The sequence below is a fragment of the Gymnogyps californianus genome, chromosome 5 (genome assembly GCF_018139145.2).
Source record: "Gymnogyps californianus isolate 813 chromosome 5, ASM1813914v2, whole genome shotgun sequence".
NCBI lineage: Eukaryota > Metazoa > Chordata > Aves > Accipitriformes > Cathartidae > Gymnogyps > Gymnogyps californianus.
Window position 1 is genome coordinate 54,613,372 of NC_059475.1, and position 144,179 is coordinate 54,757,550.

Sequence of the window (144,179 nt, forward strand, 5' to 3'; positions counted from 1 at the left end):
TTTTCCTCCTGTGTGATCAAGTGCTCTTTGCAGCTTGATCTTCGTGTAGGAAGAGGATGTCGTAAATTATATACTATGATAATGGAAGATTTTTGTTTCTGCTAAAAGATTGGCAGATGCTCTGAACAGCTTCTTTTGCTGTGAGACATGGGGAAGAGAGGAAAAAACAGGAAGTTTCTAGGTGATAGAGACCAGGACAGTAGATTAAGGTGCAATTACAGCAACAATTATTTATTCTCTGGTATCTGCAGGTGCTTCTTGGTTCTGTGAGAAGATGGGAAAATGGAAGGTTGTTTTCTTTGCTTTTTTTTTTTCTTTTTTAATGTGTTAAGGCCAAGGGCAGAAACAAGCATATTAAATGTTTTCAAGAACAGTTTCAGTTCCAGGTAGTCATCGTTAATGATCTGCCAGTGCACAACATGAGGAGTTGTTTCCAATTCATATCCTCATCCGAGCAAGGCTAAAGAGCATTTGATGCTTTGTCCTCATGTTCTGTAAGAAATGAGTTGAAATCAGTGAGAGTCCCAAAGTGAGTTCAGGGAGCAGGATTTGATACAGTAGCTTTAACACTTCAACCAGCAAACCTTATTTACATAGTACTGAACTGGAGACAGTGATGACTGACAGTGCTAGCTCGCTGATAGGAGCTGTGACTGCATCTTCATGGTCAAGTTTAATGAGAGGTCTCAGCAGTCTTTATGCATTCCTTCATTAAAAGTATCTTTCCTTCCAGGTTGCGTAGATTGAAATTCATAAGTGACAATTTTGCTAGGTTACAATTTTTCCACTTTATGTCTTTTTATTTTACTGGATATTAGCAAAAGCAAATTTGCAGAAACAAAAGAAACTGATTACTTTCAAATTCTGGTGTGGCTGGCTTAATGCTGATCCTGAATAAAGAGTAAAAAAAAATGTGGACAGGAGAGTTCTTAGCTGTTAATTTGTCCTTACATAGTTTCAGAGTTTGCAGCTCTGTCCTGAAAGAAAGATTTAACATGGAAATGACTTGCCAAATTATGTTGAATTATGCTTTTTAATGTAATTACAGACATATTTTTACAGGGCACAGGAGTATTCTGATTTTTTCCTCAAGAATCCATTTGTGGATGCAGCTGACTTTTCTTCTTGATCAGTACTGAACTCTTTATACTATTTATAGACTAAGGGACTGAATTACAGGCCCTAAATCTTAATTTGAAAGAAGGCACATGCCTATTTGTAATGAGCGTGGAGGTTCAGAACAATCTTACCTACATAGAGATGGCAACTCTTCTTACTGCCATGGCGTGAACTGGTTGTACAAGAGGCATTAATTTTCTGAGTTGCTTTGAAAAGGGATAACCAAGGGAACTAAACATTTGCTTAGTTTTAGAGTAACATTAATCTTCCTGAGCCTTTGTAACCTGAAAGTGACACAGCTTTGGTATGTTGTGACAAGGCTTTGTCAACAAGAAGTGCGCATTTGAGTCCTACTGGAGAGTCAGCTGTTACACTCTTGGTAAGTACAATTCCATTATTGACATTGCAAAGCGAGCTCTTGGTTAAAATGCCAATGACAAACGAAGCAGCAGTCTGCTTCCCCCCCACTCCCTTCGTGCCCCTGACTTCTTTAGATCAACAGTTACTGAAATATCAGGAAACTATGAATTGAAGATAATAACATGTATTAATAATAGGTAAGGAGTCGTGCCATTTGTCTGCTTGCATGGCTCACGTCAGTACATACATATTTGATTATTTTATCAAGAATTTCCAAACAATTTAAGCCAATATGTTTGAGGGCCCAAGAGAAATTGAGGAGTTTGATGTCTTTATTGCAGAACTCTGACAACAGATCCTTCTGTCCTTCCCAGCTGTAAACTTACAGTCCTGCAGATCAGTAGCCAAGAGACCATGGTTTGGTCCCTACTGTGCAATATTAGATATTAGATATTATATGTTTTGTCAATATTTTGATGTTTTGTAAAATATAAAAGACTTCTACTAAGGTAGGTCAAGCCAGATAGCTTTTCGATGCACACCTTTAATTTTGGGATTCAGGTAGCTGAATTCAGCGCCAGGAACAGTTGAATCTGCATGTGAGCAACTGATGCAGTTTTTGACTTAGTAATCAAATTCTTTGGTTTCTCTCTTGTTTATTCTTTGTCCCTTGCAGGAAGATCAGTATCTGCTTAACTACTGATTTTAATAGCCATTACTGCTAATAAAATAATGTCACCATACTGTGATTTATATTAATACTCATGGTACATTTTGCCCATGAAAAACATGCAGCCACTCCCCTGTGAGGTACTTGATGCCTTCTCTGCTTTGCAGGCTGTAGAATTTGCTTTTCTGTCTTTTCTGGCATGCCAGATGAGGCCCGTCGTCCTGGTGCTGAAGTGGGAAGGTAAAATCTTGATTCTGTTGGGCTCAAGGCCTTTGTTCTTGTATTCGGAAGTTCTGGAATATCACTCTAGGACTGACAAGATCTTAAGACAGCACCATAAAAATAATAACTCTGGGAGATGGGTTGTTAACTGGAGGAGAGTTTTAGGTTGGATTCTTCTTTCTGTCTTCTGCAGCATTCTGGAACATTTTTCCTATGTTTCTCCAATTTATTACTTCTCTATTGTTAAACCTCATTTGAAAACATATACCCCTTTGCCTGCGCTGCCTTTTTTTTTTCTTTTTCTCTCTTTGTTCTTTCTTCTAACTTCGCAGATTAGTTGCTTACTTATCTGTGTGAAGCATTTTTGTAATATAGTATGCTTTGTCAAAGACGTAGTGCTGCTTCTTCAGCTAATGCGTTCCCAAAGTCAGGAGAACAAGATAATCTCCAGGCATGAGATTTAAGAGTACTGGCACATTTAACTCTAGTTAGAATAGCAAAGACTTTTTTGAGTACAGATCTATCAAGCTGAAGATTTTTCTGTGTGATTGAAGAATAGCAAAGACACCTTCATTTAAGATGAGGGAAACATTTGCAATGGTTGCAAATGCAGTCAGATGCAATAGATACTTCAGAATGTATTTTGAAGGGAAGAATGACAAAGGAAGTTACGAAGATAACAGGGAATGAAATAACAGGCTATATTGGTTAACCAAGGGGAAATGGGAAATCAGGCCATGTCACTTGATAGGGTAACTGGTTTTCTAGGCAGAAAAATAAAGTTCATCTAATCTATCTGGACATCCTCAAAATATTTTTTACATGAGAAATGATTAATACCAAGGAATAGGAGAGAACTTGGAGGTGAGAGGAGTTGGCTAAAGAGGAAGGGAAATGCCTGTTTCATTTGGGGGAGCACATTGGTGTGTGTGTGTATATCGATAGATTAACCTACCAGGTATATGGAGTTTACTCAAGGAGTTTCTTAAAGACTTGTGGACTAATCTTATTTCGTTAATAACTGTGATACAGTATTAAATTTGCTGATGACACAGTTATTAATACAGAGGGGAATTATGGTATCAGGCAGATTGAAAGGACCTCGAGGACTAGAATAATTGGATGAATTTACTCATACGAAGTGCAGCACCATTCAGCTAAGGCTAATACTGAGAATTTATACTATTAAGATGGGAGTTAATTAGTTTTAGATCACTGTGGATGAGAATGACCTCATGTATTAATTGATCACAAGATAACTGTAAGCTGCCAACGTAGTATATTTGGTAAACTAATTCCTGTACATTCATTCTTCACAGGAAGCATTACTTCCCAGAAATTTTTATTTGCAATACTATATTCTGATCACCTTAATTCAAAAGAAGTGAAGTCAAACTGCAGCAGATGCCAAAAGGACTGTTAGGGTGATTGTGGGAATGAAGAGCCTGTTTTAGGAGTGAAGACTAAACACTGAGCTTAGCTTGTTTAACCCAGGATTAGAACAGATATGACTGCAGTCGTTAAATACCAGGAAAGGAAGAATAATTTAAAGGACAACACTGGCACAAGAAGAAACTCGGTAAACTGGCCAACAGTAATTTTAGGTAGGAAATCTGAAGTTTCTATGGCAACCAATGAGTAAAGAATACTTGAAGGCAAAAAGTTGTTAGTTTTAATATAAAGTTTGACATGCGTATGACAGATAGTGTTCATGGTTGTCATAGCAAGGAACTGGACTCATCGGCTACCTCTATGTTACAAATATAACAGTGCCCGTCTTTGGCGCTGAGGCAGACTGGTGTGGCTTGACCATGTCCGTACTGGTACGCTCTCTTAACCTCCCGAGTTAGGGCGCTTGCATCCTTACTGCCTACGGGGAGGTGTCTGGGCGGGCACTAACGCCTGGCCGGAACCAGGGAGCCATGTGGGAGCGTGCAGGCTGGCCTCGGGGACCGCGCTGGCGATTCCACTGTGTGAAAGATTGAGTTCCAGTCCCTGTACCATGCCCAGTACCGTTTAATCTGTTACTGGTTCCAGAGATGTTCTCTGTTCCCCGCTCGTTGTAAAGGGTTGAGAAAATTGCTGGTAGAATACGGTATAGACCTGCCTACTGACATACTGATGGCACTGAGATTTTTGCCATTATTGTTCCTATTTCTAAAATGTAAATAAATTCTGCTTTATGCGGATATTTTAAAAAAATCTAAACCTGGGCAAAAAAATGTGTTCTTTTTTTACAATAGAAAATAATTCACTTAAACTTCGTAGTTTGCTATTAGATCCTGCTCTCAGGTCAAAAATCCTACAAATAGCTGGAAGATACAAGGAAAAATGGCACTTTCTATTTGCTCTGTTGTTATTCTGTCTTTGTGCATGTGCTATTTACTTTTGGAGAGAGGGTAGCAGGTTAGACACTGTAGGAGGAGAACATTACTAGTTCTTACAGAAAGACGTGAAGAAAGAATACAGTGATTGCAATCTTACAAATTTTATATAATACATAAAACCAAAAACAAATTCAAGGATCTTTTCTGTATTCTTGTAAAATAATCTTTTTGATTTTTTAGATCTTATTGGAGGGTACTAAGTTATAGGAGAGAATATGGGAGACCAGTTTACAGACGATGAAAGCATGAGTACATTCCAGTGTTTTTTCCTTTATACCCCTTTTAATTATATAGCTGTTACAACGAGATGACCGAAGTGGCAAAAGAACAATCAGAAATTTTCTGCAAATGACAATAGGAAAATGAAGCAACAGTTTCTTAGCAACAAACTGGAAAATATGCTAAATAATATTTTTTTCCTACTGAGGTTTGTGTATGCTGTGTTCCAAGCATTGTTCTGAAGTAGACCCAGATTTTTGTCCGTGTTTCTTTTAGATTAATGTTCTTATAGGTTTGCCTTGACATGGAGTTTTTCTGAAGAACCACTGTTTGTGGAGACATTCTTACTTGGAGTACGAATGGAATTAAAAATCTTGTTTTGTAAGGCTAAGGCATTAGATGGAACATTACAGCTGCATTTTTTAGGGGTTTGGTGAACTCAAAAAAAAAAAAAAAAGGCAAACCATTCCAGTCAGAGGTTGCTCATTTGGAAATGGTGAGCGACAGCTGATACAGCTCTGGCCATCTCTCGGTGGTGGTGAACAGACTGAATTGAACTTCTGCACAATTTAGGTGCTGAGTCCTGAGCAGAACTGTGATTACACAGTGCATAATCTACATAGTGTACGTTATGAAAGGGTATTCATTTTTTGTGGAATACTAAATTAACAGAAAAAAGGGGAAATGAAGAATAAAATGTTTAATTTAATTTTGACCTTTATGGAAACTCTTCAGGAGTCTAAATTTAAAAAAAAAAAAAAAAAAAAAAAGGCGCCAAAAAACCCACCCCAGAAAGAAAGCATTACTTTCAAGTTGACCCAAAATGTATTGCCATTCCCCCCCCCCCCAACATAATAAAAAAATAAATACTCTGCTGAATTTTTCCTCCTTTTTTGGTTTGGCCGTTGCATAAGAAATTCTGGCTTTTAATCTGGAGTGCACACATTTTGCCTAAAAGCATTTCTTGGCATGTCCTTCTATATCCCCCAAACCAGTTCCTTCATATTCCAGCTGATTCAGGCATTGCAATACATGCTGAGACTTCCTAAATTTTCAACTTCTCTGTGAATAATTTGATTTACAGGTTAATTCTTTGGGAACGTATAACAGGTAAAGTAAGAATCGCAGCCTTTTCAGAGCAATTTCCAGAAGGCGGACACGTAACTGCTGGGTAGCAACTGAGAATTGTGCATCTGTGCAACATGACAAATCCCTCCACCCAAGAGTCCTTAGGTCGAGTCAGTGTACCTGAAGAACCCTTCAGGTACAAAGTCCTCCCATCTATTTTGTCTTTTTTTTGATCTTTGTCTGTATTGCATTTAGAGTTTATTGCTTTAGAGGGCATGAATAACACTATTTCTCTTCTGCTAGGTATGAGTGCCATTTTTGCAGGTGCTCTGCAGTTGTCTCCATCAATGAAGGATTATTTAAAATCAGCCCTGTTTTGGCTTCGCAAGCTTACACAGCTCCTGTGTTAAAGTGGAGGTTCCAATTCACTCTGGATTTCACAAAAGCAGTATGAAATAGCTCTTCATTCTATTACAATAGCTATGACAAGGTTAGAATGAAGCTGAAAGTAGAGCTTTATTTGGGAGAAGCGAGTTGTGGAAAAGGGAGGAGCTGAAGCGGCGGCAGTGGAAGGGAAGTCATGCATGACTTTCATCACAGATGAGAATGACAAACCACTCGGCGCAAATATGCCTGCAGATTTACTATCAGAGGGGATTAATTTTTTATATATCTGGTTTTGGAACAAAATATGCAAGCTTTTTTTTTTTTCTATCTGGCCAATGTGTGGGTCAAAAGGAGATATGTTTATGTTGAATCTGGGCAAGCTAATTCCTTCTGTGATCTTTATTCTGGTCCAGTGTTCAATTTACAGAAAAAAATAATCCTATTTTTATTCTGCTTTTCACATTTCCAGGATATTTGTAGATCTCTTTGTCATATCTACTGATTTTAAAATTAATGGGAGTCATGCCTGCACAGTGTTTCCTGGACTGAGTTATAAGGACAGATTTTTAAAGGCATTAAGGAAGCTGTTTACATGTTTATAAAAACCCTTCTTCTTTAGTGGCTTACAAAATTTATATAAAACATAATATGATAAATCAGCCTAATTGTGTATCTAAACTCCAAATTTTCAGTCTTTAAAACTGAGTTATGAAATACCTGATTTGAAAACTGCAATGAGTGCCTAATTCAAGGCACACAAAAGAAAATGTCTTTGGTCTCATAAGATCTTTAAGATTCATGAGAACTGTTTGCGAGGTGAAATAACCACAAATTGGCTGTGAAAGAACTTGCAAAAGGATTTTCCTAGCTAATTGAGATTGGGATTTCAGTATGTTTTCCTAATACTTACCATTGGCAGAAGCCTGTATGTCAGGATTCTGAATTTGAGAAGAGAACATTTTATAAAAACTTTTTTTTTCCCTTGTGGAGGTAGTTAGTTAACTACTCTGCGAGGACTTAGGTTCAGTTATAAATATTGTATTTGCTGTCTGATAATGTTCCTTTGTTAAAAGGATAATGCAAAGGAGACGTTCAAAATAGCATTTCTCATTTTAATTTGTCATCATGCCTTGAAAACTCCAAATGGTTTTGGTTTTCTATTACATAACAGTTTAATTTGTTATATGTACTTTGGATTAGATTTTTCTGCTAGTAATTCTGTTGTACATTTGAAATTAATGGAGATGCTTTAATTTTTTACTGTTTTACTGGTTTAACTGAGCACAGGATTTGGCCTAACTGGTACACAGAGAAGTAGCAGACAAAGGACCACGTTTATTTTTTGCTCAATAAAAGCTGAGGTACTTCCCAATCATAAAATAAAAGTCAATCAAATTCTGGGCAATATACTACATAGTATTATCTAATCCTTACGATTTCTGGAATTATTTTTATACTTTATCAACAAAACTTACTGGGTCATGCAGGCACTTCACAGTAATAGTGAAATGTTGCTCCCACTCAAATAAGCCCTTGTAAAATATTTACAGGGGGTTTTTAACTCCTGGTGTGAGTGTGATTGTTTAGTTGTGTTCCAGATAGTCATTGTAAAGGCCGCTGTCTTGAGGCCTGGAGAATTACCTAGCTCAATAAATGCTAAGAGCAACTGTGTGTGTTGATTCTTGTCCTGCATGTATTTTGCATCACTAACCCACCCCAAAAGAAGCTGTCCTACTAAATTTTTAAAAAAGATAGCATTTTCTGTGCTTATTTGTCCATCAATCAGGGTAAAAATGGCCTACCTTTAATTTGAAATAAACACTCTCCTTTGCACCCCCAATGTACTCCGTATCTGTGAGGCAGAACGAGAAATCCTACAGCATCCAAGGTGTATCAGGAAGAATATTCATATTGAAGTCTGCCCTGCTGTAAGTGTGAGCTGTGTGTAACCTGAGTCAAGGAAAAGGACAGTAAAGGTGAAGAATAACAAGTTATGAAGAGTGGAAGTGGTGCCTTTGGTGTAGATTCACAATTCACTGCCAAGGACATCAAAGATTTTTTTTTTTTTTTTGAAGAATAATATAAAAACATTCATTGAGGGAGGAACCTGCTTTGGACTTTTCATTAAAATCAGCATGTTTATAGGTTTCTTCTGTGTAATTCTGCTATAATATAGCTGTGACAGCGGGGCAGGCCACTGGTGAGGAGTCCTAGCGCAGCTGGAAAGGGATGCTACCAGAGCGGAGGGGATGGTAGCAGTGGACGAGGAGCCCGCGGCGGAGGCCGCAGCAGTGAAAGAGGAGCTTCAGGGAGTCTGTAGCTGTGGGAGGGAAAGCCCATGGAGGCCACAGCTGTGGAAGAGAAGCCCCGCGGGCGGCCACAGCAGTCCGGGGGGGGGAATGCCGGCGGGGCAGGCGGGATGCCGGCGGGGCAGGCTGGGCTATGGGAGGCGGCGGCTAGCAGCGCGGCCGGGGGCGAGGCCCCGCGCGCGGGTAACGGCCGCTGAGGGGGCGGCGGCCCCCGCGCGTGCGGGTATTGCCGCGCTCGGGCGCTGTTTCGCCCCGCGGAGGCCGCTGTAGCGCCGCGTTGCCCCGGCGACCGGCTCGGCGCTGCTGGGGCCGCCCCACCGTGGGGGCCGGCGCCGTGCGGGCGGCGGGGCTGCCCCGGGCCGGGGTGTCGTGGCGCTCGCCCCCGCGCTGCCGGGGAGGGCGCCTGGGGGGGGGCTGCGCCGCGGGAGCGGGGAGCGTCACTGCACCGCAGCGACCGTCCCTCCTCCTGGGGTGGGAGGGCAGAGGCGGCACTCGGGCACCGCGGCGGGGGGCTGCTCCGCTCCGCGCCCTGCCCCGTCGGTGAGGAGCAAGCCCGGCAGCCCGGGCACTGCGCGGAGAGGTTGCGCCGTCCCCTCCCCGCGCCCCCCCCCCCTCCCTGCGGACAGGGGCGGCCCGCGAAGAGGGGAAACTTGGCTCGAAACTCCCCCCCCGCCGAGGCATCAGCGGCTGCACCGGGCACACGGCGCCGCGGGCTGCAGGCGCCGGTCCCGCTCCCGGCCCGCCCGGGCCAAGCGGAGAAAGTTTCCCGGCCGGAGGCCCGGCGGGGGCGGGCGGCCGCTGCCGCAGTGTGTGCGCTGAGGCGAGGCTGCTGGCGGCGGCGGCCTCCCGGCGGCAGGAGGCAGGCGGCAGGCGCGGCTGGCGCGCTCGGAGGGGGTGTTGCGCCGTGTCGGTCCTGCCTCCTTCAGTGCGATGTGAGACTTGGGGAGAGCATCGGTTGCCAAAGGCTCTAGTTGTTACATGCATCCAATAATCTTCTTCTCCAAAATGGATTTTAGTCAGAGCAATTTATTTGGATACATAGAAGACCTGCAGGAACTAACTATTATAGAGAGGCCAGTACGCAGGAGCCTGAAGGTATATACTTCGAAATAGAACAATGCTTTAAAATCCGTCTGAAATTGTGTCTGTTTTATTTATGCACAGCTAACTGAAGAGCCAGTTCATTTTTTACAGCACCAGGATACTAAAAATTGTTTTCAGTCATTTTGGAATAAACAGTCTCGAATTCTATATAGGAAGGACTTAATATTTTCAGTATAAGACTGTTAAGCTGGAAAAAAATAGACTAACTTAGGTCTTTAGATTAATTTGTATATGACTTGTTTATACTCTAAGTGATTAATAGTGATAGTGTCTGACATGGAAATGTACTTCTATTACATCCTATCTTTTCCTGGTGAAAGATTGATTTGATTGAATTTGAAATGTTGGCTAGAGATTTCAAGGATTAAATTCAAATTACTCATGGAACTATCCCCGGATATGTGGGGAGGAAGGGGTTGTTTTAAGAAGATTAAAATGATGAAATAGTAAGGCATTGTAAACTCATAATCTCTATTTCATGCTTGACAGACACCAGAAGAAATAGAAAGATTGACAGTTGATGAAGAACTCGGTGATATTGAAAGGGCTGTTTATCTACTCAGGTATTTCCTAGAATATTACTGTGAAACATTGCTGACCATCATGCTTACCTACAGCTTTTTTAGTGCTTTACTCTTCACTCCTTTTATTTTCTGTCTTTCAGGAGTAGTTTTTTACTTTCTGCTACATTAAATGTATAGACAAGATAAAAATAGGTACTGTAATTTAAAAAAAAAATGCATAGAATAGGATGCCTGCGTACACGTATAAACATTTCTGAGTTTCTAATATGGCCCTCACCAACACTGAGTTGTACTTCATCTTCTTTTCCCCTGCAGTTGATTTTGCGAGATTCCCTGAGTGTTAACATTAATAACACTAATCATTCAGTGACTTCATACTCACTCTAAGGCATGAGCAGTTATCACAGACTGCTAACAGAGCTGTTCAAGCATACTGTATACGTCTGGCCTTTCAGAAGAGAAAACTTGAGAGATTAGTTTTATAGTCCTTAGGAAATACTGCAGAAGATACTGTATTAATACTTCACTGTATTCTGGTTTTTCATTTTACCACCTTCTTGTTCTTTAAAGTATTTGCAGCTACTTGAAAAACTTAAATTTTGATACTTTAAAATACAGATCTTTCAACTACTGTGTAAGTCATCTTTGAGAGTACAAATGTTCTGAGGGCTTTTGATTTGAACATGCATTTTTAAACAATACCTAGTAATTGGAGAACCAGCTGCAGCTCCCTCAGCTTGCTTATTCTGCTATTTTAAGTGCTCTTCTAGTCTATGCCTGTCCTCAATGTTTAGCGTACATATTCTCAGTGCCTTAGTTTTCTCTTTTTGGGACGTGTGGCATTATTTTTAGGTAAGCATTTTTGTCTACTGATACTACTTTTGATACTGAATTCTGTTTATGTTTTTTTTAATGCTGAACTTTATTAAATAGTGGGTTGTAAAACTTGCTTTGCTAATAGTTCCTGTAATCAAAAGTCTGTTGACTCTAGGGAAATTCAGAGGGAACAGTTTGCATGTGGTGCATATCATTGCAAAGGATGCATATCAGTTTTGGTTTTTACCTCACAGCAATCGGCATAGTTGACTTTTTTTTTTTCCTTTCCCTGTGTGGCAGCAAATTTCTTTGCTCTTTTCCCAATTAAAGATCATGTTTCCAGCAATATTTTACTGCATCATTGCCTTGTTAAAGGGTAAAAGGTTCCACTTCAAATCTTTCATCTTACTAATTGCTTTTCGACCTGGCCTTGAACTTCTCCTGACATCTTCATCTGCTTTCTCTTTACTTGAGCAGCTGTTCTGGGGCATAATATTCTTTTTCTTGTGATTAAGTTTTCATTTTTGCCTCTGCATTGTCCTCATTGCTGAAAGGTAGCTTCATCTCTGCTTGATAAGCTTTTTGTAAGGCAATCACTTGCTGTGATTGTCCAGGTATGTTAATACAATAATCCAGTGGAAGCTTTTGCTGTTCAATAGCATGTTGCCTTCCCTGTACTAAGTGGAGTATAAGCAAACAGAGTTGAAAAGCTGCCTGTAACACAGGTAGTATCCTTTATATAATGTAAAAAGGTATGTATTTTTGGCTTGTCTGTCGTTTTTTAATCTATTATAATACAATACCCCTGCCTGTTCCTGTTTGACAATAACGTCAGTTTGGTCTTTTCATGCCTCATTTTTTCACACAGATGCATTATTTGCTGCCCTTCAGGTTGTCCCTTATGTGGGACTCTCCTTGATGTTATCCGAAAAGACACTGCCTTTTCTGAAAATCCCACTATAAAAATTGCTTTGGTGAGATTGAGATGAATTTAATGATGTCTGTGTTGTGCTCCATTTGGAAAGGATGATGCTATCTCCATAGACATTAAAAAAAAATATGCAAGAACAATAATAGAGAGCAAATCTCTTACCTTAAATATCTACAAATAGTATCAAAATACTTAATGTTGTGTCACATTGTCTTTTGTATTGTCACTTATTTATGTAACCCTAATCTGCAAGTTGGAGATTTTTAATTTGCTGAGGAGGATATCTTTAGTGTTGCTTGTACAGTACAATGGAGCTGACTAATACTGAGTGAAATCTTTGTATGATACAGCAAAGCTAATGTTTATTAATTGTTTTCTGTGAAAGTCCAAAAAGAGTCCTCACATTTTAATGGCTTTCATTCTGAACAAAAAAGCCCAACCACTTTCTTCTCTTTTCGCATCCTCCTTTCCCTCCAAAACCTGCCCCCAGCTTCTCCTCCCCACTCTTGAACTTGGATACTGTGGTCTGCTTATATGCAGAGTTGTTGTATGATACTTGCTTTTTCTAGATTCCTGCTTCTGAAGTCTTTTACTATTGTGGTCTGAAAACAGGTACATTGGCATCCTAGTTGGAGAGAATAGTACAGCCTTTTACTGTCTGAGGTTTTTGGTGCCTGAATAGTGTGTTTTGTTTGGTTCCCCCCCCCCTTTTTTTTTTTTTCTGTGACTGCTTCTTGCTATACTGTGTATATGAGGAGGTATTAATTTCCCAACTCTCATCGGTTTCATCAGTTCATTCTTCTTTTTTTCACCTCTTGTATTACTTCTCATTTGCCAGTAATACTATGGAGTTTCTGGCATGCTCTTTTACTTCTTGATATTGTAAAGTTATTTGTGTTGCTCATCTTGTATGTATTCATATCTATCTGATGATTATTTTGGATTTCCACAATGTCTTGTCTGTCTGTATCTAGCCATGATGTGTTGTCATAGATTTTGTAAATTTCTGTTCATTGTTTTCTCTTAAGTATGACATATGTATGTCTACAAATGTTCTTAGCACATGGTGAGTACATTGACCCATTAATCCTGTTTGAGACCTCACTTTCATAGGGATGTGGCTTCATTTTAATTGTTTTTCTATTGTTACCTGTCATAGTTTGGTTTTCCATTCTAAAGTGCTAATTGTAATTTTGATAATCCTAACAAGTTTCTCTCTCTCTCTTTTTAATTATTATTTTTAGGGGATGACTTTGCTTTCAGTTTCCCCTTTTCTGCCAGTACTATTCTTCAGATAACTATGTAATGAGGTAGATTGACAAGATGATCTAGCTAAAGCTAATCATTTTAGTCAGATTAGTTTTCAGCTAAATCAGCTCCTTGATTTGGCTCATCATGTGGATATACAAACAGTTGTGCTAGTAGAAGGAAAGGACTCAGTAGCTCTCCTGGTAGCCAGAGTCACGTTAATACGACATAAGCATGGGTGAACTTCAGCTTTAGATCATTGTTGCCCAGAGTACTCAGGTTTAAATAGGTAACATTCTGCAATTAGACTGAGCAAGTTCTAATGTAATAAGAATGCGGTAGCAAATTGGACTGTCATTTGTTGTAATCTCAATTAACCTTGATTCTGGTTGAGGAACTGGGCTTCCTTAGACCAGGTTGTCAGGGATGTTTATGAACTTCCCCTAGAAATCAAATGGATTTAGGTACCTAAAGAGAGAGAGGCATCTGAGTGTGTAGGATCTATGTTTTAGAGCTTCAGCCTCAGTGCTTGCTGGTTTCTGGAGGGTCTAACTGGAGTCACTGAAGAGTTGCATTCTGACTGTGTTTTGCACGTTGCTGGCCCAACGGAAGAACAAGGAGAGCAAAATATCTGTGTGCATCTCAACCATGTCGGTGTCAAGATTGATGGTTTATCATAAAACCATCAGCAGATTAAGACAAGCTGCCAGACTTTGCACTGAAGCGACTGAATAGTTTGCGTTCCACTTCAGGGTGTCGTGACCTCTACCAGGACAGTGGCAATAAGCAGCTCAGGGAAATTAATTTTTATTCCTGCTATGAACTTTTGCCTGTAGTCTTAGTTTCCATGTTTGCTGATGTTTGATTGATGTTATTACTTATTTTTATTTGTCTTACTGTAGTTCACCCTTTTATGGCATACAGCCAATAGCAAAATATGTATTCTTTGCCCGATGTGAATCTGATTTGGATACAGGGATGCTTACTGGCATGCACACTGTAGAGTGGTTTGTTTTCTGAGGAGTTTTCTGATAGATTTCCCTAGGGGTGTTACATTGTTGTGTGTACTGTATTATTTTGTATTCAGCTACTTTTTGTTTATTTGTGCCTGCTTAGTGTTAAAGCTTCCAGGCCTTGACATTTCTGTCATACTCAAAATAACAGGGTAATAATGAGTTACCAAGGTGGAAGATTGAATTCTTCACCCGTTTGGGAACATACTGTACTTTGGTTTCAGAGGGATCCTATCTCTCAGTTTAGAAAACAACACAATCCCCCTCCAAAACATTTAGCACAGTTTTTGAAGACACAATAGCTACTTTATCTAGATTGGAAAGAATTCAATGCCTGTAAACTTAGCATGTCTTAAAGTACAACTTTTTTTTTTTAATTGTAGCCATCTTTGATTAGCTAGAGTATTCTCAAATTCTAAACAACTTTTTATACAGTACGTGTTGTTAATTGTGAGTGTCAAAACCACTACTATTTAAAAGATTTTTTAATTTTCCTTCTAGTTTTTAGTCTTCATGTTAGTTTTGGAGATTTTCATTTCTCTGTAGGTACAGGCAACTCACCTTTAATTTAAATGAAAGCTTTCACTTAAATGTAACTTTAGGAGCTGACTTTCTAATATAAACATTGTGTCAATTTTTTTGTGTTACGTAATCATGAGAACTGGCTCTTCTATTCCAATTATACAGCCTCTGAATTTATGGTCCTGATGCATACATAGCAGGCTGAAAGATCCAGCTGTCATGCTAAGCACATTGGAAAATCATTCTTCTGACTATATTGGCAAGCTATAAATACATAAAAAGTGTTTCTTTAGTCTTTTTTCCCCCTGTCTTTTATTTTGTAAATTACAACTTAAATTTTATAAAAGTTTCATTCCAGATTCACTTAGTTGGACGGATAAATTAGTTGCTTGACCTTGACTTTGTTATGCAAATAAATTAATGTATATGAAATTGATTCCTTCACCTTAAAGTGAAAGGTGTACCTGTAGTCTTCTGAAATGATGCTAAGTCACATACTTTTATTAAAATTTACATTTGTGCAAATACTTCTGTTGATCATATTTGCTGAGTTGAAACTACAGCTGAGGAACCAGCTGTAAATATACAGAGCAGAGTTAATATAGTGCTCTGAGAAACCTCAAAAAAAAAAGAGAGAGAGAAAAATCTTCATTGCTTTTGTCTTTCTTGGGCCACAGTCAGTGCAGGAAGATGGCAGTGCCAGTCCCTTCCCCATTCTAGCATTTGTGCTACGTTTGCCCTTGTGCCTGCACAGCACATAGGGGAATTTATCTGAGGCAAACCATGAAAATAACGGTTAGTTTTAAAACAGATCAACTGTGTGATCCAGGGCTTTGTGCACCTGAAAAAAGCCCTGTGCCAGCACAAGAGAATTGGGTAGCAGCATGGGAAGAGTGCTTGGGAGTAGGTGAAGTGGCTTTGAGAGTTAGCACTACGTTTGGCTGGCTTATGGTATTCATGAAGCTAAGGTTTCCTGGTGTATAGTTTCACAGTCAAGTTAAGCTGAATGAAGCTCTTCCTATATCAGAAAGAGTAGGTCTTCTCTCCTTTCCTTACGTGACTGCATATTACTGATGAATTTTGTGTGCCAGCACTAATGCTATTGCAGCCATGCAGTCTTGGTCAGATTAGGGAACTGATGCTAATTCTAACAAATTTTTCAGGTACTTGCTTCCAACAAAACGTGCAACTGCATGACTGCTCGTGCTACCATAAGCGGGAGCATGAACAGAGAAGAAGTTACAGCTCATAGATCACTCTCCCATCAATAGCAGAACAGATTTAGTGCAGGTTATGCTAATCTTGAATCTATACTTTGAATCTGTGAAGTCAAGTACTGGTTGAAATGATCAGAGAGTATCAAGTATCAGCTGTAGTGTATTTAGTGAGCCCTTGACATTAAATGGACTTCTGGAAGTCTACACGAGAGCTGCAATATGTGAGATCAGTGATAGCTCTTCCTTATGCATTGTGAAATTCTCCTCTGGAGATGTCAATTATATTTATGTTTCAGAGCATCTTTGTGCATGACATAATAAGGAGAAATTAGGTAGCTGTGTGGATGCCTTTTTTAATAATAAACACAATTGAAAGAACTGTGGGTTTTCTTAACTTCTAAAAATTGTTCTGTTGCCCTGGGAAAACCTTATCATCCTCTCCTAGAAAAGATCTGCATAGGAATATCCAGCTAAATATTTATAATGTTTCTTTCTTTCTACATGACAGATCCCATACAGGAATAGCATGTTGCCCAGCAGGAGACTGAATTTGTTTTGTTTTTGTTTAGATGAGCACTGGCATTTAATAAATAACTTTAACAGCTGCACAGTTCATTTTGAGATGGTGCATAATTAATGTGTAAGTATAATAATTCTCCTTTATATCACCTTCCTTAGAAAGCTCCAAGTGTTTATAATAACATTTTGTACTTTTAAGGAGCTTTTATCCTCGTGCTTGCTCAATATTACTAATTTATGTTTGTATCCTTTGCCTGATTTGGCAAGACGTAATAGTATTACACTAGTTTATGTCAGCACCTGGAGATGCATCCAATGGAAACTGCATGAGGATGTAGATGGGAAAATGCAATGTTAGAATATATCAAAGGTACAAACTCCTCAAAGAGTAGGTCAAGCTGTCCATTTATGGCAAGTATGAGAACACTTTCACATCATGGTGCCCTGTAGTATAATGACTGTCCTATGCTAGTGACTGAAACAAGTATCTAGTGGATTTTCTTGCAAACTCCTTCTGGTGTTTTGAGGAGTACTTTGTGGTAGGCATAGGGAGCCCTTCAAGTGTCATGGCGTGATGCTTCCATCACCTTGCACTTTGACTCTACTTCATTTGTTGCTGACAGAGAGAAGCAGCAGCAGTTAGTACTGGTCCAGCTACTCTTCCCCTAAAAGCAATAGTAGACATTTCAGTTTTGTGAGTATCAGGATAGTAGCATGCACCATTACCTGTCCCAAAAATCTGAGTGCTCTGAGACTCTTCAGAACAATGATTCTTATTGCTGATACACCACATTCAATTTTACATTCAGAGCTCTTTTAGAATCTCCACAAAGCGAGGCAGATAACACTCCATTATGTATTGGTTCACATTGCTGCACTTTGTAAACTTTGTGTGAAGGGAAGTTGTTTTACTGAGGTGAAATTCTGATTATAATTTAAGGACTTCAAGAACTAGGACTTCAGGAACTAGGACTGCAGGCTTGGGCCTGTGTCTGTGCCTCAGCTGATATGCTATGACAGGAATAATTTGGAATGAGACAAGAAATAGTTTCATTGAGATTTAAAATTAATCCTGTTCTCTGGGGTATACTTGTAGAACTGTTTTATTTAGCTATTTTTAGAGTTAACTTTAGTAATATTAATGTTTTTGTCTTTGTTCCACCAGCTGGTAGTCTAAATGCCAACACTGTGGTAAAGTTACACTGGATCTTTGTCAAGCCTCAGAGCCCAAAGCTTTATGTCACAGGAAAGAAACCAGGATTATTTCATCACTTAAACAGAAATTTTTACACCAGGAAAACAGAATGGGAATGTAGACAGTTCTTGAGACTAAGTAATTCAAGGACGTCTCCATTATTCATTGAGAAGTTCTCCTACTTTGGTAGGGGCATCTTATTTAATCTTTCAGGGGCAGCTTTTTGTATAAGAAAAGTTCTCTTTAGGTCTTGAAGACAAACTGAAAAGCAAATTGGAAGTGATTTCTATAGTGAGGATTTCTATTGATATAGTCTGGCAAAACCTGTATTAGAGCTAAGGAACCAACTGTTTAAATTATACACAATTATAGGACTCTGTGCCTGAAAAAGAAGGTCACTTCAGATTCCAAAACTGATGCCACAAGTGGCATCTCTAGCCAAAGACAGAGTTATGCCCTCAGGGAAAGATTTTTAAAGATAGGATAAGTGATGCAAAAGTAGCAACAATCTTTTCATTTGAACATGATAATGATGGGAATGCTATGTAACTGAGTTGTTCTCGAAACTCACACTTTGAGAATTAACATGTCACTGGCATTCTTACATCTTGATTCCTCCCCCCTTCCCCTGCCCCGATGCATAATTACCTTCCTGGATCAGATCATGTATGGGTCTTTCCAGGCTGAACAGTAATAGTATCCTTTGCAGGCTTTGAAAATAAGCATTGTCTAACTCTTACGCCTCAGTCTGTTAAAACTAGTTTTACATGGCTATCACATTCACTGCAGTTCTTGAAGTTGCTCCTCTCTCCATGAATAATCTTGCTGGTCTCATAAAGACACTTTTTGACAAGATGGAGTCTTTCCCATTGAATGTTAATTCCCTATAGCCTATCAGATGAACACCCCTGTCTTCGGAAGAAAAATGTCTTTCTGCTTTATGAGTCACAATAAAACAGAATGAGAAAAGAGATGAAGAACCACTTGGAAACTTCTGCTAGATCTCTTAGATACATCTGTCTGAGGCATGCTTTATTGCCTCTGGCTGATACTTTTATACAAGCAGGAAAATGTACCAGATATTTCATATCCATGTTATTATTTGAATAGACTCTTGATGATACAGGTGTTATTTAAATTCTACCTTTTAGCTTCTTTTGCATTCAAATAAATGTTTATGCATGTTTCTTTTTGCAAAGCATTACCCTACAAGGGGTTAATGTTAAGGAATAAAAATATCAGGCTCTGGATATATTCCTCTGTATTTTGGTAGCGGTTGTTTCAGGAGCAGTTTTCTTTTTTCCATGTTGTGTGGCTGTGGGTTCTGCGAATGCGTACAACTTTCATGTGCAGATTAGCTGAGTCATTCGTTGTCAGTTGTATCAATTCACAGCAGGATTGAGGGGAATTGCTATGCTTTCTTGAACTTGTTTCCAACAATAGTTAACGTCTTGCACATTTACCCCTTACATGCTAATGGATTTTAGATACCTACCCCTTTCCTAACAGACTCTATGCATAGACAATACTTCTTAGTCATTGTATAATTCCAAAATTACACACTCTTTGTTTACAGAAACATGCTACAGTGTGATTTTAGTCCCAGTGTTTCTCTAATTCCTACTTGCCTGTTCCTCCACTGATCTTGAATTTACTATAGCCTAAGAAAGTCAGATTCAAGCTGTGTGTAAGAGCAGGGATAGATGAACTGACATGAATGGAATTGCATCATTTTAAGTGTGTATGAATCCAAGCTGAATATAGTAACAAGGGGTCTTGTTTTATTGACTTTATCTACTTAGAGTAGCCGGGAAGGTATTTGTAGGTCTTCAGACATTTTTTTTTTTTAAACTTAGATTTTCTGTAAGATTATATAAATAAAAGTGACCAGCATCACCAGGTCAAAATAATGCATAATGATGAAGAAAGACTGAAGCCTCAAAGAGCATAGTCTTACATTCTTTCTAATGGGGAAAAAAAAAAAGTAATTTATCCATTCTTCTAGTCTTTATCCTTTTTCCAATAATCATCCAGCTTAAGAGAATTCTTCTGGCTTTGCAAATAGATCAATACAGACATTTTTTCCTAAGGCATTTTTCTCATAGGTTTTTAGTTAAATCTTCCACTTGATTGTGAAAAAAAAAAAACCATAGGAATTTTTTTTTTCTTTCCCCAGTGTATCTCAAATCAGAATGATATAATTTGTTTTGATTTTTTTAAATGGCAATGCACTGTAACTTTGAATAAAATTGCAAAAGTTGCCACAGGGTTTTCTGTGACAGTCCAGGAGCATGAGGAAGGGTATAAGCAGAAAGTCTTGTAGCCCCTGTTTTTTTGCTTATGAGAATAGCTTTGTGTACAAATTGTCGATTATTCCCCTAGTAAAAAGCTTTGAGTCCACATTTCTTGAAGTAAAAAGAGTGAATTAATTTGGGTAGGTATCGATTAGCTTTCTTCCCTGATGACTATTGTTGAACAACAAAGAACAACATTAAGCACTGGAGCCATCAGTTTATGCTAAGATTAAATAGAAGTTGTTCAAAGCTGCCTGTGTAACTGACACATTTCTCTTTACCAGTTGGAGAAGAACAGGAAAGTTGGATTCAAGCTGGGTCAAAGCATTGATAACTCAATTGATATAAACAGAGCTGCACAGTAGGAGAAGCACTGTTGCACTCAGTAATACCAATACATTTTGCTTGCAAGGGGTTATGTCTGCGAAATGGATGATTTACTGTTTGCCTCTGCTGCATGAGGAGTGCAGCTGACCAGCTTGTGGTCTGACTTTCCAAAGTAGTATATACTCTTCCCCCCCCCCCGCCTTTTTCCTTTTTCTTTTATTTATTTATTTTTATTTTTATTTTATTTATTTTCTTTTATTTATCTTTTCTTTTCAGAATAAACATATGTAAAAGAGAAATGTGAAGGGCATCTGCTTTAATATACATATTTACATGGTAATATTACTTACATTGTTGTGGAGGTCTGGAGATAAAAATGCTGGCTTTAAAGGGAGAAACAGAAAAGATGCCATTTTCACTGCTGAAATTGTAACTGAGCTTTTTGAGGAGGAGGATTTATGTCCATATTAAATAGCAAAACATGAGTCACTGCCTCATTGCTGGTTGCACCAAAATTCTTCTGTTATAAACAGTTAATCCCCTTTATGTAATTTCATTTAAAAGCTCAGGATTAGGATACCTATTTCTCTGCCATTCTGGGAGTTAGAAGTTATTTAGGGTATAGTCTTCAGGGCAAGATTTATTTTTATTTTTGCTTTTTACAACTGCATCAAGTGCTAACCACTAAATCAATGGAGAAAAGAATGATGACTACTTAAAATTAAACTGCTTCTTTAGTACAGGTTTTAACCTAAAAGTATGTCTATTTCCTCTTATTCTTATCATCACGTAAGGCCAACTGTAGGTACATTTTAAAGGTTACTTGTAACTTCTTTTGAACCTTGCATGCCTGTTGTATTACACATGAAGAAAATACTTGCATCATGAGTTTGTGATAAATGATTAGGTGCATATGAGTATGGAAAAATCAACTCTTAAGGGCAGATAAATATACTTGTGCTTTGATCACTTAAACTGTTCCACTTATTTGAAAGTGATGTGTTAGGGAGTAGATGGATCAATAAAATTAATATCCCGATCTTTGTATCTTGCTTATTTATTGCCAATTCTGAAGGCTTTAAGTACTTACATTTCCAGTGCCTCATCTTGCTTCCTGATTAAATGAAGGGGATGATTTTTTTTTTTTTTTAAATGAATATTTGGAAAGTGGCAGCATTTGTATCTATTGTGTATAATGCCCCACACCTATAAGACCCATGAGTTGAAGATTCTAAGTAGATTTTAGTACTTGTTTGGTCGTTTGAGGTGTTCATGACTCACGTGCTTTTTGGTGAAGGATGCAAGTACTAGGTATTTTTTTTATTCTGTTACTCCCCCTTTTTGAATCCAACACACAGAAGACTGATTTTATTTTTCCCCAAATGCTATTCCTTCCTTTGCAAGTGCATACATCTTATTTTCCTTTTCTTTGCCATCATCCCTATGACTGAGGGTTTGCCTTAAGCTCATTATCTTCAGGAGACTACACACTGAATACCAGTGGAGATGGTTTGTGTGACACCTGTAAAGACTATGTTGGCCCTGTGATACTCGTAAAGAACTTTGGACTTCTGGATGCACTGAAATAACATTGATATTCTAAGCACTGTATACTGTTTTTAAGGTAAATTCTACCTGTAGATATCCATTTGCATGGATGCCATATCAGATACCTAATAAAAGTATTATTAATGAAAATAATACATTGTGTTAATATTCCACAATGAGTTTAGACTAAAAATTTACTGTCCCACACCTTTTAGTGATGAGTTAATTCTGTTCACTTTCAATAACAAAGGAAGGGCGGGAGGGGAAGCGGTGTGCAAATGGTATTGTATCAATGGTTGCCTTTTGCTGTAATTTTTCTTTTTCCATGTTACTTTTCCTTCCATAGAAGGGTATTGATACTAGCATAGTAAATAGATAAGCCAGATGTTCTGGTGGTTAACACTGGTATGCTGTGAAGGATCTATGCAGTTGAGCATATTGACACGCATTCACAGGAAAGAGATACTCTTTTCTTCCAGAGATGATTCTGAACTAATTTTAGTAAATGTGGGTGAAATTACCGGTAAATGCTTTATTTATTCTTTCCATTGCAGAATGTCAAACTCTTTTTGGGATAATTGTACTGTTAGAAATAATTTAAAATATGAGTACGTGAGGAAAAAATAGTCTAACAAAAGGCTGTTTAAGATCGTTGTAGTGATTTTGAAGGTAGGGAACGTTACTGGGATTATAATTACCTAAACCTAGTTGGGTAGGCAGGAGGATTCTGATGGTGTGCTCATAATGATTTTAACAGGAATGTAAATACAGATGAATTATCTGTATATATAATACTCATTTTTATCTACTGTTTGAAATTATTCTGCCAGAGAGCTGGAAATTTGCAAGACTTGTGTCATCACTTCAATTCGTTTATTATGTTAATTGTGTTATCTGGTTTGATTATCTGTCCACTGCAAGCTGTATGTTGTCAATGGAACAAATCTCACATATTTCTGAGAGACATAACTCTGACTCTTTCTTCATTTCAATTAAGTAGCTGAATTTCATCCTACTTTCCAAAGTGAACATGAATCAAGTAAAGCACTTCTTTGTTTGACAGAACGTGAATCAGCAACAGCTTGGAATTGAAGTGATTTTTAGTTATTTGCATGTTTACCTCAGAAAGCTGCCTCTGATCTATGGTTGTTTCTGATGGATAAGAAAGCAACACTAGAGTTAGCTGTTTGACCTTGTATTGCTGATGCATGTAACTACTTCAGTCTGAAGCAGGTGTCCAATACTACTTGAAAATATTTGAATAATGAACAGAAGGCGAACAAGCAAGGCATTCTACTTCTGAGCTGTCTAAAAGCTAGCTTACATGAGGAATAAGTTCACAGTTTTGTGTTCGTTTTCTAATTATTTTTTTCTTTTGAGTCACCAGGCCCTTTGAGTATGACAGCAATAATTTGGTAGAAATTTAGTGTTAACTGTTTGAAGTCCTTCGGAGGTCACAGTCAGATTTCCTTGGTTGGGAAGAAAGAACTGCTTCTACGGCTATAGCTTCAAAAGAGTTTCTAAAATTTCAGATGTATTTTTCAGTGCTCACAATTTTACTCCCATATTTTTCAAATTGAAACATGAGCTCAGCTTATGTTATTATTTATCATAGAATCATAGAATGGTTTGGGTTGGAAGGGACCTTTAAAGGTCATCTGGTTCCAACCCCCCTGCCATGGGCGGGGACACCTTCCACTAGACCAGGTTGCTCCAAGCCCCATCCAGCCTGGCCTTGAACACTTCCAGGGAGGGGGCATCTACAGCTTCTCTGGGCAACCTGTTCCAGTGCCTCACCACCGTCGCAGTAAAGAATTTCTTCCTAATATACAATCTAAATCTACCCTTTTTCAGTTTAAAGCCATTACCCCTTGTCCTATCACTACATGCCCTTGTAAAGAGTCCCTCTCCAGCTTTCTTGTAGGCTCAACACATATCTATCTACTTACAATATCTCTATAGATTTAGAGATATATTTCTCTTGCATATGGAGGAAAATGCTGTGAGCAATGGCTTCAAACCCTTGGATTCAGTCTCTTTACCCTTTTTTATTTTTCTTTTCCTTGTGACTTTTCATTCATTCACTGTACTCATGCACTGTACTTTCATTCATTCTGTACTCAGCGTTCTTTACAATGTCTCTACTGGTCTTTTACATTTGCATTTTCTTTTGATCCCGTCTGTGTGATTTTGAAAATGGATGGTCAACTCATGTACAAAGTATGTTTTGTGTACCACTTGTCTATGTTACAGTGGTCGATGCAGCAACTTAGATTTTGTTTTCTGGATCTTAGAAGCCTATTCTAAAAATTTTGAATTTTTTGGAAGATAGCTCAAAAGTCTTACTTGTACTTTAAGTCTTAGAATGTTATTGTTATTTCAGGCTTTTGCCATGGTCTTCAGTATAAAACAAACTCTTGCTTATACAGAAAAGGCTTTTTTATGAAGCAATGCAGATATAGACAAATAGACCAGTAACAATTGCTTTTCTAACCTTTGATGTGCTTTTCCTAATGGTATGCAGAGGAATTCCTAATGGAATTAGTATAGCATAGTTAAGTTTTGAATAAATGATTGAAGAGACTCATAGCATGAGATGAGGTGAAGGTAAGTGATATCTTCCGTTAGGCTAGTCAATGTATCTTGAAAAAATAGACAATTTTTTTAGACCTGCAAGTCCATCTTCTAAAGGAGAGGTTGAAATGTACAGATACTGCTTTCTGGATCAAGAACCTCAAATATTTCTGAGAAGATTCTCATCACCTTCCACAACTATTAGTTAGGGTTGCTGTGAAAAAAAACAAAAAACCCACAAATTGATACAAGATGGAATATGTTATGGTCAGAAAGGATGAGAATGCATGATAGAAAGACACACAGATACGTAATAAAGTAGGAGCTTTTGATCTGTTGTGTATAATGCCCCACACTTATAAGATCCATGAGTTGAAGAAGACTGTAAGTAGATTTTAGTACTTGTTAGATCATTTGAAATGTTCATCTCTTTCATGCCACAAATAGCTAACTCTGTGGATGAAATATACTGATACAACAAATGAGACTGGAGAATGAAAAGAGATCCTGTGTCTAAATTAGACTATAAGATAAATTTAGGTCAGCAGAAGTAATTTACACTTCTAGAATTTGGTTAGCATCTGCGATTTCCCCCCCCCCCCCCCCCCCACTTTCTGTGTAGAAAAATTACAGGCCTTGTACTTTTTTGGAAGACTTCTTATATCATATAATGCATGCTGTGAAATGACAAATCTTGTTGAAAGTGAAAATTATAAATTCTGAGTCAGTGAATGAGGACTGGGCAGAGGGAAAAATAATATCAGCTACTAGCTTGTTTTTGTTATATCACCTAGGAATTGGAAATTGCATAATCTTGATCTTGAAGTGAAAAGACTGGTTTTACTTTTCAAATTTAGACTCAAAAACCACCAAGACGAATTCTACCCAGAGACCATACAAAATGCAGTATGTGTTAGAAGTCACCTCAGGAACAGGAAACAATCATCTTCTAGGATATAGTAACATTGATACTAGGGTAATATTTGAGAGGAAAAAAGTGTTCTGTTGAGGCACTTTTTATATTCTTGAAACCTTTCTTAAAATTCAAAGGAGAAAAGCGTAATGTTTCCTCATAGCAATTAGTGTCTAAACTCATAGAAACTTATGATATTAGGAAGAATGAAGTTATTGTGTCATTATAGTACATTTGTTTTGGCTCAGGAACAGAAAGGAGTATTTGTATGAATTATACATCCTTTCTCTCTTTGACAGTTGTTCAGCAAGCAAACAGAAATAAGAAACTTCAGTTGACTAAACTGATCTTGGTAAACAAGATTACTATGAATACAAAACTACTGCGCAGCTAAATCTGGGTTTTCCATTCTTTAATTGCACTAGAAGTTTCATGTGTAGTGGTGCGTGTTCAGATATGTACTAAGATCAGATTAATTTATTCTTTTTTTAATATATAGGTCATGTAGATTTTATTCAGATGTGCTGTAAAATGACCATGAGTGCATCTATCTGAAGTAGAAGAGCAGGATGAGAAAGTGGTTTTGCAAACTAGATTTTAATAGAAAAGGGTTGAAATGTGAGTTGCAAGGAGATGTTCATACTGTGATATTATCAGGACTTCGGACTTCTTGAAAATGGATATTAATCAGGTGTTACATTTTCAGATTCATTTTATTCTATCTTATTTTCAGCAAAATTATAGAAGCCTGAAAATAAAGTTTCTTCTCTTTATTTGCTCTGGCTAGACAGGTAACAGAGGGAGGGAGGGAAGGGTTAAAGGACAAAGCAGCTTAATGCTTCTTTGGCCCCATCAGAGTCTTGGACTTAGTTACAGTCTGGTTTATATCCCTATTCTAGAATCTTGCATATTATCATAAATTTCATATATATGAAGGCTTGCATACATAAATGTTATAGTATATTAGTACATACAGAAAAAGGCCATTGGCTTCTAGGACAATTTAAATTAGTTTTGAGGTTGTTACCTATGGTGCCCAGCTAACTGTGGTCTTCAAAAGGTGTTCTGACAGTGAAGAAAGTGCAGCATACAGCTTAGGAGCCCCAATATTGTATTTCAATACATAAGATTAGTTATAATATATAAAATAGTTAATATGATACATAGATCTGTAATTATGTGTATGCATGTGTCTAAATGAGTAAGGTTTTTTAAATTCTTGTACTAGCTTTTTTTGAGAAGGAAACCTCCTTTTTTAGCAGTTACTGTACAATGCCAGAAATGTAAGCAGTTTAATACATCAGATACCTGATTTTAAAAATATATCCCAAATATCTCATGTATCTTTGCAGTTTCAAATCCTAAGGCAAATTATCAGATAAAACATCACTTTGATTCCAGATACTTTTATTTGTCATTTGCAACATGGTAGAGGATAATGTACAAACAATTTTGTACGGCACTTATGGTCTAAAAAATCTCCCTTATAATATAGAGTTTCAAGACTGTTTTAATATTTGTACAGCTCATGCTTCTCAGTCTTTGTTCAACTGAGGCTCTTAAAGGAAGTTATTTTAATGAAATGACAGATCCTTCCATGGGACTGGGTCTGTTTGTAATATATGTATTACAATATATGTCGAATAGATGTTCAGACACTCCTATTATATAATTTATGTTTACAGAAGTATACGTAAAATGTAAGCATATATAACATGAAATAAAAGGAAAGTTACTGCTTTATACCGGTGTTAAGAAAGGATTGTACTTTTACAGAAAATACCAGATTGTATTTTATCAAAGGAGTATTCACCTTGAAATAAAATGAAAATTAGTCTTAAAATCACTCATCAATATTTGTGATTTCAAGACATTTTTCTACTTTCTAGAATTTTTCCCCTTTTTGTTACCAAAAACCTGTAATTATACAATCAAAGACAAAATTGAAAAATAAAACTTGTAAAAGTGTTAGTTTTTACTTAGCAAGGGTAGTACATAGAAAGCAGTTTAATAAATTTTAAGTCTGTGTCTACCCATCTGCAGAGGAAAGGTTGCTATATAAAAATCTTCACAATAAAAGTAAAGAAGATTCTCTGAGGAAGTCTTATGGACCAAGCACTTTTATGTTACTGACAGAAATATTTATCTGGATTTGTAGTTTGCCTTGGCAACCAGTATATTGTACAGGAGAACAGAAATCCTGGAAGGAGAATTGATATTGAATCATTCTGAATAGGCTAAATCCTGTCAGATACTGAGGTTTTATACAAATAGGGAATTAAGTTTAGGATTTACGAATCACAGTCACAGAATAGTTTAGGTGGTTGGGGACCTCTGGAGGTCATTTGGTCCAATGCCCTGCTCAAAGCAGGGCCAACTTCCAAGTCTGGTGTAATTTGGTGTTAGATCAGGTTGCTCAAGACATCGTCCAGATGAGTTTTGAATGTCTCCAAGGATCCCCCAACCTCTGGGCACACTTTTTCAATGTTTGACAATGTTCTTTGTGAATTTCTTTTTCCTAATACCTAATTAGTTATTGAATACTGTATTCATTTTTTATCATGTTGTTCTAATCCCTCATTCATTGAAGTTGGTAAATTTTTACTTCTCTTTTCAACAAATGCAGATTTAGACCAACACAGAACATTTTGGAATCTTGCACTGAAAATAACGTCACTTACGGGGTGTTGAGTTAACCCTGTAATCCCCTGCAGCCATCCACCAGAACTTCTAGGCTTGTAAAACTAAGTTACACAAAGCACAGACTTCAGTGGCTGATTCAACAATGGCTGTTTAGCAAATCATTTTTGCTGAACTGATACAGTTAGCCACAGTGTTAAAGAAAAGTCAGTTCATAAACACAGTGCTTTAGTTAGAACTTGGGTAAACATTGTTCCTCAGTTGTCTTTAGAATGCTGTATTCTGCTCCTGTCATTGTGTTTTGCAGGCTAGTGCAAATGAAGGAGAGGGAGATGTAGATCTATCTTTTCTTTTTCAAACTCCTTTGTGGTAATATTGTCATGGGGAACATTCAGTGACTAATCTTCTTTCTTCATGCTGTAGAAGGAGCTGTAGTCCTTCATTCTCTTTCCAGATATGAATGTTCCTAATTGAGTACCCAGGGACTTCTTAAACTTTTTTGTTCTTATTTTGCAGAATCTGTTTTTAAAAATGCTTTAAAAATTAAATTCAAATTGAGTTTTTAAGCGTCCATTTTAAGTAGTTAGTTATTTTAAATATAAGAAATCTTATTGTTTACCCTGAGTTTGCTGAAAGGTTGCAAACCTGGAAACACCTATCCTGAATATAATCATAGTATAGTTGTGGTGGGAAGGGACCTCTGGAGATCATCTAGTCCACCTCCCTGCTCAAGGCAGTGTCAAATAGAGCAATATATTCAGGGTCTTGTCCTGAACTCAAGATTTTGAATCCTAAGGATGGAGACTCTACCACCTGTCTGGGCAGCTCATTCCAATATTTGAGCACTCTGACATAGAAGAACTTTTTTTTTCTTCGTATTTGTATTCTTATCAAATACTTGAATTTCCTGTGTATTGAGTTTGTCCCCATTGCCTCTTGTCCTGTCACTGGGCAACACTGGGAAGAATCTGCCTCTGTCTTCTTTGCTGCCTCACTTCGGATTTTATACATATTAAATAAGGCCCCCAAGCCTTCTCTTCTCGAGACTAAAAATCCCTGTTGTCTAAGCTTCTGCTGAAATATTACGTGCTGTAATCCCTTAATCATTTTACTGGCCCATCGATGGACTCACTACCGTCTGTCTATGAGTTTCTTGTGCTGAACAGAGAAGAATGATCACCTCCCTTGAGCTGCTGGTGATGCTCTTCCTAGTGTAGCCCAGGATGCTGTCAGCCGCCTTTGCCACAAGGACGCATTGCTGTCTCCTGGTCAACTTGGTGTCCAGTGGGACCTCCAGGTCCTTTCCTGCCAAGCTACTTCCCAGTTGGCTGGCCCCGAGCCTGTACTGGTGCATGGAGTTACTTCTCCACAGCTGCAGGACTTGCATTTCCCGCTGTTGAACTTCGTAAGATCCCTGTTGGTTTATTTCTGCAGCTTGTTGAGGCAGCACAACCATCTGGTCTATCAACCCCTCCTCCCAGTTTTGTGTCATCTGCATGCTAGCTGAGGGTGCACTCTGTCCCATCATCCAGGTCATTAATGAAAACACTAAACAGTATTGCCCCCGGTGTAGACCCCTGAGGTAAACCACTCGTGGCTGGCTTCCAGCTGGCTGCCTTGCCACTGATCACAACCCTTTAAGCTCAATAGTTCAGCCAGTTTTCAGTCCATATCACTTTCCATTTATCTAGCTTCTACTTCATCAATTTGTCTATGAGGATATTACAGGAGACAATGTCAAAAGCCTTGCTAAAGTAAGTTAAGCAACTTCCACCATCCAAGCCAGTCATCTTCTTGTAGAAGACTGTCAAGTTGGTTGGTCAGGCATGATTTCCCCTTCACAAATCCAGGCTGACTACTCCCAGCCACTTTTTTGTCTTTCGTATGTTTGTAAACGGTTTCCAGGAAGATTTGCTCCAGTCCAAGGCAGTCCCAAATATAATGTAGTCTTCATTTTATGAGGGTAGAAAAAACAAGTAAAACCAAATGCAGGGGCTAGAGGGAGAGGCTTAGTGCTATGCTTGTGCTTGAGAAGTACCAACTCTTCAATGAGCCTTGTAGTTAGACCGGCTCTAGTACTGCCGCCTGGCAGTGGCAGCTGGTGTTGCAGAGACAGTATTAGGACAGAAGTGTTCAGGCATGAGAGCTTCCCCCCTGGTTAAGGACTCCCAGTATTGTAAAGTCACTGGGATCTCCTGTAGGATGAACTCAGAAGATGAATCCTGAAGTTTTACATTTAAATGATATTATCTATGTGGATTTTGCTAGCACAAAAGAGGTTGAGCTAAATTGCTTCTAAGTATAGGACTCTGTTGAGTTCTTCTATAGTTAGCACTGTTAATAAAGGAATAGCACCTTCATTACATTGAGCTTACTGTAACTCTGAAGAAAAGATTCAACATTTATTTTAATATATTTATTAGTACAAAAATGTCTAAATCTGAGCATTTAGCAATAATTCACTATAATCCTGAAGTCTTTAATATTTAAAGAAAATCTATGGTGCAGCTCCTTTGGTAGAAATAGAAGAAAAATCTTCCGCAGTTGGAAAATTACAGGCTGTGTAGGTGTTGAAATGCCTCCTGCTTCACATTCTTAATTGGCAGCAAGCCAGATACAAAGCATTTCTGGTTTAAAGGGAAATGCTCCCCTTTTCTTTACATTTCTGATGGATAAAGGTTGCATTTTGGTTGCATTTTTTAGCAGTTAGGATTTCTTCCATCTTGATACAAAATGAATAAAATTTTCAATTAAATAGCTTCTCCAAGTTACCTTGACCTTTTGCGTTATTGCTGGATAATACAAAGGTACGCATCTTTTCCTTGCAACTTGTATCGTAAGAAGTTGTGGGCCTCATCCACCCTGTGACCCTTGTTCGCTCTGGGAGCTCTCGATTTCTCAGTTCTGCTTTAAAGCTTTGTTGAAATTAGTATGTGATACTTGGAGAAATCTGCCGTAAATGTGAAAAGCTTTAATATTCATGGCTTTAAATTAGATAATAAAATGGTTTTGAATAATGCAAAAGTATTGCAAGCTGTAAATAGATCAGTTATTAATCATTAATTTAAGTCCATTTTCAGTAGTTGACAGAATACCGTCCTTTCACTGAGTTTGGATGTTACTGGGAGATGTGTTTTTATTGAGAGAGCTCAAACGTGTTTACCAAATAAGATTGCAGGGATGCTAATATTAAAATCAGTCTGAAAATCTGTACTCTCATCCATTCTTGCTGGTTTTGAATGGCATTAAAAAGGGGTTTGGTGTAGCTTTGCTGTGTCAAAACTTGTCAACATCCTTGTGTTTACAGACAACAGTTAAAAATATAGAGGAGTGTATATGGTAACTAGCCAGAAAATTGATTCCTAATACTTTTTAAGAAAATCACATCAGCTTAATTCAACATCAGTAGTAGTCTTAACAAAGGATTAAAAAAACCTACAAAAATACTGATACATTTTCTCAGTTGGAATACACACTGTGTTTAAAAAAACATGCAGTATTGGATTAGTAATTTTCTGTATTCCTAAAGGTATATACCAAGATAAAAAGATAAGCCATATTCAAAAAATACAGGAAATGGTGATTTTTTTTTTTTTATGCTGTCAAGCCTTTTCCTCTTGACTTTGAAATTATGTATCTTAAATTTGTCTTGTTTTCAGCCTGTTGAGTTTTTTTAAATTAATATTTTTGTTATTACACTCTGATATTGTGAACTTCAGTGTCTTTTTTTTTTTTTACATCTGTGTTGAGCTCCATCCCCATCTGTAATTTTTGTTCGCTCTTTATTGTTGTAAGTGTATAGGCATGATAAAGGTGAAGTCTCTGCTCTGGGAATGATTCCCAGATTTTGCTCAGCAGGTCAGGGTGTTGCAGCCCTGATGACAGCAATGTGTGATAACCTCAGTATAGTGTTCACAGCTTTCTGCTCACTTGTTACTCATCGTAGAATTTATGATAACTCTTCTATTTGGGTTCTTATCTTTCTAGTATTTAAGGCGCATATGGTCCATTAAAAAAAAAGACAAAAATACTGGTTCCTGGCATTTGTGGTGTGTAGCACCCATTTAGAACAGTTATTGCCATGACTAAGTTTGTGATGGATCCTTCTTGATTGCTCTGGAACTCAGGGAAGTAGGAATGTTTTATTTTGTCCCAAATTAGTTATATTAGTTAGGTGCTGTAATCACACAAGCATTTCTAAAGATGTTAATTCAAGTTCAGATTGGACATTAGGAAAAGGTTCTTCACTGAGAGGGTGGTCAGTCACTGGAACAGGCTCCCCAGGGAAGTGGTCACGGCACCAAGCCTGTCAGAGTTCAAGGAGCGTCTGGACGATGCTCTTGTTCATACAGTTTAGTGTTAGGTAGTCCTGCAAGGAGCAGGGAGTTGTACTCGATGATCCTTATGAGTCCCTTCCAACTTGAGATATCCTATGATTCTAATATGTTACTATGTGAGAAATCAATGGGACTACTTGCAATGAAGGTGGTTGTGCAAATCTACTGTTCTGTGACCAATTTATGTACCTAGTCCCCTTCCTGAGCTCGTATGTTTCACTAAGAAAACTTGGAATGATCACGGGATGGGGAGTGGTATATGGAAGTATTTAAAAGTAGTTTTATTATGGATTTCTTTTAAAATTATGTGTATAATCATATTGTACATTTAATTGTAATGTCACACTAAGAAAAATGCTTGCATGTGTACAGTTGAGCTTTGTGTGCGTATTTAAAAATGAGCTGCTTAGCTGTTGGAACAAATCTGAATTTGTTTAGCAAAATGGATTTTACGCATTTAAAAAGGAAAAAGGATGTGTTGATGTTTAGTTTTATTTTTAATTTTGGCATCCAGACCCTTTCTTTTTCTGATTCTGTTCTAGAAGTTTATCCACTTGGGTAGTTTTTGTTTTCATCTCATGCCTTTTCTTCATTGCTGCCTACCGTTTCCTTCCCATCCTGCATTTTTTTTTTTTTTCCTTTCTCAATGGTGGGATACCATTGAGAGAGACAGGATGAGGAGAAATGTACAAGTTCTGTAATCTAACTAAGTTTTTGTATCCTTCTTTAGTCGTGTTTGTCAATATACATCTGATTATATCTGACTGTTTTCCATACAAAAAGGAAAAAATGGTAGATTTCTGGTAAAATGTTGTATGTTGAGTGTAGTTTTCATTTATATCTTCTATTTGTCCCCTTCTTATGCATTATCACTTGTATTGTTATAATATAAAAACTTCCACAAAACCACTGCCTTGACGATCCAGTTTGAAAAGACATTTCAAACATTTTATATTTTTTTCCGAAGCTACACTAAAAATTACAACATTCCATTTTAGAAATGATACATAACAGCTTTTATGGTTGATATTTTTTGATGTTGTTTTCTACTACATATTATATAAAAAAGTAATGCCTCTCTTGACTTATTATATGAATAACCTGGGTAGTGTGGGTTTGTTTGGATTTTTTTTTGTTTTTAATGAAAGTTGTGAGCTTATAGCCATGACAGAGAGTAATGTGTTGTATGTATATATTTTTGTAAGTTCTGGCCAGGATATCCAAGGAACAAGCGTGGTGGCAAATCTTCCAGTCCTGATGCGACAGAATCCTGCAGAAACACTTCGTCGAGTTTTACCAAAAATCAGAGTAAGTTGTGTGTAATGAGGTTTGAATGTGTCTTTTTCTGCCAGTATAAGTATTTTAACAAAGGCAAAAAAATCCCACTTTTATTGCAAACTCACTGTCTAGGAGAGGTATGTCCAGTAGATATTCCACATTAATTCACTGAATTTACGAAGTATTGCAGGTATGTTTTTTGAAAAATGTTACAACAGGAAAAGAAAGCAGAATTAATACTATTTACATATTCTAAAGATTTACCAGTGTTTTGACAGCTTTTTGAGAACTCTTTTTGAGGACCATGCAGTCATAATGGTTCATTTTGACGTTCTCAATCTCCTTCCATCCAAACATTAAGATTTCCATGCTGCTATCCAGAAAAGTATACTTTGCTTAAGCTTCATGTGCTACCCTCCACATTTTTAGTAAGTCACTGCTAGCTGTGGTAGATGCATGCTGGCCACGTAATGTTATACAGTAATTTTATATGCAGATATGTTTGTATAAAAGATATTTCAGTTGTTTAACCTGGAGAAGAGAAGGATCTGGGGATACCTTCTTGTGGCCTTTCAATACTTAAAGGGGACTTATAAGAAAGATGGGGACAGACTTTTTAATAGAGCCTGTTGTGAAAGGACAAGGGGTAAAGGTTTTAAACTAAAGGAGGGTAGATTCAGACTAGATGTAAGGAAGAAATTTTTTACGATGAGGGTCGTGAAACACTGAAACAGGTTGCCCAGAGAGGTGGTAGATGCCCCATCCCTGGACACATTCAAGGTCAGATTGGATGGAGCTTTGAGCAACCTGATCTGGTTGAAGATGTCCCTGCCTATTGCAGGGAGGTTGGACTAGATGACCTTTAAAGGTCCCTTCCAACCCAAACCATTCTATGATTCTATGATTTTAAGGAAGATAAGTATCTCTGTGTTTCCACTCTGCCCCGGCTATGACCCCTTGTCTAGAAGAAATGAAAAAGCTCGTTTAAGGAGCAGCTTCAGCCAAATAAGAACAAACTGCATCACAAACACAAATGCAAAGCCTAATAACTCTAAAGCTAAATAACTCTAGTAACTCTATGTAAGGCTACAACAGGAATTAAGACTTTGATTGTGTTAGCCTGTCTGTTAGAGTGGTTTTCAGTGATTTTAAAGGCTACCAGCTGAGTGGAAAAATATATTGGTTTTGGCTATCAAAATATCTGGAAGTTTATTTTGGTAACAGCAAATTTCTGAGGGTTTTTTTCATTGGATCAGTGTATTGTCAGTCTTCTACTGATACCATTGACGATTTTTATGTGATTCAATCAAAGTTTTGATTTAGAACAGTCTCTGGCCTAGTCTCATGCAATTGATCACTTTGATATAAACCTGGTTCTAATTTATACAAATTGTCAGCTAAAGGCACATTGTGTTTGTTAGTAGCTGTTTGGCTGTACTAGCTGTTTGAATGTATGTGCTCTCTATGGGAAAAGAGGTAAAAATCACAAGGATTTCTTGTAGGAATTTTATTTTCAAAGGATTGAGTTGTGTTCATAATTTTATGGACAGACTCGGTTTCCCCATACATTTTTAGAGATACGTTTGACATTTTCAGTAGTATGATTCAGTCATGATTTTACCAGGACACTTTGTAGAATTTAGGGTTTTTTTCCCGTATAATTTAAAATGCTTTCCCTTTTTAACACAATTTGCCAACAGGAATGTTACTTTCTTGTTGCAAACAACTAATGCTTAAGAAGAGTATTTAGATTACTTACTTCAGAAAGAAAGAGTTTAACTAGTTACTGACTCAAGCTAAATATGAATTTGATGATCTAAAATACATTGAACTGAAAGTTTGAGTTATGTTAAGAATCTTCTTGTCTACGTCGTTGTGCTGGTTTTGGCTGGGATACAGTTAATTTTCTTCATACTAGCTGGTACGGGGCTATGTTTTGGATTTGTGCTGGAAACAGTGTTGATAATTCAGGGATGTTTTAGTTGTTGCTGAGCAGTGCTTACACAGAGTCAAGGCCTTTTCTGCTTCTCACCCCACCCCACCAGCGAGCAGGCTGGGGGTGCACAAGAAGTTGGGAGGGGACACAGCTGGGACAGCTGACCCCAACTGACCAAGGGGATATTCCATACCATATGATGTCATGCTCAGCATATAAAGCTGAGGGAAGAAGAAGGAAGGGGGGGATGTTCTGAGCGATGGCGTTTGTCTTCCCAAGTAACTGTTATGCGTGATGGAGCCCTGCTTTCTTGGAGATGGCTGAGCACCTGCCTGCAGATGGGAAGTAGTGAATGAATTCCTTGTTTTGCTTTGCTTGTGCACGCGGCTTTTGCTTTCCCTATTAAACTGTCTTTATCTCAACCCATGAGTTTTCTCACGTTTAACCTTCTGATTCTCTCCACCGTCCCACTGGGGTGGGAGTGAGCGAGTAGCTGTGTGGTGCTTAGTTGCCAGCTGGGGTTAAACCATGACAGTTGTCCTCTCTAACTTAACAGTTGTCTCAGCTAACTTAACATTATATGAATAAAAGAATTCCAGAAAAAATATCGTATTATGAAAAATTACTTGGTGTGTTTCTTGCTGCCTGTGGAATTGGTCTTAAACTGAATCCTCCCTGTGTCTCCCAGTCTTAAGAAAGATCCTGCTCAAGGGACAATTCAGTATTTGTGAAAAACTAATGAGTTATATGCTGCTCATTTGTTCTGAATTGATTGACTGAAAGATGAGGGACAAATATGTATGTAGTCCTCAACATGATTACTTAGCAAATATTCTGTAGGATATTTAAATGCAAGCCCTACTGCAGAAGAGTCTTAAGTTCCATGTGGTAGATGTACTCAGTAATATTCCATGCACCAACGTATGCTGGGGGCCACCTAGCTGAAAAGCAGCTCTGCAGAAAAGGACATGGGAGTCCTGGTGGACACCAAGTTGAACGTGAGCCAGCAATGTGCCCCTGCGGCAAAGTATCCTGGGCTGCATTAGACAAAACTTTGCCAGCAGTTTGAGGAAGGTGATCCTTCCCCTCTACTCCACCTTCTGCTCTACTACACGTGGAGCACTGTGTCCAGTTCTGGGCTCCCCAGTACAAGAGAGACATGGACATACTGAAGAGAGTACAATGAAGGGCCATGAAGAGGATTAAGGAACTGGAGCGTCTCTCCTATGAGGAAAGGCTGAGAGGGCTGACTCTGTTCAGCCTGCAGAAGAGAAGGCTTGGAGAGGATCTTATCAATGTATATACATACCTGAAGGGAGAATGCAAAGAGGACAGAGCCAGGCTCACAGGGCAAGAGGCAGTGGGCACAAACTGAAACACAGGAGGTTCCCTCTGAACATCAGGAAACACTTTTTCACTGTGAGGGTGACTAAGCACTGGCACAGGTTGCCCAGAGAGGTTGTTGTCTCCCTCCTTGGAGGTATTCAGAAGCTGTCTGGACATGTTCTGGCTCTGGGTGGCCCTCCTGGAGCAGGGGGATTGGACAAAATGACCTCCAGAGGTCCCTTCCAGCATTCTGTGATTCTGTGAATATCAGATATTAGCTTTCAACTTCATATTATCTCCTGAAACTTCTGTGATCCCAGGAGACTCCTATTTCTTAAGAGGAACTGTTCCAACTTTGGTCTGATTATTTAAATTCAGCAAATGGCCAAGAAATAGCTGTCCTCAGAACTGAGGACTAGTATAGACTGACAGACTGTTTAGAAAACATTAAAGTACTTGTAATGTTCTGTGCTATAAGATGCAGGTCAATAGGCATTTTGTTTAAATATATATGTGTATAAAAAAAATGCTTTGGGAAAAAGAATTACTTGAAGTTGCAAAGTAATTGAAAACCCTTTAACTTACACCAAGTTTCTACAGTTACTACCACATGTTCTTCTGACATTCATGAGGCATTCTTTCCTAAACCAACCTACTGGCTTCAAGAAAGGGTGGTTTTTTTTTTTTTATTTTCTGTTTAACATACTGAATCCATTTTTGTCTCTGGTGTTTCTGTTTTGAGAGCGGAGTTCTTACTGAAATGAAGGAGTAATAAGAAATGGTGCGGTTTTTTTACCCTTATTTGTCAGAATGTTGAGAAGTGGTAGTCTTTGCCTCTCTGTCTTTAATAGAAAGTCTAATATGGGAATACAGTTTTTGATTCTAGTCTTCAGTTTTTTGTATAGGGATGGAGAAAAAATTTAAACAGATGATCATTAGCATGATCAGGGCCTAGGGCTGGGAAAATATTTGTATGGTGGGAGTTGGAGCTCAGTGTGTTTAGATCAGGCGGTACTTTATTACTTTGTAAAAGTATCTTCCTGCATAATATTTTAATATTATGATTCAGACATTCAACTGAAAACAGTATATGAAGAAAGACAGAAATATTAGAAATGAAGCAGACAATTTTAATAATAAATCCGATCAATCTTTGAGCAAATAACTGAGAAAAGTAGTGTGTTATTCATCTTGCAGTGTCATTTAAATCCAAACTGAATGCCTTCCTAGATGATAAATTAAATGAAACTTAAGTTAATGGGCTCAAAGCAGAGGTAAAAGAGTGAAATATAATGAGGTCAGTCTAAATCTAAGTGTTCCTTTCAAGTTTAGGCTTTATAAATTGAAACTTTCTGGAATGTGTATAAGTTAAATTTCTTTCTGTGACTATACTCTTATAAAGCAGGTTCTTCAATGGTGCTCTGTTATCTAATATTTATTTAATCTGTAATAGAAGAACAGTTCTGTTGTACCCATGTTCACTGCCCTTTTAACTGCAAAACAGTATTTGGCATCATTAACCACTTGACCTATTTTTTTTTTTTTTTCTTATCCTTGTTTTTATTGGAGGAATAGTCCTGACCATTAAATGGAAACTGTTATAGTCTATAAAGGCATAATTGAACTCAACTGCAATTAGAGTCTTGCCAATGCAGTTTGGCATTGCAGGGAAATAAGCTGGCTTAAATTACTGCACTTGGTTTCACTTCTGTAGATTGGGAAAGATCATTTGTGAATTCAAATTTGCACATGAAAAATGAGTTGTATAGTAGTTTCAGGGTGCTATTTATCTGAAAGTATTGTCACCGTATAACTGGGTAGGGAAATCAGTGTACTTATGTAGTGTACTTGCAGAAAACCAAAGCAAAAATGAATATTGTTTTTATTGGAGCTGAGGATAAAACAGATACAGGAAGAAATAAATACAAGGAATGTTCTGGCTGGATACATTACAAATTTTTATTTCACTTGCGAGAAATTGATAAACCTGGTTACTTTTATAAATAAATATAGAAATGGATATATGCAAATTGCTTGTCATTCATTAAAACCTAATTAAATTAAAATTATATCAAAGACCCTTTATATATTTAACATAAGTGTTTTAGGTCTGAGATGAGCAAAATCAAACATACAATACGTCAATAAATACGCCAGATCTAAGTAATGATTCCATTGGGTGGCAGTATTTTGGTTATGCTAATAAAACAAATATGTTGTATATCATTTAGATGTTAACATAGGAATAAGATTATGAAATGTTTTTTTAAATTCTCCAGTTAAGATGAAGTGGCATCCTTGTATGGGTTCTTTTGCATAGAGATCCCCACTCTCTGGATTTCTGCATGCACCTCCTCGTGAACCTTGGAAATCATTGAAATGCAGATTTAGGGAAAGCTTAGACATTCTTCTCAGCATTTTTTGTTGTGCACCAAAGAGCTCCTTTCAAATGATGATAGTAGTATTTTCCTTGTTTTCGGTCCTTGGGCACTGCCACCGAAAGCAGTGGAGGGAGATTGCAGGTGTCTATCTGATTGACTAAGAAGAGATTTTTCCAAATGCTACGATTGCAGAAAACTACGGCTACTCTTGTTGAAGTGTATACATCAAGCCTTATTTGGTGCTATCTGACTAGTTCCAAACTAATTTTCACAGTTACTTATTTTCCTGATATATCAGTCTCCCCTTGAAAGCTTTTCTTTTTCCCTAGTTGATTTTATAGTTTAAGAGGTGGGGTGATTTTCACCCTATCTTATACGTAACATTGCTTTCAGGATCCATCCTCATTGTATCTTTGAGCTTCTGTAATCTCCATTATTTCTGTGTCTTTCTAGTCCTAAATGAAGGTTTCTGTCATATCAACACAGTTACTAAAACAATTGACTATGTTTCTGCTTGCAGCATTCTTTCAAGAGAATTTTGTTGCTGCAGGACATAAAGTGCATTAAACTAGAGGTGAATTTGCTGTTTTCCAATTAATGGAATAACTCAGGCTTTCTAAATTTTGCAAGTTTTGATGCCTGAATTGAACTTGTAGACGTTAGGATAGTTCAAGAACATGCTAATACCCTTAAATTCCATTAAATATGCTTGTCTGAATAAGATAGACAGTAAAAGCTTTTTTCCCCCAGAGTGTGAATCTGTGGAGGATCCATGTATAGAAAAATACATTACTTTCTAAATAAATAAATTTATATTAAGTAAATTTAAGTCACTCAGCTTGAGTTTGGTGAAATTGAAATGAGGAGATCCATACTTTTTCATATGTGGAACTGTACAGTTCTGAGTGCAAACATCAATGCAGCCAGGTGTGTAAGCAATCTAGAAATTTACATTTCAATGTCTCCCGAGGTCCGTGAGGAGGCACATCCAGAGAATGTGTTCTCACACATGATTATCCAGAGTTGTGTGGATCTGTGGAGGAGACTATTTGGAAACTTTATTTGATGGTAAGTAAACCTGTTTGCATTGCGTACGAAGTGAATACATACATAAAATTGAATTCAGCTCCATTATGTTCTGGTCTGCAGTGGTGTCTTAGCATCTACAGTGTGTAGATAGTTATTGTGATTGTTGTGGGGATGTTTCTTTGAACAAGCGTAAGCCAAAATCCCAGAGCAGTATGCACAGGTATTCTGATCTCAGAAACATTCAAATTACAAAATTGGTAGGTGTCCTTATTCTTGGCTGTGGCTGTTGTAATAACAGTGGAGGAACAAGGACAGAGACAGGCTGTGGAGATAACAAGAGGGTGGTTTCCATGGCTATTGAATGCAAATATTTTATCATGCTTTGATTGGTAAGCCGCGCAATGCTGTTTCTTTTTTTCATTTGGGGGAGCAGGGGCACAGAATGCTTTTACAACTATACATGGCTGTAAACTGAGACAGCTGTTGAGAGATAAGTAATGGTTCTCTTTGAAATCAGATAAACTAAAAATTATACATTTGCATACACAAACTGGTTGACATTTGTGTAATGAAAACTTTTTATTGTTTTACTTTGAAGTAAGCAAAGTCTACTAAATAATTTCTCAGATGTTCTCTGCAAACTGTATTTTCTCAGCAAAATTCCTATGCTATATAATACTTAGGTGCATAATGGATATTTTCTTAATCTGGTCTAGGCTGATTTTTTAAAAAAATTAAAATATCAGTTTATCGTTGATTTTTGATATGTGATCTGAGGAAACACTGTTCATCTCAAGCACTTTAAAAAAAACCCCAAAACCACATATCTGAAGTGTTAAATAGGAAGTATGGGCTTTAAACTCTTTACTGAGTTTGGAATCACTTGTAAAATGAGTGTAATGCTTTAGTAGTAGAGTAATGCACTTTATTTTCTCATGAGATAGATACGTTTAGAGAAGTAAACAAATGGAATGTTCATCTAGCTGATAGATATGTACATACTTACAATGGAATACTATGTCGTAGATTGCATCCTGCGAGCTCTTTGGTGTGTGCATAAATCTGAAATTTAAATTGCCTTTTTGTTTCATTCAAAAAATTAATATTTCATTCCCTTATTATCTTTGTTTAACTTTTGAATTGATGCTTTTAAAGACAGCCTTATTAATTATATTCTTATATGTTAAAGCTAAGTAGTAGTAAATGCTGAGTTACCTAAATATTCTAGTACATCTTGCTTTATTCTTAAGACTATGTGTGTATATATATATACACATTTTCATTTGTGTTCCATGTCAGTTGGCAAGGAACGAAATTTAAATTGCCTTCTGCTATTTTAGTCTCTCTCACTGGATGAATGAAATATTTCTTTTTAACTCATGTGCATAAACAGCAGAAGTGCAATTGTTGGCTGGTCTGTTTTTACCTCTCATTTTGTAAAGTAGAAAAATCCACACATATACATTGATGAAACTGGAAGTAAAAAAAATATTATAATCAACTTTATTTTTCTTAAAAGATTCATGCTATAATATAAGAGTTTTGAATATCTCCAAGTAATTGCTGTTAAGAGAAAATAATTTTACAGCCAATTTTGTAGTTTACCCAGGTTGTTGCATATTCACTCTTGAAAGTGAATGTAAAAATTTGAATATTCTTTGAGTACCTTTCTGTCTCTCACTCTAAATTGATATAATTTGTAATTATACAGGAGGTGCTGCATGTTGCAGGAGTGGAAATGCAGTTAACAGCTGCTGTTTCATTTTTGACTGTTCTGCAAGAGGAGTCGGTGTCCATTCATACGTACTCCCACTCCTTCCTACACATCATTCTCCAGAACCTGGAACACAGAGATTCAGGTCAGGGCTGTACAACTATACTGATGACTGATTACTTCTATATGTTTTGTTTCCTTAGTGACCGTACAATACTGTGCAAAGCAGTAGGTGCAATCACTGTGACTTTGTATCTAGACTTGGATGAATGAAAAGATTTTACATGCTGACCACTTACATACTGATATTTAAATGTAATTCTGATTCAAGCAAACAAAAACACTTTGTCCGAAGGACTAAATCCCGAAGTTGTTACTGAGTCCGAGCTTCTACTGAAGTACCAGAATTTTGTGGCTGAGAGAATGGAGGGAGGATGGTTGACGTTTCTTCTGTGATTAGTTTTGCTTAACTTCTTTGACACTATTTTTGGGATACAAAGAAAAAGAAATGGCCTTTTGTAAAACTAGAAAGTTTCAGTGGGCATAAGAAAAGAATATGCTTCTAAATGAGGGGAATTATCTTTTCAAAACAAACAGGATCATTATTATTTTTGTAGAGGAATTGAAAAGGTGAAAGAAATGGGGACAGAATTTGCTTCTCACCTATCCTACTTCTTAGTTTGAAGTCTTGAATGTTAATTAGTGGCTTTTAGATACATAGCTCCTTGAAGAGATGCATGTAAAAAGTGAGAACTAATTGTGTAAAACTGATGTGTGTTTTGTTATACTTGTTATATGTACAACGTAACATATAACCCATTTCTCTCTAACAGGTGTCAGCAATGCATGGCTAGAAACTCTTCTTGCTGTAATAGAAGCTTTACCAAAAGAGACTATCAGACATGAGGTAATAATATTCTCCCAATTATGCTAACAATAAATTAATAACATTTTGTAAGATTGTATTTCCCTGCAAGTCTCATTTACTTCAGTCAGGTTTGTGGCAGTTCTACGCCTGTGAAAACAGTAATGCTTGTGGAACATACTGTGGGAGAGGAATGTGCTAAAAGGCGAGACAGGAAGGTCACCTTAAAAAATTTTAGTGTTCTTCAGCAAATAAACACTATTTACTGTGACACTTCCACTGCACTTAGTATTCTCAGTAACATGTTTTCATGTATCCTGTTTTGGTTTACAGGATAGTATCTCATTCTGTGTCTTCATGAAGAAACTACATTTTGTTTGCTACTAGACTAAAATTCTGCTTTCTGCTAAATGGGACTGAATGCTAGAGATCCATTTCATTGTGTTTTTCAGTTGTTCTTGATGTACCAAAAAAATAATGCCCTGCAAACACTCTTAATTTTTCACTGTGTAGCTCAAGAAAGAGGAAGGAAATCTGTCACTAAGTCATAACGTCACTCCCCTTTACTCAGCTAATTTATTCAGTTTTGGTTTAAGTATTCATATTTCATTGTTAAGTTTAAAAGCTTTGCAACAGGCATATTTTACTGTGTTTATAACTTAAAACAATACAGAGAATTAACTATATGATTGTTTGTGTAGTGTAAAAATACTCATTAAAATTAGTGGGTAATTGAAATCCAGCACTGTTTAAAAAATAAACTTCTAAAGGGTGAAAAGCTAGGTTTGAAAAAAAAAAAAAGAGAAATTATTCTAGTCACCTCCAAAATCTAATTGTAATGTAATTTTAAAGATGCCATTTAAACAAGATGAAGTTTCTCCCCTGATTTGTCTCTAGGAACACATTTGTAAGTTTCCACAAAAAATTGCTTTGGGAAGATCGCAACTGATAAAGCAGTGTTGATTCAGCAGCAATACAGAAACCTGAATCTGAAAAGGGGCCTTTTGTGTTACTTGAAGGATCTTTGTATCAGAAAACTTGGAATATTCTAGTTGTTAATTTTTTTTTTTTTTTGTAAGTAAAAATCATAGGACAATCATAGATTCCAAGGACATAAGGAAAGGTGTGTGTCTCAGACCAAAGGTCAGCCTAACCCAGTATCCTGTCTCTGGCAATGGCCATTTCATGAGAGAGACTGTGTCTAGGTCAGTAATTGGAGTTAGTATTACTAGACATGGTCTGTTTGCTGTCATAGTTCAAAGACCAAATAAGTAGTATACAGTTTTGTAGATAACTAATGATATGTTTCTTTGTGCAGTGTTATAGTTAGAGTCATACCTTATGTACTAATTCTAGTCTGGGTGATCTGTTTGTCCTTACAGTGGTAAGATTCTCTCACCTCAAAATTTCATCTGGTAAGAGGAGGAGAAAAATGCTTTTAGAATATTTTTGGACTTTCCTGTCCTGTATATTATCCTTTTGTGGAGCTCTGCCAAAGAGATTGAGTGAGGAACTGTGGCAGACTACAGGAGATACCTCTTTGTAATGTTCCTCTTGGCCTGGCACCTGGATTTCTGTGATTATTTCTGGACAAAAAATAATATATCTAAATATGGTGTTCTGCAGGCCTTTCTTACTTTGTTTCTGGCACCATAGATGTGATCCAACAAATGACAGCAGAGCTCCAATAAAGATGCAGGTTTTCTGCATTTGTGTGGAAATGAAACCTCTTCCCTACAGATCCCCAAAGTATGCATAATCGAGAGGGGTCATTGCCTCAAAACTTTACATCAAAAGAGGTGTTTCCTGGGAAAACTTATGAGAAAGAACCTCAGAGAGACTTCCTTTTCCTTTTTCTGCATTTTTTTTTTTCTTGTGCAGGAACATATTTAACAACTTTTCTGAAAATTACCAGCTAATATCTATAAATATTCATATACAACTTAGTCTCACAGTAAAGACACAAGTAGAAAGATGTAAAACTGTGGCTGTGATGTGAATCATAAACTGCTATTTGGGCCAAGATATGGGTTTAATATGCTATAATTAGCACTGAATATTAAATAGAGGTTTCCAATAGACTATTAATGTACATAGGCATCATTATTGTTAGTACTGATTAATTCTGTGAAAGGGGTAGATGACATTTGGGATATGTTTTTCTAGATTTTTTTTTAAGAGGAATACATTATTTACTGCTCACATTGCTTCTGTTCATATTTCTTCTTTTTTCTTTCATATAGATCCTGAATCCACTTGTTTCCAAAGCACAACTTTCTCAAACACTTCAGTCCCGCTTAGTTAGTTGTAAAATCATGGGAAAATTAGCTAACAAATTTGAAGCTCATATGTAAGTAGACTGTACATATGTTTTCATTCCACAGTATATACCAGTATTTCTTTGTTAGTGGGCGAAAATTACTACAAGAAAAGTAGACTTTATTGCAAAAATTAAATGCTTTCTTTTTACAGATCCCTTTATCTGGGTATTAATTAATAAAAAAATGTTCATTATATAACTAGCATATTCAGACTTGCTGATGTTTATCAGTTTATAACTTCAGTTTGTATGTTCTTCCACAGGTTCAAATGGGTACCATTTTCATGCCATTCTACCATATAGTTTTTCTTACTAGGAAATAAGCCAAACAGTGGATTTCTCTGCAGTATACAGAGACAAAACACAACTTCATCACCTTAGAGTTTCTTGTCATAAAGAGAAGAATCCTGTTCCTAACTTTTTATTTGTCTAACCAAATTTAACATGTAGATATATTTTTTTTTTTTTTTTTATCCCTAATTATATGGAGATGTATCAGGAGCCACTCGTGTTGCCTGATATTATCCAGCTCTTAGATTCAGTGTCTGTGGATTTGGACAGTGGTGCAGAAGAGGGAAGCAATGATGAAAGTAAATCCGAATAACTTATCTGCCCAAAGCAGTTGGTATGGTACATTCCTTGGGCAGTTTATCCAGTCTCATGATAGTAGGACCATTTCACCAAATGTGTTTCCTATCCAGGCAATTGGCCACATGTGATTTTGCATTACAAAAGAAATCCACTGAGGACTACTAAATGCACAGAAACCACGTCTAGCTGAGGAAGTCCGCTCTAATAATGATTTTGATCTGCCCCAAAATGCAAGAGTTCAGCATAACAGAAAAGATGAACAAGAGGACCATATGACAAGACATTCAGGAATAAATTTCTTTAAATTATTATTTTTTCTTCAATAAAAAAGAACTAAAAGCAACCAAAAGGAAGCTATCTACACCTTCATTTGCTAAGTAGACTACACTTGTTGGACAGGCAAAAGTTAATGAGCATGGTAAATAGTATTTTTTGAGAATGTTACCAAAGCCTTCAAATCTTTATCTTCAAAATTTGTAGAATTCTGGCAGAATCACAATTGCTTTTATTTATCTGATGTTACATTCTCATGAAAATAAAGTGACTTTCCAGATTACTTGGAATCTTCTGAGAAATTATAATATTGTTAGCCATAATAAGTTCAGATAATCATACCTTCTTTTGTTGGGTTTCTTTAATATGATTCTTTGCTGTTCAGAAGTAGGAAACCCCTCATTTCAGTGAACAGATAGTAGCACCATGTCTGTACAGAAGCTACATCTTAAGAAGATGGCTGAGAATTTTCTGGGACATATTGATCCTCTGGTAGAGGGCTCTGAGTGCAGTTCAGAGGGCTGAAAAGAGCCCTTGATCCACAGGTTTAGAATGGGGCAGACTCAGTAAGATTCATGACACACTCTCATTCCCCTTGCAGGAGGCGTGTTGGTATAGGCTCAGGAGACGTGTCTGGCCTTAGGAGCCGGCAGTATATAAGCACATTCTTCTTCAGAACGGCACCATTTTTCCTCATAAGATTTATACTATAATTAAAAACTTTTCTTTTGTATTTCACATGACTCCCAGGTTATTTTATAGAGTATTGGAAAAGTCCCGACCTTGGAACAGAACATTAGTTTTTCTACCCTCTGTTCCAACAGCTAGTTAAAAACAAGTCTTTTTTGGAAGTAGTCCCTACTTCAGAGTATTCTAAAATGCCAAACTCCCAAGACTTTGTACAATTTTTGAAACTTGAGGCCAAATTTTGCTGTAAGTAGTAAATTAATTTTCATGGGAATGAGTGGAGGCTGTGCAAGCTGGCTTGAAAATTTGCTTGTCTGTGTCTTCATATTATTTCTCTTGAGTTTTGCAACAACATAAGGATTTGGATAGAGATATTTTATGAATACTCATGACAGCATCTTGGGCAGTGAAAGGAAACACAATGGCTGATTCTGCCAAGTTGTAGTATGTGTTTTTACTAAACAGAATTCAAAATAGTTATTTTGTATCTGCCATTGATTTAACACGAATACTTGGGTCTACTTGCTTAAAGGCATTGCAGTACTGAAGCTTTTACTCTTAAATTCTTTTCCTACTTTCTTCGCAAGTATCTCTTTGGTGATACATGCATACCAAAGGTGAGGTATTAGAGACTGGGATTTGTACTTCCATTTATATAATTCTTTGTATTCTTCCAGTGTCTGTTCGAAAATTGTACTGAAGATGGTTACTAAATGAGGACAGCATCTCTACGCCTACCTACTATTTTTGTAGTTTAAAAAAAAAATAGATGAAATATGAGCAAATTATAATGACTGTAAATAGTCCTTTTTCTGTTTTTTTATAGTACATATTTGTGTCTGATGTACAGTATTCTTTTATGATTGCATATTCTCAGAAAAATCAGTTACCATGTGTGATAAATCAGTTTAAAAAAAAAAAATTGCCATTAGAAGTGTTATTGGGTAAAATTTGAGTACTACATAGTGGATTTTATATATTCTTGTTCTGTATATTAATAAAAAATGTTCACATTTTTAGTATTAAAAGAGAGATTCTTCCATTGGTAAAATCACTGTGCCAGGATGTGGAATATGAAGTGAGAACTTGCATGTGTCGGCAACTGGAACATATAGCTCAAGGAATAGGGTGAGTACAACTTGCAAAACTTCTTTAAACGCAAAATCTTTCTCTAAAATATTTAATGGTAACCTAAAAACTCCTTTTAAGATTTCTAACTTAATTCATGCATACTCAATAATGAATTTGGAGTGTACAGATGTGTTCTTGGCTGTTGGCAGTTGGCTCTCTTCCGTTTTCAGATTTTTGTTTCTCTCTGATAGTAAAATTGCTGAACCATGCAAACAACAGTTTTTTGTAAATAATGAGTTCATCTATAGCTTCTTGAAATCATCCCAATTATCCATTGATGTCATTGGGCTTATTTAAAAATGGAAGAGGATTATGGCAAGTATTAGCAGTTTCTGATAATTACTGTGCAGTTTTTTGCGAAAGGATGCTAAATGTGTTTGTAAGCAAATTTCAGTTCAGTATCAACTTTTACTCTGAGCTTGAAGACCTTCAATATTGCAAATATAGGAATAGAAAAAGTCTGGAACTTTTATTTTAATAAATAGAACATGTTAACCACCCACACATGATTGGTCTCTGAGTGAACAAATATTTTAAAATTCCAGATCTGTACACCTGTTACTGTGTCAGGAAATAAAAAAAAAAAGCAGTAACTTCTCTTACAGACTTGAAGAAATTATCAAGTAAAGTTCCTTGCCCTGTGTTACACAGTGGGGATAGATTAGATCTTAAGAGTCCCTCTGGCTTTGAAAATTGTGAATTTATGAGCAAATTCAAGGATGAGGCTGAAACTGAAATGTAATTTGAAAGATACAGTAAATACACACTTCGGTTTGTTAGTACTGGTGTTTGTAGAAAAGATACCCTCCTGTGGCTGTGGAATGATTTATTTTTTTTAATGGAGAATTATGTTGCGGTTTAGATTCTGAGTTATTTAAAAAAAACAAACAAAACCAAACCACCAGAAATTCCTGAAGCCATGCGTTTTACCTCTTGGCCATGGAATACTGCAAAAGTGTATGTTCAGGCAGTGTTTTAGCTTACTTAGATATAGGGAATGAATATTCACAGCAAGAACTAAGCATTGCTGCCATGTACTTAATTTAACTTTGTTTTGGTAAGGTCATGCAGGATAGTAATTTCTAGATTCCTAGATAAACTTGTCTTTATTGCATACAAAATAATTTTATATATGTACTTTAGGCACCTCTTCTGCAAGGTCCTTGTTCTGCAAAAGTTCAGAGGATGTGAATAATGTGAAAACACAATATTACTCATCTCAGTGAAGTTACTAATTTGTTTTTGTACTTATTTTCTTTTATAACAAAAGATAGGTTAGCACGGTAAATAATTTTAACATTTTCCATATTGAATGGCTTTGAATTTAAAAGAACATGTGATTACAGAAAAGAAATGTAGTATTTGTCAATATTGCTGATATTTGTAAAACTGGAAATTTAACATGCATTTTACTAAACTGAATTACTGAATAATTTAAGCTTGCATTTATTTTTACTGTATGCATGTATCTCATGTATCTTTATGTATCTTAAAATTGAATTCTGTTTAATGGGAGATTAAAGATGAGTGAAAGAGAGGGTTCTGTTTATCTTCAGGGAGTGACCAGTTTGTTTTTTTCTTCCATGACTACCAAGTCTTGAAGGGAGGGACGGTTCTAACTGTCGTATTAGTTTGAAGATTTTTGATGCCACCAAAATGGAAATCCACAGAAACATATTTGTAAAGCATTTCTTTTTTTTTTTGCCCCCCCCCCCCCCCCCCCCCCCCCCCCCCTTTTCCCCTGATTTCTGGGTCTTGATTTAGGATGTAGTCCTACCCTTCTCTCCCCTGACCATTCCTAGGCTGTATGTTCTTGTCTATCTGAATCACCTTCCTTCCTCTTTTCTTATTTATTGCTTGATCCCATGAGATTTTTTTTGTGTCTTATGTGAGATACTGTCTGCATTTCTGTGGATTCCTCTAACCTTCTCAGTTAACCTCTGCTATAGTCAAGATCTGAGAAGTAATCATATGAATTTGGCTTTGAAAATTATTTGTGACACATAATACAGCAAATTTTTTTTTTTAAATAGTGTAAGTATGTTATTCTGAGTAAAATAACTCTTATGTAGGATATGCATATAGTTAGAGAATATTCCTTTCAGATATTACTGAAACATTTTTTATGTTTTAAAAATGTACAGCTGCACAGATTTCCTTGCCTTGTGGCTCAGTCTGTTGAGTAGCAGAAAATGGTTTTGGTGGTAGCCTTTAGGAAGCACTCACAGTTTGTGTGATTCTGTATGAATGTGCTTTCAGCAGTTTTATTTTACATTTAAGATAGGTATATGTACAGCCAGGTGTTAAAATAAGAACTAAATGTGTGCATTTGTGTCATTTTCCTCACTCCTCCTCCAAATGCTGTTTAAGTTCAATGTATACTAAGCAGTGTGAAAGAAGAAGCAAAGAAGTTGTTTTCATTCATAACAAGGTGGCTATATCTTATACTAATAAGTGACCGTTTTGGGAAGGAAATAGAAATTTCTTCATTCTGTTTAGTGTCTTTAAAATGAACTAAATTGCATTTATTATACCTGGGAGCTGAAAGTCCTAAAACAAGATAGGTGTTATGCAGTGGCAAATGACAGTATTACTGGCAATTTACCCAGCCTTTGAATAGTGGTTTAATAGGGCTAAATACATTAATAGTCCGTTCTGTATGTTTTTCTTTAATTCTTTCTTCCCCAACTTTTATTTTTAGCATTAATGTATCCATATACACTGTTCTCTCTGAGGTTTTTGCCTAGTCCCTTCACAGTGGTTTAGATGCTTTAACTCATAAGAAATGGTGAACTGTCGGTATTTTTGGTATGTAGACTATTGCAGTGTTTCACGTTGAGGATGAATACGTAGTAGGAAAATAAAGACAATTAAATAAACCAAAATAAGCACATTATTAGGTAATGTTGAAGGCATAATGTGACAACAGTCCCAATCCTTATTTTTACTATTTAGTGATGTTACCATTAAATGATATCATGTCATTTTCTCATAATTTTATATGAATGATTAATCATCTGTTTGGAAGAATACTGTTAAGCTACATCTTGATTTGCTGGTAACAATAGTGAACTCTGTAAGGTGCAAATCCCTTGGATGCTGATTATAAAATTTAAAAGTATTATTGTTCCTATTGATTTACAAAAGGGATAGCTGTTACTTGTTTAGTCTGATTGGAAGGGGTATTTTGGGCATTTTTATTTCAGTAAAAATCTGGCATCCTGGAGGTTGTGATTGGTTCTGTAATAAAGACTGTGATTGAAATGACAGAGTCTAAACTCTTCGTACACAGTCTCTCAAAGTGTCAAACATAGTTTTGATGTTGTCATCTTGGTTAATACTCATGTAGTGTAATTTTATCAGAGTGTTTCCCTGCCGTTTTATGTTTTGGGCAGTATAAATGTTGAGGGCCAGATCCCTGGCTGTTATAAATGGCTGAGGTCCCATTCTTGAGAAGTGGTGCTTACAACAGCTTTCACTAATTGATGAGCAGACCAAGAGCTGGTACATGAGAACAGGACAAAGTGGGCTTCTTAACTCAAATGCAGACAAATTCAAACACTAGAAATCTTGACTACTACAAATAAAAAAAATGAGCATGACAGACAAAAAAAGTGGAAATACTAGGTATGTCTTCCCAGTTCTAGTTGATAGTAGGGCTGCAGAAAAGATCTTTCTAATCTCTTAAAGCAATCAAGAATCAGTTATACAGTGGGACATGGGAAATCATGCTGGTTGGTAGCTTCTACAGAAGCTATATTTTTGCTCCAAGAAGTGAATCTCTTTTCATCTTACTTATGCCAGTCACCTCACTGTGCAAATGTTTCTGTGTCAAGAGTATTTCACTCCTCCTTAGTCACCTCTCTGATTAAACTCTGATTTCTAAGTCAGTCCCTAATACAACAATCTGCTGCCAATGTATAGATTCAAGTTGCCAGGACTGTCACACACGAGACAGTGCCAGTAATTACCAAGGCAAAAAGAGACAAGCAGAAGCCTTTCTTTACTACTTTAAAACAAGCCTAAAAGCTAGGGTTTGGAGTAGTTGGGAAACTGCGTTTTCTCTGAGCAGTAGTTGCTTTCCCTCTGCAAAGAAAGCTCATCTTTGAAGCGTAAGATTCCCAGACACTTCAATCCAACATGACTCATATTTAATAAGTTTTGGCTTTGGACCATTGCATTGAGCAGTTTCTGCATATTTGATCAGAACAGTTTTCTTAGTGACACAGTAAAGTAGCTGGACTCCTTTGAGTTTTTTCAGACTGCATTTTCTCTGATTTATTTTGAGCTAATTTGAATGCTTTTTTAGTGATGAAGTTTTACATTTTAAATTTGCATGTTTCTTTGGCTGACAAAGAAAAGAGTCCTGAGATTGACTGAAGGTTTTTATTTAATTTTCATTTCCTTACAACTTTGTCAATTTTTCCTTCTTGACTACCCAAAAAAATCTAAATTAGTATTTCAAGGAAGAATTCTGTTTTGCTGTGGCAATATTGTTTCATTGCAAGTTTTTTCTTGACTGCTTACCTCACTTTGCAGGACAGAACTAACAAAAACTGTGGTGCTTCCTGAGTTAGTAGAACTGGCAAGAGATGAAGGCAGCAGTGTACGCCTTGCAGCTTTTGAGACATTAGTGAATCTGCTCGATATGTTTGATGCAGGTGAGAATTTAATTTAGGCTTACTAGCCCAGTTCTTAATGCTTTAATGCATTTTATAAATGTATTTGAATGCTTTTTGTTCTGTCTGCATTCTTCAGACATTTCTGATTTTATTTTGTTTATTGTTTTATCCTTTATGTATTTCATGTCTTGCAGTGCTTTATACATAGTAACTTTTAAGGAAGGTGAACCAGTTGTCCATGAAATCAGTTATCTTATTCCAAGTTTCTAATGTAATGTGGCTAAATGGAATGAGTAAAATTACTGTATAAACTATAGGAATATTGGGTTGTTAGTATTTACTTAATGCTATCAATACACAGAATACAAAATGTTAGCTCAACAGATGCCATTGCTTGTGCTTTTTTTGCTGTTAACGAATTTTTGCCTCTTAACTGAAGTAAAGCTAGTCCTAACTACAGACTGCAGTCTGCCTTCTGAGCTGAAGAACCCAGACTGGGGCAATGATGTGATATTTGTGTGTGTATCAGTAAACCTTGCAGGTTTTAACATCCAGTGTTATATGGCAAGTACATTTGTAAATTTTGGAACAGAAAATATTTCTTCATGTCCCATAAACTGCAGTGTGCACAATTGATCGGTTTTAGAGGTGCCAAGCTTCAGCAATTGCTATTTAAATCCCTTTAAACTTGTGGCTGTATAGCACTGAAAGCTTTTTTCTTTGCAATGAGAAAGTGTGTGTATTTTATAAAGCTATTGTGTATTTAAAACAGAAAATGTAAATGCTTGTATTTTTCTCAGCGCTCTATATCTTTCCTCTGATCAACATGCATATTTCATGCTTCTCCAGGTGTAGGGGTGAGTGTCTGTGTCTTCATGTGAGGAAGGAGAAATTCTCTGTTGTATCCAGTTCTTTTGGCTTAGTGGTGGTGGGTTACCTACATGCATGGCTCTCGGGTTCTCATCACAAGTTCAGTTTAACATTGATTGGGGCAAACTTTAAGGAGAGCTACTGTGACTGCTCCAGTATAGGGGAACATTCTGGGTAACCACTGTGCCTTGTCCTCCAATCAACTGCTCTGTCTAGATTTTTTCAGGGGGATATAGAAGACAAAAACAGCCAGGTTTTCTGGCTCTGTATAAATTGTGCTCTCTGCTGTTTTTTTTTTTTTTTTACAACTGGAAACATACAAATCAGCAAAGTACATGATAGATTATTGCTATAGTGTATATGAAAAAAGTATTTTATATTGATCACTGCTCATTATTTGCCGCTTTGCTCTTTATACTGTCTTTTTCCAAACTCTTCAGTTGTTTATCTTCATTAGCAACTCTGTATTTTGCACCACATTTCCCACTCCCACTCCCATCTTACTGACTCTACTACTCCTTCCTGATACATAAGTGAGGAGCAAATATTTACTGTACAGGAACTTGGTGATGAATTACTAAAATACACGATTGCATATAAGCCATATGGAGGAGTACATAAAGAAATAAGACAGTTTTGGGGAGAATACCATAAATGGACTTTGTAGCAGTTAGTGCTTATATCAGTAAGTATGATAGTAGGTTAATTTTCAAATTATTGAGCCTTTGCATTGATGCTATCAAGTTTGTGCTTCTCTTTGCACCTCTCAGGCTTCACTCCTCCACCCCCACCCCCCAATTGCTGTAACTACTACTTTTAGCTATTGAAAAAAGCTTAGAGAAAGCAATCGGGGACTATTTACAGGTTTGTAAGGAATGTGTTTCTAGAAATTTGGTTTGTGTAGTTTTTGGTTTCATGGCTGAACTAGAAAATGAACTTTTTGAGGGTAGACGACCCAAAATTATATCCTAGGGTTTCTTTCCCACAGTATCAAAATATTTCTTCAGGTCAACCTAAATATTTTTTTCAGCCGTAATTATTTGCTGAATTTTTGGTGTTGATCTACCATTAAAAAATCCTAATCCCTTTAAAACTTGAATGTTTCGAAATACAATGGTTTTATTTAAAACAAGTCAAAACACATAAATTTCTTTGAACATTTACTCCTTTATAAGGAGGCAGAGTGCTTGGATTTGACTTTAATTTCTAAATGATTTAATTTCTTTCCTCTGTCCTTATTTTGTTTCTCTGTGAATTTATTGTTTACCAAAAGATTTTCAACCTCTTCTTCTCAGTAGGTTGAAAAAATTCATTTCCAGCATATCCAGATTTTTCTTTTCACTGTCATGGTCATGTTCAGTCTTGGTCTCCCTGTATTCCTACTATTGTAGGAAATCTTATTGTAGGAGTACTGCAGTATTCTTTCTCTCCCTGTATTCTTGGTGAATGGAGAAATTAGTGACTGTTCATTTATTCTCTGTCTCATCCTTTACTGGGGGATGCCTTTTCCCTAAAAACAAACAAACAAACAAGCAAAACAGGTAAGGTATTAAAATTTAGGACCTGTATTATGGTAGTATGCTCGTCATTCTCTATACCTCTTGTTTTCTACGTCCAGTGAATGCCTGCCAAAAATACTCCTGAGCATGTTAAATGAGATTTTTCATAACTTATTACGGAAATCCACTCTCTGTGCTCTTTTTTAGATGTTGACAAATGGCTAACTTTAAAAATTTCTTTTGTTTTTCAGATGATAGGAGTCACACTGTGCTCCCCTTAGTGAAATCATTCTGTGAAAAATCCTTCAAAGCAGATGAATCTATCCTAGTTTCTTTATCTTTCCATTTAGGGAAACTGTGTAATGGATTATATGGTATGATTTAATGTTCTTTTAAAAAAAAAAAAATCTTAAAAATGAGGGACGATTGAAGAATTTGAAGCCCTTGGAAAATATCCAGATTTGAATGTATCAAATGAAATTATAGTTAGGAAAAGGAAATATGGAAGTAAAAGTCTGAAATAATTTATTGCATAAATACTGGATTCTGTGAATTTCCTCTTTGGGTGTCCATCTCTTTATTGGGTTTTTTATGTTTAGACAGGGTCAGAGATGGAAACATGGTGGTTTGTGTTCATTGGTTTGACTGATTCATTTTGATTCCTTCTTGGATATTCTGGAGCTTGTGAGGTGGATGACTGAATTTTTGAAACTAGAAACCTTTGAAAACACAGTATGATGTTAACTGTGTATGTTCACTTCTGTGCTTGATATCCTTTTTGAGGCACAGTACAGAGTGTAGCCCATAAGGAACTTCAGGGGAGAAAGGAGACCTAATGGCATGTGGATTCCCAGCTGCAGCTGAGGCCAAATCTGTACCCATAATTTTTGCGGTTTTCACCTGAGCACAGCAGATCTTTCCTTGATCATTCTGCCCACCATATACCCTCTACACAGAGATTACCTGGGGAGGGACAGCACAGAATCATGGTTTTACATTATAGAGAATTTCCCCCTAGACTCTTAAATCCTTTGATCTTTCTTACAGATCTTTAAAATGATCCTTTATGATCATATTAGAGACTATGAAAGTGACCGTTACTTCACTACAAATAACTCAAAAGGCCTGTTCCACAGTGTCAAACTGTTATTTACAGAAACATAGAGCTAGGACAGTCCATCCAGTTTTTATCATGTCTTCCCAGTCATCTTTTCTCTAGGTTGTATGACTTCAATTGCTGATCTCTCTTTGCCTCTGAACTCTGTCTGACAAGTTCATATTTTTCTTGAAGTGTTACGCATTAGGAGAGCTGAACAAAGTGAAAGGGTTACTTCATGTGTCTTGCAAGCTATATTGCTGTTTACATTTTTCCATATGAAAAACTGCCTTTGTGGTTTTTTTTTTTTTTTGCAATAGTTTGCAATAGTTTGACATTATTTGTTCAAGCCTATGAAGCCTCTTTTTTTTTTTTTTTTTTTAATAAATCTGACAGCTACTTAGTCTTTCTCTTTCCTGGCCTTGTGCAGGTGATGCGGATCTGGCTAAGCACAGTACCTAACCTCTGTCCTAATGGAATAATAGTCTAAAGTTTTAAGACCATACGTCCAGTTTCTGAAGATCATTTTAAACTCTATCTTCTGAAGAATGTGCAGTCTCCCTCCTAGGCTGATGTTATCAGAATATTGACTAAGCGAAGTCTCTAATCCAGCATAAAAAAACCCAATGAAAATACTGAATAGTACCAGAACTAGGATAGACCTTTCTTTATACAGTTGCCCATCTTGTCAGTGAACCATGGGTAACTTTCTCTTAACTGTTTTTCCAAGCAGTTTTGCAGCACCTTTATAGTTTTTCATCTCTCATTCCTGATCCTGTATTTTGCTTGTGAAAAACATAACCTTTACTGCCTCTTTTGTATTCACAGGTCCTGTTATCCAGTACTAGAAGGAAATGGAATCAGTTTGACATGTTTTGCTTTTGCCATGTTGGCTGCTACTCGTTTTCTTGTTTTCTTTTTGGTATTTACAAGTAGATTTTTTAAAATTTTTTTTGTTCCAATTTTTTCAAAGGCGTGAAATTAATCTGACTGATCTGTAATTATATGGCTTGTCCTTCCCCTCTCCAGCTATTAAATATCGGTACCACTTCAGCCCTTTTCCATTCTGATATCTCACTTATTTAAGATTTCAGCAGCTAGTACTTCAGGTACTTTTGAATACCGGAATGAAGCACATCTGACCCTGCACGTTTTGAAAACCTCTCATGTTTAAGTATTCACTGACCTGTTCCTTCTCTACTTAAAGCTTGAATCTTTGTCACAGTTATTAGTTGTACTGAGCCTGATGATACTAGTCGGTTTGAGAAAGAAAATAAAAGCTTTTCAACCTTCTTGGTACCAATCGCTGATAGTTTTCCTCTCTCGTGTAGAAAACTGAGCCTTTCCTTGATTGTTCTGTTATTACTAATGTACTTATAAAATTACTTGTAATTTTTGAAGTCATCTTGCTAGTTGCATTCCAGTTTGTTCTGAGTTTTCTAATTTTATTCTTATACCTCTTTATTATCTGTAGCAACATGGCCTAACTGTTCAGCTTTCTGCAGGCATGCATTCTTCATGTGACTGAGTTCCATAAAGATCTAAAAGTTTAATCAAGAAGAAACCAGTATTAGTGGAACAAACAAATATATTCACAATCCTGCAGTTAAAGTCCTGAGTATTTCAAGAATTATGTAAACAGAAATTAAGATTCACTCTGTTATAGTTAGCCATCATTTTTCTGTAATCACTTTTTCCGTATAAAGTGTACTGATGATACTCTGCTAGACTCAAGGCGAGGGGGAGGAGGGATAAAAATTGACGTATTTGATAGATTTGTAAGTGAGATTTGTTTTGGGACATTATTAATAGCATTTGTAATGAGGAAAGTAAACTTTTTTTTTTTTTGAGGCATTTTTACTCCTGAACAGCACTTAAGGTTTTTAGAATTTTATAAGAAGCTTTCCACACTGGGTTTACAGCAGGAAAATGGACACAATGATAATCAACTACAACTTCAAACTCTGGAACAGGAAAAGAAGTATATTTCAGTGAGGAAGAACTGTGCTTACAATTTTCCAGTAAGTAACATTAATTTAAGGTTAAATAATTTGTGTTGTGCATATAGTTCACTAAATAGGACTGCATGAGTGATAGAGAAGTTATTCTCAAATTGTGCATTGTTAGATTCTAGCTCTCTCCTGGAAAGTTCAAGTTAATGGCTTAAAGTAGAGGTTGTCCAAAAGAGTTACCAGAAAGATTTGTCTTTGCAGAGCCTCAGAAAATTATTCGCAAGTTTTGAATGAGAGAGTGCTGTTCTAAGAGGTTACTGGTCTCATTCCTTCCTACACATTTTCTCCAAACCCTTAGCACAAAGGCTCTGAGAAAATGGCTGTGAAACAGAGTCACCAGTTTCAAACCACTCAAAGCTAGGTTTTCACATTTGCTCTGTGTCATGGCATTCTAGGGGGTTGAAGATCGAATCTGAATGGTTAGATTCATGTTTTAGTCATGTTCCTGCCTGAATACAGAAAGTCTTTTCAAGTTTATGTGAGGTCTTTAAACTTAGCACTCATGTTTCTGTAAATCTACTTTGTATTTTGACATTCTGCATTTATATTTAAAGAAAATACATTTGTACCAAGAGCCAATAGACAGTTATTTTTATTCTACCTTTTAAAGACAAGCACCCTGTATGTAGGTAGGCATCTGTTGGTTTATTTGAGCAAATACAAGGTATGTACACACACAATTATGTTGAAATTCAGATGCTTGCTTTGCTGCTTGCTAAAATGTTCTTTGTTTTTGAAGTCTCCAGTTGCAACTTCCACTAGTGTACGGAAACATTAACAATATTTATAAAACTAAGGTTTTAGATCTTGTGGTTTTAATCTATGTCTTCAGAAAAAAAGCCTGCAGCATGTCTGGAAGATATGTAAATCCAGTTTAGTTCTCAACTCCAGAATTTGTCTGGTGCCTGTGTTTTGACACACCCAACAAAAATGCCACACTTCCTGTTTAAAATCACAACCTGTTATCTCCCAAGTGTCTTGCTGGTTGTAACTCAGTGTTTTCATCTGATAATCTCTGATAGTGTGGTCCTTTAACTATACAGTTAATAAAATACTTTATCTTTCCACAGGCCATGATTGTTTTTGTGGATCCAAAGAACTTCCATTTAGAACTATATTCTATATTCTTCTGCCTTTGTCATGACCCTGAAGTTCCCGTCAGATATACTATGGCCATAAGCTTCTATGAAGTAAGTCTGCAACGGTTCTTTGTTAGTACTTGCATGTTTTTATTTTATGTTGTTTTCTTCTTTAAGCTTACATTTGTGACTGTTCAACCAAAATAAAAAGACTTGAGAAAACTTGCTGAAATGATTTAGTTTGTCAAAGGTGTTCAGTCCCTTCTAACCTCTATATATAGCCCATATACACACATTAGTCTATTTAAGTTGCATGACATTTGGCTACAAGAGCCTACTGCTAGGTGAGCTTTTAAGAAGCAAAAGCTGGAAGAAACTTACAATGGTCTAGTACTACAAACATAAGCAATTGTAGTAATTACAATATTTGAAGGTTTTCAATGCTATTAGAAAACAACGAGGCAAATGGGAGAAAGGAACTTGCAACTTCTGGTCCTGAAAACCTTCTTTAGAACTGTACAGTTTGCTAGTGTATGCTGGTGTTCTGTGGAGAATATTTATATGGATCAAATCTAAGTTAAATGCTCAGTTTAATATGAAACTACTTGGAAATTTATGCAGAAGTAAAAGCATATGTATTCCTATTATTCCACTCAGTTTACATAAGTTCCACTGTATTATTTTCATAAAAGTTAAAAAATGTACAACTGCATAGATATTATTAGCTGTATGGGGTGAATTCCAGAAATGAAAATACACTCTCTCCTGATTGTAGTAATGCATATAGGAAGATCTTCAAGGTTTTCATAGTGTTTTACTGAGAATCCTTGTGTTTCAGTCCTCGAGCTAGCCTTTTATCCCATTTTGTTGCTGGGGAAATTGGTAAGTTAAGCAGCTTGCTGAAAGCATTTAAATTGCTAGTAGAGGCATAAATGGCTTTATTTCCACCAGTATAAGAAAGATGGATGGATTTCAAGTTCTCATTACCTATTGATGCCTTGTCTTAACGAATGATAATCCAAGGTAATTGTTGAAATTGTAAAATTAGCATCTAATTCTACATAATATCTTGTGTTAGATGTATAACACTTTCAAGGTACTGCCTGAATATAAGCAAAGTATTTTAGCTCATTTAAAAAACCTGTAAAATTGTACATTGGTCTGAATGTACGTTTAGTGCTGGTTGATTTAATTTTAACACCATACCTAGGCAACCACGTGACAGCCAAAAATGAGTAATTTATGGCATTCACTGCTAGGTGGATTTTTTTTTTTTTTTAAATAAACTCACTGTAGCCATTTCCTTAAAGCTTCATCTTGATTGGAAGTAAGCTCTTATTTTCGCTTGGCTTATATAAATAAAGAAAACCATTAAAAAGGGTCATCTAAATATTCTGTATGACAAAAATCTCATTCCTCGAGTTTTTCTCATATTTGCTATAAAACCTTTTTAACAGTGTGGAGATGGACTGCTGGTGTTTTTTAGAAATTTATATGTGACTTATGAATCACAGTCAAAAATCCCAGAGAAGTAAGGAGTGAAAACTTCAGATGGAAAGGTTGGGGAAACTTAAAATCCAGCACAGGCTAAGCCGATTTTTATATTTTATCTTTTGTAAATTATATAGCAGACTGACTGTTAACTCTCCTAAGGAGCATGAAGTACAACATTTGAATATTCCAGAAGGAATTTTCTAGCCTTGCAGTGCAATCAATCTTATAAAAATTTTTGTTGAGTACACAACTTTAGAAGGCTGATATTAAACAACTGTTCTGCATCCCTTCTTCATGTTTGCTGTAAAGTAAGCACATCTAGTATAGTTCTTGTAGTGCCATGGAACTACAGAATGTTTCACCTTGCTATCTTACTGTCATTTTTTTAGGTTGCTAAGCTTTTAAATCCTGGTGTGTATACAATACATAAAGAACTGGTTACACTATTACAGGATGAGTCACTGGAGGTAATATACTTTTATTGGAACTTTCTTTTGCTTCTTACATTGAGGCAGATTATCTTGATGTTTAATAACTCTGCAACAAGACAGTAGAGTAACTGTTTGAAATGATCAACAGCTTTTACTTCTGTTTCACAGACGCTTCATAAAGATGCCAGCCTTCTGTGAATAAAAAGGAGGAAAATAGGAAGGTGTTTGAATTTCGTAAACCCACACTGAATTTATTAGTTTTTAAAAATATTAATTCTAAATTGTTTTAATTGCTATATTATTTATTACCTTACAAATTTTGTGGAAAGATTTGGTTTTGATACTGTATTAAAATAATCGTTGATAGCGTTCAAGGTTTTTGCTTTGTTTTATTTCTATTTCTCCAATTGAAGAGGAGATGAAGAAGTTGTGTATGGTTCAAAGATCAAGATTTATAGAAAGAGTTTCAGTCCAAGATGTGGTACAGAATCTGTGAGTGTTTATGAGACAGTTTAGTTCAGCATAGCTAGGTTTCAACCTGCGTAAAACATGAATCACTTAGCTATATTACAGACAATATAGTGAGACTTTTTTGGATTGAAAAAAAGACAAATATTTATGTTTGAGACAAAATCACCATTTCTTCTGATACCAGTTATTCCAATAGTTGATCTTTTTTGTTTTCTATATATCTTTGGATATGGCATGGAAAAATGAGTTTTGCTTTCAGATGCTCCTTTTTGTTTTGGTACCGTTTGTTAGACATTTTCAAGGAAATTAAAAGTGTCCATAGAACATCTACTTATAGTTTATGAAATTCTGACCCACCTTAAAAGATTTCTCAGGTTGAACACCGGAAAATTGAGACTCAGAAGCAGCTGGTGATTTTGAAAAATTCCTTGGTTTGATCCCTATTCAGTTATCTAAATAATAAAAAAAAAATGCTGCTTTTTCTTATATACCACCTCAGTCAGAAGTGTTGCCAAAGAATATTTAATTATGTACTTTTCTAGTCTAGTTTCAAGTATTACAACATTTGAAAGTAGGGTTATCCTATTAATATAGGCTACATATTCTATTTTAATTTATCAACTGCAGTTTTTCTTAAAGCAGGAAAAATTGCTTTTAAGATTCAGCTGACAAATATAAAAAAAAAATGTTTCTTTGTGTTTGTCGAGGCTCTTACTTAACTGTCTATGAAATACAGATCTTTCTTAAGAATGAATGTTCATTTTAAAATATTGAATGCTGTGAATAGTTTAGAAAGCATTGACTGTGGTATTCACATAAATCAAAACTATAGTTTGTTTTCCTAAACTGAAACCTATAATACTTACGTTACTTACTACATTAAAACATTAATTTTAAATCCCAGTCGTCATCAATGCAAATACGTTGCATCTCATTCTTTCTGGTTTGTTTTTTTTTTTTTTTTTTAGCATGGATGTGAGAGAACAGTAGCATGAGATATGTCAGCAGGGATATGTTGGTGAGAGATAAAAAACGAGTCAAGTTAATTTACAGACCTCATTCATGCAGCCTTTCTTTAAATAGGTGTTAGATGCCCTGGTAGGTCACCTTCCTGAAATCCTTGAACTAATGACTAATGGAGGAGAAAACAGTGGATCAGAAAGCAAGGTGAGTATTCTCATGTTTTTTTAATTTGCTTTCTAAATGAAGGTAGTAGCAAAGTTGTTCAGCCATATATTGTATGAAAAGGCTTTCATGATTAATTTCTGCTTTGGAGACATATAAAGTTTCTATGGTTTTTTGATTGTTTGTTAACTTTATAAACTGTAAAATAAAAAAAAAGGTTTTGAAAGATTAGACTTAATATAAAAATGAACAGTTTATCCTTGTTCTTTTTCTAATTAACCACAGATTTGCTGAAATAGATCAAATTTTGAAATACAATCCTTAAGTTAAAACGAAACTTGTTTCATGCTAAAGGAGTGATAACTAATACCTAATTTTTTTTTATATTGATGTGACAACTGCCCATGATTGCCACTTTCAGACACAGTTTCTGCTAGAAGGAAGCCTATTTCCTGAACTAAAGGCACTGAATTAGGATTTACGAGATTTGCATTCAGCTCCCAACTTTGCTAATTTAATTGTGTGTGGCTCTGGATGATGGTTTATTCAGTGACTCCTCACCTGTAAAATGGAACATAAAAGATCATCTCCTGCTTCAAGATGCTGTTTTGAGCATACTTCCTAAATGTATAAAGAAATTGAGATATTCCAAAAATATAAGAACGGAATAAATTTATTTTCTTGTATGGACAAAAGTTGAGAGTATAATTTAAAATGTGAATTTGTCAGATGTTTACAGCTGTAAATGTTTATAACATATAACAAGTGTAATGTCAAGTGTGGCAGTCTGTTTCATTTTGCTTAGTGCTAAAGAGACTTGGCTACTATAAAGTCTTCGCCTCCTACTGAAAAAAAGTGTATAATTCCTACTAAAATTAATTAGGGAGCTGAGAAGAATAACTGCAAAGATTAAGAGGCTAGAAGGAAAATGGGATTTATTTGGTTTGAGAAAGAGAAGACTGAGGAGGGTTGTCGTAATGGTCTTCATATCTGTAAAAGAGTATTATAAAGAGAACAGTGATTAGTTTTTCTTTGTCAGGAGGAGGGGTTCGAAATGAAAGTGTATTTAGTTAGGTACTGGAATAGCTTTTTGACTAGTTAAGTGGAATTTACTGCTTAGGGGAGATTGTTTAAACCCCATCATTAAATTTTTTTTAAGAACAAGTTAGACTAATATCTACTGGAAATGGTCACAGTGTAGCTGATCCTGTCTGAGGAGAGGAATTAATTGACCCCTTAAAATCTCTTCCCTTCTTACATTGTTGTAATGTTCTTTTTAAGCATAGTAACATGACATACAGCTAGAAGATGTAAAATTATTTTAATGTTTATATTTTTATTTCTAGTTATTGTCTATTCCTGACTTGATTCCTGCATTAACAACAGCAGAACAGAGAGCAGCAACTTCTTTAAAATGGAGAATTCACGAGAAGTTACTACAAAAATATGCATGTCTCCCTCATATCATATCAAGTGATCAGATTTATTACCGTTTTCTTCACAGAATGTTGACAATCATTCTGACAAATGTGAGCCCGCCTGTCTCTTTCCTGTTGTTTTTTATTTGTTTACACTATTTAGAACAATGACCACCAGATATTTGCTATGTGTAGTACTTCATGTATTAAATTAATCTTAAAGTACCATTTCTCATTGCATATGGCATATCAGGCTGTGGTTTTTTATGTAAGACTGAGAAATTGCTCTGAGAACTCCCCACCCATTTGAGGAGCAAAATTTGGATTGACAGATTGTCATGTTTTTCCTCCCACCCAAGACTTATTTCCTTTCCTTCTGCTCATTATCAGTTTGTTTCTAGGTAAATCAAAACTTCTTCCTCTGAGATATGCCTTCTTTTTCTTGATTCCATACATTACTTTGCATTGTGTTCCATTCTTTATGAAAGAACACTTTATTCTGAAAATGAAGGATCTTTTAGAGCTACTAGTCTGAAATTTTATTGAATTAATTCAAGAGTAAAACTGTCTGTTGTAAGAGATGATGTTGTAAGTTTTATTTTCTAACACCTGCAATATAGAAGGTGCCTTCCAAACGTGGAATACTTTAAGATGTTTATGAAAAAGTTGAATAAACAAGTTGGGCAGAAGGGATAAAGAAGTAGGTGTCTCATGAATTGGCCAAACTTCCTTATTCTCCCTTATGCCAATTATTTCAAAACTTATAAAGTTAGGCTAATTTTTAGCTATTTTTTCTGCTTCCAGAATTTTTATACGTTTTTAGTCATATTCCTTCAGGTATGTTTAATTGTGTTCCCTTTATTTCTTTCAAGAATGTCTTGCCAGTCCAAAAAGCAGCTGCTCGAACTCTCTGCGTTTATTTGCGTTATAATCGCAAACAAGAACAGAGGCATGAGGTTATTCAGAAACTGATTGAACGTAAGATAATTTTTCCTTGATTACTTAGAGATGCAAGTTAGTTTTGACTGAAGATCTGTTTATGGTTTTATTTATTCAGTGTAACTTCCTGCAATCATTGGAGGGATTACACTTAGAAGACATTCAGTTGCTCATATTATCACCAGGCAAAACATATTGTGCATATGCGAGGAATATATCTGAAGCTTATGCAAAGGAATTGGGAAAGAGGCAACATGGGAAATTGATAATAGGCCAAGACCCCTCCAACCCTACTTCTTGAATCCAAAATTGCTTAGCTATAGGTGCTGCAATATACAAAACAGAGTTCCTCTATAGTAGTAAAATTCTCTAGAGGCTTCAACATAAGAAGTACTGAATAAATCTTCTCAGAAATTAATTTATGAATGAGTTAGTCACCTAAGTTGACTTTCTGGTCTATGCTATGTGTTTTAAAGATGGGTTAGAAGTTTGAATAGTTTTCATTAGCAATCCTTAATGTTTACACAGTAATTTTGGTACACCTGTGACATGGTTTGAAAGGCATACAGGGCTTTGTTCAACACAGTAGCTAGTTCACTTGCTATTTTTGCTTTTTCACATGGTTAAAGGGACAGGTTGTATTTCTGAAAAAAGTGCTCACTGACAGAAATGTTCATTGAATTTGGAAGGTTAGGTTTTCACTGAAAGAAAGAATTGAGATAGGCTGAGAAGGTGTGCCTTATGATGAGTGTGATTATCATCTTTGAGTCAAAGGTTAACCTTTGAAATGTTTTCTATTTGATATTGAAAATTTAATAGATAATGTCTGTGGATTGTTGTTTTTCAGAACTGGGCCAAGGAAAAAGTTATTGGAACAGACTTCGTTTTTTAGATACTTGTGAATTCATTATGGAACTGTTTTCAAAATCATTCTTCTGTAAATATTTCTTTCTACCTGTGCTTGAACTTACACATGATCCAGTGGCAAATGTGAGGTACTGTACGAAGAGTATGTAGCAGTGTACAGGAAAAAAGCTTTAAATAATATACTAAGAAATATTGTTACAGGTTTCATGTCTTGTTTAAATAATGGGACTTGAATAAAAAGGTACAGAGCCTTCAGGGTGACCAGTATTAAAGATGTAGGGGAATGATATTAGAAAACCACAGAAGCAGGTCAGTCTGAGTGTTTGGGGGACTGATCGAAAGTGTCGGGTTTGGGGAGTGAAAGGAACACTGAGGCAGAGGAGCCAGCAATAGATGAGAAGAAAGTAATACACTGTTTCATGGGTGTAGAGGGAGAAACCTAACTTCACAGTCTCTGTTAATTTCCATCCATTTCAACGTCACTATATGTACAGTAAAACACACAAGCAATTCTTTCAGTAGTCTGAGCTTAACAAGTTAGCATAGGTTTTACCTTATGTAAAAGTTTTCTACTTCATTGTTAAAATAAATTGAATAAGAATTGAAAAATATGAGGGAATTTGGTATGTTACTCATTTTTATGCAGTGTTTTTTCCGTTATTTTTGTAGTCAATTTTTTTCTTCACTACACAGATAGGGACCAGGCAGATATTACCAGTAACAGAATAGTTCCTTTTTTTTATCGCATGTTTTGTGTGATTTTACGCTTTTAATCTTATTTCTGATATGTGTAATTCATGTTGTCGTCATTAACTTGTCTGAACATCTAATACTAATGCTGCGTAGAGATTTACATAAGTATAATTTGCACATACATGGGTGCATTCAGTACGCTTCACTAAGTACGGTTTATTACCAAGTGAAACTGTTTAAATAGACCTTATGTTTAGTATAACTCCAATGTCTCAATTCAGCAGGATCCCAAACCTAAAAACTGAGCTGTTTTGTGCATACAGGTTAACATTCATGTCTCATGTCCTTAAGTTAAGACGATTATATTCAATAAACTAAATTTGTTTATAATCTGAAGTAGCTTATTGCTTTTAACAAACATTTTAATTAAAAGCTCAATTGATACAATGCTAAAATTTAATGAAAACTTGAAATAACTTGCAATCCCTTAAATGACATTAAAATTAATTTTGTCATAATTGTTTTCTGGATTGTTCCCTAACACTTTTTACAAAAGCAATGCACTGTCTGTAGTGGACTGAAGTTTAGAAGTCAGATATAGTTGTTAGCTCATGATTTTAAAACAAACTTAGGGAGATACTATTCTAGCTTTCTACAGAGTGGTGTAACTCTTTGTAATGGGAAGTTGTGAAGGTTAAAATGTTTTGAAAGTGTAAAAACATTTACTTTGTAAATGTATAAGAATTTGTATAAGAAAAATTTTTTGAATGTTATTAATCACAAAGTTACCATTTCTGGCACAGGATTTTCTCTAATCACAAGCCAGTGGAATCTGAGAACAGCAGAGAATATCACCATGTATTGTTCTTGAGGTTTTTTTGATCTATTCCTATAGATTAAAACTATTCACTATTACATGCCATTACAGTCTGATCAAATGCATAAATTTTTATTTTCTTAAATGTATGAAATATTTTTTATTTAATCTGCAGAGTATTTTGGTATTAATGATATAAAAAGCAATGAACACATTTTTTATATAACCAGTTTAGAAACAATATCTAGGAATCAAGGCAAATCAATTATTATAGAATCATAGAATCATTTAGATTGGAAAAGACCTTTAAGATCATAGAGTCCAACTGTCAGCCTAACACTACCAAGTCCACCACTAGACTGTGTCCCTAAGCGCCATGTCTAAATGTCTTTTAAATACCTCTGGGGTGGTGATTCAGCCACTTCCCTGGGCAGCCTGTTCCAATGCTTGACAACCCTTTCAGTGAAGAAATTTTTCCCAATATCTAATCTAAACCTCCCTGGCACAACTTGAGGCCGTTTCCTCTCATCCTATCGCATGTTGCTTGGGAGAAGAGACTGACACCCATCTCACTACAACCTCCTTTCAGGTAGCTGTAGAGAGTGATAAGGTGTCCCCTGAGCCTCCTTTTCTCCAGGCTAAACAACCCCAGTTCCCTCAGTTGTTCCTCATAGGACTTGTTCTCTAGACCCTTCACCAGCTTCGTTGCCCTTCTTTGGACATGCTCCAGCACCTCAATGTCTGTCTTGTAGTGAGGGGCCCAAAACTGAACACAGTATTCGAGGTGGGGCCTCACCAGTGCCGAGTACAGGGGGACAATCACTCCCCTAGTCCTGCTGGCCACACTATTTCTGATACAAGCCAGGATGCTATTGGCCTTCTTGGCCACCTGGGCACACTGCCGGCTCATATTCAGCTGGCTGTCGACCAACACCCCAGGTCCTTTTCTGCCAGGCAGCTTTCCAGCCACTCATCCCCAAGCCTGTAGTGTTGCGTGGGGTTGTTGTGACCCAAGTGCAGGACCTGGCGCTGAGCCTTGTTGAACCTCATATAATTGGCATCGGCCCATCGATCCAGCGTGTCCAGATCCCTCTGTAGAGCCTTCCTACCCTCAAGCAGATCAACACTCCTGCCCAACTTGGTATCGTCTGCAAACTTACTGAGGGTGCACTCGATCCCTGGTCCAGATCATTGATAAAGATGTTAAACAGAACTGGCCCCAATCCTGAGCCCTGGGGAACACCACTTGTGACTGGCCGCCAACTGGATTTAACTGCATTCACCACCACTCTTTGGGCCCAGCCATCCAGTGAGTTTTTTACCCAGCGAAGAGTACACCCGTCCAAGTGATAAGCAGCCAGTTTCTCCAGGAGAATGCTGTGGGAAATGGTGTGAAAGGCTTTACTAAAGTCTAGGTAGACAACATCCACAGCCTTTCCCTCATCCACTAAGCGGGTCACCTTGTCATAGAAGGAGATCAGCTGAGTCAAGCAGGGCTCATAAACCTTTCATAAATCCATGCTGACTGGGCCTGATCACCTGGTTGTCCTGTACGTGCCATGTGATGGCAGTCAAGATGATCTGCTCCACAACCTTTCCCGGCACCAAGGTCAGGCTGACAGGCCTGTAGTTCCCTGGATCCTCCTTCCAGCCCTTCTTGTAGATGGGCATCACATTTGCTAACCTCCAGTCAACTGGGACCTCCCCGGTTAGCCAGGGCTGCTGATAAATGATGGGAAGTGGCTTGGTGAGCACTTCCGCCAGCTCCCTCAGCACCCTTGGGTGGATCCCATCCGGCCCCAGAGACTTGTGTGTGTCTAAGTGGTGTAGCAGGTTGCTAACCATTTCCTCTTGGATCATGGGGGCTTCATTCTGCTCCCCATCCCTGTCTTCCAGCTCAGGGGGCTGGGTACCCCAAGAACAATTTCAATCCGTATTGCAGAAAAGACATGGTTAAGTTCACTTAAGTACTTTATACTGTTCAGTTTGAAAGCAGGCAAAGTTGAGCTTCACAGGGGCACTCTAGTAACAAAGAAAAATGTATCCACACAGTGTCTGAGCAGAAAGGTATTAAGTTTGAAGTTTCTGTTCTTGGTTATTTTATATGAATAATTTTTCTCCCTAAATTGACTGCGTTTAAAATTGCATCCTCAGTCAATAGAGCAGCTCACAGCTTCTGAAAGCGTCATAGCCTGTTACTACTTTTCTTTCATGCTGATTCCTAACCACACTGTCCGCCCCTTCCATTGCCTTGAGGAGTGCTTATTGGACCTTTGGCTAGGCTGATTAAACTGACTAAGCCATCAGAAAACTGTCCACTTTTTTCTGCCCTCCCTCTCTCAAGTAAGTTGGTTTTCTGCTATGTTAGTCAGTTGAGAGTTGGGCTGACTGAGCTGATGAAAGGTCCAGACAGTAGCAGAGACAGCACAAGCAGGGGGAGCCTCCAGACAGAAGCAGGGAGATAGGGTAGGGGGAAGAAAGGCTTTCTTCTTTTAGGAGCCAGTAAATAGTTAAATCCTTTTAGTCTGTCTGGTACACCTTCGTTCTTGCAGTTGTACGGAACTACAGTCACATGATTTTTGATGAGACTTAGGCTCCTTTGTACTGATGGACCAGATTTCCAGGGTATTTAGGTACCTGATAGAGTTAGGTGTGTAGATCATTTTGAAAATCTAGAGGTCTGCTTATCTTTCTAGGTTTAAAAAAAAAAAAAAAAAGAAACCCAAAGAAATCTTTATTGACTTTGAGATACAGGACTGTAGTCCCAATCTGTGGAGAAGTTTCTGAAAATGTTACAGTATGTCTGGAAACAACAGATAAGCAACAATCATTTCTGAAAAATAAGACCTACTAACTTAATTATTTTATGTGGAATGCTAGCATGCAATACAAAAATTAATAATGTTTATTAAACATCTGTGTCAAAAGGTGAAAACTTACTTTTCTTTGTAGAATGAAGCTATGCTATTTGTTGCCAAAAGTTAAATCTACTCTGAAGATTCCCACTGATAAACATTTACTTCAGCAGTTGGAATTATGTATAAGGAAACTTCTGTGTCAAGAGAAAGATAAAGATGTCCTGACTATTGTAAAAAGAGTAAGCATTTTTGTTTTCCAGCAGCATTTTGTCTTGGGGTTATCATTAAAAGTTAAGATGATCAAAGTTATGCTTTCTGTTGATTCTCTTAAAGTAAGAACAGGAGACTAAAGAATTCTATTGTCTATTATGTAATTTTGAACAATTAAGATGTAGTATAGTGCATTCTATCAAATTTAAGAGAGTTGGTGTTTCCTTGGTTACTTATTGCAGTTATTTTCTAGTGACTGGGATTCAGGATTCTGACTTGATGACCATTTGTGGAAAAAATAGCAGATGACTAAAGATAGGATTAAAGGTTGGCCCTAGTAAAAATCATCAAGTGTTTGAGGTAGACATATTTTGTTAATCCATATATTTTACAATATATACAGATAAAGGATTTGCAGGATTTTGAAATGTTACAAATGTGTTTGTAATGTGAATATTCATGAAAAAGTACATCTTTAAGAGTTGCCCATGCTTAGTCTCAAAGAAGCCATGAAGTGAAGTAGCTAAAGTAGGTGGCTTCCTTATAGGGGCAGTCTGCAGGAGAGATGGGTGAACACCTGCGTGGAGCATCCTGGCTTATTCAGAGATTCCTGAGTTGTTTTTTCAGTCTTCGTTGCTAGGTCCATGCTCCGGCCATTCATGCTTCTGTGCTTTCCTTGAGTGTATTTTGAGTTTCATATAGGTAGTCTATTAGTCCTTCATTGTGAGGGTCAGCAGGACTCTGAGAATACTCTGACAGTTTTTAACTGCACTTGTAGCACAAAAATACAAGCATAGGCTTCAAATGTTTAGGAAGAAAAGGCATTTTTAATTTTGAATACCACTATTCTAAGCTTCTCATCTGGACAGTTTTTTAGTTAAGTGAGGCATGCTGTTGAGTAATGACAAATAATGTTTTGATTTTCTTTATAGACCATGTTAGAATTGGACAGAATGGAGATCTCTGTAGATGCTGTAAGTACTTACTAACTTTAATACCTAACAAGTACTTTTAATTCCCATTTTCATGTAGTGATTTTTTATTTTTATTGATTTTATTTTGAAGTTTCAGAAAAGATTTTACGAAAATGATTTATTGGATCAAGAAAAAGAGAGACAAGAACATCTCCTTTTGGAAATGGTATATTTTATCAGTACAATCTGTCCTTTTTTTAGTAGTTTGTATCTAAATATTAATGAGGCAATAATTTTAAGATAGGGGTAGTGCATATTATGGAGAGACCTGGTAGGTTCATAATCTGTGTGTGGTTTCTTTTTACACTTTACAATAGGGTTAAGTCCTTCAAAGTAACATATAACTTCCTTTTCTTTACTACCTAAGTTTTGCTGTATCAATTAGAAAGGCAAACTGGAATTTCTTGAAAAATACTTATGCTTGATGCCTCTGTAGTTCTAAAATCCAAGCCCTTCAGCACGCTTTTACGAAATCTTGTTGAGGGAGTTTAGCAATTTGTCAGGTGTGTATAACATAATAAATTGAATAATGAAACACCTCAGAATTCTCATACAGCTTCCATAGGCAAAGAAATTAATGTCATAACTTATTTTGTGCCAGGGAAGCCGAAGGAGGCTCTGTGTGTTACAAGCTTTCCTGTTAGCCAGGAAAAAAGAAAGAAAGGCCATTGATATCTGCAGCCTGGCAGGAGGGAGACTTAGTGCAGGTTGTATAGAGCAAAAGGAGCTGCAAGTTACTTAGGATTTGGAAGAGAAGTCTGCAGAATGCTTTTCAACATACAAAACTATTTATCTTCAGTCATGGCTGTAAGCAAAAGCTGCAGCAGGTGCTTCACCACATAGCCTACTACATCTTCACAAAGCCTTAGATTACTGCAGTCCTCTGTTCTGCTGCCTCCTCTCCAGCCTGAAGTGGGAGAAGCTAAGAAGCTGATAGGATTTACAAGAGGCCGAATTTCATTAGCATGGTTCCTGTGACATGTAGTAATTCAGCTCCTCTGTAGTGAATCAGAACGGATTAAAGACTGTCCAAAAAATGCCACTTTTTCCTCTTTGAGATTGCTACAAAGCCTACCTCTGTGGCTCACTTTGATGTCAATAGGTACTGCAGGCCTTCTCTTGGGCAGCTGATTTTTCTCAATTCATGATACCTGTCTCGTACTTCCTGCCCACCTCCCATTAGCTCGAGCGAAAGGTTCAAGCTTTGTTCTCAGGACCTGCATACACATATTCAAAGACTTGAACTTAGCTTTAGCAGTTTTTAGGTAGATGTTTTTATAGTGAAAGCATTTGGGGCTGTGATAAAATAGCCTCCAGTGCGCTCTATGTTACCGTGTATTGTATGATAATATTAATTTTTACCCTGTTTCTACAGCTAGACTTTAGAAGAGCACCTGTATTTTTATGATATATCCCATTGATACAGGCATACCTTCTGTATCACAAAGGTCTTGTTAAGCATTGTCTGTGCAAGGCATGCTTTTGAGGAACTGGAGATGTACACAGTAAATTGTGACATGTTGCAGTCCTAAATAGATGAGGAGCCATTGAACCCAGTTAAATGTATCTGACTGCTACAAACTTTAGTTAATAAGTTTCCTTAATTTTAGTAATTGACTTAGTAGAAACTATATTCCAGCAACCTTGACCTGAATTAATTACCTTTTTTTTTTTTTTTTTTTTTTTTTTAACTTGGGTAGTAATTAGAGTGAAATGAAAAAACAGAGTAGAACAATTATGGTTCACTTGGCACTTTTTATTATGAGCATAGTACAGAAAATAAGCTAATATTATATAGCTTTTTGAAGTTGGAGTGATATCTATTCACCAAGAATCCTGAAGCAAGTATTGGCTTTTGAAATTATTGATGTAGCTCTGTTAACACTGTCTTCTGTCTATGGATATGCTCTCAAAAGGTATTCTAAGGCTAGCTAATATTACAGAAAGGCAAATAAATTCCTTAAACTTGAAGAATTGTAATACTTGGTTTTGTTTTGCCTAAAGGCTTATCGACTGTAGATGTTAATTTTAGGCCTTTAAAAGGTTTGAGCATATGTGACACACCTTACCATTTGAGAAAAACATTTTCATTTAATTGTATGTTTGAATTAAAAGTATTCCAGTTCTGTTATCACAGTATCTGTGTAGCACCGAAATTTTACATTGTCAGCTGCCAATTTCTGTATCTTTTTAATTAAAAAAAAAAAAAAGCCATTATTTTAATAATAAGTTATAAATGTGAACTTCAATGCTGAGGTTCCTTCATAATTAAAGTCAACATTTTTTGGTGTGATTTTTGTATAGGATATGTACCTTGATTTCATTCTGTCCTATTTAATTGGTTCTCTGGATATTCACTAGGGGTTGTACTAATAGTAGGAGAGAGTAGAAATTAACTGTTGTTTTGGTGATTTGGAAGCAATCCCTAGTTGAAACACAATTTAATTATTTTTTTTCTGAGTAATACGTAAGAAAATTATTCATTTTTTTAGGAACAATTAGAAAAAGAGAAGCAGCAAAATGAAGGAAGATCTACAAATATTAATGATAAAATGTTTGAAAAGAAGCGTAAGTTTGTTTATTTGTGTACATATTGTTTGTGCATGCATTATTCTTCTACAAAGGTAGAAGAGAGAGGAGCAGAAAAGAGACACTTTATACAGTAAATAGCAGAGTTTTAGAAAGTGGTAATTAAACTTTTTTTCTATATATTTCTAAAGATATTTATGAAAACTGACCTCATTATATTAGAAGGAAGACTTTTGGCTTTATTAATAAAATACATGACAGTTTTTGTTCTCTGGTATTTTTCATTTTGGGATGTAATGTAAGTACTTGTCTGTGATATTTCTGAAGTGTTAGTAGCACTGGATTAGATATTATTACTGTTTACCTCAGGACTGTGATATGTTATGTCCTCTTTCTTTATTTAAAGTTAAACTTTAAGAGAGAAGTATTTATACTGGACTTTTTTTTAGGTAGAGACAGTAAAACATCATCAGTGTTGGCAAAAAGTATCACTCTCTCTGTTCCTGGAAGCTCTTCTGGTACGTCAGCAGGTAAGAACTCTTTAAAACCTTCTAGAATGCTTTGATCTCACATCAGCAGGTTAAAACCCAGCAAAGCTGCTGCTGGCATTTGTGGGCCAAAGTTTCACATAGTGCACATAGGAAAAGATTCCACTCCTAGAACTGAATGTGTTTTCTATGGTTTTTAGTTTTATTTTATTCTTTAGGATATAAATAGGTGACATAAGGTGTATTTATTGTTACTGAAGTATTTAAATCAGTTCCTTCAGCTAGCATAGGTTGACAGAAAATTATATTAAAAGTGTTCTTAATTACTGAGGAAATGCAATAATATCCATGTTAAAAATTTTTGCTACTTATAATTTTAGGCAAAGAAGACAAAAAATCCAAGTTGGTTCGAAGCCAGTCTTTCAGTACTCAAGCACTACATCCAAAATACAGCAACATAGACAAGTGTCCTAAGTATCTTTATTATCTTCATTGCTTACCTCATAGGCAACTGTTTACCTAATAGACAATTGTTATGAAACTATATGCACGTGAATCTATGAAAGTAATGATGTGCTCACTGAATTGTGACCTAAATTTTCAGCTTTCTGTTTAATTGATTAAGGTATGCAGTTTTGAACTGAGGGAAGAAATACCATTTTAAGGCATGCTGAGGCCTGCAAATTGTTATGAATTCCTTTTAAGTTAGTATATGTCACCTTTTATCATATATTAAGAATATTTTTCAATATTGTCTGAACTGCTAAATCTAAATTTGTACATTTCTTAAAGAAATTTCAGCATAACTTTCTAATTTAATTTTTTCATATAAACTCAGAAATAACCTCCAATATTATTAAACAGCAGGATGATACAATTGAGAAGAACACTTTTCTGTAATAAGCAATTTGGTTTTGTTTTGTTTGTCTTTTAAGTAAAAGCTCTGCTACAGGATATACATCTTCAGTATCAGGAATGGGAAAGAGTTGTATGTTATCCTTTAGTGGTAAGTAGGTTATTATATTTTATTTTACATTAGTTTTTTGTGTGGGTGCTGAATATGTGGGCCCCATTAAACAGGCATACTGTAAGATCATTCTTCTAAAGAATGTAGAATAATAGATATCTAATACGTTTGAGCACTTAAGTGCTAGTTTAGTTAGTCTATTTTTCAGATTCCCTTTTTTTTTTTTTATTTGTCATTTAAAGTTACATTTAAAAGTAGTAAAAGTAAAATGAGTTTGGCATTTCTTGATTGGTATTTTGGATGTCATAAAAAGGTTGGGTTTGCAATTTGCCTCCACTCATTTTATGTGAGGAAGGGGATATGTATAACTTCTACTGAATTAGGGGAGAGAAACTGCTGTCTGGAAATGCCCCTCTGTCCATTTGCTGTTGAAGAGTTTGGATGATTAAAGATTAGAATGAGATGAATTGCTTCCTAGAGGAACCTGTCTTTTTCCATTCACTACCAATAGACACTAGACAATTAGCTTAGATGAAATAGCTAAATTTTAAGCAGCTAAAGATTGGCCAATTAAATCCCACTATTTTCATATATTAAATTTATTCATCTTCTCTTCCAAAATGTGTCCTCTAATTATTTTTATTTAACGTTTTTTTCAGAAAAATACTTGAAGAAATGTTAAGTTGAAACCATTCCCTTACAGCAAGTTAAACTTTTGGATTATTGCCATAGGAAATATGCCACTATTGCAACAGGAAAAACAGCTCATTCTGTTTACTCCCTGTGTATTTTTTTCAGACAAAATTCTTTGTCTAAACTGCAACTCTTTATTTCAGATGATTCATTCCGGACTCATTCTACTGGTAATAGTGGGAATGCTGCCTTCCCTTCCAGTTCTTCGTCTCGCAACATATTTAACTCAGCTGACCAAAAAAACAATGGAAATAAGGAGAGTCAGTCCCGAAAGATGAGCATGTAAGTGGTTGACAAGAGGTTAAATCAAACTTATGGGTAACATTTTCAAAGGGAACTCAAAAGAGCCATGTAAAATTAAGTCTATATTTATGATACTTCAGCACCCAGATTTTGAAATACTAAAATAGCAGAGTAGAAATGTGATGTGTGCAATTATAAGTGTTTTTAAGATTGCATTCCCTTTTAATTAGTCTTTCACATTGTTTCTCCTGCACATGTTTGCATTCAGCTGGTACATTATGGGGAGGGTGGAATGGGACAAAGTGAAGGTTAGTGCATTTGATATATAATAACTACAGTCACAGTGATTTAGCTGCCTGTAGTTGGAGAAATAGAATGTATGTATTGTTAGATGATTTAATTTTTGTTTCCTTCTTTTTATGTGCTTATATATGTTTATGTATTATTATGTAACAATTTCATGATGAATTTTGAGAGTTATGATGAACTGGTACTGCTACTTGTTATTAAGGCTGCCTTCTTTCCCTTACCATAACCATTTAGATTAAAAAAAAATCAATGCTAGGCATCTCCCTCAGGCTGGTTTTCTTTAAACATCAGCCTGAACTGTTCAACATTTTGCAAGAACAAAATCAAAGATGAATTTGTTTGCTTCTGTGATAAAAGTGTCTTAGAAAATCGTTGTGATGTGTACTTACTCAGTCAAATCTCTGTAGACTCTAGCAGCTAATTCCCTGCAGATTCCTTTTACACTATAACTTGTAGTTCTAAATTACTATCATTGGACTAGCTGTAATTTTAGGTGCTCAAGCTGAGATTTTTCTTTGCTATCAGAGATTTGCTTTCTTAGCCAAGACAGAATGGAGAAAGGAAAGGAGCCAGCTATAGCAAGAAAGGGAGGTTGTTTGGGAAAGTAGACTTAAGTGTGATAGAAACTAGAACTAGAAGCTTAAAAGTATGGGAAAGTGCAAGCTGGGCCTTGGAAGTCTGAATAGGTATGAGAGACCAAGAATGAAAGGCGAGTCCGGAATGTCAGGCTATGACTTGCTGGTCAAAGATAAGGGAGCTGAGATATGGAGCCTGCACCAGATAGGAAACACCTTATACTGGTTTGCCAGGTATAGAGAGGAAACAATAGTGATGGTGGTATCTCTTGAGTGGTCCTTTCTGGTGAATTAAGTATCTGTATGAACTCATATTTTTCCACTTCAGTATTTTCAGGTTCCTTTAAAAAACAGACCAAAACAACCCCCCCACGTTTACTCACAAATATAAGTTAATAAAATTCCTAAATTGTAAAATAAAACACTCAAAGTTTAACAAATGTAAAAAGAAGTTCTCTGAACAGCTTGCATTCAGCTACTTGTATACACTATATTATGATACAGTCTCTTGCTGTGTGATCACATACAATTTTTTTGACTGGAATTTCACCACCTTCACTGTACGAGATAAATTTGTTCTGGAATGAAATCAAGCTTGCATAGTGACCTATTGTTTTTAAAACTGCATTTTCTTTGTAGAAAAGGTTAGAAGACAAGTAGTGAATGAAGGTGAAAGTTTGTGTTGAGTCAGTGGTTTCACAGCCGAAGTACCTTAAGGTGCCAAGTCAAATTGCACTCTGTCCCTGTATTTGCCAGAGCCTAATGCCTTCTCTTAAATATTACCCGCAGTACTTACTTCAGACATTTTATAGGTGATCATTAGGTGGTCACTTATTTCAAAGTGCACGATTTCAAGCTCAACAGTTAGATAAGTAGACGTGCTGACATTTTCAGCTATGTGTAAAGTAAATGGGACATGTATCTTGAGTACACAAAATGACATGTAGTGCTACATACTTTCAAAAATTAGGTGTGCTCGAAGTCGCATGTGCTTTCACCCTAATCACTGTATACCTCTGTTTCCTCTCTTTAAAACCAGGAAATTAGTTCAAATGTTGTACATTTTTTTTTAGCAACCATTGTAGAAATTCCAATTACTCGTCCATCTCACAAGGATTTGGGGAAAATAAATCGATTAATATTCATGAAGCAGTTAGATGCAAAGATTAGTTAGACATATTTTTTACATCACATAAAACTTTTCCAAATTTCCAAGATTTTTCTATCTGTCACTTAAAATAAAACTGATATCTTTTGTTTGAATACAAAGGGAGAGAAAAGACTCACACAGAGCAGTTTGTACCTTTGTCTTCAGGCAGGAAAGTGGAATGTAAGAGACTCAGCTTCAAGTTTCAATGTACCATTCCCAAGTGAATACCTTAACAGCAGACTATTTGAAAGTAGGGATCTGATCAAACACAATGATCTGGATGCTCTCTCTGGTTCAGAAAGTCCATAAACTGCATACTGTCAGAAGCCAAGACAATATACTAGGGGAAGAAAAACATTTTTTGAGAAAGAAGAGCAGGCTTAGGATGACCTACATTTAGTTCTGAATAAGAGTTTTAATGTTCTATGTTCTTATGGGAAAACACATCTCTCAAGTTGGTAGAATGTCTGCTGCACTGTGGATTCAATTTCTCTTTTGTAATCTGGCCCAATACTTAATTGTTTTCATAAGAAAATGGAGCAGCTCTATAAGGAGATATTAACAGATACAGATACAGGAATGGTTGGTGGTAAATGCATTCATCCGCATAACCTTGTTGACCACAGATATGTTTAGGTGTACCTCTTTTATCTTTCTTTTGTTCAGAAAGCCAGTCCTGGTGCTAAATATAGACAATTACTCTTACTGAGAGAAGAATTTGAAAATTGTACAATGAGAGGTGCAATTGAATAGATGCTTATGAATGAATGTCACCATCTATAGAGTCACTAAGGCAGAAAACTTGGGAGAAAATAATAATTGAGTATATATTTAGACTATATCATCATGTAAATTTACATATGTGCTGGTTAAACATTGCACTGACCATCTTAATTCTGGCAAGTCCTAGCTTTTAGTTTATTGGCTCTGCAACACGAATAAGATAACTTCTAATGTGTTTCTTTTTCTAAGTAATTATGTATGTCTGTGAATAACGGAAGATTGGGCAGTAATATGTTGTTTTATAATGAAAATATCAACAGATATAATTAATGATTCTTAGTTCAAAATAATGTATGTTTGGACAAAATATTATTTAATTGCTTAAGCGTAATCTTTTCCATAAAACTGCTCTACTGAATATTGGCAAATGTTCACTTCTGACAATATAGTGCAGTTTGCAGGGATGAAGAATTTCTGATTTCATCTATTCATGTTGTTCCAGGAATTTTTCAAAACCCAAAGTTACTTTGGTGGAGAACTGAGGTCTTTACTTACCATACTCATGAGTTCAAACATTTTGTTTGTCCCATTTCAGAGATGTGTATGCCAATTAAAATATTCTCTCTTTTTGAAAATTATGTAGATGCAAGAAAAAAAAAAATCTCAGTAAATCCTGATCCAGTGCTCACAAGCAGGTGACAAGAAAATGACCATTAGCTTCGGTGTCATTTGCTAGACCTTAGGTAATACTCAGGCAATAGAAAATGCAAGAATTATGCTAAAGATGCACCCGTATAACTTAGTGGTGGAACCACAAAAGAGATGAATACTTACTTTAAGCACCTTATGGAACAGGAAAGAATCACAGAGTATTTCATCCCACAAGAGACCTTACTTAAGTCAACTTGCAGAGCAAACATGCTTTTCTGACTTTCTGTTGAAGAGTTGCCAGTGAGATCATGAATCGTCCTAGTGCAGAAATTGACATGATTCATAAACACTGCATTCCATCAAGTAGTACGATCTTGTATTATTATGCTATGTAGTTTTATTATCTTCTTTTAAATGTTTTCAGTTGTTAATGTTAACAGTTGTTAATTGACATAGCTCCAACTCTGCGAAGTTGAAGAACAGTGTATTTAAAGATTAAAAAATTAAGGCTATGAAAAGTGCAGAAATTGCTCAAGTGACATGATCAACAGAAGACCTAGAAATAACACTGTAAAGAGCTCTAAGCTTCTCCCCCTCCCCGTCTCCACTTTCCCCAAATTTTATCATGGGTTAAACTGGAGACCTCTGGCATTATTTGTAGCCATGAGTAGACTGCTTGTACTACCTTAACCATCTCACTAAGAGGGATCTCTGCATGACCTTCTGTAGAAAACTTAATGGAGAAATACACCCTTGTGAAGAATGCCCTCAGAATGTGTCCATTTGGCTTTTTCAGTGGGTGCAGTAGAGCTGCTAGTAATTTTTAAAGTACAGCAGCTAAGCATTATATTAAAATGTTGCATGTAATAGCAGTTTATTATGTTATGTTATTTAATAATATAGCAACAACATATTATGTGTGTTTCTTTTTTTGTATGAAGAAAAAACAGAAAATCAAACTCTTAGATCTTCTGACAGAAAAAGAAGGGAACCAGAGACTGGTGGTAAGCAACGTTCTGGTGTGATAAAGTGGGAGCAGCAGATGGGACTCTCTAATGCCTGGAGTGAATAAAATGCATCTTGCAATGTTAAAACTTTTTATCTTTTAAATAAAATCCCAAGCTGTAGAATATGTTCTGATAAGTAATGTAATGGTTGCAGAATTCTAACGTTGTAATGAAATGTTATGAAATATAACTTCAGCTATGTGCTCTTAACTGCTGCAGCTAAAGAGAGGATTTTGTTTTCTTCAGTTATGCCTTTGTAGTTCAAATTCTTGGATTTAGAATGCACATATCCATTACTTAATTGGCTTATTTACAATTTTAGCAATTCTTAGCACCCATGTTTTATGCAAGAAATAGAAGGGATTGTTAGGAATATGAAAAGGTAATCCCACATTTTAAGGAACCTTCAAACCTAATTTAAAACCAAAGTCCAGAACCATTGATCAGTCTATAAAAAACATAAACTTCAGTAGCATTGTGCTGTGAATTTGGAGGTAATGTTTTTACAAGTACTAAGTAAAGTTCATAAAAATCTTGTGTAAGTTTCAAAGCAATCTGAAAGCAGATGTCTCCAGATGATATAAAAAAAAATATTTCATAAGTTTTGTTGTATAAATACTTGTTTTAATTTTTAGTATTTCAGATTGTATTTTCACTTGAATAATTTATAATGATGAATCTAGTTTTTAATCAGCTGCTATTGCAAGCTATCATGCTTCAGTGATGTCATCTGCATTTGTTTGTATTAATGCTAATGTTTCTATCAAAATTCGTCTGTGGAAAAACATGCAATTCTATTTTAAAAAGTCTATTTATGCCAATACTTGAGAGACAGCCTATGAAGCTATTGTCAGCTTCTCTATTTCAAAATGGAAGCAGCATAAATATACTGATATCAGAAATATGTGTTTTTTAAAATTTATTGGTGTATGATAAAGATGATATGATCTGTGAATGCATATGCGTGTGTGGTTACTTTTTATAATGTAAAAATATGAATGATGATTTACTCAAAATAAAACCTAGGACAATGCTGTACATGCATGTTCTTGAAAAAAAATTTCTCAGGGCATCTTTTATAATTAAAATAAATAAAAGCATTTACCTATAGAAGGTATTTATTTTAAATAGTAATAATGCTAGATGTATGCTGTCATGTGTGAAGTACAAAATGTGTCTTTGGATTTAGCAGTGCTTTACTGTCCGAATTCTTAAGCTTCCTACACTGCAGTTGGATTTAGGTGTATTCTCTGTCTTTAGTCACAGACATTGTTTGAATTCTGTGGAAATACTCAAGTTTTCAGTTTGTTCTGCAGCCTGGCGTAGGATCTTGTAAATCACAGATTTCTTTAAAAGCTTCTTCAACTGTTACGATGTTTAACACACAATATTGATGCAGATATACAGACGACCTATGCTGGCTCCTCCCAGGTTCTGCTTTTGTCTCATTCATGAAAGCAGATGCTCCCAGTTCCCCAGGAACAGCAATTCAGTGTGCCAGCTACAGCTGCTCACCCATGGGCCACTGGAGACTGCTCAATCTGTTCTCAGTCTGACTTCTGCCAGGGACCAAACTCAGATCAGCAGTACCCAGCTGCAGAACAGGACTCAAAACTGTGTTTGACCCTCAGATGCCTTTACTAGAGCAATGCAGAACAACCAGTAAGTTCAGAAACTTGAATCTAAGCTATTTTTCCCCTTAACAAGCATGTAATGAGTTCTGTATACAGTCTGTCATTTGTTTCTTATTGGCTGTCATTTGTCTGTCATTTTTAACTGATTAATTTATTTAATGCTGATAACACGTGCTCCACTCAATAACCCTACTATGTATTAAATTCCGGCTCTGTAATCTTTAAATGCTCTATTTAGACATTTTTTGGTCTGCACATCTTCGTTGTACAATACTCCTGGTGTCTCATGTATACTTCCGTCAGTCCTTCATGCTACAGACCTCCATCCCAGCAGTATTTTGTGGGGCTGCTTACTTCTGGGTTACTTCTGTTGGACAGCACCAATGCTTTTGAACCCTTGTAGCATTGTTTTTACCTGCAATTCAGAATAACAGCTGGAGGTCAACTGTACAGTGGTAATTGGGTGGTTCTCTATAGCAACATTCCTCCTATTAATCATTCGGAGGCAGGAAGAAGTGATTCTCTTTCTTTGTGGGTACATTCATACTGCAGTGTGGAGTTAGGTTAGATGCACCTTTGTAGTCTAGTGAGATACCAGAGTCTGCCTGCTAAATCCTTTTGTGAGTGGCTTACACCAGTGTCTGGGTTGCTGTGGGTAGACATCTAATGGTAACTGAAGTGATTTTTAGAGATGTTTACCAGCTTTATCCTGTAATGTATCTCTTGTATCTTCTCTTGTGGATGCATCTGTCTATGTGTGTTTACTGATAGACACCTTTGAAGCTTCTATGCCAAATGATTTTGAAAACTCTTCTGCCCCCTTTTGGGCAGCTATTTTGTGAAGGCTGTATGAGCAAGTAGAGTAATGCTTAGATCTGTTAGTTATATATAGCTAGAAGTAGCTTTTTGTGTTGTTTCATACTTTATATATAGGACTCTGCGGCTAATTGAAATTTACTAAATGTTAAAGATCTTGCGGTTCTGTTGGAATCACTGCACTACTTGAATAAGGTGAATTGTATTTAGATTGTGGAAATATTTTTCTGAAACATTTTGGCAACACCTTTTGGATTTTAGGATCAACTCTGTGAATAGTTTTATTCCACTTTTATGGAGGTATATTTTTTCCTACCAAAGTCTGTCTTAATTCAGGCACAGTGTCCTGTTACATAGTTCACCCTGATATCTAGATGATAATACATGCAGAAATTCTGTTTTTAGGAGAGGCCCAGCTTGATGTTATGAAGTAGTACAGATTCAGATTTTCCGGGTTCAGAATACGTAAGTTATTTTTCAGAATTATGTTGTCTTTAATAGAAGGAATATTTTAAAGGCAGGCACATCATGTACCCTGAGAAAATGACTTGATTTGATACTCTGAATAAACACTTTGAAAGAGGTCATATTCCAGATGATGCAGACTTCATGATAGACTTAGCGCAATTTCTACAGTAATAAAATAAAGATCTCTAGACAAAGGCTGTAAATTCTCTTTTAGGGCTTGATCCTGCTTCTGTTTTTATAAGTGGCAAAATTCTGCTAACACTGAGGTCAGTAGGCTCTTAAGTCTCATTGCAAGAGAAGATAACATTGAGGAATATCAAGCTGCAGTGTTTGGGAGTGAACTTCCTGAATATTTTGGCATATGAATCTCTGGCTTTCATTCAGACTTACCACTAAAATGTTGAATTTTGAAAGTTCGGTTCTGTGGGTTTTTTTTTAATTTGCACGGTAGGTTTTACAGGACACATTTTTGTCACTTTGTGCCTTAGTGAATTTAGCTTGTTACTTAGGCATTAATAAAGTATTAATAGGATGACCTACTGCTAGCTGGAGAGACAAAACAGGTTTTCACATTTTCATATTTTACTGTCTTTTTATTCTAATGTAAATTAATAAAACAGAAATAAAGCCTCTTACATACCCCAGAATAGAAACTGTTACCTTTATTCACATTTCTGTTGGATCAACCACCCTGCCAATGAACAGCAATGTTTTAAAAGTTTCTTCAAAAATCATAAAAAGGAATGGTCGGTCCACTTTGATGACAGGAGGTGCTGTGAATGCAGTTATTTCTGACCCACTAGCTGCTGTGGCCTCAGTTCCTTCTTCATCCACTTCAATTACTGCCTTTTGGACAACCTGAAATGCAATGTAGAAATAAAATATGTGACAGAAATAAATATTAACATGAAGAATGTTTTTCAATGTGCAAGGCATTCAGTTGAAGTAGGTTTCTATTAAGGGTTAAAATGAGTAGGTCTGTGCGATCTAGCTCTGTGTGTTAGACTGATAGACCCATATGCTGTCCACTTCAGCAGCAGAGGAGTTAGTACAGCCACCATGAATAGAATGCTTACAGTGTGGATGCTAGTTCAGGTGTCATTGTGCTTTTCCACATTTCTGAGCATAGGCCTCACTTAGAGATTTTGTTCCTGCAGCTGGTAGCATGAAGCAACCATTGCATTTGTATAATGCTCCTCTTTGACACCTACCTGTACGAGGGAGAGTTTCTCAAAAGAGGGAGATGTGTTTTCATCAGTCACAAATGCTGACTGGCTGGATATGTTATTCACAGCTATTTTTTGTCAGAGATTAGGCAAATGCACCCATCTCGGCTTTTTTTCTGTATATTTCTGATTCGTACATTTGGTAGCACAGAGCAAATATGTACAGCAATGAAATACAATCCTGGGTTGATCTGAGGACCTTCCCTTCCCACTGAAATCACAGCCTGGCAGGATCTGATTCTTTTCCCTTTTTCTTCTTTAAGCCTGCATGTACCTCTAAGTACTTCCCCTGTATTCGGGTCTGTATTGGTGAACTACCTAGTCAGCTAATGCATTCCCAACTCCCAAACTCCTAATTCTAGGCATTACTTATGTGAAGACAGTTGAAGGACTTCAGCAGCATTGAGCTCTCTGCTAAATATTCTTAAATAATGAAGCTGGCTGTCATGATTCACAAGGAGAGGATGCTCCTCTGGCACTTTATAGCTGATGCACATATTTCTTCTAATATCAGTTAGTAGCTACTATTCAAGTGTGATTTTTTCATGATAACGCAACAGAGTTAACTGCTGAGAATCAGCATGGAATAGTTATACGATCAAGAGGACGGGAGAAAAGTGCTGCAGATTGCCATTGTACTTCCCAAAAGTGAAATAGTTTATACCAAACTGAAAATCACTGCAATTTTATCCATTAAATATTTGTTCTTAGGATGTTACGTTTTCCCAGAAAGGTTATTTTGTTAAGCCACCACAATTTTGGAAAACTGTAGTTCAGGGCTTAGCATTTTTGAAACTTATATAGAAGTGTTTATCATACCACCTATTAACAGTTTTGGCAAATCACAAAGGCTTCTGTAAGGATTTGGTGTAGGGAGACTTGTAACAGCAGCACCAGTAGCTTAGAAGGATTCTTTCTGATAGGGTTCAGGAGAATCCTTAGAAGGATTCTTCTGATACAAATACCTGAAGGGAGGGTGCAAAGAAGATGGAGCCAGGCTCTTTTCAGTGGTGCCCAGCGACAGGACCAGAGGCAGTGGGCACAAACCGAAGGTTTGAGGTTCAGGAGGTTCCCTCTGAACATCCGGAAACACTTTTTCATTCTGAGGGTGACTGAGCACTGGCACGGGTTGCCCAGAGAGCTTGTGAATTCTCCTTCCTTGGAGATATTCAAAAGCCACCTGGACATGGTCCTCAGCAACTGTCTGTAGGTGACCCTGCTTGAGCGGGGGGGTCGGACCAGATGACCTCCAGAGGTCCCTTCCAACCTCAACCGTTCTGTGATTCTGTGAAGTCTCTCCTGGGGTTATGGTCCTTCGTTATCAATGCTATACAACCCTGTACAACCACAAGCAGTTGCATTATATAAATTCCTTATATAGGTTTATAAAGCTATGTTTTTATATAGGTTTATAAAGCTATGTTTTTAAATCCTGTGTCAGATTAATCTCATTTGAATCTTGTTTTGCGCAACTGTTTATAAATCCAGCTTGTTGCAGAAATGTTTTACTTTTACTCTAATGTATGAATTTGCATTTAGCATTAATTGCATTTCATCTTGTTCCACACACTCCAGTCCTTGAAATCACCAGTTTCTCTGTGTGGTATGTTTTTTATCTTCTTTCTTTGACTATGCCTCTTAATTTTCTATCATCAGCAAATTGTCTTTTGTATAGACAAGCTGTTTCTCCTTAATGGGACATCTCTGGTCACATAGACCTGTTCCTTCTTGATATTGATGTGATTGTCAAGTCCCTTCTCTTCTGTTCTTTTCTGCTTCTCATTCTGCCTCTGTTTTCTGTCAGCCTTCTGAAATTCATCTTTGCTCTCCCTTAAATAGTGGTACTGAGTTATCTTCTCCTCCTCTCTTTCTGTGGGGCTGTGTTCCTCTCTTCTTGGCCATTCACCACCCTTGCATTTGCCTGTTTAAGTGATTTTTAAAAGTTTCTGTGTATGAAGTGGACCATCCGTATGTTTTGGAATACAACTGTGTTGTGCTGATGCTTTGCTGTGAGATTCTTCTTTTTCTCTGCCAAGGTATACAGAAGGAAAGGCAGGACTGCTTCGACTTCTCTTTCTCACTGTTACCTTTTTGAGATTTTATAATTTGAACTTTCTAAAGTTCTTTATTTGTTAAGAAAAATACCTGTCTCTGAACTGTGTACGAGGGGTTCCCTCTTTGGGTTTCCTTCCTTGCTCTGGCTTTTGCCATTTGACTGTCATTTACAATGTCTTTCTTGTTCACAGTTTTTGTTTAATTGTAGTTCTTCCCTGCCAACCATATTCTTCTTGAGGCAGAGCTTTCCTCCTGTGATGGGTTAGCTTTGGAAGGTGTTGAGCACATATGAAATGTAACCACCCCTTACTTGTACGCACCTCATACTTGAAGTGGAATCCATACTGATTAAGGTGTGCAGATTGCATATACTTGGTAGATGAGGTCCTTTCCTATTAGTGTTCCTATAAGTGTATACGACATAGTCTCTTGGCTGGGCCATTTATATACTATTATAATCCAAATAGCAAACAATTTTAGAAGGCTTACCTGTGAAACTGCTACGTATCCTTGATCTGTGAGATGACTAAGATCTGCTGTACGTGTAAAGAGATTTTTAATTCCAAGAGCATGAAGCAATTTCTTCATTTTGTATTTTTGCTCTAGTTTGAACTTTGGAAATGAAATATCCACTTTTCTGTTTGAAAAAAAAAAAGTTTAATGCAAACTTGGACTATATAGTAGATCACTTGACTGCTGAAATGCATGCTACTCAGGAATTAAGCTTTACACAGAAAAAGAAGGGGCAAAAAATAAAGAGTCTCTGCTGGAATTTAGGTTGGTAGAATATCATCTCTGACCTGTTGACTGCCGAAGATGCTAGAAATAATTTCCTTCTCTGTATAAAATACTTCTACCAGCACTTACAGTGCCCTGATACCAGGGTGACACACTAATTTATTGACCAGTGAAAAGAATTGTCACTTCAGGAATACACTTCACAGGAATAATTTCGGTTTACATTTTCGTATTCAAATTTATCCGTTACTCTGCGTTTCTACTGGTAGGAAAGGTTTAATAAATATACTGCATATCTAGATTTACTGTGCACTTTGCCTGACAGTGCTAAATTTAAGGAGAGAGAAGGCCTAAGGAAGAATTTGGAAAGACTAGATTGACTATGCCCTCAGAGGGGCAAACATTTCTAACTGAGACAAGCCACAGACTTGTCAGCTCAGAGTAGAAGCTTTCACATGCCACTTGGGCTGTGGGTAGGCCATTAAAGGACCTCTACTCTGTAGATACCTAATGCCACAGAGACACCAGCATGTGAAAAGGGGTTAGGAAGACCAGCTAATCTTTGTTGTGCTTTGTTGCTTTGCTGCAATAGACATAAAAGACATTAAGGCCAATGGGTGTCAAAGCAATACCTGGTTTTCATGTTTCCAAGCCAGGATTCCACAAGTTCTGTATTCAAATGGTCTTCAAGTGAAATGTAATCTCCCTCCTTTTCTGGGATGACAATCAGCATGTGGGCTTTCCCTTTGTAGGGTAGCTTTATCACAGTGCATCTTAAGTTCTCATCAAAAGTTGAATTAACTTTATCTGACTTGAACATCATGGGTACCTGTACACTTCTGTATTTGTTTATGTGGAAAGTCTCCATTTCTGTGAATTTGGAATTAAATGGGTAGACCCACTTGCCTGAGGAAAGAAAGAAATTAAATAATTATGTGTATTCAGACTTGTTCAGAAAAATGTTCAGAAACCCTTAAAAAAAAGTGTAGGATATTTTCTGTATCTAGTTGAAGTGGCTGTCAATTGTGTCTGGAATAAGTGGATGACAATTGCAATATATTTAGTGTATGTGCTTTAAATTTTTTACAGCAGGAAAAGGAAGTAATCCACAAAATAAACTCCTTCATTTGCAGGGAAAGAAGGGAAATCTTTTTCTAAGGTTGATTAGTTGCCAGCCAAGTTCAGAACTGATATCCTTTTTGTTTATTGAATGCCATAAGAGCATCCGTCTTTTATTAACATGTCACCTTCTCTGAAATTCTCTACCAGCTGTTCAACATCCTGTTTTTAAATTAATTAAGCAATCTTTTGTATAGGGATTCAGCAGTGCACTGCCTTGTAAGGTGCACTGGAATGTGACCTCTTATATACTGATGATTCTGATCTCTACTGTTGCTTTCAAATGTAGCTACAGCCATTTATCTCTTTTCTCTGGTTTTCTGCCAGGGAAAGTAACCTTGGCATTGGACAAACTGCACTTTTGTAAATACGAAAGAATAAACTTAGTCCATAGGGAGGCTGTATGGCTGAGGGGTAATTTTCTTTGTTCTCATGTGTGCATTTATTTTAGCGGGGTTTCCATGGATGGCATCTGCTGAGTGCTTTGGACTGGAGTAGTGACTGTGACTGTGAGTTCTCTGCACAGCATTCCTCTCGTCCCCTGTATCGCCCTAGCTCTTTGTCTTTGCTTTTTACCTAACTGGGTGTCTCTGGCTTCTGTATGGCTGTTTCAGAGTAAAGGGTGGGCTACGGCTCCCTGTCATTGCCAGGACCTCCTTTTGGAGTCCCTTATCTATCTTCTAAGCCAGCGGTCAGAAAGACCCCAACAACAGGAAGAGGAGCCTAAGATACTTGGCAACAGAGGACCTCTCCACAGAACAGTCTCTGCCCATCACAGCTATTTCTTTCCCTCACCCTGTAAGGTAATATAATGGGGTACTTTGGTTCCTCTGGGGAAAAAGATTCTTGACTGAAATAGAGAAATTAGTTTTGTTTTCATGATTTTTGTGTACTATGTAAAATCAGTCAATGATTTTATGCCCAGTATCCAGCATTTAAAAGACTATCATGATTAAGGCTTTTTCATTTTAATTGGTGAATGAAAATTAAACATCCTTTTTAGTCATAAAGAGGGATCATTCGGACATGGATGGAGATAGTTTGATGCAGGGCTTTTTGTTGTCTTTGAGACTCTGTTGTATGGAAGAAAGCATAGCAGAATTGTGGTTCCCTATCATGAAAAATCATTTCCTATTAAATAAACCTAATAGAAGAAGAAAGTAAATCTAGATGGAGACATAGAGAAAACAGGACATCTGAATTCATTTAAGCTTCCTCTAATGTAGCTGAAGTTAGAGTCCTGATTCTTCTAATAAATAATCATTTTTCAAAATAAAACCAACAGTTACCTTTAAAGACAATGTAGTCCACAAGTAGCAGTTTATTATGGCGGTCAAGCTCTTCAAAAAGCTCTGGGATTTTTCCTTTGGCCCGTTTGTTAATGTTTTGATTTATGACAAATTTTGCCTGTGTAAAGTTTCGAAAGTCCACTCTCAGGAATTCCATATCAAAGTACTGCTTAGATAAATTGAGGAAAGCCTCCTTGAGTCTGAAGTCCTTTTGGATAAAAGAAAGAGTACCTTGCACAAGGAGAAGTTCTTCATTCATTGTGATGTTATCTTTCAGTTGTTTAAACAAAGCTGGTAAATGATGGCGATCCACCCTGTCCTTCAAAGCATGGAGGTTTAGACCTTTTACTATTTGTCTGTGTGTTTCCCCTTTGGCTGCCAGCATATATGCAGTCATGAGAGCTGATACAGAAAGGGGAGAGATGATTACGTTGTTATCATGTGTCATTGCAATTTTTCTGTAGAGGTTAAATCCAAAATTTGCAGTCTTTTCAGTGAAGTTGTAAAGAGTGAACTCTTCGAGACCTCGGTCTTCAATAGGCTTAGAGATATTTTTATGATGATGCCACTCTTCAGAAATATTGACATTTTTATTTCTTTCCAAGAAATTATTCTCTTTTTCCTTCATTGGAATTTTAGGTTTGATGCCAGCCTTGGTGATTTCAACACATATTTCACTTAAGAGAAGTAGGTAAATTCCTGTTTTCATGTTGACATCCAGAAATGAGGTCTTTTTTTTTCTAGTAAAGAAAATGGAGAAAGAAAAAAAAAAAAAAGGCAACACAATGACTTTTTAGTTTGTTCTTCTATTCACAATGCAAAAGGTCATAGATATAGCGAGGTGGTCTTTCTGCATCTTCAGTGTATATACTCTAAACCTAAGATCTGGTTCCTATCTGAAAAGTCAAATTTAGATCAGTGAAAGAGAGAAGTTTCGAACATCATTAAGTGAATCCAGAAGAAGTATCATGATCTTCTGGTATTGGTCGTTCACATCAGAAGTATTTCACTGATTTTTCCCTTGCTAACTTGTAATTCCTTTACAAAATGAAACCTGGATTTCAAGTACAATATGCAGCTCAAACATGAAAAATCGGCTTGTTGGACCTGTGTCACAGCTTTTGCTCCTATGAAATTGATGTCATCTCTAAGCACAAGAATTCTAGGCAGCATGTGGTGGAAATGACATGCTTGCCTTTCATCATTTCATTTCACTTTTCATCCTTCTGCTATGGGTTGTTTATTACTCCATTCAGATCATTCTCCTGATCACATGCCATAGGATTCCCTGTTCTTTTATACTTCACTGTCCAGCAAATGCTGAAGCAGGTTTGTCAGTGCCGTCTCCTCCCTGAAAATACCGTGTTTCAATGTCAAATAGCAGAAGGATGAAACAGTTATTCCGTGCTTAAAAATACAGTATTTTACACAAGTTGTGATTTCTGAGCAAAGTTAATACAGGGCCTCTCATCTGTCCAACAAAATATTTGGAGAGAACTGGACACACCTTACAGAAGGCCTCAGGCAAACTTTAGCATCAGACATTGCTTGTGTAAATTTGCACATGCAAATGCACTTTTCAAGCATAAAATGCAAATATGCTTATCATTCATCTTTCCATCAAAGCAATATGTGAATTTCTCTCCCATGCAGCAGTGCTGAATTGCACCTTATGGAAAAATTTTGAATGGCCATAATCTTTGGAGATGCATTTTCCCATTGTAAATTTAACAGGATGTTCAAGAGTACCAAGCTTGCACAGAATCCTTTCGTATAGCAGTGGCATGCAAATGGATAAATGAGCTGAAAAGATGGATTATATGGCCCATCATTAAAGTAGTAAGTGATTCAACAATCTAGAAAACACATGGCAACTATTAACTACGCCTTTTAAGTTAAGGATCTGTAACAGCAAATTACGGTCATTGTATAATTTGTGGTTTGGCATATGGGAAAGCTGGTTTTATTTGATTGCCGTTTATTCAGAGTTCAGCTGAATTTCACAGTTGCCTGATTCAGCCTGTGGGAGTTAGTCCTGAAAAGGTATGTTGATGTGAGTACTGAGACATTTGGGTGCCAAGTCACACGGTGCTTTTGGCAGTCAGGTGGTGTGCTATTTTCTTGTGAGATAATAGGTCACGTTCTGTACTTGGTGCAACACAGATGGGCTGGAATGACTTAATCGGGAGGCAGTGAAATCCCTGAATGTTATGCCTCCTCTCAAGTGCATGGCAGCCAGGGAACAGAGTAGAATATGCAGCATACTGTGGTTGTGAATATTTTGTGTTTATTTTTCTTTCCCACTAACTCTTGCTTTATTTTCAGTGAGATTCCCAGTGTCTGGATTTTGCAGGACTGGAATAGGGAAGGGGATGACTTGACTTCATCTGCTGCCTTGCTGGCCAAATGGTGCACGCGACTTCTGCAGGGTTGGGGTACTTACTCTCCTCTGACGGACTGCAAGCAGTGCTGTTAAGAGCTATTGCAGTAACTGCAAGGCATTTCTGCTCCTTATGTAGTGACCCACTTCTGTGGGAAGTAACACACGCACTGAGGTACTGTTCCTGCCACAGTGCTATGCCTGCTCTGGCAGCAAAGAAGGAGGTCCTTTCCCCTGGGAGTCATCCCTACTTCAAAGAGGTATCCTTGGACACTGCAGAGTCAGCTCTAGCAAAGAGGCAGGGATTGGAAAATTTTGCTTTTGATTGTATTCAGTCACAGAGAAAGGGCTTTCTGCAACAGCAGCAGTCCCTCTAAAAGAACATCAGGCCTAACTGCTCACTAGACATTGCAGAGCACCCGCTCTTCCCCGTCTTTTCTGGGGATGGATAGTGCAATTCCTGTGCAACATCTGACAATGTTGCGTTTGGCAGATGTCACTGTTGCATCTCTCTCTGAGAAGTCTGGGACAGTGCTTGGCTCAGGTGGGCCACCAGATCCCCCCTGGGAGATGTTGTCATGGTTTAACCCCAGTCAGCAGCCAAGCACCACTCAGCCGCTCCCTCACTCCCCCCACCCTGCTCCCAGTGGGATGGGGAGGAGAATCGGAAAAGAAGGTAGAACTCGTGGGTTGAGATAAGAACAGTTTAATAACTAAAGTAAAATATAATACTAACAATAGTAATAATGAAATAATAGTAATAGTAATGAAAAGCAATATCACAAAAAAAGAAGAAGAAAAAAAAGGAAAAAAAAAAACCCAGTGATGCACAGTGCAATTGCTTACCACCCACTGACCGATGCCAGAGCTGCGATCTGCCCCTCCCGGCCAACTCCCCCCAGTTTATATAATGGGCATGACGTTTTTGGCTAGTTCAGGTCAGCTGCCCCGGCCATGCTCCCTCCCAGCTTCTTGCACACCTGCTTGCTGGCAGAGCATGGGAAACGGAAAAATCCTTGGCTTAAGATAAGCGCTACTTAGCAACAACTAAAACATCAACGTGTTATCAACATTATTCTCACACTAAATCCGAAACACAGCACTGTACCAGCTACTAAGAAGAGAATTAACTCTATCCCAGCTGGAACTAGGACAGATGTGAAGGGACTGAATGGGGAAAGTGGTGAGCTGCCTTCCAGAGGGCTCTGCCTTCCTAACACAAATAGGTTTCAGACTGAAAGGACGGGGCAAATGTAGAAGCCCTTGTTTACAGGCACATCCCAGACCATTCAGCACTCAAGAGAGTCCTGCATCCTCAGGCATACACAAATGCTACTGATTTGGGTGTTATGAACACCACAGGAATAAGAACCTCACAATTGCCCTAAGCATTCACTGCAAATTTGAGATTGCAAAAATTAAAGTTAACATTACAGCAGCTTTATTGTTCACCTTTAGTAACAGTTAGAAATAAAGCATGTCCTCTAGGACTAGGAAAAACAGTTCTGGAAACAATAAAGTGATATTTTTGCACATTATAGGCTTGTATTTTTAGACCTGAGTGAAGCCTATTGCTAATTTTAGAGAACTCACTTTATGTATAGACAGTTCATTAATAAACATATAAGTGTTAGAGCAAAGTTAACATTCTTTCCATTTTAAGAAATATTTGTTTCTAGTAGTCTCAGATAACGAAGTTTCTTGCTCAAATGCATTTTTCTTCTGAAGGCATTAGAGCAAGAGAAAAATAAAATATATTAGAATGCTGATTAAGATCTAGAACCATTTAAACCATCACATCTAGAAAATAGCTGATAAATAGATATAATTATATATAAAAAATATAATAATCCTTCCCTTTACAATCTAAATGCTTCATATAAATCTTGTCTTACCTATTAGGTAGCTCCTCTGTTACTTTTCTCAATCAACTACGTTTAAAAATGAGATGAAGATGTCTGTCACATATAGAATTTTTTCAACAAATATTTGCTCTTCCAAAGAGTGATAATCTGGTTTTGTCTGTTATAAATTAACTGCTTTATAAACACTGCATGTTGTGTTTCCCATAAATGGCATAATGAGGGAGGGTTTTGTTCCAGTAAATACGTTACATCTTTCATGAGAAACAAGAGAACAGTAAACTCTTTGCATCCAGCCCTTCAGCACCCTGACAGGATTTGGCCCCGCACATCCAGTCGCCCATGAGAATTATTTTACAGGCAGGCTCTGAGCTACTCAGTGGTGGAAGCGGTATCCAATCCTGCTTAAAATACCCCCTTTCGTAAAAGAATAGGTCACTGTTCACCAAGGCAGGGGGGAACACGAGGGAGGGAGGGAGCAGGTACAGAGCATTTGTAGGGGTGTTGTCAGCTCCCTCGCCCTGCAATTCGGCCATTCCTTTTTGAGGAGAGACCAGGGCTCCGTTCCCTGTTTCAAGAGCATGCCAGCTCTTCAGTAACATATCAGTATGCCAAAATTAACTGACTGATAAGCACCGAGTGATGTTTCTCCTATAAAAGACAAAATGGGGGAAGCTGATATTCCTGCAAATGTTGTACAGAGCTATGAAAAATAAGAGTAAACTTTTTAAACTTTCAATTGGTCTTGGACAGATTTGACAGGCCGGTTTTGAGTCTTGAGCATTATTAGTTGGGCAAGGCACATTCTTTAAGACAGATAGTTTACTCAGCAATTTCTGTAGTGTGGGCACGATCTAAACTCTTCACTATTTTGATCACTGGCCTAATTCCAAATAAAATATAAATGTGGAACTCCTTATCTTCCCCTCATGCTCCTAAATTACTTTTTAAAATACTCTCAAAAACAGAACATTTCATTCTGATTTAGATTGTAAAAGAAAAAGAATTTGGCCTTAAAACTTGAGATAAGGGGACTAGTCTCTATTTTTCAACTGAACTGAAAAAAAAATTATTATTTGCAGTCTAAGTGGAAGCATTGTTAGAGAAAAGGATGAAATTTTAGAAAGCCCATAAAGGACTTGGGCATCCAGGACTCAATGCAAAAAGCCTTTTGTTTGTTGCTGATGATTATTATGTCTATAGAAGTGACAACAGTGTTTGCTTACAAAGTGCAAGATTTGCTTAGGAAGTGCTTAAGACCTGAACGTAGCCCCTCCATGGTCTGACCAGGTTTGTATCCACGTTGCAAGGACACATTACTGGAGAGCACTTGTGGAAGTTATGCACTTAAGAAGTTCGACAGAGACATGAAGGGTCACAGGCTCTAGGTACCTAAATTCTTCCTTGGCTTAAATTATTTTAAAATATTTTTCCTAATCCCTGTCATAATAGGCCCCAAGTGCAGGCATTGTATTAAAGAACACAGGAACATAAGAAGGAATTACTGAATTAAGGCCCTGTCCTAACATGATGTGGCCTATTCCCTAAGCATAAAAAGTTCTACTGTGAATGCCCCAGTCACTCCAGAACTTCAGTTCTCTGTCCAGATGACTGGATATTTTTTTTCTACTTCCTAGTCTAATTTTATTTCTGGTTAATTCAGTTGGATTTGAAATTCAAATTTTTTCTCATTACATGGAAGAAATTTGCATCTGATATGGTCGAACAAAGCTGCATTGCTGCAACGTGCTTCTGAATCTGTGCGTATGTGAGAGTGTGGTACTGTGGTTGTGGCCCAAGAAGACAGCGCAAGGAAAACCTGATACGTACAAAACCATACCCAGCTTTTGTCCTCAGCAAAATTAACATTGTTGTTAGCAATGATAATACCAACCAAGCATCTTCCTAGCCCTCACTCCAGCACCCTGACATGCATGGTCACCACTGCAAGCCCTACTGGAGTTAAGATGCAACAATAGTGATATTTAATATTCAAAAGCTGAAGTCTTGCGTATAGAAGGTAGTGAAAACAAGGGTTTGAAGAAATATTAAAGTCTTTGAATCTCTCAGATAAATCTTTTCTGGACCACAAAAAACACTTCAATCCTATTTTATCTGGAAGAAGAAGGAGGCTGCTATGAGATGTATTGGCTGTGTACAGAGATCTGAGGGAATTGTTTTCCCCTCTAGTTACTCACGAAGCCCCTGCTAGTTTTTCGTGCTGGGTAACACCTTGCTGAGAGTATCCTCCACACACTATTGGGAGTAATGTGTTCCTCCCACCAAATACTATTTATATTGTCAGTCACCCCTTGGATTCAACAGAGCTTTCTGAGCAGTAAAACACCACACAGCATATGGGTAACACTCTGCCAAACTATACATATTCGCAGAGTGATTTACTGGCAGAGGATTGCCGGTGTGTCACACTGGCAAAATTGCACTTTTCCACAGTTTAAGAACAAAACCGCCCCTGAGACCCGAACAAACCAGGGCAATACACATGTATTGCTGCCCAGTTGCGTCTCTGCTGGGAGCTTTTACCAGCACAGTGCTGAGGCTGGGCAATAGGCAGCGGATATGGCAGCAGCTGAGCTAAAGACCGTCTGTTCTGTAATAGACAAGTTCTTGTGGATGCATATACAACTCTGCAAAACTTGGCAGTGATTATGTAGTCCAGGTTCTCAGCAATCTGTTTGTCAAAGGCCCTGTGACTCTTGGATACCTGGGGGTAGATACTGCAGAAGCAGGCTCAGCTACTTGTTCCAAATATTCAGAGGATTTCTGTTATAAGCCCATTTCATCCTTTGCAGTTCTTGTGGGGCTGGCAACACCTCTGCTTCAGTGGCTGCTTTTCCTCTTACTTACTTTCCCGTCTGGTTTAGGAAACCTTCAGTGACCATGGAGCAACCTGTCATCTTAATGTTTGGTTTGTTTCGGGCTTAGGTTCCCTGTGCTAACTATGGTTCCTTCCAATTACAAGCTCCTTGGTACAGCAATAGTGCTTGCTTAGGTAATGCCTCTGTTTCACATGCCGTGCCCCATTTTAGTAATGCTTGTAACTCGACCACAGCTGAGCTTCAAAGTGGGCTATGAGATATGATGGGCATGATTGTAGTACCAAGAGATCAGGTTCTGGGAAGGAAACTCGTGGTTTAATTAAGTGTGTCATCTGTACGAGGTTCGCAGTAAGAGATTTTTTGGAACTGAGTTTCTTGCCTTGCTCAAACAAGGTAGTAACCAAATAGATATATGTCACTCAAGGCCAGCTAGTGGCTACTCATTTGCTTTCTCAAGGGTAGATGCAGGATATTTACCTCTGTCTTGATGGAGCTAGTTGAGATCAGTCAGAAATACTGTCCAGGCTGGAGTCTGATGAGAAGAATTAAGGTAAAAAGTGTTAATTTAGGAAAATATTTGTGCTGAATGTGATCTAACCTCTTCCACTTTTCTTAGACTGAACAAAATACCAGTGTACCAGGAGTAGTGCAGGAGGTACAGAGATGATTTTCAATGATCTGTGTTTCTTCTGAAGTCTCGCTGTGAAATTACTCATAACACATAAACTAACATGCTCTAACAGTTATAAAACAGCTCTTGAACATACTTAGTTTGTCAACGCGATGATTCATCAAGGTGGCTGCTGCTTCTCCCACTTGAAGAGTGCACTTTATAATTGAAATCAGCTGGATGCAAACACCCCGACGACTCCATACCTACACTGTTTATAAGCCCAACACTTTTTGTAGAAAACTAGCCCTATGCAATTGTTCATATGGGAGGATTCCTGGAGTGAAAGTGTTTTTTGGAAGGTATGTATTCCTGCATCTCACCTGGGGTGGGATGGGTGCGTTACTGTACCAGACAGACAAAGCAGTAAAGCTGTAGTATTTCGTAACATAGGGCTGAAGTATCTCCTTTATATTTTCAGCTTCACAGTCAAGCGCTGTCTAATTGTCCTTGAACACACAAATAAAATCATAATTGTCTGTTAATAGGACATCTTACTATGGAAGCTTTTATAGGGAATGCAAAAATGATGAAACACTGTAACAGTGTGTCGAGAGAGGTACTATCAATTTTCAGTAACAGGTAAAACAATGAGGAATGATGGAAGTAGCATGAATCCTGCTTTATTCCAGGGGATGGAGTAAATGACCTTTTAAAGTCACTCCCAGCCTTGTTTCCTGTGATTCTCTGACACACAGCAAAGGAACATTTTCATTCTCAATAATATATTTGGCCTGCATTTTTACGTAGAAGAATTCAAGAGCTGGAGCAGGGGGTGGTTGTTGTTTGCCTCATCCCCGTGGAGCCAGCAGGTGTCATCAGAACCTTTATTTCTCTGATGGGAAGGAGGATAATTTTGTGTGTTTGGACATCTGTCCTTCTCTGTGCCTTACTAAGTTTGTATCGTGAGGCAGGACTTAAGCAGGCAGGAGACACAAACTTAAAAAAACAGCACTGGAAGATATTTCTGTTCTGCTAGGAGGGCATCTCAGACTTTCTCCAGTAGATGTGAAATGTAAGTGCATTTCTATTTTAAATTCTTAAAAAAAAATCAACTTTAAAGGCAGGAATTACAAAGCGTCTAAGAGAATGGTATGTCTAAGGGGAAAAAAACTTATTATTGCGTCTTCAGAGTGGCAGAAAATATTGACGTCAATGACTTCGGATCACCTGAACTTGGAATATGATGTATTTATTTTCCCACTATTCCTTATCCATGCACTGCGCATGCATCACCTTACTGCTGTGATAATCAAGTTGAGTTCCTGTGACTTGCAGTCTTTGACTGTCTGGCCTGAAGCAATTACCTGATCTAATGAAGAAATCTCTGCACTTTGGCCTCTGCAAAAGACAAGCAATAGATGCCTTCCAGCCCTTGTGAAATGTGCTGAGGTTTACTAAGTACCAAATGAGTGCAAGTTAGTGTTACCCACATTGCCCAGAGTGGCTGGCAAAGAGCTCTGCATTGTGGGGTTGGGTTTGTTTGTTTGTTTTTTCCTTTTAAATGTGGATATCACTACAGTAACCTGCTACAGGTCTGGTACTAGTTCTCATGGCTTGAGTGTGGGCTTCCTGCAGGTTGCATGCGGTGGGTATTCAAAAGCAACTCTCCTTCCTAGAGAAAGTATGTATCTACCTGGCTGTGCTTTCACAAAGTATTTAAGCAGGGGTTAGTTTTCATACAGGACTTGGTGTCTTTGTTTAAACTGCTTCAGCACTTTACTCTACCTGGTCTTCAAAGAGACAAGTCAGTATCCGTGTGCTGCGGTTCATTTCTGCATGCTGGTCTTGGGACCAGTCTCTTCTTGAGCTTTTTAAAGGCAATATCCGAGTTTACCTGAAAACAATAAAATAAAGTGGAGAAGCAAGGGCAGATAAACAAATCTTTAAGAAGACATGAACATTTTCTTCAAATACCGTATGAAACTGTCATATGGCAACAGCATAGTTCTTGTGAGTTTCAGTTAAAAGGATAATAAATTACACGCTGCTACATAGAAGAGACATCTATAATGATCAGTCTCAAATGTAAGGCCAGAGACATTGGATACTTGTGTCTGTCACTCGATCATATATAATATTAATTTTCAAGAAACAGGCGTATTATACTAAAAATCCACAATCAGTTGAAAATTTGTAACTAATATTTCCATTGTTTCTTTCCCCTAAGGAAAAATATTTAGACTGTGAAATAGTTAAATGGACAGCAACCCCTGTCTATGAGCTGTGTGGGGACTCAAATATGGTTTTCTTTATGTTTCATAAGAAAATTGCATTTAATATGTGGGTGTCCTGGTTTTGGCTGGGATAGAGTTAATTTTCTTCACAGTAGCTGGTACAGTGCTGTGTTTTAGATTTAGTGTGAGAATGATGTTGATAACACGCTGATGTTTTAGTTGTTGCTAAGTAGCGTTTATCCTAAGCCAAGGACTTTTCAGTTTCCCATGCTCTGCCAGCAAGCAGGTGTGCAAGAAGCTGGGAGGGAGCACAGCCGGGGCAGCTGACCTGAACTAGCCAAAGGGGTATTCCATACCATGGAACATCATGCCCATTATATAAACTGGGGGGAGTTGGCCGGGAGGTGCGGATTGCTGCTCTGGCATCGGTCAGCGGGTGGTGAGCAACTGCATTGTGCATCACTGGGTTTTTTTTTTCCTTTTTTTTCCCTCTTCTTTTTTTGTTATATTCCTTTTAATTACAGTTATTATAGTAGTATTATTATTCTTAGTATTATATTTTGTTTTACTTTCGTTATTAAACTCTTCTTATCTCAACCCACGGGTTTTACCTTTTTTTTGTCCCTTCTCCCCACCCCACTGGGAGGGGGGAGGGGGAAGGGGGAAGCGGCTGCGTGGTGCTCAGTTGCTGGCCTGGGTTAAACCATGACAGTGGACAATGCCAGATGTGAGGTGTTAATTATTCATTTCCTTGATTTAAGCACTAATGTGACTTAGCAACCTTCCTCATCTTTGAAATGGAACTTTTAAAGGAAGCAGATACATTGCTAGTGAGAATAACATATTAGAAAAATGATTTGGGAAATGGAGCAAATGCATGAATCTCTTTCACTCCTGATGGGAACCAGGTGAAAAATTTGTAGTTCTTATGCGAGGTTTCCTTTAGACCACTACAGCATTTGGTTGCTCTTCCCAGTTCCTGATATTTTCTGGCTAAAGTGCCATCCAACTTTGCAACTGTGACTCAGTGAATTTTCAGCTTGGTTTTTTTAAGGAAATTCAGGTTATACTTTCTCTGTCTCATTCTCTCTCTCTTGCCTTCTCTCCATTCCATTTTATATATTTTTGAAAGTATTCTCTTTTTGCATCCAATGTGACAAAACGATAAAGGTCTGAAACATACCAAATTCATACAAATTTCATGAAGTTGAACAACCTGATCTAGGACAGAGACACTTTTACAGCCTGCACTGTGGGAGGAACTGATGAGCTTGTCTTTGCTAGACATCAGAGAATCCACACCAGAGCAGCTATGGAAATCAGGTTTCACTGAATCTGCAGGCCAGATAACTATTTACATATATACAAAAGAGAAGTGCATAGGTTTGCTTTTGGATATTTATTTTTATGCTGGTAAGTTAGGCCCATCAGTGTGTTGGAGGTAAATGAAACCTTAATATTCACTTGCTGAATAACAAAGAGTAGTGAGATATGTTCATGCTGAGCAGTTTTTATGTAAGTATCCACACCCAGAGGGTGATAGGACAGCTAGAAGGAGGGGAGAAGAAAAGGAAGACAATCAAGGCAGCAGGAAGCTGAGACTATTGAACAGTGCTTAGAAATAGTAACTGTCCTTGGAGACACTCAAAACCTGGCCCAAGATTTCATCAATCCGTGAAGCGTAACTGGCCATTCAAGGTCTGTTACTTGGCTAGTGACAGCATTTTGCCACGTGGTTGGCGCTGGCAATGCAGTCTCTTTGGACGCTGACTCACTTGGAGTAGAAAGTTGCGTTCCTACAGGACGTGGACCATGGGCCAGCTTAAAGCACCTTCACCGTCAGGGCCTCTGTGAAGATTCAGCTGTAGGTTAGTCTTGCTTTTCTGTGCTACAGCCATAAGCACAGTATCAGCACTGCTCTATATGCGTTTTCTTGGAAAGATTCCCAGTCTCCTACAGGCAGGATTTTGTGCCAAACTGAAGCATTTAAAAGCCTGTAATACACTGTATTATATATTCTTTTAAAGAGAGTGGTGTCTCCAGCATGGGAGCAGTCTTACTTCAGACATTTCCTGGGTCTGTGGCCAGATTACAATAAGTCACTGAACACATAGAAGACATCCTTCTTACTTCATCTAGCATCTTCAGTTGTTCTTCTTAGTCATTTTTGATTGAAAGCACCTATTTTGCTCCCTGTATAATGAAGCAATTTTTGGATCCCACTGAAGTCACTCCATACTGAATGATAGTAACCTTGGTCAGCGGCTGATTATAGAATGAATGTGCGATTTCTGCATCATATAATTTGCCTTTGATGGCGGTATTCATTTTTCTTTTTGGCATTGTAATGAGCATGGAAGCATTTGCATTGACAGGAGGTTTAAATTGCAATTCACCACCCATTCTTCTTCAGTGAGCAGTGGTGTCTTCAAGTTCCAGTCATTGTCCTTCTAAAGGACAGCCAGTCCCGCGGTCAGACTTCTTGTCAGCCAACATTTCTATTTAGAAGATAAACGTAGGGTGAATATGATATTTCAACTACATTTTATTGAGCGAGTGGCTATATTTAACAAGACTGCACTCTCTCTGACCAACAGGAAAACAAGTGCTCTTGTGAACACCAGTGCAGTATGGTATGAAGTTGAGGACTCTGTATCAAGAGTGTGCTTGAGAACGGACTTTAGTCTTTAGCATCATGGTTCATACACTTGCCACCCAAACTTGTATCTTCAGCGTGACCTCAGTTATCTTATAGCTTAGGCACATCATAACCATAATATGCATTGGAAGATCTAAGCTTGGACACAAAGATGTTCTGCAGTCCCTTTCTATAGTAAGAATATAGTCATTGGGCCTACTTTGATACTTGTGGTAAGTCAGACCCAATGATAATCCGCCTTGTCTGTACTCCATACAGGTTGGACTGTATAGGCAAATGTCTTTGCTTCTAACATGCTCCAGACGTCAGGTCTCAACTCCTTCTCAGACTTGTATATGAGTAATGTGGACCGTATATGACAATGTGCTCAGATGCTCAGACTCCTGCTATTGTGTACCAGATCAAATTGTTCTTCCCAGGTAATGTGTAACATGATGGGCTACGGAAGAGGGACGTCTGTTAGCAGAAACATTGGAAGCACTAAAGAGAACATGAAAAATAGAGAAATGATGTTTCTCATCTGAAGAAAGAAATCTATAAGATACAGACCATTACAATAATAGAGGAAAATTAACAGTCTTTTCAGTGTGGATATGTTTTATCATGGTATCAGTAAAATTTAACTGACATAGGGCGGTCTACATGAGGAAATAATGCAGTGGAACTGTGATGGGGAAATGTTACCACCCTAAATCCTTGTGTGGACTTTCATTCCAGCATAAGAGTGACTTCTTGGTTGAGCCTAAACTCTTTGCCAGATGACAAATTTAAAAGGATGTCTTATATCAGATCAAAAGTTTCTGTATAGAACATTTTCACTCTAGAACTATATTGCTTTAAACTAATCCTTTAGATCATAGCAGAACCTTGTTCTTGTGTGCATACAATTTTAATGTGAAGGTGGGATTATTCATCAAACATAATTTTTGGAAATCAATGCAACTGTTTCTGCCTTTTTGACCAAAATTCAACATGTGAAGCCTTGCAAAACTCACAGCTCCCACTGCTAGCTGGCACCACGGGAGTAGATATATTGCCCACCCTGTGTCTGTGTGACTCCCATACTTACCTGACTTACAGAGCAGCTCTTACCCTAGGCGTGCCCAGACCAGTCATGGTGTGATGGGTTTTGAGTTCTCACTGAGAGCTGAGCCAGTGAGAGACCCCCTGCAGGAGCAATTATACTGGTACAGCTGTGCCTATAGCAGTACAGCTCGTGCTGCTCAGGAGAAGTGGCATAAACAGTCTCCGTATGAAGCAATTGTATAATGACATAACTGTATTACTTCACTGAGCAGGCTGTGGGTTTAACTGTCCTTGCTCAGGCAAGGACCAATTTAGTAATTAATTATGCACATGCTGCAGTTTATGTTGGTAACAGTACATCTAGTTCAAGTAGATGGGATAGATGCCGGTGTTGAGGCCAGTCTGCAGCATGATACTGAAAGCCTGCAAGCAAACAAGCTCTAACAGATGAGGTCGCAAATGCAAAAGCTGAAGCCAGGCTGGAAATTTGGTCCTAAGCACTCATGAAATGTAAATCCTCTTCTCTTTTTCATTTCTGCTGAAAAGGAAAAATAAGCTGTGCAATGGAATCTTTGCCCAGAGTTTTATCTCCTAGTTTAAAATCAAGCGATAGAGCATGGGGGTGGAAGAAGTATGCAAAGTCAGCATGCTCGCTGCAATGCAAACATGAGGGTTATCTTAAATATACCCTGACAGACTGGAAAACAAAGATATAAGCTAGGAAAGCATTTTCTCATAGAATCTCCACTGTGCATTGAGACTATCTTAGCCACAACCTCCTATAGAGTCATTTGGTTTAGTTATAATAACAGCAGCTAACGCTTTTGTGACCCCAAAACATACAACAAAGATGAATGTGTGTGTGTGTGTGCATGTGCATTTGTGTGTGAATGCATCTGTAGGAAAGAAATACAATGACACTGAACATAGGTAAATGCCAGGACATCAAGCAAACAAGTGCAGAGCTGGCAGGACCTGGGCTGTGTCCCTCTGCCTGTTAGCCAGGGTTTGCTCAGGAATGGTGGCAAGTTGCAGTCAGCCTGAGAGCAGATCTGGGGAAGGAAGCTGAGAAGAAAGCATGCCTTGGTGGAGCACACTCCACCCAGGGAGGCCCGGCTGGCATGTCAAGCAGCACCAGCACTGCTCAATGGTGGGGGGGAGCAGGCAGGAGGGAGCAGAGTCCTAAAACCCACCGTTCCTTCTGTAATCTCAACAGTAATGCATTTGAGCTGGGGAGAAACCTATGTTATAAAGTGCTGTCATCACAGTCTCCCAGTAATCTCAAAAATGTCCAGATTTTGTGCTACCTTGTCGTATGGTCTTGGTCACTTCCCATCTGCATGGAGCGTGAGGCTCACCTCTTCTTGAAGCAGGTAAGGAGCCATTGAGATATGCCCTATGTTGGTAAATGTAACCTGCATTGGTTACAATATGATATACGTGGTGGGCAGAACTAAGCTGAAACAAAATGTGCTGGCTGTCTTGAAGTGTCTGGTTTTGATTCTGCAATGGTATGGTGATCCCAGTTGTCATATCCTGAAAACTGTGGGGTTTGCTCGTATCAGGTTAAAGGGGACATTTGGAAGTTGGTCTTTCTTCTGCAGAGGAGATCGTGCCTCCAAATGTGGCAGCAAACACACATAATGCTGACTTCAGACTTCCAGCTTCATGGAAGTCTCTCCTTTCCCCTGCCGTCCCTGTCTGTGCTACTCGGGGAAGGACAGCACAGGCAGGGGCATGGGGCGGATGACACTGGGGCTCTTGCATCATGGTCAGTGGCTCTCAGCTTGGCAGTGAGGCTGGGAGCCGCAACCCCGTGGCTCCTTCCGCCTGAGCTCCTGTTTATCCTTAGCCCTCACCATAAGGATACCCCCGGGTTCTTGACCCAAGTGGGCTCGCATGTAGCCAGGCTTGGCCCCAGCACCGCCAGTCCTGGTGGCCACGGGCAGAAGCAGACTGAGCTAACCTCCCGTGCTAACCAGGGAGGCTGAGCTTTTCTGCAGCTGCCAGATTAAACACACCCTTTGTTTCTTGAACTTTGCATTTGTATTTCACTAAAATCTGGAATCATTAGAAAGTTTTTCTTCTGTGACCAAAGGAAGCTGACTTCACTAAGAAGAATGCATACGAGATCTGCCTGTTTGGGAAGACTGCTGAGTCAGCCAGGCTTCCCTGGCTGATGCCAGTGGGCTACGTGGGACGGCATCACCCTCGCAGCCCAGCGTGACAGGCTGAGCTCATTTCCACTGCAAAGCCACTCCAGAAGTGTATCTTTTCCCCACTACTGTATGAGGAACTCAGGATATATTTTGAGAATATATGAAAAATAAATCCCTCTAGTATATGTTGCTAAAACTTTTGTTAACGTTTTGGATGTTATACAAATATTAAGTCATGCTAGACTTTTACCTGTGGCCAAACATGTTACGTTAGTTAAACAGTTATCTCCCTCGCTTTGAAGCCAGCTATTTCAAGGTACACTAGGTAGTCTGACAATCTCTCAGCTGCATCATTTAGCAGGCTAATAGCTTCTCTGTGTAAAAAACTATAGGAAACCCAGGGATATAAAATAATGGATAGAACTAGATCAAGCTGTAACACGAGTACTTCAAATTCATATACTCAGATTGCCTGGAGAGCAATCACAAACACAACCAGATTCTCATGCTGGTCTCCTACAACCAATAACCTGCACAACCACGTTCGGACCTGGCCTGCAACAAACTCTCCTTAAAAATGCTGGCTGTCGTCAGTGCCCCAACGCCAACAAAACTCTATGTTTCAATGTCAGTTCTGGTTAGAGGCTGGGCGCTCCGGGGGCGGTGATTTTGACACACGTGAATGAGCACATAGGGGTTTTGCCACAGCAACTTCTGTGTAGCTGTCATAGAAGGACAGTAGCAGTCATTTACAGCTGGGAAGATTTGCTTTTAAATAATTTTTCCATGTAACCATGAAGAAAGCAACCTACTAGACTTTTTATCTGTGATTTCACCTCCTCTCGGTGAGCTGCTCTCCCTTGTCAGTGAGTAGAGGCACGCTGATGCCTTCCACTAATCTGTAGCTGACTGGCTCAGTTACTGAAGATAAGACAGAATAAATAATGATGAAATGTTATTTCTTATGGCTATCCAGGGGAAAAAAAAAAGGTGCTTTTGGTCAAGTTGCTAAATATCTAGTGACTGAATAACAGAGTATCAGTATATCAGATAAGATAAGGAGGCAAAGAAAAAGGAGTCAGACTGATGTCTGTTGTACTGCCTTCCTCGGTTTCCAGACTAACGGAGCGGTTTGAAATACTGTCCATGGGGCAGGTCTCCTCTGACCACCTCAGCAGAGCAGAGGGGAGCCTCTTAGCCCCGGAGTGGTCACCCAGAAGGTCCCCGGGCTGCTGGTCACAGCCTCCTGCCTGGGGGTGTCCCCTTGCACCCAGAGGGAGTGGGGGCGGTCAGGGTCTCCTCCCTGCAGCCACCCAGATCTTGCCCCTCCGTGACGTGGCTGGCCCTACACCAGCCTTCCCCTATGGTCTTGCTGCCCAGCTGTGGGGAAGAGCTGGAAGTCCTGTGGTCCGACACGCGGCAGGGGGCTCGATGGGAGGGCAGGCCAGGCAAAGGTCCTTGGAGGAGGATGGGGACCTGGCTGCCGCCCAGGGCTGTCTCCTTGCCTCGAATCTCTCTTCCTCCTCTTGCACCAACTTTTGCCTTTTGTCCCATATTGGTCCACAAGGTTTTAAGCACTTGACAGCTGGCAGAGCTCATTGACTGACTGCAAAGGGGTGTTTTTTGGGGCGATGTTTTCTTTCCAAAACATCAGTTCTTTATGCGCACTGTGAGAAGGGACCTCTGGGACACTGGTATCGCTCTGTGAAGCTGATCTTGTGCTAGAACACTGCCTTTTGGGTAAAGCCATGATGTACTCCTACTCCTGCTCCAAATACCACAAAAGCTGGCATCCAGGGCAGCTTTACCATTCTCTTTCTGAACCCAGCATGTGGCCACATGTGAGTCTCTTACGTATTTCATGGGCTTCTGCCCCTCTTCCCTTCTCAGTAACCTCCAGGATCATCATGGCTGGGGCGCTGCGTGCACCACGTTCTCTGCTTCCCCATGGCTGCTGGCACCCTCCGACTTACTGCTGAAACGGGGATTTTGGTGCCACAGTCTTGGTGCACCCTGGGACTGTTCACCCGCTGCCTCCCCTTTTGCCAAGGAGATGAGTTGGACAGGTCTGTTGTCACTGATACATCATCGCATGTGGTATGTCAGCCCTTCAGGTGTCGCTTGCCAGAGGGAAGAGAAGTTGTAGACAGTCGTGGGGTAGCGGGTGCTGGTGCCTCTGCATTGAAAACTCCCATTTTCCCCAGCCCTGGGGTCTTGCTTGGTATCTCTGACATCCTGCAGTAATTACAATGACAGAGTGCAAATGAGATATTAGTCACGCTTGTTCACATCTGTGGCCTGCAACAGCCCTCACCTTGAGTCTCAGTCAGGGGAGCGCTGTTTTCTGGCAGCACTGTCTCTTCTCGAAAGGCTGGGACTCTGGTCATGCTCCTCCTCCAGATCCACCCATTTCAGAGATTACCTTGTGCTATATGGGGTATTTTCATATTGCATATAGGAAGCAAGAAAGCAATAGGGCTGTTCTGTCCTTTGGCTCTACCCAGGTGTGCAGGGCACTCGTCGATATTACCAACTTTTTTGCGTCAAAGTAACAGAGTAGGTGGCTTGAATTCCCACCAATTTCTTATACTCAAAATCCTGTTATGGTGAAAAAAAACATGCCTTGTATGCAAAGATAAGAATTTGTCAGTAGTATATTTAAAATCTTAACAGTCTTACCCAAGAATTATTAGTCTGGTTACAATACTAAGACTTACAGTTCAGATTATGTATAGTTAAAATTAATACACACAAACTTTTTAGTATCTTCCTCATTCTCTGGTGTTATGCTCACTCTTTCTCTGCCCCACTGGTTCCTGAGGTCGATGGCTTCCGCCCTAAGGGAAGGGTATGGCAGGACGGCCACATCCTGCATCCTTGCCAGGAGGAGTACGAGGGTGGTGGGTGCAACCTCTGTGCTCTGGGGTCTGCTCGGGGTTATTTTTATACATTTGCTCGCATGCTCTACCCCTTGCTCTTCCTTCATTTGTTCACAGGTCCACATTACACCTGAGTTTACTACCTGTGCTGTGTTTTACATACACTGGGTACTCAATCTCTGTTCTCCTAGTTATCCGCAAACTGGTTTTACGCAGCTCCCAAGGCTGCAACCCTTTGATGACCAGTAACTGAGCACTGGCGAGCTGTTTATAGCCCTGAGGCCTCCAGTATCATCCTGTGCCTGTACTCTCAAGTGCCCTGCTATCATCCCGCCATGCCTGTGCTCCTTCATTTTTCATTGTAGGGCCATAGACACTTCACTCTAAGCAGAATAACTACTTGTTCTTAATATCTCCTAGTTACAGAAATATCTATATGTGTAACAATATGTAAACGTTATACCATACAATCATAAAGCTAATGAAAAATTTAAACAAATTAGGTAATAGCACCTGATATTGCTGGATAATTACTGTTAGAAACAAAGAAGCTAGAACAAAACACCAGGCAGGCCAGGACAAGTCCAAGCAAAGCCTGACAATTGCAGAGACCCAAGGCCGGCGCTGTTAGTTTAACATGAAGCAGGTAGCTGTGTTACTAGCAACAACAGTGCTGTATTTGCAAGGCTAAAGGCTAAGCTGACCCATGTCCTTCTTCATGCTGAACAAGAGCTATTAGATTACACATGCCTGAAATGTAAATGGGGAGTTTCTCCCTTGACTCCTCTTCACAGGGGAACTGAAGGACAGGGAGTGGGAAGTGAGGGAAGTTTTGGTTCCCTTCCTCCAGGTACAGCCTTGGATGATGGTGAGAAAAGAGCAAAACGTACCCCAAACGCCTGCTTCCAGAAACAGCGTGTGAGCTGGGGAGGCTGTTGCAGTCTTGGGACATGGTGCTTGTAGCTGTCGGGCTACAGCCGATGGCATGGCCCTGGTGCAGTCAATGAAACGGGGCTTTCTGCCCTGGCCAGGACAACCAGGTCGCCCAAACCTGGGATCACCACAAGCGCAACTGTGAGTCCCATCCCCATGCTCATTAGTTGTGTCAGCTCTGTCAACGGCTAATGAACCTGGTCGTTAATTGCTTCCGAGATGCGCCTCTGGCGCGTTTATATCCACACACCGCACCGAATGGGAATAGCTCAGTGACCTGAAGCCCTGCCTTTCTGCCCAGCCTTCCCCACTCTGCCGTGAGTGCCCTCGAGGTGGTCTGCGGGAGGCAAGGAGCCTTGTTGCCTCCTGCCCTCCATTTCTGGGGAAGGAGGAGAGCAGGACCTGCTGGTGGAGCAGGCGCTACAGCCAAGCCGGCAGCGTCCACCTCCCGCACGAACAAACGCCGCCGGTGGGTGGGAGGGATAAAATGTTAGTCTGCAGGAGGGAGAGTGGGAGGCTGTGAAAAAGATCTGATGCGGAGAGGAAATGCGAAGAGTGAGCATAATAGGGAAAATCTGTTTGGTGTTGCTTGCGGCAACGAGAGCAGGATTAGGAGAGTAGGACTTGGTGGATAGCGGGGGAGAGATGAGAACGGGCCACATAACAAACGGCGCAGCGCAGCACGGACGTAGGCAGGGAGCAAGCTGTCTGCTGCTCTTTTGTGCTAAGTGTGGTGCCTGCCTCTTCTTCAACACTGTCTCTGGCAAATCCTGCAGTGGAAAATGACAACACGATGTCAATACACCAGGAGCTATTGCCTGATAAAGCAAGTCTGGCAGACGGCTCCCGGACACCGATCTTGACATTGGCAGGAAATCCCCTGTGGGAACGGCAGACACCCCTCGTCACCGCTGCTCTGTCTTCCCATGGCTGGCACACAGGTACCGCGTCACTCACTGTCCCTGCAACCTCTCCAACACATTTGACAAACAGAGATCATATAGGAGATGTAGTGAGAGGGGAAGCACAAGCTGTGGAATGCCAGTTCTACGTGGCAGCATGTCTGCCCCTGCACCTCCCTCCTACGGCCCTATGGGCTCATTTTCCTGGAATATGGGAGGAAAACAGAATTCCCACATCCTGCTTCTGAAGGGGGCACGTGTCTGTGAGAGCACCAAATACTGAGGGTAGGAAAGAAAGGAGTCTCCTTCCCAAAATATGGATTCACAGCCTGTAAAAGTTGATTTAGCTGATGTGAAGGATTCTCTTGATCTTCAAATCTCTCCCAGAACCACATGGGGACAACCTTCCCTCTACTATGCTGTATTTCTATCTGTATGTCTCCATCCACTCCAAAATGGTTTACAAGGGAACGAGCAATATTTAGTCTTGCAGCTGCCACAGGTAACTATGCCTCTGGGACCTCTGTTTCTTCCACATGTCTTGATGTAAACTGAGGATCATTCTATTAAAATCAATTATGTCAGTTTTTCAACTGATGCAAATTGGTGCGACTCTAGGGAATTCAATACGTAGCTAAGGATCTCACCTCTTTAAGCTCTCTCATCCCTAAAGGTTTTACTGTTGCTTTGCTGAATGCCTGCTCTTTAACAGCAGTTAACATTAGGAGTGATAATGGCTAAGACTGACCCTATCAATGCTGCACCGTGCAGTTGTATTTCAGGAAGACAAGAAACCTGCACAGTCAGATAAGGTGCCTTATGAATTATCGCTGTGTGGATGTTGGGCCACAAAGCCACCCAAACAGATGGAGGTGAGTGCAGGAAGGAGCCAGGAAGATGATGTAGCACACATGCATCTCTTTCACTGGGAGTCCTGCCATCGACTCTTGTGAGTTGTTCATACACTTGTCTATACAGAGACTGTGTCTATTTAGTCAAAAAACACTGTCAAGCACCACGTATGAGAGTTAACAGGAGCTTTTTACTAGGAACACAGAGCAGAAAGGGGGCTTTCCTTTTGGCTGTGAAAGGGGATACAGTGCTTTGCACCGGACTGATAAAATCACACTTGCTCTTAATTTCACGGAGGGCACACAAGACCTTGCTGAGGCTGTGTTGGCTTCCCAAGCTGTTTGACTGCTCCCAATGTGATTCCTGATGCCGTGACATCATTCCATCTCCTTCCAAAAACCACAACTGTAGGAAAGAAAGGGGCAACTGTACTCTTTCTGGTACCTGCTGCCAAGGCAGGCCTGTTGAAAGTGGTTACCAGCCAGCCCTCAAGCTGCCCTGTGTCCTACCTGGGTGCCTGCCACCACCCCCTGGGTCAGGAGATCTGCTTATTGGGTGCTCCCTACCTACTTTTTTGGCTGTAAAAGGACAGCACATGAAATATCTACAATTTTCTAGACCCTCATTATACGTTTTCCACAAATGTCAGCTGACAGTATGCTTGTGTAATTGCCATCCAAATACCTCACCTGCTCATCCAGCTACATCCTCCTTCTGACCACTGATGGATACGTGTGTGAGAAGTCAGCTACTCACACAGGCTATCTAAGTCTGTTGAATTGGCAATACATGGTTGAGAGTCTTCAGGTTCAAGAGCAGATTTGATCCTCCTGCTCTATTTTGAGCTGCAAGAAATTCAGGAAGATTTGCTGCTAGATTAATACTAAAAATGATAAAAGGTTTCTGGTGGAAAAAGTAGATTTCTTTCCCTGTTGAAGACAGATTTTAACATTCCCAGTGTTGTCTCCATTAGAAGCTTCAGTTTCCCGTGACCCTGCATTGTTGATCCAACTCTTCCCATCTCTTGTTTACTTACTTATGGTAAATTACAACCACTTCTGCTTTGTTTGCAAGTGTTAATCACTTTATCTGCTATTCTGGCTGACAACCCCATATTAAGCAGGAGTCTTCCACTGTAATACAAATGTCTCTGTCTGAATGCTGGCAAATCTTAGGTCTTTCCTTGGCTTTCAGTCAAGTAAAAAAGGCATTCTTTGCTAGCTGAATTTAAAACATTTTCCTTGCTTCCTCTTAAGCAAGTGTCATGGTCAATACCAATGGCTTTTGATAATGGCATAGAATGAAAACTCTTGCTAAAAAAGAATGATACACTAAGCTGGTACAAATAGAAATAAATCACGTCATGCAGTTTCACATCTTCTTTAATCAGTAATAGCAAGCAGAATTCATATGTCACTTCAGCTAGTGATAGTTGGGTTAACTATTTTTCCTATGAAGAGCGTACTGTTTGTATCTCTATCGAAAATCAGCATGAGGAAGGGATGGTTGAATTCAATAGTTGGAGGAAGAGACACTGTCATTATTTTGGCAGCAGTTGCTGCTGCTGCCTCAGTACCTCTCTCATCAACATCCAGAGCAGCCTTATGAACCACCTAGGAAGAAAGAAAACAGACAGTCATTCTGGGTAGACAACAGCCACCTGAGAGATGAATCAGACACCTTTTAAAGCAGCCCTGCTTTGGAGGATCCACTGAAAAGTGAGTAGAGGCAGCAGGGATGTGAGCTGTGTTGTTGTAGTCATGGCTGCTTTAAATGAGGACCAGGACAGAGCTACAGAAATCTCAAAAAAAAAGTCCCAGACTATTTTTCCTCTGTCCCAAAGACTGGATGAAGGATGGAGGCTCTGCACCTCCAAAACTGAGTCTCCAAGGTGGGAAGACAGGCTGTGGTGTGCCTGGGAGTGTTAGCGGCTCCCCTCGAGGAGCCAGGGGTTGATGTTCCTCTCATGTTCCAGATACCGCCCAAGAAATCTTGGCCAATACCAATCTTGGAAAAAACAGATATGCAGCAAACTAATTGGATCTCCACTGTCACCAAGGGCCAAACTCCTCTTGTAAGCTTGCAGGCTGAGGCCAGGGTAAGCCCAGCTCCAGGCAAGCTGAGATACTGGAATCTGTATTTGGCTGGTATTTCTGGATGCTACCACAGAGGGGTTTTCCTGCACGTTCGTGAAAGAAAGGAGAGGGCCAACAGCCATGGACTTACTTTAGAAACCTTCAGCTCTGGGGCGCCGGTGATGCCAGAGAGATCTGCCTGGTCGGTGAACACATCCACAATTCCCATCTTGCTAAGGGTGTTTGTTATTTCATAGCTCCCGGAAATAGAAAATTTGGGGAAGTAGAGGCTCACCAGGCTGTTAGGCAGAAGAGAAACACAGAAGGTGGTGAGAAGGATTTTTCACCAAGGTAAATGATGGTGAGAAAGCTGTGTAATTCCCATGAACGTTAAACCCCAGGGGGTTGGACCCTGAGTGTACAATGAGCACTAATTTAATTGCTGGTGCTTCTCATGGTGATACAGGCACTATCTTTCTTCATCATCATCATCGTAATATCTATCTGGTGTTTTGCTTCAGCAAATCTGAGAGCGCTCTGCAAGGGAGGACTGTAACGAGAGCCCCTCTTTACAGCCAGAGAAGATGAGGTGCGGAGGTGACAGCCCATGTCACTCAAGCAGGTGGAGACCTGAAGTGGGGCACAGAGTCTGCTTGGGGACAAGTGTGGCAAACCCCAGCACTTCAAAACAAAGCAGTGTTTTTGGCATAACTGTGGCATTTGGCATGGCTCCAGGGAAGGTCTGTACCCTGCTGCCTACACCTTTGGACACCCTATCCTCTAATCATCTTCCTCCCGTGGGCTGGCCATGATCGAGTTTGCCTTTGACTGTGAGCTGTCTGTAGGCAGGTCCTGCTTAGTACGCTTTCTGTTGGATTTCTCTTCGTGCACTGTCTAGGGATCCTTGGAGCCTCCAAGTCACCTGTTGCAGTGATTACCCTTTAGGTAGCTCAAGCCTTTTGCTGTCTCGCCCAGAGACAGCTTGGGTTGAATAGCAAAACAGACGGGATCCAAACCCCACTGCTGTAGCCTTTATGTGATACTGCCCAGTGCACTAGAAGATGATGGGACCCCAAGTGTATTAGCACCGGCAGCAACATAATAGTAGAACTGAAATTGCCATTTGGTTCTTACAGCCTCTCCCATGAAGAACTTATTCCTATGTTGATCTTGAAGGAACTTCCACCAGAATTCATTTAGATAAGGATTTTCCTGACTTTGCAGCTGAAAATTATACATTTTCATTTTTCACATTTGAGGTATCACATTATTAGCTCATATCCAGTTTGCCACCCATTATGTTTTTATTAACTGTGCTGGCATTTCTATAACGACGCACCAAGAATTAGGGGTGTGAACTGCACAGCCTTATTAGTTGTGAATCAGGGTAGAGCTTGGTAAATTAGGCACTTACTAACTTGATATTACTCATCTACTGGTGCTAAGATCTCTTCCCTCCCAGACAAACAAGGTTGTAAAACGTGTTAGCTGATGTTAGTGTCAATGGTAGGAGCTAACAGAACCTCATTAGATTTTTATAATTTCAAAAACAAAATGCCAGAAAATCAGGACACCCACAATTAATCACTAGCCTGTTCTAACAACCACTGTGTGCTGCAATGGTTCTTGTAAGGAAGATATTTGTGTAGGACATATTAAGTATGTATGCATTACTACAAACTGTTGAAGTTATTGTTTATTTAAGGTTTAGACATATGTCTGAGTCACGGTGTGTCAGTGACATATGAGAGGTAAAACACATGAGCTGAAACCTCAGTACAGGAGATTTGCCTTAGAATTGCCACCTTCCCACTCAGTCAATGGGCTGTTTCAGAAATGCCAATCTAGGCTTGCTATTTGGGACTCCTGGGAGCCCATCAGGATGGTCTCCGCCCTGGTGGGGGGAGCAGCAAGTCACTCAGGCATCAACAAGAGAATAGTTAAATACCAACCAGCCGCAAGATTTTTACAGCTAGGGCGCACAAGCCAAAAATAACCCACTCAGTTCCCAGAATCAGCAAGTTCATAGTGTTTGCATTCCCCCCCGCCAAAAGACTATAAATCTAGGTGCTGCTGCAGCTGACTGGCAGAAGATTACCTCTGAAAGAGATGGTCTGACCATTCCCGGATGGTTTCCTTGACCAGAGTTTGCTCCAACTGCTTCATTTTCCCTTTTGCTGGCAGAACCAGAAATGCAGTAGCACTCCCATTATAATGAAGCCGTATCACGGTGCATGACAGCTCCTCATCAAAATAGAAGTCGAATCTGCCCGTCTGGTGCATCATAGGAACTTTCACAGTAGTTTCAGCATCCACAAAGAACTCCCTTTCTTCCGTATGCTCTGGTTTAAAAGGCTTTTCCCAGTTACCTGATACAGAGAAGGAGAATGCGACTGAATATCCCATGTCCCATCCCATCATAAATTGAATTTTATGTAACTAGTAATAATATTCACCTGTTCCTCCATTTGTTAAATTCAGAATTTTCGAACATAATGTTTTAAAATGTGTATCACAGTAAGGCAAGAAACTTTTACCTGGTCAAAAGAGTGCATTAGATTCCAATTTCACTTTATTTTTCAGATGTCAGTAATGAACTAATTAGGCATTTTCTTTGTACCTACCACTGCTTTTCTGTTCAGACGATCTAAGTGGTCTTTCTGTAAGTTGTCATTTAAGGGCTTACCTGACATCATCTGTGTACTCACATACTGTATGCATTTCATTTCTATTGACTTTAATCGTAAGCCTCAATTTGTAGATGAAATTAATGTAGGATCTCATATCTGAGTGCTGTTATGTCAGGCTTAAGAGCACATCATCTAACCCACATCAGAAATGCACCGTGTTTCCACTTTTTCTTTAAAATGCCCTCCCCTGTTCATCACTAGCTTCTTCCAAATAAAAATATGTTAGTGTCTATACATAAAGGACTCTGATAGGAAAAAAAAAGGAGTATGTAGTAAATTAGGCCATTGAATCATGCATACTTTTAAAGAGAGGCGTTAAAAGGATAAGGTCATGCATGCGTCTCAGCGCCTTCACCGAAAATTAGAAGAACATGGGGCAATTGGAGTTATGGCTAAACCCACAGAAGCAAGCTCAGGCTGCACGGGAGGCTGCGGCTTGGAGCAGAGCTCCCACCGCTACCACAAAAAGAACCAAGCCTGTGTGGGCCCCGGCTGCCTCCCCTTGCCAAGCGGGGTCCTGCCACCTCTCCACCACCTCCAGTATGCCATTAGGGGCTCTTCTGGCCCAGCAAAGAGCATTTGAAATTTCCCCCAGAGCAATTTCCAAATGAGGTAGTTGACATTAGATCTGTTGATAAGAATGAATAACGTGAATGTGAATCCTAGAGGACTTACCTTTAAAGAAAACAAAGCTAGCCAGAAGCATTACAGTCTGTGGATCCACGTCCTTTACCAAATTAGTAATTTTCCCATGTGTTTTCCTCTCTGTGTAATCATTGATCTGCTTCTCAGCTTCCGTGGGATTGTTAAAGTCAGTGGTAAAAGCCTCCAGCTGATACAGAGCTTTGGCATCATCTAAAAACTTTTTTAGAGGTTTCAGCTTCTCTGTTAGAAAGATGGCATTCGCCATGTTGAGCTGGACCCCGCTTTCGGGATGGCTCAGCATGTGGATGAGGTTGTGGAAACCTTCATGTATCTCTTTCTCCTGAATCTCTGTAAGGTTGAAGGCGAGTCCTTCCAGGATCTGAGTCTGAGTGGTTGATCTAGCCCCTAGGGCCATCATTGCAAATGCAGTGGAGATGCTTACAGGAGAGAAGAAAATGTTCTTATTAGGTGCCTGCAGCGTAACCTCTTTAAAAAATTGAAATGCAAAGTCAGCATTGTTTGGCACTAGTTTGAGGCAAGCAATTGCTTCATCTCTGTGATGCATGTGGTGTTTAGGTTCATTTGGATCATGTCCATTGCGGTGGTTGGGTGGGAGTTGACCATGGGCAACAGCATGAAGCCCAGCCAGTAGCAAACTTATGTAGAAAGTGGTCTTCATCTTCTTGTATTAAAATCCTATGGAAAAAAGGAGAAGCTTTTACTAAGGTAAGAAAATTAATTAAGTGGAAATAGTTATTCTGTCATTCCCACTGACTAAGAAATCTTATCTCTTTCTTTTGTCCTCAGTTTCCATGTTCTCCAACTCTTGCCATATTTTTTTTTATTTTCCCAGGCCTCCTGGCAAGTCTCTGCCAACTCTTTCTGCCACCCTCACCCTAAATACCTGCAAAGGCAAAATTCAGCATGGATTACCTGAATACACAGTACCCTCAGCAGGCCAGAGAACAGAGCATATCCCATCAGAAAACACACCATGGCTAACCACTGGAGGGCTGTGATACCACTGTGCTTTTGATACTAATGGTGTAAGATAATTCCTGGAAAGCACATCATAGAAGAAATCTGGATGTTTTGTGAGTAAAGGGAGAAAGAGGAAACTCATGCAAGTGGGCAGCAATCAGTAGCTACATGCAAACAGAATTTGAGCAAACAGGCATGAAGGAGATCTTTAAATAAACTTTTGGTCAGTTTGATAAGGCACCCTATTTCAAGAGAGGACAAATGGTGGCAGCTGTTTTTCAGTAGCAAACCGAATATAAAGCCCTATGTCTCTAAGGAATAGGTGCTCTTTCTTTCTGAATAAAAATGATGTAACGCTTTAAATAAATAAGAACCTAAAGTAATGTGTTGTCTCTTAATAGACAAACCAAACCATTGGAGTGGGTTCATTTTCAGCACAGCAGAGGGAGTCAATGTTTTTAACAAAAACAAGGCCTTATTTTTATCAGATGCTCTACTGGTCAAAGGGTGATACATTTATCAACCTGTTACGTTTGGCTGTGGTAGCTACATTCCTTTGCAGAGCTGACACCCTGCACTGTATCAACTCTTACAAAGGGACCTTGGAAATATGGATATGAATGTCCCAGTGGGCCTCATTTCTAAGGAGGAATCTGGGGCAAAGAAACAGTGAGAGAGTTGCAAAGGACTTGCGGAGATAATGAGCCAGATTTGCTAAAACTTGTGCAAGGAGAGGCATATTAAACCAATTGCACCTTTCTGCTCTGGCATGATTCAACTTGAGAGACTGTCGTCAGAAAGTGCTATGCTCACGGTCCTGCTTTCTCCATAACATCAGAGGGAGCAGTTTGTATTAGTAGTTGAATATCCAGTTACAGTTAGACCTGCATAAGAACAACAAAACGTTTTCGAGCTATAATCAAATATTCAAACATTTACGTGTTTGATGTAAGTATTTCTAAAAAGCAGGCCTATTTGCAATAACACCTACTGTGTTACTGACAAATGGAAGAACCATAAGGTTGTTGGTAACTACATTTTCAATTACTGTGCACAGTAGTTTTAAATTATAGTTTGGCCTCCTCTGATTTTGATATTGAAATGATACTTATCAATATATCTAGCTACTTGTAACTCAACACAAGAGCTCCAGTTCTGAATATTTAAAACCGCTATCAGTGAGCCAATGTATTAGTCAGACTTTGAAAAGAAATCAACTCCCAAACAAAAGCATTAGAGCTAAGCTTAATCTATTTCCACATATCCAGCAGGCCAATTCAGAAGCTGCCTCTGGATAAATTATTCACTGTGAACTATTTTGTGAACTGCAGTCATAATTTATTAAGAATAACAAATAGCAAAGAATGAAACATTTCATTTTAAATGTAAGTTACCACCTGTTCCCTACCTGATCACATTTAATATTTATTACAAAACACAGCAGATAGATGGACTTTTCTATACACATATTGAACTGTCAACTTCTATTTACTTGAAAGGCAAAGTAGACATGGAATTTAACTGACCTGGCCTCAAAAATATGGCTAATGGATATAGCATGATTTTGCTGTAAGAGTTCTGTAAAATACTAGTTACAATTTCCTGATATTTTTGCTCTATGTAGTTATGACATGTTTGCATTTCGTGGTTAATTTATGTACTTTCATGAAATTGATTTCATTTTATTACAGCTCTGAATTCACAGATAATTAAATACAATCTGAATCTGAATCATCCATCTGTTACTCAGTACTGGCCAATCACAGTCAAGACTCATGAGTAAGCCCTCACAAAAATCTTGAAAATGGTTGATTTTAAAATCATAAGATTATAAAAGACTCAGCAGCTGCAGTTTGTAGAGGTCTTTTTTGGTGTTTAAACCTTGAAGATACAAATGGCCCACTCTATTAGGCCCTTCTTTGAAACGTAAAGTTACTTTTATAATAGAATTTGCATCCTGTAAGCCTTTAGAATATGATTGGGGATTGTTACTTCATACTTGATATTTACTCCTTCATTTGATATTATTGTGGCTTCTAGGTTAGCAAGTGATCAGCCAGTGATAAATTGACAACAGAGACCCTTTCAGTATGAAGCAGAAGATGCAGATTCTCGTGTGGTCTTAATGATGGAGAGATTTTCCTACCAAGCACACTTGCTAACAATTTATTAAAAAACAAAGAGCTGAGAAGCTGTGCTAAAAAGCCCTTAGGGAATTCCCTATCTGAAGGGGCTAATTTTGCAGGAAGCTTCCTGTCTCAAGACCTTTACTCATATAATCTCCAGAAAAACAGTTTGTCCATAAACATGGGAGTAGAAGTGAAACGCTCTTCAATTCTAATTCCAAATCTACACTGACTTGTTGAATAGCCTGGAAAGAAACCCGTTTACCTCTCTGCCTCTTTTCTTCTCTTTGTCTATGTTACACAATGACAATATATTTGTGGTATTCAAGAAAAGGTTGCTTTCATGAAGAGCTTTCAGTCAAACCAGAAAATAGCACAAGAGCATGCTCACACCTGGAGGACAGTGTTCCTTTAAGCAATTTGCCTGTAATAGACTTGGTGATAACACTTGTTGAATATATTACCTCTTCCCTATCACACAATCTTCCCCACCATGCAGCCCAGAATGGCAGTACTTATTTTGGACAGTATATCCTAGAAAGAAAATGGAGAAAACTGGGATTAGCTGAAGCTACCCTAGAATAATTCCACCAGAAGGCCTGGAAGTGAGCTGGACTAAGTTTTCTGACTGATAGAACTTGCTTCTTTGTGGATATAGCTAATTTGTCCACTTCAGGGCCGATGTTTATCTCTATGATTTGGAGAGACAATTCTGAAGACAATTTTCTGCCTTTAGAGTCCCATGTAACAGTTCAGTAGATGAATATTCATCTCATGCTACTCCCATAAAGGGTCCTCACCGATAATCTCATTTCAGACAACATGAAAATTTGCACTGCTCAAAAACATATGCAGGCACGAAATAGAAAAGCTGTTTGCTCACCAGATGGTGCTACTTCCCTCCTGATTGCTCCTAAATGAGGAAATCTGACAAATCTGTTTCCTGAAAGCTGCACTGTGAGGGCACCAGGCACATCAAGACACGGCCCCACCGCCACCAGTGGTGTCTAGTTCATCTCAGCTCCTCAGGGCCATATCCAAAAAAAATCACCCAAGCACACAAAAAAATTACAAAAGAAAGACTTGACTAGTCACATCTATGTGTGAGAAAATGACCTCAGAAGCCTACTGTCCAGGACCGCCTGCTCACAGGAGTACCACAAACTCACATGTGCTTTCCTGGCTGGCCAGAAAGCTCTCTGCGTACCTCATTGTATGCGTTTGGTCATGCTCAGGGGCTTTTCCAGACTGATCAGCTAGAAATTTAGTTTTGTGATTCAGAGTTTTGATGCCTCTGTGCCTGAGGCCCCTGAGAAGATTGCAAGCACAAGCCAAGGGCATTGGATTCTGCAGAGAATCCAACCACTGTGACTATTTCATTAAAAGTAATTCCTTTTGCAGCAGAAACATGGAAGCCAAGTTTACACTGTCCTTTAGAAATGTATGTGACTGTTCACAGAGCTATTTGCAGTGTCATCTATCTTCTGTAAGACAATTTAGCACTGGAGAGCTCACCCGGGAAGCACACCCTCCAAGAGTGGCATCACCCACTTCCAGGCCTCCTTTTTACTTGGAAACAGGTGAACGTGAGCTCTCACTCTTCTACCAGGACACCATCAGTATTTGCTGTTGAACCTGAGTTACTGCACATACTCAGGGACAAAGCATCACTGAGGCCAGAGGATAAAAAAGAAGATAAAAAAGAACCACTGCAGTGGTTAGGGCAGTCAGGTGGGACAGAGGAGATTTTCATCTCTCTGCAAAGCAGCAGCAGTCCCAAGAACAGATCAGACCAGATTCCCAGTTTCTACTTTCCAGTGTGCACCTGACCACTGCCCTGTCTCTGGCTCCATGAACATGTTGGCCTCACTGTGATCTTAGCTCCCCTGAGCATGTGGAGAACACTGTTTTCTCTCCTTCCTTCTCAATGATCCTGTAATCTGACGATTAGTGCAACAAGGAGATGTCTCATCTAAAACGGAAGCAGACCTTAGGTATCCTATTCTCTAAGCAAAGATCTTTCTTGTAGACCTTGAATATAAAAATCAGCAGAATTACTTAAAAAGAATCACCAATACATTAAAAAAAAAAGCTCTAAGCACCCATTATCAGGCTTTTAATGGAGCAGAGCCTATTTCCTCTAGCAGGAGGTATATCTGGGAAAGACCCACTTTTAGGTACTTAGGATTTGCTGCCTCCAGAGATCACCTTGCTCCCTTGCAAGGCAACTAGACACCCCACTCTGTCTTTTAGATTCTTACTCGTCCTGCCAGCCACCTGACAAAGTGCAGGCAACTCCATGCCTAAGTTGTGATGTCTATGTCCTTTATATCCAGCTGACCCAATAAAAGCCTCTTTATCACTGGAACAATTGCTAAGACAGATTTCAATTTAAGATACCACCCTAGGAAAGACTTAAAATCAATTGCATGCAACAGGAGGATACACTTTTCAGTCTTTATAGGAAACAAAAAAATCACAACTTACAGCAGCTTTCAAGGATCCTGCTGTCTTCACTAGGACTACCCTGCAGCTCCCTCTCTTATTTATACTGTTAAATAGCATTATGAAAGCAAAGTGTCCTCTAGAAAATATTAACCAGGGCAGACAAGTGTTATTACTTCAGGAATGGTGCAGAGTAAACAGTGAAGACAATTTTTTGGGAGAGGCATCTGATTTTTGCTGGACACGCATGGCCAAACCCTGCCTTTGCTTACAACAGTCATGAGTCCTCCTGCATTTCTGCAGATCCGCCTGCTGGGAATCCAACCCTTCACTCTAGCAAATGCTTCACATACAACATGAACTTCTGTAAGCTGCATGAATTCATGCAGTAGAAGTACTGAAATGAGTAAAATTAAACACATACATAATACTAGACAAGAGCGTAAGGAAAAGACAGCTGGATGCATGCTGCAGCCAGAACTCATCTTAGTATTTTGCACAGAGATATTTTGCTTCCTCTACACCAGACTTCTAATAGCTTTTATTTGTCATATTTGTTTTAACTGATCCACTATTTCTTATTATCTACATTGTCATTAATAAGGGCCAATTTCTGCGGACATCACTGGTAAACTTAAAGCAGTAGTACTGATGTTTGTAGTGGCTGAGGGTTGCTATAAGGATGGCAACATGATGGCACAGACGGGCATTCAGGAGCCCATGGTACCCAGCACACCACAGCCAGACTGGTGTCATCCGGTACCTCATGCAGCAATGGATTGAAGGACAAACTGTTGCCCTGTGCTCTGTTGAGTGTGGGCTGGCACAGGGTGCAGGCACTGCCGAAATGCAGGCAAGGAAGTGTCAGGCTGGTACACCAGAGCATGTTTTCACACAGAGGTGGACCCATGTAGTTGGGCCACCTGTGTTTTACATGATCCCCCCTTAATGCCAAACTCCATGCAGGAGGCTGTGCTCCTGCAGCACCCATGGAGGTGCAACCACAGGGGCTGTGCTAATGTGGGTATAACTGAGGGACTGGAAAAAGCTGACAGGTCAGTGCCCAACTGAACACCTTCCACCCAGGAGGAGCATCCCCTTGGGAGGTAGGGGATTGCAGGAGAAAAGGTGCTATACTTCATAGAATCATAGAATCATAGAATTGTTTAGGTTGGAAAAGACCCTTAAGATCATCGAGTCCAACCATAAACCTAACACTGCCGTCCACCACTAAGCCATGTCCCTAAGCACCACATCTACACGTCTTTTAAATACCTCCAGGGATGGTGACTCAACCACTTCCCTGGGCAGCCTGTTCCAATGCTTGACAACCCTTTTGGTATTTTTTCCTATCTAAACATCCAATCTAAACTTCCCCTGGTGCAACTTGAGGCCATTTCCTCTTGTCCTATTGCTTGTTACTTGGGAGAAGAGACCAACACCCAACCTCCTTTCAGGTAGTTCTAGAGAGCGATAAGGTCTCCCCTCAGCCTCCTTTTCTCCAGGCTAAACAACCCCAGTTCCCTCAGCTGCTCCTCATAAGACTTGTTCTCTAGACCCTTCACCAGCTTCATTGCCCTTCTTTGGCCATGCTCCAGCACCTCAATGTCTTTCTTGTAGTGAAAATGTCTTTTCTTGTAGTGCACTTTAAGGGAAGAATCTTTCAGAAAGAAAAGCTTTACAATAACAGGATAACTGTTTTGGTGGGTTTTCCTCTGGGCCATTCCTCAGGGGTTAGGAGCAAATGGAAGCATTTATTTTCCTCTGTTTTCCAGCATGTATCCTTGCACAAGTGAAACTACCAGTAGGTGCAGCATGGAGGGTTCCATGCACGCAGGGCTGTCAGAGCTGCTGCAAATCCTTTCTTTCCTGGCTTCTCCTCACTTTCTCCTCTGCAGGTGCCTTTCACCCGTGCAAAGCTAAGCAGAGCAGTTCAGTATGAGTTTTGATCCAGGCTGATAGAACATGTTTGAATTGTTTACCAGCTGGTAGAACAGCAGCTGGGCACATGCAGCCTGTTTCTCTTTAAAGTAACAAATGAAAACAGCCTCTGAAGATACAGAGCCTTAACTGGAACATGTGCAGACTGAAGATGAATAATATTTGCACCAAGAGACAAATGAGAACACAATTAAAGGAAAAAAGTGTAGCTATGAGTAAAGTTACTGAGAAAAGTGAAGAAAAAAACGATTGACTTAACATGACTTTGTTTAAGAGCAGTTTAGTCTTGCAATTGGAAGTGCCCTTTGCCTGCTGTCGTTTCTATGGGAGTGCAAGAGGGAAACTGAATGAAATAAAATCTAATTCATATCAACCTCCAATGTTATATGCAATGTGATACCCAATTTCTTTTCCCTCATGTATACAACAGTTTCATTCAATCATGTAAATAATCCTGAAATTTGCAGAGACTCTGTTTCAATATTTGATAGCAGACTATGTTGCATGTGATCTTGCAGCTCTCTTTTTGTGCAGGCAGAGGGCTTGTGTAGGCACTTCTCCGATATTTTTAAAGACAACTCGTTAGCAACAATGCTGTTAGGAAGCCTTCCATTTGCTCCTCTTGGTCTGGAACATTAGGTGTCTTATTACTTTGAACCCCAAGTTACTTTGGTTTTTTTAAAATTATTATTATTATTATTATTGCAAGATCTTAATAATACTATTTCATTTTCAGTAAATTGGCAACATTAACAAGAGTCATCCAGCATGAATTGCCTTGGAAACAGGGTGGCTGTAGTCCAAAAAGAATTAATTATTTAAACTAGAAGAACTGTATGCTTGCTTCTCTGGCAGTGAAACACTTTCATCTTTTTAAAATATTTAACTAATTACTCTGAAAGCCATTTTAAAACATGATGGGTTGTTGTTGTTCTGATGATGCCCTCTGGAGTACAGAGAGCACACGAGTCCCTCCTACGATAGTGCTGAGAATAAATGTCAGCGTGGAGCTGCTGAAGGCTGTATCCTTCTCTCCGCTGCCAGGCTATGTTTAATTGTGGAGCTCTGTTTCTCGCTGTGTTTCAAGGGGAAACACGCTTGTGGTTACATAAACAGTTCAGCAGTGACCTGCTGGAACAAGTTACCCGCAGTGCCAATACAGATAAGGTACAACTCTGTCAAGTGTCTCCTCCAGTCCTTCCAAGCGAAGATATGGCAGACCTTCACCCTTAAGTTGCTTCTTCCTTGATTTCATGGTGTACACTGGTCTTGCCCCCTGCCAGCCCCACACAGTATGTCTGGGCTCACTCCAAGGGGGTGTGTCTCGCCTAGACATTAATTCCAGCCCCGATAAGGGAACGCACCCGTAGCACTGTCCCCTGAGCCACCGCAGTGAGTCCCTACCCTTGCTTTCACTCTAGCATCAGTTTCTTTCTGCAATGCAGTAAAGACCCTCTGGGTCCCAGGGAGACTCTTACTTTCCATCACTTCCGAGATTTGGCTTTGAGTCCGCTTCTTCCTCTTCTCAGGCTATGGTTTCACAATTGGTTTAACCTGACCAAAGTGCAGGATGCCGCTGCCAGAGATGTCTCATCTTCCTGCACCCCTGCCATCTCTCCAGGATGGTCAGGGGGCTGGAGCCCAGGGCAAGCGGGGAAAGGCTGGGAGACCTGGGCTTATTCAGCCTGGAGAAGGGAAGGCAAAGGAGGAGGCCGTACCTGCTGTCCTTCCATACGAAATGGACTGCATTAGAGAGAAGATGGAGCCAGAGGTGCACAGTGGTAGTGTGCAAGGCAGGGGATGCAAGCTGCAGCAAGGTAAATGCAAATGAGATATAAGGAAAGTAATGTTCACAGGGAGGTGAAACACAAGGGCAGGTCACTGTGAGGCTGTGAAATTGCCATCCTTGGAGACATCCAAAACCTGTCTGGACACAGCCCTGAGCAACCTGAGCTAGATTTCAGGCTGGTGCTGCTGTGAGCAGGTGGTGGGATTGGATGGCCTCCAGAGGTGCCTTCCAACCTAAATTATTCTACTTTTCTAATAAAAATGACTGTGAAACCATGCTCTCAGGAGTCCCTGCAGAGACCTGCAAACTGCAGGTTTGCACCTCACCCTGCAGAGAAACCTCCCTCTGCTTCTCACTGTATGACTCCAGAGGCTTTTCCCTGAAACTCTCAGCCCCCCCCCGGGAAGGTGTCATCTCCCTCATCCTCTGGCATGCCCCAGCAGAGCCAGCACAAGGCAAGCAGCCTCCCTCCCGGTTGCCCAGACGCAGGCTCTGCCAGAGCGCAGCACACAATATGCACACTGGGAACAAACAAATCTGGTGGACCATCTGCCGTGCTCCTAGCACGCCACAGCCGCGGCAGGCGGCACACACCCCTCCGTGATGCCGCCTCGGCTCAGGCTTGCAGCACTGCACAGGACTGTGCTTTTCTTCTCAGAAATTTCAAAAGTTTCCAGCACTGATCGTGATCTCAGCAGGGATCTATGTAGCTGCCTTGATTTCTCTAGATCTGCCTGTAATTAAGACCTGCTAATGATATGCTTTTTAAAAGCCTACGTGGGAGGGGAGAAGGAAAATGGTGAACCTTGGAACAGGCAAACTTGAATGAGCTATTTCAAAATTCGAAGTAAGCTGCTGCCAAAGAAACACTTGATACTGTCATTTTCCTTCACATATCTCCATTAAGATGGTAATTTTTCAGATGTGTCCTTAGTGGGGCGTTCAAGCAGTGGAGATTTAACTCCATTTGCTTCCTTAGAGCTGCAAGAAGCATGACTGCGAGTGTCTCAACAGGTCTGACTATTTGCTGTCTAGCCTCAGAACAAGATAAAGCATTTCCAAAGATGAACTTGTGTGATTGCGGTGGGGAGAGCTGTCTCTGATTATTGACAAAATCTGATAGCACAGAAGAACAGAGTTTGGAAAATGTTCAAATGCATGCTAATTTGTTTTGTACATTTACATTTTTTTATTATCTGAGTAGACTTATGTTCTGCTTTCTTGTGCCATGAATAAACAATATATGAGTGGGTCTGAGAACAAATGTTGACAGTTCTCTACCTTTTATCTGGGCAAATTTCATTCCTCTCTGTGTCTGTTTGCAATTGTTCCCTCTGGAGAACTGCAGGGAAGAGGAAGATTCAGTGAACCTGTTGCTTCTGTGCTCTAAAATTATGTGGTCTGAACATACTCAGTGTTAGATCTTTATTTTGACAACGACTGGTTCTTTCACTAAAAAGAAAAGCCCTAGGTTTCTGCAGGTTTAAAATGTCTGCACACCTCTTGCCCTGTGCTGTGAGACAGATGATCCACAAGAGATTTAAACCCTGGAAGCTGCCCGGGGGGTACCAACTTCTGCACATGCCCTGTGGAAACACTTTCTTGGGAAGGAAACAAATCCCTCCTCAAAAAGCACATCACCTCTGCCAAGATGCCTTTAGATCTGTCTGAAATGGTTAGGAAATTGGAGACTGGCCACTTACAGAAATACCCAGCAGACTGAAAACTAGCTTATTATTTAGCTTGATTTTAAACACCGTAAGTCTACTGTCACCTATGTATTAGGCTGATTGCTCCAGCATTTGCATTGTCTTCTCTTCCCCCAGAATCTCCTTTTTTGTCCCATCCACCATCTGTAGTGATTATCATGTACTTAGACACCTCAGAAAGAGATAGTATGGGATACTGCAGGTGATAAAATCTGGGACTCTCGGGCAGGCTGTCACATGCCAGGCGCCTTGGTGGGACACATTAATTGCAAACTCCTACAGTTAGGAAATGCCAGGACAAAGGTGGCCATGCTGTGCTTTTTGGCCAGAGATGGGACTGCTGGAGTCCAGCTCCACTGACACTGATGTGACGTTACATTGCTCCAGAGGTAAAACTGGAGCCCCCGTGTTCCTGTACCCGGCTGCTGCATCCTGCCCCTGGGCTGCACTCTGCCTCCCGCTCCTGTCATACCTGGTGTCTTTATACCAGTGATAATGAAAATATTGAATCACCCTACACCCAGAGCACACCCCCCAGGAAGCCTGATTTCTCCTTAATGCTGGATCACTAAAACCTTTTAAAATGGTTTCCAATCTCACACCAATCTTGCAGCGCATATTTCTGTACCTTATGTAAGAATATGTCATGTAAGACAATAACGCCTTACTAAACCTAAATATAACCTAGCTATTGCTTAGCTAAGCTGTACTTTAGCTCAGCTATTTCCTAATGACAAGGCTTGTTACTCTGCCATTGGAGGGGATTAGGTTGGTCTGATGTGGTTTCTTTTTGACAAAACCATTTTCATTTTGTCATCCTGCTTTTTTTCTTGCTATTTATCATCTTGTTCTTTTCTAGATGCTTTACTAATATTTCCCGCATTTTTCCAAGAACTGGAGTTGGGCTGAGTGGCCTATAATTCCCTAACTCTTTTTTTCTCTCTTTTTTTAAAAGAAAGATACTTTTTGTCCTTTTCCAATGCTCTGAAAATTCATTGCTCTTTTTTTAAGGTTGGCTTGTTTTCACTTGGAAGCACACAGTCTCCTCTGCCCCTTTGCAGGGGCTGGGAGGGACCTGGAGAGCTGAGAGGGGCTACGGGGTGGGGAGCTGGGGAAAGCTGGGGAAAGCTGTAAATGGAGGGAGATGTTTGTGAGGGTGACCCCCACATACACACTTTTTCTCTCCACTTCCCCAAACTACTGCTTGAGTAGGAATTAGACATAAGGGTAAAGACAAAGTTGTGTCTGTTTATGTAGAACTCATTATAACCAATGCTGGCAGTGTTAACTCCTCCAACTGAAGGTTTTTAGTTAGTAACAGATTAACCACCATGGAAATACACCTTAATAGCCACCTTCTGTTGTTGATGTGAACACGCTTTACTGACCCACTGTAATCGATGAATCAAAAGTAAACAGTATGTATTGCCAAGTACAGAGTTTTCCGAAGGATTTACTGTTTCCTGCAGATTGAGAGTGCTGCTGGTTGGCCTATCAACAAATAAAGGGAGGCAGAGGATGATCAGCTGTACTGAAGGGGGAACCAATACTGCTCTTGCATGTATGTGAGGATCTCCTGCAGCAATCGTCATCTCTGATGTGGAGCACAGCCTTAGGAATAGCTTGCAGTGAAATAATGAGAAGTAATCCTCACCTTTTGAGTGTGAGAGATGAGTTTATGAAGAAGTACTTGTAGATATGAACTGTTCGTAAGAGCATTGTCCCCTGAACAGACAAATCACGAACGCTTTTCCCTGACCAAACAGGGTTGTTCTTGCACTCTTGGCACAGGAAAACGTCTCCCAGTACTGTTGTGGAAAGATGGTGGAAAGACCATGCACCATCAGGGAGGTCCAAGCAGACTGGCAGGTCTGTCCTGTGCATCGCTGTCCCAACAGCCAGATAGCTTAGGCATAGCAGTTTGCTCTCATCTTTAATTTAAAAAAAGCAAAATAAAATAAATCTCGTTCTGGCAGACGTCTGTCCTTGGTCTAATCCAAGAAACCCACGAGATGGCGCTGTGGATTGCGTGGGCACAGCAGAGCAGGAACTGTCTTGTTGAGCTGAGCTTAGGGCTGGGGTGGGAGTCAGTGGTGACGCTTACACCAAGCAGGCACGGAGAGAGTGGTCACAGTCATCCCTGGAGCATATGAAGGTTCTTAGCTAGGAATGATACATTATTAACTTATTTTTCATCAAAACAAGAAAGAACTGCCTGGGTCTGGGCTGATGAAATGTCTTGTAGGTAGGCAAACCCTTCCTGAAGTGTGTATGAGATGTACCCAGAGGTAAGTTCAGGCATTGCTCACCTGCTGGAAACAGTACCGTTTCACTTCCCAGTAATTCCCAACAAGCATGGGCTGCTTTGATGAATACTTTGGTCCCATTCATTTTCCTGAGCAGGTCCATTAGCTCATGCCAATTGGACAATCTTGGGCTACACAAACTTTTGCCACTGCTCAGAGAAATAAACCTACAATAAAGATTAAAGCATTTAAGTGACTATATCGTTTAAAATATTATAGAATACTTTGCATGCATGTAGACAAAGTCTTTATTCATGACCGCTAAAAGTTGCTGTTTGTATTGATAAGGAGGCTGGTGGCAGTATCTGGCACTTGTATACATAATTAGGGTAACCAAGTGAAGGTTTTGACACAAGTTTAGTTTCACTTCCTTGTATTTATGACATGCTTGAACCAGTATCAGCTTACACACACTACATAATTGCCCATCTGCTCTAGAAGTGCTGTGCAGTGAAAGTTATTAGTTCCCTACCCTCAACTTCAAGCTTAAAATATGCTGTGGTAATCTGTTAAACGCACAGAAAAGTATGGAAGTACACATGGGAGAGAATGGGGAGAAAAATAGCGAGGTTCAACCTGAAAGAAGTGTGAATAGTTTCAGTGATATTTAGTACGGAAAAGATTCAGTATGAATATTTACTGAAAACATAAATAAAAATGATTGATGACTGAATATTAGTATCTATTCCACTTCCCCATGGTGCATAAGAATTTTCACAGTGCATAAGTAGTAAATAAAACAGAGAAATCTCTCTGAGAAGGAGGTGAACTTGGTGATCTATAGCATTCAACAAGGGGAAACAGATTTTTAAAACTGTTTTTGCCAGATAATTTAGTCTTATTACGTCTTTTTTCTTTAGTAAGCACAGCATTAATATAGAGCTATTTTACAGCTAGGCAGCAAATCAGTTGGTTCTGAGGACCCACTGTCTACGTTAGACTTTTAGGGGAGTTTCCCTTTGGACCGGGTGTCTCCTAGCACTGAGCAGACATGCTGGGAGCTCCTGGAAGTCATCACGTCGTCCAGCTTCACCCAGAGGGGAGCCAGCTCCCTGGGGCTCTGATGTCCACGGAGCCTGTTATTCCTGCCCTAAAGGCATTCCATATTTCTGACTGTTTTTGTTTTCTTTATTGCTTAGTCCTCCAGTCAAGGGAAAAGTAAGCTACAGTGCATAATTCAGTGCTTTATCCCCATCTAAAATATCCATGGAGAAAGGAGCAGCTGAAGGGTTACCTGTCAAATTGTTTTTCCGCGTGGCTCAGAATTTCTACTGGCTAGTTATCTTCTGTCCCCTCTCTTCATTTGTGCTTTATTAGGTGGGGTGAAAAACCCACTGGCATTTCCCAGGGAAGACAACCACAGAGGAAGGCCCAGCAGCCGATCACCCTCGCCCAGGGTGAGGTTGGCTCAGGGCGCCAACCTCGCCCAATACATTGTCCTCCCAGAGGTAATACACTTGTTTGGTGATCTGCAGGAAAATCTGCTTCCTCAGGGAGTTCAGCAAAGCTTTTCTCCAGTTGGTTTCTAGCACTTGAAGATAGAAGAGAAAAGCTTATGTTTTCAGTGTTTAGATGTTTGTCTTAATCTCCAAAGAGAACAAAATGTCAGCCGTTCACACTTTCTCTCTAGAATGAAAACTGAAGAGTCAGGAAACGTATATTTTGTTTCAGCAGCGTGTACTGAAAAAAGCCATTTAATCTTTCCCAGAATAGGAAATTGAGTTTTGATTTGCACAGACCAAGCAAGTCTTCATTTCAGTGTGAGCTGTTCATGGCTCGCTGGGGAACCCTTACTCCCCATCCATGTTTCGGCTAGTCTGCGGTGCATCCTGATGCCCGGAGATAACCTGGCCTCAGGAAGGGCCAGGGGAAGCCACTCTGCCCTGGCAGCAGGCTGCAAGGGGTGTGAGAGCTCATCTGGGTACCACAGCTCACAGAACGTACTGCACTTGGTCAAACGGATGCAGAAACACGCTGCCAGCTGATACCAGAGAAAACATTTTGTTGTGGTTTTCCTGAGTGAAGTCTTTGCCAGCTTATACCCATAGCCATTAAAAATATACATTTTGATGTAATTATATTGGTTTTGCTGAAAAGAATGGTTCAACTTAAATCTTTTTCACTTGTCCCTTGGTATTTTTATCGGCATCTGGACTACATTTGGAGATTGGACTGTTGTATTTGGGAGGATTACAGAAGCTTGAATGCTGTTTTTCTATTGGAGCTTCTCCATTGTGGCATGTTTTCTGCAGAATCAGAAACACTGGGGCATTCTGAAAAAAATGAAGCAGCTACAGTTTATAATTATCTTCTTTATCATATTTAAATAATATTTTGCCATTACCTTTGTATTTTTTCTACCTTCTTCCTTCTGACTAGCAGTACTATCTGGAACATTTGCAGTTATTTGCAGAATCATGGAATGGTTTGGGTTGGAAGGGACCTTTAAAGGTCATCTAGTCCAACCTCCCTGCAATAAGCAGGGACGTCTTCAACTAGATCAGGTTGCTCAAAGCCCTGTCCAACCTGACCTCAAATGTGTCCAGGGATGGGGCATCTATCACCTCTCTGGGCAACCTGTTCCAGTGTTTCACCACCCTCATCATAAAAAATTTCTTCCTTATATCTAGTCTGAATCTACCCTCCTTTAGTTTAAAACCTTTACCCCTTGTCCTTTCACAACAGGCCCTACTAAAACGTTTGTCCCCATCTTTCTCATAAGCCCCCTTTAAGTATTGAAAGGCCGCAGTAAGGTCTCCCTGGAGCCTTCTCTTCTCCAGGTTAAACAATCCCACCTCTCTCAGCCTTTCTTCATAGGAGAGGTGTTCCAGCCCTCTGATCATTTTTGTGGCCCTCCTCTGGACCTGCTGCAACAGGTCCATGTCTTTCCTGTGCTGAGGGCTCCAGAGCTGGATGCAGTACTCCAGCTGGGGTCTCACCAGGGCAGAGTAGAGGGGCAGAATCACTTTCCTCGACCTGCTGACCACGCTTCTTTTTATGCAGCCCAGGATACGGTTGGCTTTCTGGGCTGTGAGTGCACATTGTCGGCTCATGTCCAACTTTTCATCCACCAGTACCCTCAAGTCCTTCTCTGCAGGGCTGCTCTCAATCCCTTCATCCCCCAGCCTGTATTGATACCAGGGGGGTTGCCCCAACCCAGGTGCAGGATCTTGCACCTCATGAGGTTCACATGGGCCTATTTCTCAAGCTTGTCCAGGTCCTTCTGAATGGCATCCCGTTCCTCAGGCACGTCAACCACACCACTCAGCTTGGTGTCACTGCAAACTTGCTGAGGGTGCACTCGATCCCACTGTCTATGTCACTGATGAAGATATTAAACAGTACTGGTCCCAATACGGACCCCTGAGGGACACCACTCGTCGCTGATCTCCATCCAGATGTTGAGCCACTGAACACTACCATCTGGATGCGACCATCCAGCCAATTCCTTATCCACTGAATAGTCCACCCATCAAATCCATATCTCTCCAATATAGGGAGAAGGATGTTGTGGAGGACCGTGTCCAAGGCCTTACAGAAGTCCAGATAGATGACATCCATAGCTCTTCCCTTGTCCACTGATGTAGTCACTCCATCATAGAAGGTCACTAGGCTGGTCAGGCAAGACTTGCCCTTGCTGAAGCCATGCTGGCTGTCTCGAATCACCTCCCTGTCCTCCATGTGCCTTAGCATAGCTTCTAGGAGGATCTGTTCCATGATCTTCCCGGGCAGAGGTGAGGCTGACAGGACGGTAGTTCCCAGCGTCCTCCTTTCTACCCTTTTTAAAAATGGGTGCAATGTTTTCCTTTTTCCAGTCACCAGGGATTTCACCTGACTGCCATGACTTTTCAAATACCATGGAGAGTGGCTTGACAACTACATCAGCCAATTCCCCCAGGACTCTGGGATGCATCTTGTCAGGTCCCATAGACTTAAGTATGTTCAGGTTCCTCAGGTGATCTCGAACCTGATCTTCTCTTACAGTGGGAGGGATTTTGCTCCCCCAGTCCCTGTCTTGCGGTCCATCCACTCGAGAGGTGTGGGAAGAGAGGTTGCCAGTGAAGACTGAGGCAAAAAAGTTGTTGAGTATCTCAGCCTTCTCCTCGTCTGTTGTTACCAGTGTGCCAGTCGTGTTCATCGGGGCAGGGTACACTTTCTTCGACCTTCTTTTTCTGGCTGACATACCTATAGAAGCCCTTCTTATTATTCTTTGTGTCCCTTGCCAAATTCAGCTCCAGCTGCGCCTTGGCCTTCCTGACCCCTTCCCTATGCAACTGGGCAATGTCCCTCTACTCTTCCCAGGACACCTGTCCCTGCTTCCACTGCCTGTGCCTTTCCTTCTTGCCCTTTAGTTTGACCAGCAGGTCTTGATAGTACATGTTAAATACTGTATACAACTATATGTGTAGTATATAACAATACAATTCTAATTCTATCAGATGTATGCAATACAGCTCTGAAATCTCCATGGTGACCGTGCATTATGAATTCTCTTGGGAAGTCCCCAGTGATAATCCTGTGCTGGGTCTTGTTGTGCAAGTATCTGACAGTGAAATACCCATGCGCTCTTCAGTAGCTCTTCAGTGAATTTCTCAACATTTTTAAAACAGTATAATTATGTCTTTACAAGTTACTTATAGCATTGTTTGCACTAACTTGCTTTTAAACAGGTGATCAGCCACTAGAACTCCAGACACTCTTCCTTGGGAAAGATTTTCCTGCTTCAAGCATCTTTAGGCAAATGTGAAAACTTTTAGAGTTGAGAATACAGGTAGCATTAGAAATTTGACACTCTTTAGGCTTTTCCAAAGCTTTTAGGTGGATTACTGGTATTTCTAGCATCAATAACGCTCAGAACCATATAACCATTGAATTTATACTTGTATGTTTGCAAATTAAGATCTTTTAGAAGTACCCTTAACACTATTGTTGCTGCAAATGATAAACCAAAATTGGCCAAGATATCTAATTTCTATATGCTTTCTTACAAACATGTGCTATAGATCCACGCTTCTCAGAGAAAGAGTTACTGCACTCGTGTTTATAAATACTTGTCAGTATTCACTATATTGCAGCTAAAAACTGCATGCTCCCTTTCTCCAAAAAGCCTCAGGACGATGTCTCTGGAGTTTATATCACATCAAACTTCCTAATTTAAGAGAGCTCTCAGCATTTTTCTGGCTCTACATAAAAGGCTCCAAGTGCTGGGTCAGGCAGGGCCACAAGCCTCCAGAAGAAGGTGCTTTCCTCCAAGGTGTCCCTCAACTGGAGTCCTTGCTCACAGCAGGTGCTCCTGAGTGGGGGGCAGCATCACACAGTGTCTCCAGGACCCCCTTGACACCCCAGAGGTGGCTGGGCACAAGCCTGGGAGAGCTGGGTGACATCAGTGAGCGAGACCTGGCAGGACTGCTCCTACTATTCTTGCATTGTGCTTCCTACAATTGAGAAAAATGTTGTTGACAAGAATTATTGCCTTGTCTGCAGGATCAAAATCTTTGGCTTCACCAGTGATTTTCTCATGTGTTTTCTGTTTTTTATCGTTACTGATCTGCTGCTCAGTTTTGGTGAAATGCCAAAGGTCACTAGAGAAAGCATCTGCTTCATAAACATCTTTCACATCTGTAGCAGCTGCAGCCACTTATTTGTGAACATGATATTTCCCATATTTAATTTTATGAGGACATTTTATGAATAATTTAGCATCTTAATGAGGTGACACAAGCTTGTGCCTATCTCCTTTTCCTCAGCTCTCCGGCAAATTAAAGAAAAAGCCTTTTGGTGTTCAGCTTAGCAAGGCAGATCTCTTACGCAACACTAACACTGCAAAAGCAGTGGAAGTGCTGATGGGGAGAAGAAAATGTTTCGGAAATTATTGTTGTTTGACTTTCACAGTGTGTGTCGTCAGGCTGGTCTGTATCTTTGTGATGATCATCTGCACCTGAGCTACTGAGCAGGAGGGATGGTAGCACTGAAGGGTCACATGAAGCCAAAGAGCATTACAGGCACGCCGGAGTTTCTGAGCTCACACTTTGCTGCGGGTCAGGGAGGCCAGGAGGGGGAGTGGGTTTGCTAGTGACATGATGTTGCTTTCCTGTTGTCGTGGTTTAACCCCAGCCAGCAGCTAAGCACCACGCAGCCGCTTCCCCCTCCCCCCTCCCAGCGGGGTGGGGAGGAGGAAAGGAAAAAAAGTAAAACTCATGGGCTGAGATAAGAACAGTTTAATAACTAAAGTAAAAATAAAAATACACTACTAAGAATAATAATTGTAATGAAAAAGAATACAAAAAAAAAAAGAAACCAGTGATGCTTGAACTCCTTCATATGCTGCTAATATCTCCTTTTCAGTTGGAGTATAGCAGGCTTCAGATCCTCAATATCCCCAACTCCAAAACCCTAGAGGTCGACCTTGGGTCTCCCTGGGTGCTTTCTGCCAGAGAATCCCCATACGGGCCAAGCAGCAGCTTCTTTAATTGCTCACCACCCACTGACCAATGCCAGAGCCACGATCTGCCCCTCCCGGCCAACTCCCCCTGTTTATATACTGGGCATGACGTTCCATGGTATGGAATACCCCTTTGGCTAGTTCGGGTCAGCTGCCCCGGCTATGCTCCCTCCCAGCTTCTTGCACACCTGCTTGCTGGCAGAGCATGGGAAACTGAAAAGTCCTTAACTTGGGATAAGCGCTACTTAGCAACAACTAAAACATCAGCGTGTTATCAACATTATTCTCACATTAAATCCAAAACACAGCACTGTACCAGCTACTGTGAAGAAAATTAACTCTGTCCCAGCCGAAAGCAGGACACCTGTGTTTGTTCTGGTCATGTTGTGGGATAGAAGGAATTCACCCCCTCTAGTAAAGGGGGTGCTTTTGGCTGTGTGCCTTCCTAGACCTGAGGAAAAATGCTCCTTATGTTTCTGTTCAGCTCATCCTGCCATCTGTGTATTCCTCTGTCATGTTATCAGCTGCCTGAGCAACCCATGACTTTTGTTTTTCCAACATGACTCTAAGTTGTGACTCTAAGTTGTATGGATACAAGCTGGAAAAAACCCCACTCTCAGAACTCAGTCTCACTTCCAACCACAGATATTCATATACTTGAGATAAGTAATAGCCAGCATTTTTTTCAAAATAAAAACAAGGTGCCTCCCCAAAAGCGAATGCAAAGATAGTAACACAGAGTATCTGCATAGGGGGTCTTGAGACATGTTTGTCAATGCTACATTAACTTCTGTATTTCCTAATGCCTAAACAGACAGTTGTGCAAATTCAACATTTATTTAGCTCCGTTTTTAGCTGATATTGATTGTATTTTGTTTGCTACTATTTGCAAGATGGCGATCACAGACATGTAGCAAACAGACCCAGCTGGTCTTGACCATCACCACGAGTAACCTGGGCATACACAGATACATCCAGCACAACCTGGCCAACGAGTGCCCAGTGTGCACTGATATTAGCCGGCAAGAGTTAGCCTATGTCTTCTGGTGAAGAGGAATGGCCTGACATGTCTCTTATTCAGTAGAAGTGTGTTTTCATGCCTACTTTAATTGTTAATCTTGTTTTGTTTATATTGAGAAGACTTGTGTGGTTTTATTCAGCCTCGTGGCTTTATACTTTCTACCTTTCTTTGTGACAGCTCAGAAACTCACCCAGCTGTTGGGGGATGGTGGCCATGGAGGTGACTGGAGATGGCAAGCTAAAAGGAACAGCTGGGCATTGCTACCGGTGGTCCCTTTGGGCTCCTGAAGGTTTCAGTTTGTGGAAGATCTGGTGCTCAGTAGCCGTTTCTAAATCTGGCCATTTGTTGCAGACATTTATTCCTGCTCTAGTCAATTATTTCCAATGCACAGGAAGAAGATCAGAGCAGCAGAGCTCTTTGAGTCTGTCCTGCTCTTCATATTCCTTCTGCTGTTGAACAGTGTTGTAAACTCAGACTATATCATAAACATTAACCAGACCAAAGATAGATAATCATTCCTGAGGAACAACAAACAATGTAGATATTGCCTGTGTTTCTTTTTTCACAAATGCTGAGGGACTTTCCACTTAGAGGGAGGTCAGCTGCATGGTGAAGAGAGAAGAGCCTCTGACAGGGTGAAATCCTCCTGTCAAAACTCGTCTTCATTCAAACATGTTGTGTTGAGTTGCCCAGAGCAACTCCTGAAGCTTTTGCTGAATCTACTGGATAGTTTCTCCCCAAATAGTTTTTAGATGAAAATTTAAAGCGTTTAGTTTTGACAGTTTCTGAACTGGAAAAGTATTTTAAAAAGCTTCTTTCAAATTTTGTCTGACTCTTATAATACCTCCCCAGCTGAGAAAATGAAAAGTGGTTTTCTGATGATGTTTTTCATTCAAAGAGCAAATTTGAAACTGGTTGTTAGCACTGCTCTGGCATGGTGTTTCATTCACTCAGGGGCAGATCTGGGGATGAGACCGGGGGGGATTAGGGAAGGGTGTGGAGGACTATGAACAGGCACCAACCTGCCTCCAAGGGGAAAGGCTCCCATCCCACGCACACTCACTTCAGCAGCAGCTCAGTCCTGCTTCTGGTGACTGAAACTCCTGAATGCCATGAAAGCACAAGGAATAGATGACAGAAATGATGCATGGAAAATTCTGGTAATCAATTGCTATGAAATATTATTAATAGCATTGCTCCTAAGAAACCTGTTTGAGTTTTGCTTTTTTCCTGCTTTCTTCAGGTGTGTTTGAGGACAACAATATTGACGGGTGTGAGAGAGCAACTGGTCCCAGGTCTGAGGTGGAAATCAATCACCTCAGTCAGTCAGAAGAGGCCCTGCATCTTTTGGACTCAGGTAGTATAAGCAGAGGAGGTTGATCTAGCAAGGTGAAAAGTGCAGTTATTTGCTCAATACATTGAATTCACATTTGCAAAAACAGTGCAGGAAGAAGGCTGTGGTTCTGGTCAGGATCAAGAAGGGAAATTTCCAGTAAAGTAGAAGTGGAAGAAAACCAGCAAGAAACCACAGATAGCCCATGAGATGATGACCTGCAATGTGAAATCTGCAGGTGTCTAAAGCACGTAATTTATAGCATCTTTTGTCCTTAGACCTGAAACATAAGACTTTGTTAAAGACCCCAACTCCTCCCTGGTAACGACCAGCCGGTCGCGTTCACGCAGTTGGTGAGTTGTGAGCAACAGAGAGAGGGAAGGACCAGTGGGACTGTAGTTCATGCAGTGCTGCCTTGCCCTTGTAGTAAAAGCATGTTGGACCCCTGGTGCCTCCTCACCTGACAACCCAATAGCCAAAGAAAATGAAAAGCAGCCGGGCATTTATCACGACCAGTACAGAGAGCAGCATGGATGTCTATTGGTGATGCTATTTAGCCATCCTATACTGTTTTTTATTTTTGCCTATGCACAAAGCAAACCACGAGGGGCAGGGACTGAGTTACAGACAGTAATATTGTCTGGAGCATCTCAGTGGATGAACACCTGAAGTGGCTGCTGTGCATTCCTATTCTCCGTGTTGCTGTGCCTGTCAGTCCACGCAGCAGCAGGGAGGACGATGAGGGGAAGTTATGGGCAGTGGCTGGTGAATCTTTTCCACTGAAAGGAAATGGGCAAATCGAATTTTAGCAGCATAGACAGTGCAGAGAAAGGCTGAGCAAAGCGTGTCTTTTTTTTTTTGCCTCTTAAATCAAAGGTGGTGGGCCACAAGGGTTTCAGAATCGAAAGAAGGTGATTTTAGTGAGCTGTTGTTCAGAGTGGCAGCTCATCGACACTGGGCAGGGATGTCCTTCGTTGCCTCTGAAGTGACTGTTATCTGAAATGATTAATAACAATCATTTGGAATAAGGAAATGAACTGTCCCTTCAAATCCCACTATAGCTTCTTAGGTCTCTGGTCCTCAGGATTTCCCCAGAAAGCCTTCTGGAAACCTGCACTAGAATCTGTTGGGAGGATCTAATTTCCTTTTCATTCCTGGTTCTATCTAAGAGAAGAGCTTGTTTCCCTGAGGAGTTTCATAATTCTTGGACTCACTTCCAGCCATCCCAGGGTGGCCACATTGCACTGGCTTGGGGTTACAAGGCTGCCTCTGTTACAAAACCTTCTTCCTCCTGTAGGTGCTGTTTGCTCACCCTGATTCTATTCCCTGCCAGAAGCTCAAGATGTAAGGAATAATTGCCAAGTGCGACATCCTAGCACCATTTACAATATTGAGGATATCACAAAGTCAACCTTTTCACCTTGAACTCCAGCAGGAATTTCCATGTGTTTGTTCCAGCATGTTGTGACACCACCGAGGGCTCTCTCTGTTCTTTCCTATTTTCTCTCTGTTCTTTAATATTTGCGGATCAGCTACCCAGATCTTCCATGCATATTTTGACCAGTCAGCACACCATTGCACAGGTATTGGGAATAGGAGCTGCTTTAGGCAAAGGTGATCATCTTGGAGTGAAGACTCTGGGTCCAAATGCAGGTAATTATTACTGCAGTAGAAGTGTTATGTGGAGTTACGCAAAGCAGAAAGCTACTTAGAGACGATCAGTTAACAATAGTAAAGGAAGCAGCTACCAGTAGTGTCCCCATGCACAATCATAGAATCTCTTGAGACTTTTGTCTTCGCAGTGTCCAGTATGTATCATGAGTATATATACAGTCAAGTATGCTGTATGCTCTCAGTTCTTCTCAGCTAGTGATCCCAAATTCAGATGATACATGAAGAAAGAAATTGAAAGAGTGGAAAGTGAATATATATGTGCAAAATTCTTTCAGAAAAGTGCAGTTATTTCTAAGCAGCTTTCCTTTTTCATCCTGAAGAGGAAAGGGCTTTAAGATAGATACTTCTGAGCTAGGCATGAGAAAGAAGGGAGCTGAGAGATGTGGTCAGAAGGAAGATTGATTTGGCTGGTGAGTCTGAACACAAGACAAATGTAAAAAGGTGGAAGTATTAAGAACAACAATGTGTGTATCAGTGTGTGTGTTTAGGCAGGTAAGCAGTGGGTGAAAGCTGGGCTGTGGCAGGAGTCCTTAGCTGTAGCAGAAATCTTAGGAAGGTGTCCCAGGGGGTGAAACTCTCTCCTCCCTTTCCTGAGCTGTCCCTGCAGTGTGGTCTTCCTGGGAAGGGTTACATGCTCTCAGAGGTGGCAAAGCATCTCTTTCCCTTAAACATGTCCATCTAAGTTCTCTTTCACAATTTTGCCTTTTTTTCAGTCTCTAGGTAATGATGGATTTTATTTTCAGCCTCTGAAGTTTTCTGGAAGTTTCTAGAAATAGTGTTAGCATCATGCAACCTCTGGGCATCATCCAGAAGCTTGTGGAGCAGTGATGCTTGGTCATCGACTGCTGTCACAGTCATTCAGTAGCTGGAGGAGACACTGAAAACCCTCATGTATCTCTTGCTCCTCCAGCCTTTGTGTACCTGACTCCATGTGGCCATTTTGGTCCCCAGGAGAGCATTGCAAAGACCATGGAGAGGCTCAAAGAAGAGGAGAAAATGACCTTGTCACCTCCCTCTGCCGAAGCCTGCTTTTAGAATATAATGCAAAGTCAGTGTTCCTGGGGGCTACTTGGGATGAGCCAGGTTTTCATGCCAGCCCCACCTCCATTTCGGGAATGTTGCTCTTTCCAGTCACTGTGGTGGTCAGATAGGGGCTGACATGGGGCTGCAGCATGGGGCCCAGTCAGCAGCACACCCCAAAAGGGCATTGTGCTCACTTTCTTCTGGGACCATTCGCTTCTTTGGATAATGCAAGTAACATTGGATATGAGAATCTGCCTGTGTATTTTCCAGATGGTCAAGTCCTGCTGTTGCCCCATGTTGTCATCCTCAACATGCTTTCATCACCACTTCTTTCTTATCTTCTTATTGGTCTATTTACCCTATCCTCCCTCTTCCCCCCAGTCCCTCCCCACCTTTCAGTCAGCTGCACAGAAAAGGGCCTGAGCTTCCTTCTCCATATTGGCACCAATCCTTTCATGCCACTCAGATCCCTCCTCTCCGACCCCACCAACAGCCAGAGGTGGGATGTCTGCTTTGGGGTCCATTCGTACAAAGCTGCAGATTTGCTTTTGAGTTTCCTGATTCTCTCTGCAGGTTTTCTGCTATAAGACCCCCTGGATCTATTTCTTGCTACGAGGCCTCTGCTCTGACAGTCTCTATGTGCTGAAGTACGGGGAACCATCATCTCTGTACCAAAGAAACAGATACCCTAGTTACTTACTAATCATGAGAACTAGTCCTTCCTAAAAATCCTGCAGCTTTCTATAATTTGTGCTCTGTGATCCATATTTGCCCCATTGCTGTTTCTTTAAAAGTTTCATTCAAAAATCATTTTCACAGCAATGAAAACCTCATCCACCTTGTTAGCTGGCTAAAGAAGAGCTTCTTTGTACAGGGTAGATGATTGTCATTGCCATAGTGAGCTGCATCAACTGTACATGAATGAATTAATCTATTGAATGAGTTAATCTATAACACAGATAGCTAATGTGAGTTTAATGTCCCTAGCTACTAAAATCTAACTATCCGTAGCACTTTCAGAGAAGGACCCCATCATATTCTTCTGACCTTTACTGCTTTTTGCACTGTTTTTATATTGTTTGAACAGGCTTAAACAGTGAGCACACTGTTATACATTAAACAGAGCAAATAAAGTTATTACAGTAGCTGTAGAGCAAGCAGTGGACTTCACAAATACTATTTGTCCCACTCAGACCCATGGCTTTGAACCTTTGAAGATTTCACTGGCTTTTCTTTGTTATTACTGCATTGGTAATTGCTTCTGTTTTGTTTCCCAGCTCTTCGCAAACTCTCTGCACCTTTTCTATCGTTTCCCATTCAGTATGAAGAGGTCAACTCCCATTTCTGATTCACCCTTTATGATAATTTCCATTTCTACTGCCAGACAAATACTTTATTTTTCACTCCCTATCCACTGATCCACAAACCTATTTTAAGATAACCTCTCCAATCACTCCTTAAAAGTCTCCCTTGAAGACAGAACTCCCAAACATTACTATTTCACCAATAGACGACTCCTTATAGTGTTGAAGGAGGTAAGTAGGAGGATTTATAATTTTCCGTACTGGAGTAGGAGCATGCAGGCTCTGATCCAGTATGAAGAGAGGGAAATGGTCATATTTTAGTTCGAGTATGATGGCTCCTTCAACATGACTGCTCTGGGGAAAATGCCAAAGGAACGATTCCCCCTGCCCCTTCCCACCACCTGTGCAAGATGCTGAAGTTATCACCTGTGAGGGAATTGCAAACCTTGATGTCACAGCCCATGGGGAAGAATATCCTGGGAAGAAAAAGCCTCCACCCCGTATATGCCATCCAACTCTGAGTAAAACTAGGGAAGGAGCACTTCTCTCTTGCAGAATAGATCTTTAGAGGCAAAAGGGCTTTTTCCAAGGAGAGTGAGAAATGCTTTGCCCCCTTAGTATTGTACAAAAAGCAAGAGACCAGATTACAGTAGTATCGTCAAGGCATAGGTTTCTGGCCTGTTCTGGCCTCAAGTGTATGTAAACATAGCAACTGATAAAGATTTGTACTCCAATGAATTTTTTTCTGTGTTTATATAGCATTTCATTCCAATGGGCCTTCTAGGCCTCTTTCATTTTCCTTTCTGTAAAATAAACAAGAGATTTACTGTGGCTATGGGATTTCACCACCCAGGCAGGCAGCCACTCAGTCCTCATGAGGCTCACTATAATTTTTACAGTTTGGTCCTCATTTGGGTTTTAACTGATATTTTGCCATCAGGAAAAACCAAACATGATCCTGGGTCATTTTATAATGAAATTCTTTGTTCATGAGGCTTTTGAGAAACAGTGGAAAATGAAGCTAAAAGAAGCAAAAGAGAAATCATTAGGAAATATCCAATGAATCTCTGTTTAGACAGTTATTTAATTTTTTTTGACCACAGAAATTTTATTTCTCCAATGGCATATCTACCCTGTAACCAGATGGCCAGATTCACCAAACAGTACCCATAATTACTGGTGCTCTG

At 39.2% G+C, this 144,179-nt stretch overlaps 3 protein-coding genes across 5 annotated transcripts; 1 reads left to right on the forward strand and 2 right to left on the reverse strand.

Annotated features, from left to right (window-relative positions):
• Window positions 1–9,611: 9,611 nt before the first annotated feature.
• On the forward strand, window positions 9,612–82,602 carry PPP4R4 (protein phosphatase 4 regulatory subunit 4). 3 transcript variants are annotated; one of them, XM_050897624.1, is made up of 25 exons: window positions 9,613–9,836; window positions 10,335–10,408; window positions 33,669–33,771; window positions 42,125–42,272; window positions 42,961–43,034; window positions 45,236–45,342; window positions 47,884–47,991; window positions 52,534–52,655; window positions 55,237–55,359; window positions 57,933–58,102; window positions 59,164–59,283; window positions 61,056–61,133; window positions 62,652–62,735; window positions 64,040–64,222; window positions 64,984–65,089; window positions 65,898–66,045; window positions 70,380–70,524; window positions 71,428–71,469; window positions 71,561–71,635; window positions 73,962–74,037; window positions 74,448–74,528; window positions 74,867–74,960; window positions 75,422–75,492; window positions 76,290–76,428; window positions 80,739–82,602. In XM_050897624.1, the coding sequence occupies exons 1-25, from the start codon at window positions 9,720–9,722 to the stop codon at window positions 80,761–80,763; spliced, it is 2,613 nt and encodes an 870-aa protein (XP_050753581.1). In that variant the 5' UTR covers window positions 9,613–9,719; the 3' UTR covers window positions 80,764–82,602. The 3 variants fall into 3 exon arrangements, with proteins under 3 accessions (XP_050753582.1, XP_050753581.1, XP_050753583.1); XM_050897625.1 differs by lacking the exon at window positions 71,561–71,635 and having other exon boundaries at window positions 9,612–9,836; XM_050897626.1 differs by lacking the exons at window positions 9,613–9,836; window positions 10,335–10,408; window positions 33,669–33,771 and adding an exon at window positions 40,402–40,452.
• A 1,786-nt stretch (window positions 82,603–84,388) lies between these two features.
• SERPINA10 (serpin family A member 10) lies at window positions 84,389–90,888 on the reverse strand. The gene is made up of 4 exons (XM_050898308.1): window positions 90,150–90,888; window positions 88,374–88,647; window positions 87,493–87,640; window positions 84,389–84,580 (listed from the first exon to the last, which is right to left on the reverse strand). Exons 1-4 carry the CDS (start codon window positions 90,856–90,858, stop codon window positions 84,389–84,391), a joined length of 1,323 nt encoding a protein of 440 aa, XP_050754265.1. The 5' UTR covers window positions 90,859–90,888.
• A 22,018-nt stretch (window positions 90,889–112,906) lies between these two features.
• LOC127017122 (alpha-1-antiproteinase 2-like) lies at window positions 112,907–117,577 on the reverse strand. Its single transcript, XM_050898041.1, has 4 exons — window positions 116,929–117,577; window positions 115,662–115,932; window positions 113,715–113,862; window positions 112,907–113,101 (listed from the first exon to the last, which is right to left on the reverse strand). The coding sequence occupies exons 1-4, from the start codon at window positions 117,575–117,577 to the stop codon at window positions 112,907–112,909; spliced, it is 1,263 nt and encodes a 420-aa protein (XP_050753998.1).
• Between the last annotated feature and the right edge of the window lie 26,602 nt (window positions 117,578–144,179).

Bases quoted from the DNA above. Each gene is read 5' to 3' on its own strand.
- SERPINA10 (XM_050898308.1), bottom strand. From the start codon at position 90,858: ATGAAAACAGGAATTTACCTACTTCTCTTAAGTGAAATATGTGTTGAA. The intron at 87,641-88,373 runs GTATTGCTTTGA...TTTTTCAAACAG, and splicing joins CTTGGAAACATGAAAACCAG to AAAAGTGGATATTTCATTTC. The intron at 84,581-87,492 runs GTAAGCCTTCTA...ATTGCATTTCAG, and splicing joins GATACGTAGCAGTTTCACAG to GTTGTCCAAAAGGCAGTAAT.
- LOC127017122 (XM_050898041.1), bottom strand. From the start codon at position 117,577: ATGAAGACCACTTTCTACATAAGTTTGCTACTGGCTGGGCTTCATGCT. The intron at 115,933-116,928 runs GTAAGTCCTCTA...TCTCTGTATCAG, and splicing joins TAGCTTTGTTTTCTTTAAAG to GTAACTGGGAAAAGCCTTTT. The intron at 113,102-113,714 runs GTAAGTCCATGG...CTTTCTTCCTAG, and splicing joins CAGAGCTGAAGGTTTCTAAA to GTGGTTCATAAGGCTGCTCT.
- PPP4R4 (XM_050897624.1), top strand. From the start codon at position 9,720: ATGCATCCAATAATCTTCTTCTCCAAAATGGATTTTAGTCAGAGCAAT. The intron at 66,046-70,379 runs GTACTGTACGAA...TTTTCTTTGTAG, and splicing joins GATCCAGTGGCAAATGTGAG to AATGAAGCTATGCTATTTGT. The intron at 70,525-71,427 runs GTAAGCATTTTT...TTTTCTTTATAG, and splicing joins TCCTGACTATTGTAAAAAGA to ACCATGTTAGAATTGGACAG.